This window comes from Mustelus asterias, chromosome 28 (genome assembly GCF_964213995.1).
Source record: "Mustelus asterias chromosome 28, sMusAst1.hap1.1, whole genome shotgun sequence".
NCBI lineage: Eukaryota > Metazoa > Chordata > Chondrichthyes > Carcharhiniformes > Triakidae > Mustelus > Mustelus asterias.
Window position 1 is genome coordinate 30,454,904 of NC_135828.1, and position 138,191 is coordinate 30,593,094.

General features: G+C 44.4%; 1 protein-coding gene across 1 annotated transcript; it reads left to right on the plus strand.

Annotated features, from left to right (window-relative positions):
• The first annotated feature begins 17,432 nt into the window (after positions 1–17,432).
• Positions 17,433–118,840, plus strand: LOC144480362 (immunoglobulin lambda-1 light chain-like). The gene is made up of 8 exons (XM_078199785.1): positions 17,433–17,514; positions 18,035–18,322; positions 31,316–31,331; positions 74,562–74,602; positions 106,999–107,343; positions 107,680–107,700; positions 108,271–108,377; positions 118,047–118,840. The coding sequence occupies exons 1-8, from the start codon at positions 17,496–17,498 to the stop codon at positions 118,071–118,073; spliced, it is 864 nt and encodes a 287-aa protein (XP_078055911.1). The 5' UTR covers positions 17,433–17,495; the 3' UTR covers positions 118,074–118,840.
• The last annotated feature ends 19,351 nt before the right edge of the window (positions 118,841–138,191 follow it).

Consider the following 138,191-nt stretch of genomic DNA (forward strand, 5'->3'; position numbering starts at 1 on the left):
GTTCCATGAACCTGTTCATCCATGTCTCCTTAAACAAATGTTACGATCTGCCGAGCTGAGGTTCGGCCTTAGGCCTGACTCCCCAGCAGCAACATCAGCTGGGATGGTAAAAATATACGTAACCAACTTCCGGCCCGGAGTCGGAAATTTGCATCCGCTTCAAAACCATTCTCCCGTTTATTCTCAGCTCTCAGAGGAACATTTTACTGTCGGCAAAATGCTCATCAGTTTGCTCGCCTTTGCTCTGCTATTTATATCCCCAAGTAAGATAATCTTGACTATTGCTCAGCGCTGTTCTTCTCTCATTTTCAGCGGGAAATGAATTACGATTCTGTTTCGTGCTATTGGTTCGATCGGAGAAGTGTATTTGCGCAAGGAAACTCCAACATCGATATTTCAAAATAACCAGCGCAAATTCTTCTGAAAAGACGTTTAATATTCTTCAAGCTACGATTCATATTTATCGATGACAGATATTCTCATTTTAATTTAAAACTCCAGAAAACGTTAGTTTCATTATTCTGCCTTTCATTTCCGTTTAATTCCAGAAATATGGAAATAACTGTGTGATGATGTTTTGTGTTGTAAAGCTTGCATGCAGGTGAAACACGTTTCATGTCGGTTATTTGCCGAAGCATCAATTGGAAATCTACCTTCTCGAATGTAGCCGATGATTAAACTTGTCGCCTGTTTATTTTTTCCCAGAGTTTTCACGGGCCGATTTGATACACTCGTGGACGGCTTCGCTCGCAGTTCAACAGGGACAATAGGCCGGGTTAAATTGTTATCAGAATGGCAGTATGCGGAATGTCATGCTCTGGTACCGCCAAATTCGTGGGCAAGGTTTCACGCTCATCGGGTATAAGCACGTCGGCAGCGACGCTGTATATGAAGCAGACTTCGGAACTGGATTTCAAATCACACAGACTGCGAACGATAAGATGTCCACACTAACGATCCTAAGGGTTAAACGTGTCGGCTCAGCGATATATTACTGTGCTGCTAGTGATGGTGCTCAGCGCTGCAGACTCAGCAGAAGCCCTGACAAAAACTGAAGCACAGAAACATTTCGGTCCTCTCATACCCCTCGTTCACAGTTACTCTCCCTTATCCTTTTGAGCAAGAGAACCAGAAAACAAAAATGAATGAATTTGTAGCGATGTAAAGGGAGATGTTTGAAATGGGAAGGAGAAAGAAGGACGGTGAGCCTGTGTAAAATGCTCTATAGGAGAGTCGGTACAGACTCGATGGGCCGGATGGCCACCTACTGCACTACAGGGATTCAGTGGTTCTATGGAACAGAGAGAAGGGAACGAAAGAAAGGACACGGTAAAGATCTGCGGATTTAATTGCAGTCGTGAGTTGATCTGGTGTGTTCTGCATTGTATCTAACTTTCTCCAATAAGCGTTTCTTGCAATCATCTGCAAATATCTAATATTTGATTTCTGATGCTGTGAAAGTTACATTCCGTCCAATGAATGTTCATTGAAACGGAACAGAATGATTAGAGTCTACATCACCCAGTACGGCAGAAGTGTTTTTGATATTTTTAGCGTTAATTAATTCCAAGAGAATTCCTGCTGCCAAACAGGAGGATGCGGTGCACCAGCACTCTCCTTTGTTTGATATCAACAAGCGACGACCCGTGGGAATGCACTCACTGCACAGAGAACTTCTGGCTAGCAGGCTAATACATATTTCGTCCATCGGTCAAGGCTTCATGTTAATCGACTCTATTCGTTTCGGCCTAAATGTTCGGACTCCGTAGGGTGTTATGAGCAGATTAGCGACTATGATGAACATTGAAAAGAGCTCCACTCTGAAGTTTGCGAGCATCAAAGCCAAAGTGGGGGATATGCATTTCTGTGAAGCTTTTGATGGGTGCTGTTTTTCTGACCCTTTCATCTCATAGACAAGGCTCTTCACGTGGCTTTGATCGATAGTATGCTGGGAATTAGGAACAATATCAAGTTTATAGAAGTTGCGCCTTTTTGCCACAACATGATATGGAGTTGCCGGCGTTGGACTGGGGTAGGCACAGTAAGGAGTCTCACAACACCAGGTTAAAGTCCGACAGGTTTATTTGGTCGCAGGAGCTTGAAGGGGCAACGCTCCGAAAGCTCGTGCAACCAAATAAACCTGTTGGACTTAACCTGGTCTTGCCACTACATGGCGCTGGATCTCCACTGTAGCCTGTGTCAAATATACCTCTTGGTTTCTCCTGTTTAGTGAACCGACTACATAGTCATTACAAAATTCAATGTATTTATTTGACTGATGGTTCTTATTTCCCAAATGAACTCAAAAAATGTACATTTTTTCAAGCTGATGCGGTCGTCACGGATCTATCTTTGAAGCTGTCCTATTGCTTAAGGGCCTGTCACAAATAAATGGTATCGACTGCAATAAAAATGTCATCTTGAAGTGCACGTTTACCGTAGCGTGTTTGACATAACATCGACCTCTCGTGATCTCCGACCTTTGCCTAAATTGTCAGACTGCGTATGCAACACTCAGTGCCCGATGAACAGGAACGGCCTGTGCGAAATTTCCTAGGGCAAAAAAAAAGTTGATTTCAATCCTCACTCCAAGTGCTGTCGCTTCGTTTAGACTCCGTCGCTTTCCATTGTAAATACAGACGCTGAACAACATTGCCAGGCAATTTAGTGTAATAACTAAATACGCCCGCAGAGCTCTTGTCATGCTTTATTGTGTATTTTTTCAGGGAATGCCATACTTACTGGCGAGGCCAAACTTTGCTACTGGTCCCTGGGAGGAAAGGCAGCGTTCAACCTCTTTTTCTTCCTTCATTCATGGGATCAGGGCGTGATTGGCTGGACAAACATTTATTCAACATCCCTAATTTCCCTCGAGAAGGTTGTAGCGAGCGGTCTTGTTGAATTGGTTTCGTCAATTTCTTCCCGTTCACAAGTTGTTATATCTGATCGGTCTGCTCGACCATTTATGAGTTCCTTTCGGAGTCACCAACACGTATATCTGGGTGTGAACATAATAGACTATTGATCCAGGTTAATAGCCTTGTGGGAAGGGATCAAATCCAAGAAGATTAGCTGGTGAAACTAAAATTTAAGTATTGAAATTCGAAAACGTAAGGAATTGAAATTGAACAAACAAATCCATCATTGTCTGCTGCAAATAGGAACATCTGGTTTTCTAATGCCATTTTCCCAAGAAAATTTGCCGCCACTTCCTGCGCTGCCTTGTGGCTTTTGCACCTCCAGTGATGTGGTGCAGCAAGCCGCTCAGTTAAAGGGAAATGAGGTCAAGAGCAGCAAATAGCGGCCATGTGAATAAATAGAACATAAATAATACGCGCGGCAGTGAGACAGTCAGAGCCGCAGATGGAGGAATGTTAAGAGAGTAAATCACAGAGATAAAAACAGGTTGGGGAGCAATTGATATGCTCAAATGAGGGATGAATGCAAACAACATAAAGTCACTTCCTTATATTCCTCACATTGCTTCAAATGGTTTGAAATTCATGGTTTGGTTATTTCCAGACGTCCTCTTTGCATTCTCGGCGCCTTACAGATCTAGAAGACTGTGAGCAGTATTGGTCTCCTTATATAAAGAAATATAGAAACATAGAAAAACTACAGCACAAACCGGCCCTTCGGCCCACAAGTTGTGCCGAACACATCCCTACCTTCTAGACCTACCTATAACCCTCCATCCTATTACGCTCCATGTACTCATCCAGGAGTACCTTAAAAGACCCTATTGAGTTCGCCTCCACCACCACTGACGGCAGCCGATTCCACTCGCCCACCACCCTCTGTGTGAAAAACTTCCCCCTAACATTTCCCCTGTACCTACCCCCCAGCCCCTTAAAACTGTGTCCTCTCGTAGCAGCCATTTCCACCCTGGGAAAAAGCCTCTGAGAGTCCACCCGATCTATGCCTCTCAACATCTTATACACCTCTATTAGGTCTCCTCTCATCCTTCGTCTCTCGAAGGAGAAAAGACCGAGCTCCCTCAGCCTATCCTCATAAGGCATGCCACTCAATCCAGGCAACACCCTTGTAAATCTCCTCTGCACCCTTTCAATCTTTTCCACATCCTTCCGATAGTGAGGCGACCAGAACTGAGCACAGTACTCCAAGTGGGGTCTGACGAGGGTCTTATATAGCTGCATCATTATCCCCGGACTCCGAAACTCAATCCCTCGATTGATAAAGCCAGCACACCATACGCCTTCTTAACCACCTCCTCCACCTGCGGGGCCGATTTCAGAGTCCTATGGACCCGCACCCCAAGGTCCTTCTGATCCTCTACAGTACTAAGAGTCTTTCCCTTTATATTGTACTCCTTCATCCCATTTGACCTACCAAAATGGACCACGACGCATTTATTTGGGTTGACGTCCATCTTCCACTTGTCCGCCCAGTCTTGCATCCTATCTATGTCCCTCTGAAACTTCTCACAACCCTCCAGACTATCCACAACCCCACCAACCTTCGTGTCGTCGTCAAACTTACCAACCCATCCCTCCGCTTCCTCATCCAGGTCATTTATGAAAATGACAAACAGCAAGGGTCCCAGAACAGATCTCTGGGGCACACCACTGGTGACCGACCTCCATTTAGAAAAATACCCATCTATACCCACTCTCTGCCTCCTTTGGGCAAGCCAGTTCTGGATCCACCGGGCAGCAGCCCCTTGGATCCCATGCCCTCTCACTTTTTCCAGAAGCCTTGCATGGGGGACCTTATCGAACGCCTTTCTAAAATCCATATAAACCACATCTACCGCCTTCCCTTCGTCAATGTGTTTAGTCACATTTTCTAAGTACTCCACCAGGCTCGTAAGGCACGATCTGCCCTTGACAAAGCCATGCTGAGTATTCTTGAGCATACTAAACCTGTCCAAATGCTCATATATCCTGTCCTTCAGGATCCTCTCCATCAGTTAACCAACCACTGAGGTTAGACTCACCGGTCGGTAATGACCTGGGCTATCCCTATTCCTCTTCTTGAAAATAGGAACCACATCCGCAATCCTCCAATCCTCCGGCACCTTTCCCGTCTCCATCGACGATGCAAAGTTCATCGCCAGAGGCTCTGCAATCTCTTCCCTCGCCTCCCACAGTAACTTGGGGTACATCCCATCTGGACCCGGTGACTTATCTATCTTGATGCCATTCAAAGATTCCAGCACAACCTCTTTGTTAAAGTCCACATACTCAATCCTTTCAGTCCACCGCACGCCCGCAGTACATCGAACCAGGTCTTTCTCCTCTGTGAAAACCGAGGCAAAATACTCATTGAGCACCTATGCCATTTCTACTGGTTCCGTACAGGCTTTCCCGCCTTCACCTTTTATAGGCCCTATTCCTTCACGTCTCATCCTTTGACTTTTCACATATTTATAGAACGCCTTAGGGTTCTCCTTAATCCTACCTGCCAGGGCCTTCTCGTGACCCCTTCTGGCTCTCCTAATTTCCTTCTTTAGTCCCTTCCTACAAGCCGTATACTCTTCTAAATCCCAATCTTTGCTAAGCTCTCTGAGCCTTTTGTACACTTTCCTTTTCTTCTCGACTAGGTCCCGCACAGCTTTCGTGCACCACGGTTCCTTTAACCGACCAACACCACCCTGTCTGATCGGAACGTTGTCCTGTAGAACTCTAGGCAGACATTCCTTCAAAAACTGCCACCTCTCTTCAGTACATTTCCCCGAGAATACCTCCTTCCAATTTTCTCCTCTAATTTGCTGTCTAATGTCTTCATATTTCCCCTTACTCCATATAAACACTTTCCTAGCTTGCCTGATCCTCTCTTTTGCCAATGCAAGCCTAAAGGAGATAGAGTTATGATGGCTATCCCCAAGATGCTTTCCCACTGAGAGATCTGACACCTGTCCAGGTTCATTGGTCAGTATCAGATCAAGTACTGCCTCTCCTCTTGTAGCCTTGTCTACATGCTGTGTCAGGAAACCCTCCTGAACTCACCTAACGAACTCTTCCCCATCCAATCCCCTTACCCTAGGGATATTCCAATCTATGTTTGGGAAGTTAAAGTCTCCCATCACAACAACTCTGCTATTACTGCATCTCTCCAGTTGTTAGATTGGAGGCATGTCAGTAAAGGTTCATTCTGTTGAATCCCGATATGGAGGGATTGTATCACGAGGAACGATTAAACAATTTGGGACTTGATTCACTGGAATTCAGTAGAATGAGAGACTGGGTGTGGCAGGAGCTGTGCTGAAAACAATTGGGGTGTGATGGGCATGCCAGTCGGATGTATGGGCGGGTCTTTCAATCAGCGAATGAAGAACTTGGACGCCTCCTCTCGAGGGCCGATTGGATTGTCAAGTAAATAAAGGTGGGTTTTAAGGGCGGGGTTGACTGTGCTGCAAATTTCGTTAGGATGCCACGAGATTGGCTAACAGTGAGCTGAAATCCGGAAAGGGGGAATTGGCCTGGTAATTTGATGTTCGTGCGCAGCCGCTTTTTCTATGAATGTTCAAGGCTATCCACGTTTCAGGCCGCCATTTGCTCAAATCTTGCAAACCTCATGTATCCAGGCAACTAATAAACCGTGTAGTCTGTGCTCAGAAACCCTGAATTATGAAAATGCGGACCTAGCTTTTGTTCTCCATCTCGCTCTTGTTCTTATTGGTGGGTAAGTAAATAAAAAAGTTGGCGTTACAGGAGGCATTTAGGGTTTCGAGTTGCAAGTCGCCAGAGATCCGGCAGATCAAGTGCTTAACAGAGGGACGTCGGGTGAAATCAGAAAAAGTGGTGAGAAAGAATGGATCAGAGGGAATGAGGGAAGTTAAGAATGAGGAAGCGAGCGACAGCCAGGTGAAAGACAGGAAAAGGATTGTCAAACAAATAATATTGTCCTGTCCAGTGACCAAGGAAGAGATACATTGATTTGGACAGATGAATTGAAGCTCCGACAATCCTTCATCGTAATAAAACGGGATCCCGGACACATATGCTCCTAACTAACAAAAAAAGCCTGCGAGTTTAGTCCATCTTTCTTGACTTATAAGGTTTTCCAAAAATATCATCTTCTGGGATAGAGCGGAGATATTTTTCACAAGATTGACAAAAGAAAATGAGGGCATTTGTTGCCTCTCGTAGTGTCATAATTTAATTTGACATTGACCATTGTGCATGATTGGTTCACTTGCTTTTTTTATTTCCCTATCATGAATTCTGCTAGCCAGAAATTCAAGTCTTTCAATCTGAGTTTTGGAAATTGTGCAATGCCAACACAACCGTCTCAATATCTTCTTGCTCTTGTTTTATTTGAGGGTTTGGCGAGTCTGAGAAGATCCTTCAGTCGCTCAAGTCTGTATCGGTCGGAGAGGCTGTGTAAATATCCCGTGCATCCAGTATGGGTCTGATAGTTGGATGTACTGGTACCGTCAGTCACCGGTTCTGGGCTTCCAGAACATTCTTTCCGCAGTGCAGCGAGGTAAACCGACCAGGTCAGACGGTATCACGGATCGGTTCAACGCCCAGAAGACTGCAAATGGCTCCTTCCATCTGAAGATCAGGGAGGCACAGCCGAGAGATGCCGCTGGATATTTCTGCGCCTCCAGTGATGCACACTCGGGCTGACCCGTGCTACAAAAACCCCAAACCGTCTTAGACGCCACCCCTCAGAGGTTATAAATATATAAAATTTATAAATATATAAAAAGGAATAGAGTGGCTAGAGTGAATGTTGGACCCTTGGAGGACGAGAGGGGGGAGTTAATAGTGGGAAATGAGGATATGGCTGAGTCTTTAAATCAGTTTTTTGTGTCGGTCTTCACGGTGGAGGACACAAATAGTTTGCCAAATATTAACGATAGAGGGTTGGCAGCAGGAGAAATACTTAATACAATTAATGTTACCAGAGAGGCAGTGCTGGGTAGACTAATGGGACTGAAGGTGGACAAGTCCCCAGGTCCGGATGGAATGCATCAAAGAACAAAGAACAAAGAACAATACAGCACAGGAACAGGCCCTTCGGCCCTCCAAGCCCGCGCCGCTCCCCGGTCCAGGATTGAATCCTGAATCCAGGATCCCCGCCCAATTTTCCAGCCTATCTACATACCAATATCCTATCCACCGAGCTGTCCCTCACAGCTACGATGCTTTGTTCATTACAACCTATTAACTCACCCCCACCCCCCCATTCCAGACCATGTGATCTCCAGGGAGAGGCGAAAACCCAGAGTGAAAACCCCAGGGCCAATATGGGGAAAAGAAATCTGGGAAATTCCTCTCCGACCCCCTGAGGCGATCGAAACGAGTCCAGGAGATCACAATGGCCCTGATCGGAAAATGCTTCCCAACCCTAGTCATTTCCACTTCCACGAACACCATATGAATTCCCTGCCCCCGAGACAGGTTCCCAACTATCCGAAGTCTCGCTCTGTACTGGCACCAGCAAGATGATCATAGAATGAAGCCTTGAAACGAGAAACAAGGAACAATTAGCCCGCGCCGCTCCCTGGTCCAGACTAGACCACTCTTTTGTATCCCTCCATTCCCACTCCGTTCATATAGCTGTCTAGATAAGTCTTAAACGTTCCCAGTGTGTCCGCCTCCACCACCTTGCCCGGCAACACATTCCAGGCCCCCACGACCCTCTGTGTGAAATATGTCCTTCTGATATCTGTGTTAAACCTCCCCCCCTTCACCTTGAACCTATGACCCCTCGTGAACGTCACCACCGACCCGGGGAAAAGCTTCCCACCGTTCACCCAATCTATGCCTTTCATAATTTTATACACCTCTATTAAGTCTCCCCTCATCCTCCGTCTTTCCAAGGAGAACAACCCCAGTTTCCCCAATCTCTCCTCATAACCAAGCCCCTCCATACCAGGCAACATCCTGGTAAACCTCCTCTGTACTCTCTCCAAAGCCTCCACGTCCTTCTGGTAGTGTGGCGACCAGAACTGGACGCAGTATTCCAAATGCGGCCGAACCAACGTTCTATACATCTGCAACATCAGACCCCAACTCTTATACTCTATGCCCCGTCCTATAAAGGCAAGCATGCCATATGCCTTCTTCACCACCTTCTCCACCTGTGACGTCACCTTCAAAGATCTGTGGACTTGCACACCCAGGTCCCTCTGCGTCTCTACACCCTTTATGGTTCTTCCATTTATCTTGTAGCTCCTCCCTACATTATTCCCACCAAAATGCATCACTTCGCATTGATCAGGATTGAACTCCATCTGCCATTTCCTTGCCCAAATTTCCAGCCTATCTATATCCTTCTGTAGCCTCTGACAATGTTCCTCACTATCTGCAAGTCCTGCCAGTTTTGTGTCGTCCGCAAACTTACTGATCACCCCAGTTATTCCTTCTTCCAGATCATTTATATAAATCACAAACAGCAGAGGTCCCAATACAGAGCCCTGCGGTACACCACTAGTCACAGGCCTCCAGCCGGAAAAAGACCCTTCCACTACCACCCTCTGTCTTCTATGACCAAGCCAGTTCTCCACCCATCTAGCCACCTCCCCCTTTATCCCATGGGATCCAACCTTTTTCACTAGCCTACCATGAGGGACTTTGTCAAACGCTTTACTAAAGTCCATATAGACAACATCCACGGCCCTTCCTTCGTCAACCATTTTGGTCACTTCTTCAAAAAACACCACCAGGTTAGTGAGGCATGACCTCCCTCTCACAAAACCATGTTGACGATCGTTAATGAGTTTATTCCTTTCTAAATGCGCATACATCCTATCTCTAAGAATCTTCTCCAACAACTTCCCCACCACGGACGTCAAGCTCACCGGCTTATAATTACCCGGGTTATCCTTCCTACCCTTCTTAAATAACGGGACCACATTGGCTATCCTCCAATCCTCTGGGACCTCACCTGTGTCCAGTGACGAGAGCAAAGAAGAAGAGCACTCTGGGGGAGGACGACCTCACTGAGCCTGGGGGTCTGGAGTGCTTATACTTCAATGCAAGGAGCGTAGCAGGTAAAACAGACGAACTTGGGGCCTTAATGCGCATGAGGAATTTGGATGTGGTTGCGGTGACAGAGACTTGGTTGAAAGAGGGACAGGACTGGCAGCTGAATATTCCAGGGTACAAGTGTTTTAGGCGAGACAGAGGAGGGGCCAAAAGAGGTGGGGGAGTAGCGGTATTGGTTGGAGAGCATATTACAACGGTGCAGAGGGAGGACAATTCGGAGTAGTCGTGTAGCGAGTCACTCTGGGTGGAGCTTAGAAACAGGAAAGGCGTAGTCACTATGTTGGGGGTGTACTACAGGCCCCCCAACAGCCCAAGGGAAGTGGAAGAATGGATATGTCAGGAGATACTGGATAGGTGCAGGAAATATAGGGTTGTTGTAATGGGAGACTTCAATTTCCCTGGTATAGACTGGAAATCGCTGAGGGCAGGGACTCTGGATGGGGAGGAATTTGTAAAATGTGTACAGGAGGGTTCGTTGGAACAATATGTGGACAGCCCAACTAGAGAGAGGGCTATACTTGACCTGGTACTGGAGAATGAGCCCGGTCAGGTCTTCAAAGTTTTGGTTGGGGAACATGTGGCAAATAGTGACCACAATTCTGTTAGCTTTAGGATAGTGATGGAAAAGGATGAGTGGTGTCCCAAGGGTAAGGTGTTGGATTGGGGGAAGGCTAACTTTATTGGGATCAGGCAGAAATTGGCAGCTCTTGATTGGGAGAGGCTGTTTGAGGGTAAATCCACATCTGGTATGTGGCAGTCTTTTAAGGAACGGTTGTTAAGGCTACAGGACAAGCATGTGCCTGTAAAAAAGAAGGATAGGAAGGGTAGGATTAGAGAACCGTGGATAACCAGGGAAATTGAGGGACTGGTCAAAAGGAAAAGAGAGGCGTATGTTAGATCCAAGCAGCTAAAAACGGAGGGAGCTCTGGAGGAGTACAATGAAAGTAGGAAAATACTCAAACGGGGAATTAGAAGAGCAAAAAGGGGTCACGAAGTGTTCTTGACAGACAGGATTAAGGAGAATCCCAAGGCATTTTATTCATACGTTAGGAACAAAAGGGTTGTTAGGGAAAAAATCGGACCTCTCAGGGACAAAAGTGGGGACTTATGCTTGGAGCCCAAAGAAGTAGGGGAGATCCTAAATGAATACTTTGCGTCGGTATTCACAAAGGAGAGGGATGTGTTGACTGGGAGTGTCTCGGAGGGGAGTGTTGAACCGTTGGCGAAAATCTCCATTACAAAGGAGGAAGTGTTAGGTTTGTTAGAGAATATAAAGACTGACAAATCCCCAGGGCCTGATGGAATGTATCCAAGGCTGCTCAGGGAGACGAGAGGTGAAATCGTTGGGCCTCTGACGCAAATCTTTGTCTCGTCATCCCAGGGTATTGAAAGAAATGTCAGAGGTAATAGTGGATGCGTTAGTGATTATTTATCAAAACTCGTTGCATTCTGGGGTAGTGCCGGTTGATTGGAAAACGGCTAATGTTACGCCGCTGTTTAAAAAAGGAAGGAGACAAAAGGCGGGTAACTATAGGCCGGTCAGCTTAACGTCTGTAGTAGGGAAAATGCTGGAATCCATTATTAAAGAGGAGATAGCAGGGCATCTGGATAGAAATGGTTCGATCAATCAGACGCAGCATGGATTCATGAGGGGAAAGTCGTGCTTGACGAACATGTTGGATTTTTATGAAGATGTGACTAGGGCGGTTGATGGAGGAGAACCGGTGGATGCGGTGCTTTTGGATTTCCAAAAGGCATTTGATAAGGTGCCCCATAAAAGGCTGCTGAAGAAGATTAGGGCACACGGAGTTGGGGGTAGTGTGTTAAAGTGGATTGGGGACTGGCTATCCGACAGGAAGCAAAGAGTCGGAATAAATGGGTGTTTTTCCGGTTGGAGGAAGGTAACTAGTGGCGTGCCGCAGGGATCGGTACTCGGGCCGCAACTATTTACCATTTATATAGATGAGCTGGAGGAGGGGACGGAGTGTAGGTTAACGAAGTTTGCAGACGACACAAAGATAAGTGGAAAAGTGAATCGTGTGGAGGACGGAGAAGATCTGCAGAGAGATTTGGACAGGCTGAGTGAGTGGGCGAGGATATGGCAAATGGAGTATAACGTTGAGAAATGCGAGGTTATACACTTTGGAGGAAATAATAACAAATGGGATTACTATCTCAATGGAAACAAATTAAAACATGCTACCGTGCAAAGGGACCTGGGGGTCCTTGTGCATGAGACGCAAAAGCCCAGTCTGCAGGTACAACAGGTGATCAAGAAGGCAAATGGGATGTTGGCCTATATTGCGAAGGCGATAGAATATAAAAGCAGGGATGTCTTGATGCACCTGTACAGGGCATTGGTGAGGCCGCAGCTGGAATACTGTGTGCAGTATTGGTCCCCTTATATGAGGAAGGATATATTGGCATTGGAGGGAGTGCAGAGAAGGTTCACCAGGTTGATACCGGAGATGAGGGGTTTGGATTATGAGGAGAGGCTGAGGAGATTGGGTTTGTACTCGTTGGAGTTTAGAAGGATGAGGGGGGATCTTATGGAGACTTATAAGATAATGCGGGGGCTGGATAGGGTGGAGGCGGAGAGATTCTTTCCACTTAGTAAGGAAGTTAAAACTAGAGGACACAGCCTCAAAATAAAGGGGGGTCGGTTTAAGACAGAGTTGAGGAGGAACCTCTTCTCCCAGAGGGTGGTGAATCTCTGGAATTCTCTGCCCACTGAGGTGGTGGAGGCTACCTCGCTGAATATGTTTAAAGCGCGGATGGATGGATTCCTGATCGGTAAGGGAATTAAGGGTTATGGGGATCAGGCGGGTAAGTGGTACTGATCCACGTCAGATCAGCCATGATCTTATTGAATGGCGGGGTAGGCTCGAGGGGCTAGATGGCCTACTCCTGCTCCTATTTCTTATGTTCTTATGTTATTAATGGACTATTTAGTTCATAGGCATTCAGATGGATGGAGACGGTGGATAGATGAGCAGATAGATGGACCGATAGATACATAGAGAAATAGACTGAGACATGCAGAGAGATAGACTTTAGAGAAAACTGATGGTTACGCACCCTCCTGGAATTGGCTGTCGCTGACCCCTACCCACACCGCCGGTTTATAAACCGTTTCTCCTGTCCTTATGTGGCAGATGGTTCCGCTCTCTTGATCCCCCTCACTTCTCCATTTCATACCGCGGGCTCCAGCTGACATTTGTATCTCCCTTTCGCACCCATTATTTTGGTTATGTTGCCCTATTGTCTCTCCCCATCTCCCAGTCTCCCCTCAATCATGTAAAATGAAAAAAATTCCTTTCAGAGTTTTTATTTGCAAGGGATCCCTACCGTTTTGCAAAGTCACTGATTTCTTAACGGTAGCCGCCCGCGAACAGTGACTGTGAGGTTTTATCTGCAGTAATATCATCCCAGAGTATTGTGATATCGACAGAGTCCAAACAAGTCCTCCGAATTCCGCACCTCCGTGCGTGAGACAGAGACTGGCGCGAGATACGAGGAGTACTCAGGGTATGGTCGGCAGCAGGGGAACAGACAACTACCACTTTAAGCTGTCCCAGCTGCAGCCCAGTCACTCGGTTGCGTATGGATACGGATCGCTGGCCATGGATAATTTCAGGAACACACGGCGACTTGCTCTAAACACCACAGTCGGCGCTTGGAGATATCAACAGAGCGGTCCAAACCGTTTGATATCTTGTCATTGCATTTTGGATGAACCTGAGGCAGATTCACCGTTGAAGGACATAGCTTTAAATTGAGGGGTGACAGATTTTGGACAGATGTTAGAGGTAGGTTCTTTACTCAGAGAGTAGTAAGGGCGTGGAATGCCCTGCCTGCAGCAGTAGTGGACTCGTCAACATAAAGAGCATTCAAATGGTTATTGGATAAACATATGGATGATATTGGAATAGTGTAGATTAGAGGGGCTTTAGATTGGTTCCACTGGTCGGGGCAACATCGAGGGCCAAAGGGCCTGTACTGCGCTGTAATGTTCTATGTTCTATGTTCTATGAAGTTGAAGTTTATAATGAGTGGGAGCTGGAAGAACGCAGGGTCAGCGGCTGCAAATCAGAACTCCACTAATACATAATTTGAAGAGCATGTCCTCTCTATATGTAATATATACATACATATATGTGTGTGTATATATATATATATATAATATTATATATAGATATATAAATTACATACATATATAGATATTACTTTGTCCACCGTGACTAGAATGAACTGGGGCCTGTTAGAATAACTCTCTTGCCACTTCCTATATTGGTCTGCAGTTTTTTTTTCCTGCTCACATTTAGATACGTAATTGTCCTGCCAAATCACGGACCCAATCTGTATCCGCCGCCATTTCAGAAAATAAATTCCCGAACACAAAACCAAGCTGATTTTAAACGAAAAAAAAGTTTCTTCCAATGTCCTCTCGGATTCTTTTTGCATTGCGCATGTAATTTTCGCTGTTTCTGACCCTGCTACAGATCAATGCTCATAAACATCTGTATGCCATTATCAACCTTCGCTGCTCCAAGTCCAACAAGCTCAACTTCTCCATATCTCCTGGTATCATCCCTTCTTCCATCCACGAGTGTACTGCCACAAGGGAAATGTTTTTGTTCATTGTCTGGCGATGATTCATCCTGAGTCGTTCGATTCTAGGCAACTGCACCAGTGCTTTGCTATTTCTGTCTGGTCTACGGGGGCGGGCAAGGAGGCAAGCCCCAGGCCAACTTCAGGAGGCACATGTTTTGAACCTGCGATGCTGCTGCTATTCTAAAGTACACGTTTGCCATCGATTCAACTAAACAAAGCGTCCTCCTCCAGCATGCTGATGCCATCCGAGCTTTTTTCTATAACCATCATATCACTGAGTCCTCGACACCCAGATACAAATTGGAAATATCTCTTCAGGGGAGAGTAAGCGAATGGTGTCTTTGTGCAAAACTGAGACGCTTCCACAGAGACTTACAGCTCTGTGGCACCTGCCTCCTGATTACATTTCAGAAGCAGTTTTTATTCAGTTTATCCGCATCCACAGATTTTATTTCGAAGTTTTTTTTCTCTGAGAAACTTGGAGTTCACACCAGTGAATGGTTTCAGAATTTCATGTAATTTGAGCACGGACGTACGATTCCAGACCACACGTCCAGAATCTTAGAATATTGGCACCGACACACATGTTCAAATATAACAGGGGCAGAAGTGGGATTTATAATCTATTAAACGAATAAATATGTGTCATTAATTATTACAGTGAAAGTACCAGGTTAACGGTTTCAGTCAGCTCCTGTGGAAAGGAAGCGTACCATCCTTTCGTGGACTGAACAATATTGATCTACAGCACTGCTGCCTACTGTCAGTCGACCTCTGCAGTGAACTAATCAGATACTCAATTTTAAATAAGAAGTGGCGGTGACGCCATGTCCTCAAGAGCGATTAGCTCGAGAAGCAGTCTCACAAATAGACCTCCGGGGTGATTTAGGTTTATCTGACAGCATTCCACGTTTACCAGCGCATTCAAAATAGGCGGTCCCATCAACAGACTTCTATGTTGCTTCTGCGAATATGTGGCTCTCTTTCAGTTCACAGCCAGTGAATAAATTAAGAAAACAAAGCGGCAGAATAGACCTCCCCATTTCCAGTGACAGCACATAGTCTACCGTTCAATCGATACAGTGCAGGAACTCACCAAAGTTTCTTCAGTAGTACCTTCCAAACCGCCATCTTAGCCACCTGGAAGCACCAGGGTAGCCAATGCATATGTAAATTAGCACCTGCAATTACCCTCGAAAACACACACATCCTCGCTTGCAACTATATTTCCTTTCCTTCAGCCTCGGTGTGTCAAAGCCTTGGATTTATGTTCCGAATATCCTCATTCGTGTGCCCACTAAAAAAAAACTACTGGACGGCAAAAAGGTGGCTCACCACCACTTTGTAAACGCGAATTGGTGATGAACAATGCATTCTGGCTTTACCAGCGACACCCAGAAATCATATATATATAAAATAATTTTGCGCACTTTATAACGTCTCAATATCATACAGAACCGATGAAGAACTGTAGGTTGTAGTCATCTTGGAAGCTATTTTCAAGAGGAAATAGTCCCACACAAATGTCAACCCAGCCTTGTTCATCACAAACTCTCCAAATATTTTACATATTTCTTTATACCTCGCATTTCCGTCTGTCTTCTTTTTAAATGGAGGTTTGCCGTTCCGTTCAATAACGTAATTTAAATGAGGATGGCGAGCGTTGCTGCAGCACAGCGCCAGCGGCCCGGTTTGAATCCCGACTTTGGGTCATTGTCTGTGTGGAGTTTGCAACTTCTCCCCGTGTCTGCATGGATTTCCTCCGGGTGCTCCGGTTTCCTCCCACTGTCGGAAAGATATGTAGGTTAGGTGGACTGGCCGTTGTAATTTGCCCCTTGGTGTCCCAGGGTTTGTTGTTTAGATGGACTAGCCATGGTAAGTGGCCTGCTAAATGAGTTATGGGATAGACGAGGGAGAGTGCCTGGTTAAGATACTCCGTGAGAGTATCGGTTTAGATTCGATGGGTCGAATGTTAATGGATCTGTGATTCTATGAAATGAAAAAAATCATGATTTTCTCATGAATGGCGAATGAGAACTGACATTTATTTTATCCCTAAATACCCCGTTGGATCTCGACCACCATTAGCGAACAGAGGGGTTACATGTGACTCCAGCCCCAGGCTGACACCTAACTGCCCTCTGAAATGGATCTTGACGTATGCAGCTATACCAGAATTATCGAAAATGGACGATGGACGCTCAGGCAGGCCGATCAACAGTACCTTTTCAATGGAAATTGGATGAGCATCAGATGCTGATTTTGCCAGCGACGGCTATGTCCCACATTATGAAAAAAAACATAAATAGTACTTTTCTCTGGTGATCAGTATCTTGCAAGAGTAGTTCTTCTCCCCCGAATTGAATGTTGTATTTGTAAGTGACCCCATGTCGATTATGGACCTTGAACGTTATCGCTTATGCCATCTCCTCACCTCTTTCCCTAAAACCTGCAGTTTTGTATTCCAAGCATTTATCCGATTCTGCTGACTCGACACGCCCATGCAATCCAAATCATCCCATCTTGCTGCATAAGGAGGAAGCTCTCCTCAGCTGCTGTCTACGGTTTTGTGCAATTAGCTTCAACCTGTAAATCCCATCTTTTTGTATTAGCAACAACACGTTAGACGCATTTACGATATTTATTAAATCTACTGACCCCCCGACTGAAATTTGAAAGCACCAATTAAATTACCCCTAACGGACTGTGCTGCATCATTTCCCACATTTACTGAGAAAGGTAACAGGATGGAGAGTGCTTCTGCAGGAAGTGACGTTTGCAAGCTACTGTCAAACAAATCCTCCGTTGTTTAAAAAGTTACAGCAAGAACAACTACCTTCAAAAGTGCTGCTTGACCAAACCCCGTTCGTACATACAACTAGCATCGAATGAAAAGATCAAGTTTGCTATCTAATCTGGATGCCTGTATTTTTGACAAGTGAGTTACTGTCAGAACTGGAGTGGAATAACGCATCTATATTTCAGTTTGAGTTGGTAGCGCTCTGACAGTTGAGTCAAAAATCATGCACTCGGAATTGAAATTAAGTCTGCCATTCGGGGTGTCACTACTGCAGGAACCATGCAATTTACGAGCAACTATTTTCCGGTGTAATTATAGACGGATCTCACCTCTCAGGGAATTGGAAGTGATTCCACAGCCCTATTCAGAGAACTGGAAACAGTTACTCTTCTGTGCTCGTGTGTCAACCTAGAGAACCCATTCAAACCCCCCGTACACTGCCCACTATAATGTTACTGGCATCCGCAAGTTTGCTGCACTGTTTGCTTCATATTAGCAGTGACTTTAATTTAGAGAAAAAAAAAACATTGTGTTGAAAGCACTGTGAAATGTCATGACGTTGCAATAGAGCACTCTGTCAATGTTGGTCTTCAAATGTATTCTTTCTTACACACATCATTGATAAAATTGTTAATGCATTCAATGTTCCTCTGACCAGGTATGCTCGCCTCTCACGTGGAACAGTCACCTTCTATCGTATCGATCGCAGCACGGGAATCGGCGACGCTGAACTGCACTTTGGTGAATATTGGCTACAGCAACATGTTCTGGTACATTCAAAAATCAAACCGGGCAATTGAAGCTCTATTCTATTCCGCTGGAGAAGGGTTTGTTACAAATTGCACTGCCGATTATTTTACGGCCAAGAGACCCAGCAATACGCTATTTACTCTCAATTTGAGGGACGCGGCTCTCTCACATTCCGCCGTCTACTTCTGCGCTTGTAGTTTCGCACAGTGTGTGAGATAGCGAGTCTGCAACGACAAAAAAAGTCTCGGATGGGTTAGCCTCCAAGCCAGCGTTCAATTTCCGCCACCAGGCGGCAGCAGCAGACTGACGCTCAGTGAATTTTCTTTACCACGAGGCCATGGTGTTACAAGAATGAAAAAGCCACTCTGTTCATGTTGCCGCAACAGGGCATTGAGTGAACTATTCAATAAATCACACGGCTCCTCCTCTTTCACCATTTGCGTTCTACTTGTTTTCTGTCTCGTATCGACTCAATCACCTTCCTCAAAGCATTGATGAAAACTTGCTTCTGAAAGTCTTTCAGAAAGCCCTGTCTTGAGATCAGATACTTGCTTATATTAGACATTTCTGCGTAAATATTTCCGCAGTGGTCCTTGAAGGCACCAGAGAATGGGAGCTCAGGAGAACATCTGAAGACCTTCAAAGGCACTTGTCACAGTGACCTAGTGGCATTGTCGCTCGTCGCTGGTCCACAGATCCAGGGTCATGCTCTGACGACCTGGAATCAAATTCTGCCACGGCAGACTTTAAAATTGGAGCGTTATGAAAATGTGGAAACAAAAATATAACAATGACCCATGTAAATATAGCGATCACTTATGTCCTTGGTGCGGCACCGTGGCGCAGTGGTTAGCACTGCTGCCTCACAACGTCAATGACATGGGTTCAATTCCGACCTTGTGTGACTGTCTGTGCGGAGTTTGCATGTTCTCCCCGTGTCTGCCAGTGTTTCCACTGAGTGCTCTGGTTTCCTCCCGTGTACCAACAATGTGCATGTTCGGTGAATTGGCCATAGTACATTACCCCTCAGTGTCCAAAGATGTGCAAGTTAGGTGGATTGACACAAAATGATTCATTTAACGGGCTAAACACGTGCGGCTATGGGACTAGGGCAGGGGTGAGGTACTCTGTCAGATAGTCCATGCGGACTTGATAGCCGAATGGGCTCCTTCTGCACAGTAGGATTCTGTGATTCGCTTCAGCTATTCCCTGTGTTCTACATTATTAATACCGCTTGGGTAAACAAATTTCTATTGATTTCTCTGTCGCATTTCATGGTGAATGCCTTTTGTTAATGACATGCTGCTTCTTTAGTATAACTTTAAAAAATAATATTCTTAATAACAACAATAACAATGGTTTTAATCTTATATGGGACAGGAGATTCACCTGCGAGGCTAACATAGATATTTTTGATATCATACAATGAAAGCAAATAATACGAGAGGAACAATTCATATTGCATCAACTCTCGCAAATTCTGTTAAAACACTTCGTAATATACATACATTTTTAGCACAACACTCAAATCACTTCTTTCAAAAAAGAATAATACGGCTCGTCAATCATTTTCTGACAGGAAGGCAACGAGACCAAAACTTTGGGAGTTCTGTATTATATGGTCACTAAACAAAACAGGGTGCAACTCACGTAGTGCAGCATTTGCGGCAGAGTGATACGTTAAAGTGACTCGACTGGGAATCCAAAAGCGCAGTCTAATAGTTTGCTGCACTCGTACAAATTTCACCACAACAACTCTTGGAGCCATTAATTCAACTATATACTTGAAATTTGTTTTCTGACCAATCGGTTACATGGACAGGTTGAATAAATCATCTCCTGACTCAACAAAGCCTACCCACCAACCACACAGCACACCTCAGGGAATATGTTCCACTGGACTTAATTAATCCAACAATACCGATGCATAGTGATTCTATCCAACAGAGTTCTGCCGACATAGCGACCCCGTCCCTCCTCCCCTCACCCCAATCTGAACATTTCTCATTCTCTCTCGACACCAATGTCCCAACCAAAGTTTAATAAAGCTTCACCATGGCATCCTGACTCTTATACTCAATGCCCCGATCAACAATGGCAAACATGCCATGCGTCTTGTATGCCACCCGAGACAAGTATATATGTATATACTTATAAGTATATACATATATACTTATAAGTATATACATATATACTTATAAGTATATACTTATAAGTATATACCGCCCTATATGAAGTATAGAATATAGAACATAGAACAGTACAGCACAGAACAGGCCCTTCCGCCCACGATGTTGTGCCGAGCTTTGTCTGAAACCCAGATCAAGCTATTTCTTCCCTATCATCCCGAAGTACTCCATGTGCCTATCCAATAGCTTCTTAAATGTTCCTAAAGTTTCTGACTCCACTATCCCTGCAGGCAGTCCATTCCACACCCCAACCACTCTCTGAGTAAAAAACCTACCTCGGACATCCTTCCTATATCTCCAACCATGAACCCTATAGTTATGGCCCCTAGTTACCGTTCCATTCACCCGAGGAAATAGCCTTTGAACGTTCACTCTATCTATCCCCCTCATCATCTTATAAACCTCTATCAAGTCTCTTCTCAACCTCCTCCGTTCCAAAGAGAAAAGCCCAAGTTCCCTCAACCTTTCCACATAAGACCTACCCTCCAAACAAGGCAGCATCCTGGTAAATCTCCTTTGCACTCTTTCCAGTGTCTCCACATCCTTCTTGTAGTGGGGTGACCAGAACTGCACACAATATTCCAAATGCGGTCTCACCAAGGTCCTGTACAGTTGCAGCATAACCCCACGGCTCTTAAACTCAAACCCCCTGTTAATGAACGCCAACACACTATAGGCCTTCTTCACGGCTCTATCCACTTGAGTGGCAACCTTCAGAGATCTATGGATCTCTCTGTTCCTCCACATTCTTCAGAACCCTACCTTTGACCTTGTAACCCACATTTAAATTTGTCCTACCAAAATTAATCACCTCGCATTTATCAGGGTTAAACTCCATTTGCCATTTTTAAGCCCAGCTCAGCATCCTATCTGTATCTCTTTGCAGCCTACACAGCCCTCCACCTCATCCACTACTCCACCAATCTTGGTGTCATCAGCAAATTTACTGATCCACCCTTCAGCCCCCTCCTCCAAGTCATTTATAAAAATGACAAATAGCAGAGGACCAAGCACTGATCCCTGTGGCACTCCGCTGGTAACCGGTTTCCAGTCCGAAAATTTTCCATCCACCACCACCCTCTGTCTTCTGTTAGATAGCCAGTTACCTATCCAATCGGCCAAACTTCCCTCTATCCCACACATCCTTACTTTCTTCATAAGCCGACCGTGGGGGACTTTATCAAACACCTTACTAAAATCCATGTATATGACATCAACTGCACTACCTTCACTACTGCACTACTTAGTTACCTCCTCAAAAAATTCTATCAAATTTGTGACGCAAGACTTGCCCTTCACAAATCCGTGCTGACTATCCCGGATTAATCTGCATCTTTCTAAATGGTCGTAAATCCTATCCCTAAGGACCTTTTCCATCAACTTACCGACCACCGAAGTAAGACTAACCAGTCTATAATTACCAGGGTCATTTCTATTCCCTTTCTTAAACAGAGGAACAACATTCGCCACTCTCCAGTCCTCTGGCACCACCCCCGTGGACAGTGAGGACCCAAAGATCAAAGCCAAAGGCTCTGCTATCTCATCCGTTGCCTCCCAAAGAATCCTAGGATTCTGCCCAGGGGACTTATCAACTTTCAGTTGAGTCAAAATTGCTAGTACATCTTCCCTACGAACATCTACTTCCTCCAGCCTATCAGCCTGTGACACCCTCTTTTCTTCAAAAACATGGCCCCTCTCCTTGGTGAACACCGAAGAAAAGCTTTGCCAGACAAAGCTTGGGACAGGCTCCTTGAGAGGCAGATTGATTCAAGAGGTCAGAGGGTTGTCTTAAGAAGAGAGATTGTGCAGTTTAGATCTATGCTCCTTGGAGCTTAGAAAATGAGGGGGGATCTAATTGAGGTATACACGTTGATAAGGAGAATTGACAAAGTAGACGTTGAGATGATGTGTCCTCTTGTCGGGCAGTCCAGAACAGGAGGGCATCCTTTTAGGATGAAGAATAGTAAGATTAAAACAGAGATGAGGAGAACTTATCTCTGTCAAAGGGTTGTGAGTCTGTGGAACTCACTACCCCAGAGCGTGGTGGATGCTGAGACTTTGTGTAAATTTAAGGAGGATGTGGACATATTTTACTTAGCAAGATTTGACGGGCTGTAGTGGAAGGACAAGAAAGTGGAGTTGAGGCCGAGATTAAAACAGCAATGATCGTGTTCAATCGCGAAGCAGACTCGAGGGGCTAAGTTGTCTTCTCCTTTTCCCAGTTTTTAGGAATCTTATCATATGTTGTTAACTAACAAGGGGGACACGGGATATCAAGTGTGGGCAGAATTGAGGCGTTGAAGCCACTGTAAAACCAAGCATGTCATTATTGAAAGGGCGAGCAGGCTCGAGGGGCCGAAAGGCTTGATCCAGTTCTGAATCATAATACGAGTGTAAATGTCTGCAAGTCTTATTTGCACCGAAATTAACTCCAGACTGCTCTGGTTCTGTATTTACTAAAAGTATATTCCTGTCCTGAATTCCACAGCCATGAGTAACACTTGACCTGTGTCTTCTCGTTGTTTCCACGAATGTATTGGAAAAATGGATCAAATCACGATTTTGCATTCGGAATGCAATGAAGGTACATAAAAATAAGATTGGATTTAGGATCAGGATTGAACATCTCGTCACGTTAACGCTGCTCCGACATTCAATGCGATAATGAACAATCGGATTATGGTGTCTATTTCACTGTCCTTTCTTCTCGCCCATTGCATTTGACTTTCTTGCCTATCAGATATGTTTCTAACCCAGCGCTTGATACACTTAATGACTCATACTAGCCTGTTCCCAAACAAAATATATATCTTTTTCCACTGAGGTTCGTTCGCCTTTTGCATTCTTTTGTTCGGGAACAGTCTAGTCATAGAACATAGAACATAGAACAGTACAGCACAGAATAGGCCTTCGGCCCACGATGATGTGCCGAGCTTTATCTGAAACCAAGATCAAGCTATCCCACTCCCTATCATCCTGGTGTGCTCTATGTGCCTATCCAATAACCGCTTAAATGTTCCTAAAGTGTCTGACTCCACTATCACTGCAGGCAGTCCATTCCACACCCCAACCACTCTCTGCGTAAAGAACCTACCTCTGATATCCTTCCTAAATCTCCCGCCATGAACTCTATAGTTATGCCCCCTTGTAATAGCTCCATCCACCCGAGGAAATAGTCTTTGAACGTTCACTCTATCTATCCCCTTCATCATTTTATAAACCTCTATTAAGTCTCCCCTCAGCCTCCTCCGCTCCAGAGAGAACAGCCCTAGCTCCCTCAACCTTTCCTCATAAGACCTACCCTCCAAACCAGGCAGCATCCTGGTAAATCTCCTCTGCACTCTTTCCAGCGCTTCCACATCCTTCTTATAGTGAGGTGACCAGAACTGCACACAATATTCCAAATGTGGTCTCACCAAGGTCCTGTACAGTTGCAGCATAACCCCATGGCTCTTAAACTCCAACCCACTGTTAATAAAAGCTAACACACTATAGGCCTTCTTCACAGCTCTATCCACTTGAGTGGCAAACTTTAGAGATCTGTGGATATAGACCCCAAGATCTCTCTGTTCCTCCAGAGTCTCCAGAACCCTACCTTTGACCCTGTAATCCACATTTAAATTTGTCCTACCAAAATGAATCACCTCACATTTATCAGGGTTAAATTTCATTTGCCATTTTTCAGCACAGCTTTGCATCCTATCTATGTCTCTTTGCAGTCTACAACAGCCCTCCACCTCATCCACTACTCCACCAATCTTGGTGTCATCAGCAAATTTACTGATCCACCCTTCAGCCCCCTCCTCTAAGTCATTAATAAAAATCACAAAGAGCAGAGGACCAAGCACTGATCCCTGTGGCACTCCGCTGGCAACCTGCCTCCAATCCGAAAAAAATCCATCCACCACCACCCTCTGTCTTCGATCAGACAGCCAGTTACCTATCCAATCGGCCAACTTTCCCTCTATCCCACACCTCCTCACTTTCATCATAAGCCGACCATGGGGGACCTTATCAAACGCCTTACTAAAATCCATGTATATGTCTAAGTCATTAAATGTATCAAGCGCTGGGTTAGATAGATATCTGATAGGGAAGAAAGTCAAATATCCCCCAGCTCTCGTCACCTTCAAAAGTGTAAACATTCTCCAGGTATCCATGTTATCAATTCCCCTCTGGATCTTATGTAGTTTAATAGGATCAGACGTCATTCCTCTGAACTCGACTGGGTATAGACCAAAGCTTTTCAAACATTCTTCACTGAGCAACTACTAAATCCAAGGTGTAAGGGTATATCATAGAATCCTACAGTGCAGAAGGAGGCCATTCGGCCCATTGAGTTTTCACTGCCACAATTCCCATGCACCAGGCCCTATCCCCATGCATTTACCCAGTTAGTCCCCCTGACACTCAGGAGCAATCGACCATAGCCAATCCACCTAACCCGCACATCTTTGGCCTGTGGGAGGAAACCGAAGCACCCGGAGGAAACCCATGCAGAAACCCAGGTAGTTTATACAGCATTCTAGCCTCGTGTAATCCTTCGCGTATTTTAAACCTCGTGAACACACACACAGTCTCTACAATGTTTTTTATATTTTCAAATTGTTAATAAATGTTGGTCTACAATATTTCCATTCACATCAACAATTATTCTAGGATTTTGGCGTGTCAGTTCACATTTCGATGCAGTTACTGTTGAGAGCCCTGCAATTTATCCAACTAACAGCTGGCAGTAATAGCTGTTGCTGCGTTTGCACCATGACTGCCTTCCTGCAATTCTGGAGGGTGTTCAACCCTGCATTATTCCAGGTGAAAGACAGTGGCTAACCGCATGAGCAACAGAGTATCTTCCATTTCTTCCCGTGTTGAAACGTCAAAATGTCATTTCTAATTGGTGGTGCACAGAAGTTTTGACAATACGTGTGGTCTAGCTAGGGACAATGAAGCATAACTTGTTTTTTAAAAGTGCATTGTTGTTGCCTAGATGCAAGGGTGAAGGGTGAGTGATTACACTTTAGATCAATTGTGGCACCCATTTTCTCTATCAAAGTAGGTGTGAACGAGAATCAGGGTAAAACTCACCATGGGTCGGAAAAAGCACACAGGGCGATGCTTATAGTTCTTGGGGACAAATCAAGGCAACTGCAGCATACTAGCGCACGCCAATAACACCAAAGAAGCAATAAACTTTCACTTCTTCATCAGTGACTTGTTTTCAGGTGCTTGCTGCTTACTGTTCAGTCATCAATATCGTTCACGACATATAAGACATAAAGATAATCTGTGCCCGTATGCTGCAAGTCCAGTTCAAAACTCAGGTATCGTCTGATAAGTGGAGAATCAATATTCGCTCCAGATACGCTTTCTACCTAATAAGCAATACATTCGTCACCCCTGCCTGCCACTGCGGTTTCTTAAGTTTGTTTTCTATGATGTATGGTTTACTAATCCCAAAATTAACGGAAGCCCCTCATTCCTATCCATTCAATTAAACGCGCACATGAGTATGAGTTGCCTGGTATGGAGGGGCTTGGTTATGAGGAGAGATTGGGGAAACTGGGGTTGTTCTCCTTGGAAAGACGGAGGATGAGGGGAGACTTAATAGAGGTGTATAAAATTATGAAAGGCATAGATAGGGTGAACGGTGGGAAGCTTTTCCCCGGGACGGTGGTGACGTTCACGAGGGGTCATAGGTTCAAGGTGAAGGGGGGGAGGTTTAACACAGATATCAGAAGGACATATTTCACACAGAGGGTCGTGGGGGCCTGGAATGTGTTGCCGGGCAAGGTGGTGGAGGCGGACACACTGGGAACGTTTAAGACTTATCTAGACAGCTATATGAACGGAGTGGGAATGGAGGGATACAAAAGAGTGGTCTAGTTTGGACCAGGGAGCGGCGCGGGCTAATTGTTCCTGGTTTCTCATTTCAAGGCTTCATTCTATGATCATCTTGCTGGTGCCAGTACAGAGTGAGACTGCGGATAGTTGGGAACCTGTCTCGGGGGCAGGGAATTCATATGGTGTTCGTGGAAGTGGAAATGACTAGGGTTGGGAATCATTTTCCGATCGGGGCCATTGTGATCTCCTGGACTCGTTTCGATCGCCTCAGGGGGTCGGAGAGGAATTTCCCAGATTTTTTTCCCCATATTGGCCCTGGGGTTTTTCACTCTGGGTTTTCGCCTCTCCCTGGAGATCACATGGTCTGGAATGGGGGGGTGGGGGTAAGTTAATAGGTTGTAATGAACAAAGCATCGTAGCTGTGAGGGACATCTCGGTGGATAGGATATTGGTATGTAGATAGGCTGGAAAATTGGGCGGGGATCCTGGATTCAGGATTCAATCCTGGACCGGCGAGCGGCGCGGGCTTGGGGGGCCGAAGGGCCTGTTCCTGTGCTGTATTGTTCTTTGTTCTTTGTTCTTGAGTGTATTCCCTTTGTTCAAAAAAATCTCCACTTGACATCTCCGTTCGATGGATAGCAAAATAGGCTGGCGATATTTAAAGGCAAAGCACTGGGCAGGCCAATACTAGAACTCAGTTGTAATCGTGGATTAAACGACTGAGGTACGATAATGGACAGACGGTTCCATGAGAGCGAAAATGTTCTAGGATATGCGGATTAACAAACTATATAGCAGTTGGGTATGTGAATGTTTACTTTTACCAATTAGTTCATGAGAGTTTAGTGTCGGTGGAGAGGACAACACCTCTTGCCACCCCTAACTGGCGTCGAGGAGCTGATGAGATTACATCTTGAGGTGCTGCAGCCACTTGCTTTAGCTGCACCATAGTATTGTTAGGAAGGACTTTGCAAATCACAGTGAGGGGGAGGGACGTATTTTCAAGTCATTATGTTGCGTGACTTTATGAGAAATCTGTGTGGCGTTGTAACTATGCGCCCGGTGTCCTCCCCGTATAGGTGGTAAATTCTGCGCGTTCAGAATGCGCCAACAAAGGGTCTTCAGTGATTTTCTGCAGTGCATCTTTCAAATGACGGACATAGAACCCCTGTGGGTCGATGCTCAATTATGACCAGTTAAATTACATAAGAACATAAGAACATAAGAAATAGGAACAGGAGTAGGCCATCTAGCCCCTCGAGCCTGCCCTGCCATTCAATAAGATCAAGGCTGATCTGAAGTGGATCAGCTCCACTTACCCGCCTGATCCCTATAATCCCTAATTCCCTTACCGATCAGGAATCCATCTATCCGTGATTTAAACATATTCAACGAGGTAGCCTCCACCACTTCAGTGGGCAGAGAATTCCAGAGATTCACCACCCTCTGAGAGAAGAAGTTCCTCCTCAACTCTGTCTTAAACTGACCCCCCTTTATTTTGAGGCGGTGCCCTCTAGTTCTAGTTTCCTTTCTAAGTGGAAAGAATCTCTCCATCTCTACCCTATCCAGCCCCTTCATTATCTTATAGGTCTCTATAAGATCCCCCCTCAGCCTTCTAAATTCCAATGAATACAAACCCAATCTGCTCAGTCTCTCCTCATAATCAACACCCCTCATCTCTGGTATCAACCTGGTGAACCTTCTCTGCACTCCCTCCAAGACCAATATATCCTTCCGCAAATAAGGGGACCAATACTGCACATAGTATTCCAGCTGCGGCCTCACTAATGCCCTGTACAGATACAGCAAGACATCTCTGCTTTTATATTCTATCCCCCTTGCCATATAGGCCAACATCCCATTTGCCTTCTTGATCACCTTTTGCACCTGCAGACTGGGTTTTTGCGTCTCATGCACAAGGGCCCCAGGTCCCTTTGCACAGTAGCACGTTGTAATTGTCTTCCATTTAGGTAATAATCCAATTTGCTATTATTTCTTCCAAAGTGAATAACCTCGCATTTGTTAACGTTATACTCCATCTGCCAGATCCTCGCCCACTCACTCAGCCTGTCCAAATCTCTCTGTAGACCTTCTACGCCCTCCACGCGAATCACTTTTCCACTTATCTTTGTGTCGCCTGCAAACGTTGTTACTCTACACTCAGTCCCCTCCTCCAGATCGTCTATATAAATGGTAAATAGTTGAGGCCCCAGTACCGATCCCTGCGGCACGCCACTAGTTACCATCCGGCAACCAGAAAAACACCCATTTATTCCGACTCTCTGCTTCCTGTCGGATAGCTAATCCCCAATCCACGCTAACATCCTACCCCCAACTCCGTGTGACCCAATGAGTGGATGATGTGCTCACCAAGCGGGCTGCCTTGTTCTGGATGAGATGGTTAACTATTATTGGAGTCACATTCAGTCGGGCAAGAGAAAATTATTGCAGCACACGGCTGAGACGTGCAATGTAAATGTAACTTCGGGGAGTCAAGAAGTGACTTCCTTGTCGCAGACTTGAAAATTCGCAGCTACACTTGCTGCTACAGTCCTTAGGGGCTCGCTCATATATACTGTTGTAAAATCCAGAATGACTGTGGTGTGTAGTGTGTAATGGGAACTCTCCATTATTTGCAAAAGTGTTGCTTCATGTTTACATCAACAATTATCCGAAAAATGTTTTAAAAATGACCCGACTGCCATCTCCCTATGGAACGAGGAGTTTGGTATACCCAATGTCGGTATGGTTACGTTTGCGTTAATGCTTTGTTCGTTACAAAGTTTTGTACTTCACGTTGGACTGTCAGTAGCTCCCTAGATTAATAAATTAAATTGAGACGACGGCAAATAATCCTATTTTTGCAGACTGCCCTTCGTTTTTGTGGACTATTTGCTCTTTTTTTGCGAATTTAGCGTTGCGTGTGACGTAATTGGTGTGCATGGCCCGGCATCCATTATTTGAAGGAGCATTGAATCTACGCAAGCTGCAACTACCTCTTGCTTCTGGAAAAAAAAGCATTTCGGTGTTCTGCTGCGGTATTCTTCTTTGATTTGTGATGCTCAAAACCCGTCATGATATGGAACTGGTCTTTTACTTAACATAGAACATAGAACATAGAAAGCCACAGCACAAACAGGCCCTTCGGCCCACAAGTTGCGCCGATCACATCCCCACCTCTAGGCCTATCTATAGCCCTCAATCCCATTAAATCCCATGTACTCATCCAGAAGTCTCTTAAAAGACCCCAACGAGTTTGCCTCCACCACCACCGACGTCAGCCGATTCCACTCACCCACCACCCTCTGAGTGAAAAACTTACCCCTGACATCTCCTCTGTACCTACCCCCCAGCACCTTAAACCTGTGTCCTCTCGTAGCAACCATTTCAGCCCTTGGAAATAGCCTCTGAGAGTCTACCCTATCCAGACCTCTCAACATCTTGTAAACCTCTATCAGGTCACCTCTCATCCTTCGTCTCTCCAGGGAGAAGAGACCAAGCTCCCTCAACCTATCCTCATAAGGCATGCCCCCCAATCCAGGCAACATCCTTGTAAATCTCCTCTGCACCCTTTCAATGGCTTCAACATCTTTCCTGTAATGAGGTGACCAGAACTGCGCGCAGTACTCCAAGTGGGGTCTAACCAGGGTCCTATAAAGCTGCAGCATTATCTCCCGACTCCTAAACTCAATCCCTCGATTAATGAAGGCTAGTACGCCGTACGCCTTCTTGACCGCATCCTCCACCTGCGAGGCCGATTTAAGAGTCCTATGGACCCGGACCCCAAGGTCCTTCTGATCCTCTACACTGCTAAGAATGGTACCCTTCATATTATACTGCTGCTTCATCCCATTGGATCTGCCAAAATGGATCACTACACACTTATCCAGGTTGAAGTCCATCTGCCACTTCTCCGCCCAGTCTTGCATTCTATCTATGTCTCGCTGCAACTTCTGACATCCCTCCAAACTATCCACAACACCACCTACCTTGGTGTCGTCAGCAAACTTACCAACCCATCCCTCCACTTCCTCATCCAGGTCATTTATGAAAATGACAAACAGCAAGGGTCCCAGAACAGATCCCTGGGGCACTTAGTGCAACAACTTATTTTTGCATTGCGCCTTTTTTATATAATGGAAGGTCGCAATGTTTTTCCCATGCGTATTATTAATCTAATTTGATGCCGAGTCAGTTGTGGAGTTAACAGGCCAGATCAGTCAAAACTTGGGAAACATATACAGGTTGTGGTAAATGAAAAAAAAAACAAGGCAAAGAGGAGGAAAGTGGTAAAGCCGGAATTTGAGAGCTTATGGCTTCGGCGACGAAAGCACAATTATTAATCTTGAAACAACCATAATTGGGAATTTTCTCAAGGGTGAATGGGGCACAGCTATTACGACGACTTAGGTGGTGAAAGTCGTTTACAGAGATATGCTGCAAGGCCATGGAAAGGTTAAATATGCAAAGTTTCAAAATCAAAGTGTTTCTCAATCAACACTCAGTGTAAGTCAATGGCCACAGTGGCAACAGGCGGAAATGACCTGTTGTGAGTTAATACACACGGGCAGCAAAGTTCCTGATGGCCTCAAGCATGAGAAGGGTAGGGTGTGGGAGAAAAGCAAGGAGAGGTGGCAAAGTCCAGCCTAGAGATAAGAAAGGCGTGGGTGAGTGTTTCAGCAGCAGAAGGATTGAGACAGTGTGGAATTGGAAATAGAGACCAGAGTGATGATCACACAGTGCGTGATAAGGCGATAGGACGAATTGATTAATCAATGACTTCTTGTGTAAATTCTTATTGGATTAACAAAAGTGGAAATTATATCATGGCTTTGCTAGAATATATAAGAATATCTGCATGGATTGGCAGCAACGTTTCCAACAAATGGCCACAGATACAACAGAATTTACGTTGATTAATTGAAACTTGTTTTAAAGGGAGAGACGTTGCCGAAATTCTTCGAATTGTATTCATCATGATAATCGCAAATGTGTCGAATTTCAAAAGAATATAGCAATGAAAAATACCATGGGAGCAACAATTCTAACTGCATAACAGGTACACTCCGATTGGCTGAGGTATTGCCAAGTCGAAAGAGGGGTCTGGATAGGGTGGACTCTCAGAGGCTATTTCCAAGGGCTGAAATGGTTGCTACGAGAGGACACAGGTTTAAGGTGCTGGGGGGTAGGTACAGGGGGGATGTCAGGGGTAAGTTTTTCACTCAGAGGGTGGTGGGTGAGTGGAATCGGCTGACGTCGGTGGTGGTGGAGGCAAACTCGTTGGGGTCTTTTAAGAGACTTCTGGATGAGTACATGGGATTTAATGGGATTGAGGGCTATAGATAGGCCTAGAGGTGGGGATGTGATCGGCGCAACTTGTGGGCCGAAGGGCCTGTTTGTGCTGTGACTTTCTATGTTCTATGTTCTATACACTGGTCCGCACACTGGTTGATAATTGAAAACAAAAGCAGCGTCGTAAAAATGTTTTCCCTATAGAATAGAGGTAATTGGCTAAAGATTTGTGTTACATCCGGAAAGCCCCATTGCGAGCTCTCTGAATAATAATTAACCAAATGCAGTCATAAAGACTCTATTATTTAGGAAGATTTATTTTAAGGATCAGAAAATAATGCCCCAAGTGATATCATAATCAACAGAGCACGAATTTTTTAAGACAGGTGGACAAATACTTTAAAAGGCAGCGGTTGCAGAATTGTCCGGGATGAGCAGATGAGAATGAGCAGGGCGGCACAATAATAGAGTGGTTAGCACTGCTGTCTCACAGCGCCAGGGACCTGCGTTCAATTCCGACCTCGGTTTACTATCTCTGTGGAATTTGCACGGCGTGTCTAGGTTTACTCCGAAAGACGTACTAGTTTGGTGCATTGGCCATGCTAAATTCTCCCTCAGTGCATCTGGACAGGCGCCGGAGTGCACTTGGTAAAGGTTTTTCACATTTATTGTGTCTTAATGCAAACCTACTTCTGAATTCATGTTACAATTGAGATGCGGCGACTGGCAGGTTAGGTCAGTTGGTTAGACCTCCACAGCGTTGCTTCCATTCCCGTTCTGGCTGTGGTTATTAATAAAGTCCCCGCCTTCTCAAGCTTGCCTCTCACCTGAGGGTAAGATGCTTCAGAGAGTGTTTGCAGACTCGATGCCACTTCTGCAGTGCAGGAATTTTGTAATTCAATTATGCCACGTGGTGTAAGTGCACCCAAAGATTTGAGTCCAAGATTTTGAAATAGGGACAACATTGTCAATAATAGGCACTGGATTTATTGGCCATTATTACAAAGAATTACAGGGATGTCGTCCCTGGTGTCAAACAACAACAAAGCGATTTCACTGAAAATTAAGTATAAAGCCTCACTCATGGGGCGAATGTTAGTTTGAGGAAAATATCCCGGTCAATTGCATTACAACAGTTTGTTTTCTTTTTGAGCGCTCTTGAGAGCAAAGGTGCTGGTATGGAGTGAGACCATAGCAATGGCAACGAAAATTCAACGTTCCTTCCTTAAACGATACAATGATCTCTGGTGTAATTAAGCACTCAGGCAATCAATTCGACTATCAATGTAGAATGTTTCATTTTCCAACTTACAGCGTCACTCTTGCTCACAGGGAGTTTCAGTCTTGTCATCAACATTTTGCAAACAGAACGAACGGTCTTCAGAGACTCATTGCTTCATACACCCTAAGCCGCAGGGCCACCTTTATTTAACGGACCGTTTTGAAGTACATGTCTAGCTGATTTTTGTTGACCTACCAATTTGCCATTGATCCATAACCCTTTATTCAAGTGCACTTCCAATTATGTTGTGGAAGTTTCCAGTTAGCTTAGTATATAGTTATAGTTACTTTGCCGTTTATCTGAAAATTATTCCTCTGATTAACAGTTATTTTCAAGCTGATGTATTCCCTTATTTAATTGGTTAAAACAATTCATGATTTTGAGTACCTCAATTCAACCTTCCTTCATGTCACCTAATCTGGGGATGTCTGGGTTACATTTTTTGGTCTCTCTAAATAATGTACATGTCGACAAAGCGGGTAAATAACAACGGTTCGATGTGTGAGAAACTGTCCGTGCACCTGGAGTCAATTGAAAATTGCATTCCAAAGATGCACATCTATTCATCTTAGCTTTAGAAATGAGAAATAACTATCTGCTTTGCTTTGGTGGGCAAGAACATTTTGTATCGGATGCCCTTGAAATGACGTCACTTCCGCAGCATACCATAAGCCGTGTCTCAATAGCAGAGGAACAACAGGCTGCGAAAGCAGAGCTCGACTGCAAGAGTGAAAGGACGGACCAAAGTTTGTTATCATGTACAGGAGCCTGTTTTTGCTTCTTCTCCCGGGTGAATGTTTGTTACTTATGTTACTTATGTAGATAATTTGACTGACCTCATTCTGATTTTGGAAACACGGATTTTGTGTCGCTTCATAAACAATTCAGCTTGTGTGGATTGCTTATGGCTTTCGGTTGGTGAGGCAAAATAAATACAATGCCACAGAGGAAACTTGGATTCATGTTCGAATGAGAAATGTTTTCCGGACTGTGGCTCAAGGTTGTGGGGCTAGGAGTAACTTGACAGTTCCTTCAGCGTTGAACTGTGTTTCTGAAAATGGCTATATCTTTTGATCTAATAAGATATTGTTAAACTTTTAAAAGTATCTGTATCAAACGCGTCTTTTCCATAATGTTGCCGAACATTCCAATCGAGGCAGAGTTGGCAGCTGTAATTTAGTAAATTGACAAAAACATTCTTGCCATTCTTATTGTCCCAGTTCACATTTGATCTGATCTCTTTCTTATCTGCTTCCCCAGCCCCTTGTAGGAGTGCCCTCTTGTTCCATTGGTGGAAACGGTTGTCCGTTGTACAGGGGAGTACAACGGAGATGAATTGTTACCAGAACGATACCGACCATAGCTACATGTATTGGTATCGCCAGCGCAGTGGAGCGGGCTTGCAGCTCATAGTGAACTCAATTGGCGTCTCAAAACCCACGGTTGAAGAAGGTTTCAAGGAGAGGTTTAAAGCCAGCAGACCCAGTTTGAAGTCATGCAACCTGAAAATACAGAGCGTGGAGCCGACTGACACTGCGCTCTATTACTGTGCTGCGAGTGAGCACAGTGACTCAAGGGGATGCAAACCCTGGTCAAAAACATAACTGCCTGCGACGCTGTTTGCCGCAAGTTCCGAAAACACCAGTAAATATTGCTTAAAAAACAAACTGACATTGACGTCGTTAGGCGCCGTTTCCAACAACAAACACATTGGATATTTTTTTTCCATAGCCTCTCAGCACTGCCTGAAGTACATTTCGAAATTCATGCCCCAACCACGTACTTTCCAAGCACAAATCGAGGAGCCTTGATGATGCGTGCGAGTACTTAAGACAGCGCAATTATCTCAACCTACCTCGCCTGTTCAAATCTCCTTTATATTTTATCTCGCTGGCTCTCATTTCACAAAGAGCAGCTAAGTAATTCATTGCAAATACATTTCCATATTTCATTTGAAAATTACTACCGCGTCTCCTGAATGTTTTCAGGCAATGCTTTCCAGCTTTTTATAACTCAACATGTTAAAAAGGCGAAGCATCTCATCATCTACGGGCCTTTTAATTTGATCTTTAATCGGTGTCGTGTGTTAGCCAGTCTTGGTGCTAATATAAATGTTTGTCCTTACTCTCGAGGAAAACCTCATCAATGAATTTAAAGTGAAAAATATCATCGTCTTCACTGACTGGATGTTGAGAATCACCATAATCACTGCCCCCTGCTTAAAATGAAAGCAGTTTCTCCTGATTTACTCAATCAAAACTCTACATACATTCTATAATTTCCATGTGTTCTGCTCGGCATTCTCCTTCACCTGACGAAGGAGCAGCGCTCCGAAAGCTTGTGGTTTCAAATAAATGGACTATAGCCTGATGTCGCGTGATCTCTCATCACATCGAGAAGGCGAAGGATAACGTTATATTCCCATGTATTGTTTTACCAGCATTCCCGATTTTTAAAAACTGATTTATAACATTCGCAACGTTCCCTTTGTTAGTTAGAATTGCAGAGGCTTCACTGGCTTTTCAGCTAATGGAAATTCCCGAGATAGATTACGGTGAGCAAACAAGGAACCCACTAATTGACGACTGAACTTGGAAACATCATCACCTGGAAGTTCCCCTTCACGCCATCCACCGCACTGACATGGAGATAAATCGTCCTTCTTCACGATTGCTGAGCCGAAATTATGCAATTCCCTCCCTCACCGCAGTGTGTGTCTGCCGACTCAACATGGACTGCAGGAGTTCAAGAATGCAGCTCACCACGACCTTTGGGGCTGGCCACCCCGGTGGCGCCCACATCCCATGAATGAAATAAACTAATAACATGTCAATCGTTCGAACTTTACAACCATCCCCATCGTCCGCATATATTGAGGATTACAAGATATCGGCAGGTGCATAGGAACAAAGGAACAAACGAACAGGTTTGGGACATTCAGCCCATTGAGCCAGCTCCACCATTCAATGAGATCATGGCTGATCTGTACATTTGGCCATATCCCTTAGCACCTTTATCAATGTCAAATTTGGAGATAGCAACTGATCTAACGTTAACTGCCTATTGTGGAAAAGAGTTCTAACACTCCATCACCACTTGCATGTACAAATGCTTCCTAACATGTGTCGTGAACGGTCTGGTACTATTTTCTAGAAAATACCCCCAAATTCTAGAATGTAAAATCAGTGCTCTGCCTTTTCCTGTTAATATCTTGAAGACTCTGCGTTCTCTACTTCATTGTTATTCTTGCAGTTGCACGAAAAGGAATCATCCAATCTGCTTGAATACAGAGGGAGAAAGCTATTGGGTGATCTTGCAATGACGTCAGACACTTTAGGAACATTTAAGCGGTTATTGGATAGGCACATGGAGCACACCAGGATGGTAGGGAGTGGGATAGCTTGATCTTGGTTTCAGATGAAGGTCGGCACAACATCGTGGGCCGAAGGGCCTGTTCTGTGCTGTACTGTTCTATGTTCTATATGTTCACCTAAACGAATCACGAGATTCGGGGGCAAACGGACTAAAACAAGTGAGAGTTGTTCAAGACTGAGACGTTGAAAGGACGGTTGAACTTCTGTGATAATGCTGTCTGCTGCTTTCCTGCAGGCTATCTGCCTGCTGTTCCAAGGTAACATTTCATCCTGCTAATTTAGACCAATCTTTATCTGGGTTTGGCTCCTAACACTCGGTACCAAAGACATAATGGGGCAAGTCATTTAGTAGGTTCCTTCTTTGTTCCCAACAATTCTACTCCGGAATTTGTATTAGCTGCAAAGCCAGTGAAGCATCTTCTGCAATTTCAACTTTAAAAAAGGGATTTTGAGGAATTTCTAACTGGGTAAATAAAAGCATGATGTGGAGATGCCGGCGTTGGACTGGGGTAAGCACAGTAAGAAGTCTCACAACACCAGGTTAAAGTCCAACAGGTTTATTTGGTAGCAAATACCATAAGCTTTCGGAGCTTGCTGCTCCTTCGTCAGATGGAGTGGTCTCTGTGTATGACAGAGACCACTCCATCTGACGAAGGAGCAGCAAGCTCCGAAAGCTTATGGTATTTGCTACCAAATAAACCTGTTGGACTTTAACCTGGTGTTGTGAGACTTCTTACTGTAAATAAAAGCAACCAGGATAGATGGTAAAAGGTTTAGGGACATAATTAATTGTTAAGCTTGTTGAAGCTGTTTTTATTTTTAAAAATCTCAGGGTTTGTGCCAAAATTTAGTTTCCATCTCTAATTTTTCCAGAACGGTGTGTGGCCAGCCGCCTTCTAGCACTGCTTGCAGAGGTAAGGTTGGCAATATCGATTGCTAAACAATCTCATTCTGTATTCATATCTCATTTTTTTCAAGTATTTGTAATCGACGTTTTCGCTTGACCATGGCAAAAAATGCATTCGTTAGGCTCGAGATCCTTTATTGCTCAGATCGGTGAATAACACCGATAATAAATCGCTGGACTGGCCATGGGTGCGAAGCAAGGCAACCGAGGCCGCGTATGCAGCGGGAAATATGGGCAACTGATTGGCATTTTTTTTCGCTGAGTGACTTTTATGGCGGTCAAATCTACCTACTTGGCTTCGTTCCGGTGTGAACTTGGCGCAAAAGAATGACCCGTTGCCTGAAAGGCGAGCGGAACGACCAAGAGGTCCATCGTGTGATATGACAGAAAAATGCTTTTATGTTCTTCGTGTAACACTCCCTAATAGATCCGATCCCTTTCTGATGTCTCTCCACAGTTGGCTGCAGGTGCACTCTCGTATCCCAGTGGTGGAACCGATTGACCATTGAAAAAGGGAAGACGACGGAGATGCACTTTTATCAGAACGGCAGTGGCGATAGCTACGTGTATTGGTATCGTCAGCACCTCGGAGCAGAACTCCGGCTCATAGTCACCACCATTGTAGGTTCAACCCCCATGTATGGAAAGGGTTTCACGGAGAAATTTGATATCAGCAGACCCAACCTTAAGTCGTGCAGCCTGAAAATACAGAGAGTGGAACCGTCGGACACTGCTGTCTATTACTGCGCTGCTAGTGATCACAGTGACACAAAGCGGTGCCATGCAAGCTCAAAAACATACTACCATGCATTGCCAGAAAACGACAGTACAGAAAACTCAAATAAATCTATTTTTGCTGACAGCACTTCTTTTTTGTGGTCTATTTGTTTCCTCTTGCGAATATAACCTTGTGTGAGACGTATTTGCAGTGTATGACCCGGCATCCATTATTTAAAGGGGGATTTAATCCATGCGAGGGTTCAACAGACCTGTTGCTTCTGGAAAAGAAGCAGTTAGGTGTTCTGCCACTAGCGAATTCTTTGATTTGTGATGCTCAATATCCGTCACGAATAAGCAACAGGTTTTTTACGTAATACAACAACTTATTTTTGCATTGCGCCTTTTTTATATAATGGAAGATCGTGATGTTTTTCCCATGCGTATTATTAATCTAATTTGATGCCGAGTCACTTATAGAGTTAGCAAGTCAGATTAGTCAAAACTTGGCAAACATATACATGTTATCGTGAATGAAGAAACCAAGGAACCAAGATGATTCTGGATAGGAGCGAAAGTAACAGGGTAGTTGTTATGGGGGACTTTAACTTTACAAATATTGACTGGAAAAGCTATAGTTCGAGAACTTTGGAGGGGTCGGTTTTTGTCCAATGTGTGCAGGAAGGTTTCCTGACACAGTATGTAGATAGACCAACAAGAGGCGAGGCCACATTGGATTTGGTACTGGGTAATGAACCAGGCCAGGTGTTAGATTTGGAGGTAGGTGAGCACTTTGGTGACAGTGAACACAACTCGATTACGTTTACCTTAGCTATGGAAAAGGATAGGTATATACCAAAGGGCAAAAGTTATAGCTGGGGGAAAGGAAATTATGATGCGATTCGGCGAGATTTAGCTAGCATAGGTTGGGGAAGGAAACTGCAGGGGATGGGCACAATTGAAATGTGGAACATGTTCAAGGAACAGCTGCTACGCTTCCTTGATAAACATGTACCTGTCTGGCAGGGAGGAAGCAGACATGTGAGGGAACCGTGGTTTACTAAGGAGGTTGAATCTCTTGTGAAGAGGAAGAAGGAGACTTATGTAAAGATGAGGCGTGAAGGCTCAGTTAGGGAGCTTGAGAGTTACAAGTTAGCCAGGAAGGACCTAACGAAAGAGTTAAGAAGAGCCAGGAGGGGACATGAGAAGTCTTTAGCAGTTAGGATCAAGGAAAACCCTAAAGCTTTCTATAGGTATGTCAGGGGTAAAAGAATGACTAGCGTAAGATTAGGGCCAGTCAAGGACAGGAGTGGGAAGTTGTGCATGGAGTCTGAAGAGATAAGAGAGGCACTAAATTAATATTTTTCGTCAGTATTCACACTGGAAAGGGACAGTGTCGAGGGGAGTACTGAGATGCAAGCTGTTGGACTGGATGGGATTGATGTTCATAAGGAAGAGGTGTTAGCAATTCTAGAAAGGGTAAAAATAGATAAGTCCCCTGGGCCGGATGGGATTTATCCTAGGATTCTCTGGGAGGCTAGAGAGGAGATTGCAGAGCCTTTGGCTTTGATTTTTGGGTCGTCATTGTCTACTGGAACAGTGCCAGAAGACTGGAGGATAGCAAATGTTGTCCCCTTGTTCAAAAAGGGGAGTAGGGACAACCCTGGTAATTATAGACCGGTGAGCCTTACTTCTGTTGTGGGGAAAGTATTGGAAAGGATTATAAGAGATAGGATTTATAATCACCTGGAAAGGAATAATTTGATTAGGGATAGTCAGCACGGTTTTGTAAAGGGTAGGTCGTGCCTCACAAACCTTATTGAGTTCTTTGAGAAGGTGACCAAAGAGGTGGATGAGGGTAAAACGGTTGATGTGGTGTATATGGATTTCAGCAAAACGTTCGATAAGGTTCCCCATGGTAAGCTTTTGCGGAAAATACGGACACATGGGATTGAGGGTGATTTAGTGGTTTGGATCAGGAATTGGCGAGCTGGAAGAAAACAGAGGGTGGTGGTTGATGGGAAATATTCATCCTGGAGTTCAGTTACTAGTGGTGTACCACAACGATCTGTTTTAGGGCCACTGCTGTTTGTCATTTTTATAAATGACCTGGATGAGGGCGTAGAAGGATGGATAAGTAAATTTGCGGATGACACTGAAGTCGGTGGAGTTGTAGACAGTGCGGAGGGAAGTGGCAGGTTACAGAGGGACATAGATAAGCTGCAGAGCTGGGCTGGGAGGTGGCAAATGTAGTTTAATACGGAAAAGTGCGAAGTGATTCACTTTGGAAGGAGTAACAGGAATACAGAGTACTGGGCTAATGGTAAGATACTTAGTAGTGTGGATGAACAGAGGGATCTGGGTGTCCATGTGCATAGATCCCTGCAAGTTGGCACCCAGGTTGATAGGGTTGTTAAGAAGGCGTACGGTGTGTTAGCTTTTATTGGTAGAGGGATTGAGTTTCGGAGCCAGGAGGTCATGTTGCAACTGTACAGAACTCTGGTGCGGCCGCACTTGGAGTATTGCGTACAGTTCTGGTCGCTGCATTATAGGAAGGATGTGGAAGTGTTGGAAAGGGTGCAGAGCAGATTTACCTGGATGTTGCCTGGTATGGTGGGAAAATCGTATGAGGAAAGGCTGAGGGGCTTGAGGTTGTTTTCGTTCGAGAGAAGAAGGTTAAGAGGTGACTTAATAGAGGCATACAAGATGATCAGAGGATTAGATAGGGTGGATAGTGAGAGCCTTTTTCTACGGATGGTGATGGCTAACACTAGGGGACATAGCTTTAAATTGAGGGGTGATAGATATAGGACAGATGTTAGAGGTAGGTTTTTTACTCAGAGAGTAGTAAGGGCGTGGAATGCCCTGCCTGCAGCAGTAGTAGACTCGTCAACATTAAGAGCATTCAAATGGTTATTGGATAAACATATGGATGATATTGGAATAGTGTAGATTAGATGGGCGTTAGATTGGTTTCACTGGTCGGCGCAACATCGAGGGCCGAAGGGCCTGTACTGCGCTGTAATGTTCTATGTTCTCAGGCAAAGAGGAGGAAATTGGTAAAGCCGCAATTTGAGAGCATGTGGCCTCGGCGACGAAAGGCAGAATTATTAATCTTGGAACAGCCATAATTGGGAATTTTTTCATTGGTTAGTGGAGCATAGATATTACAAAGACTTAGGTGGTGGACGTCACTTAAAGATATATGATGCAAGGCCATGGAAAGTTTAAAAATGCATAATTTCAAAATCAAAGTGTTTCTCAATCAGCACTCAGTGTCAGTCAGTGGCCATAGTGGCACGACCTGTTGTGAGTTAATACACATGGGCAGCAAAGTTCCTGATGGCCTCAGCATTGTGAATGGTAGCGTGTCGAAGAAAAGCAAGGAGAGCTGGCAAAGTTGAGTCTGGAGACAAGAAAGGCGTGGGTGAGTGTTTCAGCAGCAGAAGAATTGAGACAGTGTGGAATTGGAAATAGAAGACAAGAGTGATGGATCACAGAGTGAATGATAAGGTGATAGGACGAGGTGATTAACCAATGACTCCCTGTGTAAATTCCTATTGGGTTGACAAAAGTGGAAATTATATCTTGGGTTTGCTCGAATATATAAGATCTGCATGGATTGACAGCAACGTTTGCAGCAAGTTGCCACAGTTACAGCACAATTTACATTGATTAATTAAAAGTTGTTCTAAGGAGAGGAACGTTTCCGAAACTCTTCGAATTGTACTCATCATGATAAAGGCAAAAGTGTCGATTTTGAAAGGAACATGGCAATGAAAAGTACCATGAGAACAATAATTCTAATTGCATAACAAGTACACGCCGATTGGCTGAGGCGTTGCCAAGGAGAAAGTAAGCGAGATAACACTGGTTGCTAATTGAAAACAAAAGTGCAGTCGTAAACATTTTTTCCCGATAGAATAGAGGTAATTGCCTATAAATTAGTGTCGCATCCTGCAAGCCCCATTGCGAGTTGTCTGAAAATTAATTAACCAAATGCAGTCATAAGGGCACTATTAGTTTCGGAAGGTTTTCTTAAGGATCAGGAAATAATACGCCAAGTGATGGCATAAACAACAGAGCACGAAACGTTTAAGACAGATGGATAAATACTTTAAAAGGTAGCGCATATTGCATTGTTCGGAATGAGCAGACGCGGATGAGCAGGGCGGCACGGTCGCAGAGTGATTAGCTCCCTTGTCTCCCAGCGCCAGGGTCCTACGTTCAATTCCGCATTGGGGTTACTGTCTGTATGGGGTTTTCAGGGTCTGCTTGGGCTTCCTCCCACAGTCCGAAAGACGTTCTGGTTTGGTGCATTGGCCACGCTAAATTCTCCCTCAGTGCATCTGGACAGGCTCCGGAAGGCGGCTGCTAAAGGATTTTCACAGTAAATTCGTCTTAATTTCAACTTACTTTAACTGTTTAGATGAGGCGACTGGTCGTTTTGGTCAGCGTTGCTTCCATTCCCGTTCTGGCTGAGGTTATTGATAAAGGCCCCGCCTTATCAAGCTTGCTTCTCAGCTGAGGGTGAGATGCTTTAGAGATTGATTGCAGATTCGATGGCACTTCTGCAGTGTAGGGATTTTATGAATCAATGATTGCATGTGGTGTAAGTGCCACCCATGGATTTGAGCCCAAGATTTTGAAATAGGGGCAGCATAGTCAACAATAGACAATGGATGCTTTTGGCCATTATAACAAAGAATCACAGGGATGTCGTCCTTGATGTCAAACAACGATAATGCGATATCACTGAAAATTACGTATAAAGCCTCACTCATGGGGTGAGTGTTAGTTTGAGGAAAATAGACTCAGCAATTGCATTGCAACAGTTTGTTTACTTTTTAAGCGCTCTTGAGCGCAAAGGTGCTGATTGGGAGTGAGACCGTAGGAATGGCAACGAAAATTCAACGTTCCTTCCCTGGAAGATAGAATGATCACTGGTATGACTATACACTCTGGCAATCAGTTGGACTATCAATGTAGAATGTTTCATTTTCCAGTTTACAGCGTCTCTCTTCCTCAATGGGAGTTCCAGATCAATGTCTTGTCGTCACTATTTTGTTGTGTACCATATACAGGAGCCCGTTTTTGCTACTTCTGTAAGAAGTCTCACAGCACCAGGTTAAAGTCGAACAGGTTTATTTGGCAGCAATAGCTTTCGGAGCCCCAAGCCCCTTCTTCAGGTGAGTGAGGACTCGTGTTCCCAAATAGGGCATATAAAGACACAAACTCAATTTACAAGATAATGGGTGGAATGCGAGTCTTTACAGGTAATCAAATCTTAAAGGTGCAGACAATGTGAGTGGAGAGAGGATTAAGCACAGGTTAAAGAGATGTGTATTGTCTCCAGCCAGGGCCTGTCTGGTGTTATGAGACTTCTTACCGTGCTTACCCCAGTCCAACGCTGGCATCTCCACATATTTGCTACTTCTCCCAGGTCAATGTTCCTACTTATGCAGACAATTTGGCTAACCTCACTCTGGTTTTGGAAACACAGATTGTGTCGCTTCATAACCAATTCATTGTATGTGGATTGTTTATCGCTTTCGTCAATAGTCTAAGTTGTTCCCGTCTGCATGGCATTGTGCGATCGGTTGGTGAGGCAAAATAAATATTCATGTTTGAATGGGAAATGTTTTCAGGACTGTTGCTCAAGATTGCGAGGCTAGGAATAACTTGACAGCCCCTTCAGGGTTGAGTAATCGAATTGATTCGGAACTGTATAATTGTGTTTCTGAAAATGACTATATTGTTTGACCTAATAAGATATTGTTTTACTTTCAGAAGTCTCTGTATTGAACTTGTCTTTTTCGTGAAGTTGCTAAATATTCCCGTCGAGGCAGAGTTGGGCAGCTCTAATTTAGTAAGTTGGTTGACGCTAGAATTCCACAGGCATCACACTGTGGCAATGAGTATCGCTCTATTCCTGCCAAAATTGAACTGAAGGGATGCTATGTGTTCAATAATTCCAATTCTATTGGTTCAAGTAGGTGGTCGACTGAGGTGTAAATTGTGAAAATTTGCAAAGAATATGCTTGCCGAGAATACAGCGATTGTAACTTTTGGATTCTGCTGTCTAGTGATTCAAACCGGTGCCGTGCTAGGTCAAAAAACATACTACCATGTGTTGCCAGGAGACGACAGTGCAGAAAACTCAAATATGCTTCTCTCTCATAAACAACGTGTTCATTGATGGAAATTGTCCGTTTCGCAACAGCCTTCCGACTGGATAAAACAATCCCTTCGTCTCTAAAGGAATACCTCGGTGAGAATTCAAAATAAAACACACACGTTCAATACTTTCCAAGGCAGAAGAATTGTTTCGGGTGAAACGTGGACTTGCATGGGACAGAAGTTTCAATTCGGCCTATCGTACGTCTTCCAAACTGCTTGATATTTCTTCTCATTGCTTCCATTTACGCTACGGCGGAAAATGTGTCAAAATGGCTTCTAAATTTTATTTCTGAATATGCTTCCTGCAACATGACATCCATGCGCCACACAACTGATTTTTAAAAAATCAACCTTCCCCTTTCGACTCTTCTGAATCCTCGGTTCGGCCAACTTACTGCTAAGCGAAAGTAACCCGAACCCTCATGTACAAAATCAAAATTCAACTTGATTTGGAATATGTCTAGTGGATCCCGCCTGGGCGTTTCCTGCCTAATAATGGAAGTCCTTGCTTCTACATTGCCACTTGCAGTGTCGGATAAGGGCAACATTTTGTTGGGTCACCTCTTCATTCTGGGTTACCTGCTGAGATGCCGAATGGAGCAATGCAGCGAGTTCGAGGAGATTCTCCAGCGTTTTATATGGCTCTCCATATAACACGCATATCCGATCCGTTTGAATATTATAAACGGCCGCCTGGGAAGAAATGCAGATTGAAATAAATCATCCACATTTATTGCTCTCCCATGACCACAAAAGAAAGGGGAATCGGCATTGTTTGGTGTAGCGAGCGGGGTGGGGGCAGGTGTTTTCAGTCTTCTTGACATGACGTCATTTCCACATCAAACCGAACACAGTGCTCAGGGGCAATAAGATCGTAGTGTACAAGAGCAGGACGGAGTTGAAAGGCTGGCAGGACATTTACATTCTTGCACCATGCTGTGTTCGGTTTACCTGGATCGATTTTTGCTGCTACTGCTGTTGCCAGGTTACTTTTCCTCTTTGCAAAACACTTGGGACCAGTGGGAACCTGCGTTTAGCAATTTCTATTCTTGGTGGCATAGAAATATTATAATCAGTTCGATGATTTACAGGCCCCGTTACTGTTTCAAGTAGTGAGTTGACTTGCTCAAACGCGCTTTGACTGTAAAGGTTGGTAAAGCACAATTATGATGTGGAGATGCCGGCGTTGGATTGGGGTGAACACAGTAAGAAGTCTCACAACACCAGGTTAAAGTCCAACAGGTTTATTTGGTAGAAAATCCGATAAGCTTTTGAAGCACTGCTCCTTCGTCAGATGGAGTGGCAATGTGATCGAAAGCTTATGGTATTTGCTACCACATAAACCTGTTGGACTTTAACCTGGTGTTGTGAGACTTCTTACAAAGCACAATTAGACATACCTTGCAATATAAAGCTGCCTAAAGTTCCAAATGAACGCTATTTGTGGGACTGTTTGCAAAGAGCATAAGTGAAGAATTAATTTTTTATCTTCATCAAAGAGCTTTCACAGGCACTGGTGGCCGAATGTATATTCTCAGCTGCATCAGTATATGATTAACTCAATTCATTCCTTTCGTGCCTTGCCTTTGAAATATATATTTAGCCAAGCTTGTTGCTTGCATGTTAGCTGAAAGTTTCAGTGCCTGGCCAGCAGATGTGGTTATATTTCCCGCGGCAGTGAGTAGCGGCATTCAGTCCCGCCAGGTTTACGATGCAGGGCTATACGGCCATGGCGGAGCTGTGGAGTAATCGTATTATTATTATTGTTATTATTATTTGCAGCCGCTGAGTACTCAATTTGTTGGAAATGCAAATTGAGCGAACGTTGTGTGTGTTTTGAATGAAAATGAATCGCTATCCTTATGTTAACGGTTCATAATTGACCCGATCTCTTTTTTGTCACGTAGCTGGCTGCAGGTGTGCCTTTGTTTACCAGTGGTGGAACCGGCTGTCCGTCGGCAAGGGTGAGACGGTGGAGATTCACTGTTACCAGAACGATACCAGCGAGATGTACATGTACTGGTATCGCCAGGAGAGTGGGGCAGGTTTGCAGCTCATTGTCACCTCGGTTGTAAATTCAGAGCCCAGTCATGAAAAAGGTTTCGAAGGAAGGTTTCAACTCACCAGACCCGATACCAAGTCGTGCAGCCTGAAAATACAGAACGTGGTGCCGAATGACACTGCAGTGTATTACTGCGCTGCTGGTGATCAGTGACTCAATCAGATGAAGAGCTGTTTCAAAAACGTTCTCCCCGTCTTAAAGCGAGCTGGAGAATGACGAAAATAGAGTGAGCAGCGATAATTAACCAACCGCTCAGTGAGGATGCTTTTAATGCAAACTAAGAACAAAGAACAAAGAACAGTACAGCACAGGAAACAGGCCCTTCGGCCCTCCAAGCCTGTGCCGTTCATTGGTCCAACTAGACCTGTTTAATAAACTGTGAAATGGCGAAGCAGGAAAGAAATATCCATTCCAAGTTAGATTGAACCGACGAAGCTACTTCTCCTATATCGTCTTGAATTAATGGTATAATTTCCTTCGACAGGTACAAGCATAACATTTGAACTGATTAAAATGAACATATTCGATGAAAGAAGTTAAAAGAGTTGTTACAAAGTTATTGTTTCCTCAAGTGTGCTGAGTGTAGGGAAGGCGCAACACTAAGAAAATGGAGGAAAAGGAGCAAACTTTCCCCCTCAAAACAATGTTAAACATGTGTCGAAAATCATAAATTTCAATGATTTGACTGGAATTAATCGGCAAGGACATTTCTGTGGTGCTTTATGTCGTGGTGGCCATGTATTTGCTAAGGAACGCCCGGGGTGGGTCAGGAAGCATACTCTGGCCGAGCAATCTCTGCGGCAATCGCTAAAAAGGAAGACAGTGGCCTGAGAAGATACATGATTCGCCAGCTGATTTCCTGCTAAAGCTCACTCCTTCAAAATCCCTTTCAAAATGCAGCCTCCAGAGCGACTGCCCCTCTCACTCTTCCAACACACAATTGTTGGCGCTCATATGTTTCATCTCCATATTTCACTTGCAGATTATAACATAGCAAGAATTATGGACTATCACAAGGTTGCGGCACATGAGCGAATTCTTTGTGGGTGTATCGCCGTCATTCATTTGATTAACGTGGCTATGCCAGCACAGACGTCGTTGTCTCAGCAATAGGTTTATACTGACATAATTTGCACTTTCCAGGACCTCTCAGTTTGTGAATTTCAACTGCTAGCAGCTGACGACATATCCAGGACGCCGAGGGCAGTAAATATTGAGCCTTTTCTCCTGCCGAGCACAAGCTTTCCAGTTCACAGAATCGGGGATGCGATGGCCTAGTTGTATTAGCCCCAGACTATTAATCCAGAAACTCAGCTAATGTTCTGCGGATCCGGGTTGGAATCCCGCCACGGCAGCTAATGGAATTTGAATTCAATAAAATGAATCTGGAAGTAAGAATCTGCTGATGGCCATGAAATTATTGTCGATTGTCGGAAAACCCATCAGGTTCAGTAATGTCCTTCAGGGAAGGAAATCTCCCATCCTTACGCGGCCTGGCCCACATGTGACTCCAGAGCTACAGCAACGTGGTTGACTCTCAATTGTGCTCCAAGGGCAACTAGGGATGGGCAATAAATGCTGGCCAGCCACCGACGCCCCATGCCTTACGAATGAATTTTTTAAAAATGCAAAGTAGTTTACAGAGGCTGGAGTCTTGGCAGCGCTTTTGTGTGGTCTCTTCCATCAATATATGATTCCACACACTCTGACTCTGCTTGCACACACAACTGCGGATTTTTCGACTTGTTCATTGATATCAGCTTTAAGTAACATACGTTGGTAATTGCGGAAACCAAATATGTAATGACATCAAAGACGACCAATGCCACAGTGGCAATGCCGATAGGTGGCAGTGTAGCAACATTCTAGACCGTGATATTTAACCACCCGCTGTTAGTTGCCAAATTATTTTTGTCCAGACCTGAGCAAATATATCAATTCTCCACTGTAGGTGTTCCTCAGCATACAATATTAGGTTTCGATCGTCAACATAAGTCAACTCTCCGAACAGGACTTCGCAGAGTATTTTCTTTGATCATCAGTGATCAAGGCTGAACAGATTTGCATTATTTCGGGTCCTTAAGAAGACATTCTTTGTGCATGATGTGGAACAGTGTAATACCAGAAAAGAGCAGAACATGCACCAGGGATTCGGAACCAGAACACGGCGCTATTTGACGCCATTTCAGACTTTAACGTGTTCCAATGTTGTGACGTCGTATTTTTCAGGAAAGTGGCGAGTAGATGCTTGGGTGGGCAGCCAATTTTCTGAGGCAGCCTAATTCAACCGCCTCTGTTCACATGGTTGAATCATTTGGTTTGACCGATGAAGTCAATACTTAGTGGTCCACTTTGTTTGCTGCATTCATCTTGCGGCTGCTAGCCTGGGAGAATCATAATAAATCCTTCAATTGAGAAACCACATAGGGATTTCGGATGCAGACATTGAGCCAAAAGTTACAGCTTACAACTGGGCAAATCGGGCAAATACCTTTCCCATAAAGCCTAGCAGGGCGACGCCTCGATAATTGAGTTCACCTTTTTAAATACGAGATTGGACGTTAGGAAAAAAAACGGAGGCCATTCGAAGTCCAGTCTCACCATATGGAATTGGCACCTAGCGAAGTTGTATTTATTTACTGCGATAACGGTTACTGGGGCATGTTCTTCTGTTGATTACCTAGCACGCTGACAAAAACCCTCAGTATCAGAAGATAAACAGACCTCGGTAAAGAGGAGTGTGAACATCATGCATGGATTTCTGTCAATTCTTAGGTGAAGCTAGCTCCCAGTATCCGATTCTCACTGCCATTGACTGGGATTGTCAGAAAGTGAGTCAGCAATCAGGCAAGCGGATAGAGAAGCAACCCCATGTGCGTTTCACGTTTCCTAATCTCAGTTCACACTCACAGTTTCTTTTTCTCTGAACGAGATTTCAAGTCGAATTTAGTCACACAGCAGACCTTTTGGACGGACATTTTTGGCAGTAATGAGGAAGTGCTCCCACCGTTGGAACTATGGGACGTCCAAACTGGTCATCCATATGACAAGCTGAACAAAACGCAAACACATCACATGGTCTTGTATCTTTGGAGAACAGCGTTGTGTCCTCTGCTGTCAATCATACTTAAACCAAGAAGATTGGAAAATAGATCATCAATTTAATTTGACAGTATAATTTTTAGCTGTGTGGAAATTGCCTGCCCAAGTTCCTACATTTCAACAGTGATTGTTTTGTGATCACGGTTCACTAGCTTAACGATGCTTTGGGAATTCCTGAGATCCTGACAATCACAGTGGGAATTCTGTTCCCCTTTCTTAGAAGATGTAATTTTCTCTGTCCTCAGAATTACCTGTAAGAATCCGCTCTACCCTAAAACAACACACGGAATAAATCTCCCATTCAGATGGAATTGCCACTGCTTGCGTGGTAATTTCTATTCAATGACCAAGCAAACAAAACTACTTTGATCGAATAATAAAAATTAGTAGGACAAATAAAGGCACTAATCTCATGGGTCCTGAGACTTCTGTTTACCACACCGATCTTATTGTGCTCATTATCTTACACATTAAATTGCAAATGCTACTTTTGCCAATATGTTTCCGATTTGTTTTTGAAAGTTAGGATTGGACCTATATATTTCAGTCTTTGAAGAACTGCATTTCAGGCGGCAAGCACTCTACTACGTACAACAAAAACCTTCTCAGAACCAACCTGTTGCTGTTGCTGATCACATTCAATCTGTGCGCCTCTGGTTAGCGATCTCACTACTCGGGATGGAAATTTCTACTTGTTGACTCTGTCAATCACCACGTGATTTGGAAAATCTCCACTGAAACCTCTCACCAACTTCCCGGATTTGAGGAGACAAAATAATGGATATCTCCAGAATGTACGTATATGGCAGCCAGAAAGGAGCCTTGCAGCAGGTATATCTGGACACCGCAATGCATAAGTTCTCATCCAAGTCATGCAACTTTCCGATAACGAACGACATCACCGTCCCTCCACTTTCGCAGGATTAATTCCAGGAATTCCCTCCCGACAGGACTGTGGATGCACCTCCAACAAATGGGATTTATTAGTTCCAGAAGACTACTCGCCACCAGCTACGGAAGATCGTGAGGGACGGCCTAGCCAAGGAAGCCCACATCCCATGAACAAATTAACAGAGTAAATTTTGCCTCTGAAACTATTTCAATTTTCTACTTCAAGCTTGTACATAATTCATTCTTACCTTTACATATCAGAAGTAACCTGTTTTGATAAACAAGGTAATATCCTGTTGAGTGCGGTTCCAATGACATCACTCCCGCACCAACCATACAATGAAGTTCAGCAGCAAAAGGACTGCTAGTCCCAGAGCAGGGCAAAACTGGAAGTTTGAAATGACCATTGAAATACCAGCATCATGGCATGGTCTGTTTATCTATGTCCACTGCAGTTGCTGCTACCAGGTGACGGTTAATACTTATAGGGGAATTTACCTTCCAATTTAATGGTTATTGGCAACATCAGTGCACATTGCTGAACTGATATTTCTATCGGTGAGATCAGTTAGAGCATTGATTACTCTTTTGCCAAATAATATAAGTTTCTATTATGGAAATCGACGCAGTTACGTTCTATAACAGTAACTTGCATTAATACACGAAAGCAAAATATATGCAAGACAAATGTCGGACAGTTTGGGAGTAGACATAATTATAATGTTCCTTGGGAGCCTATGTGGGCACAGTTACAACCTCAGTAAGTCGAGTCAGGAAGTCTCTCTATATTTTTTTATGGCTCCAGTGCATCTCTCGCGAAACAGGGTTAGTAGCGTGGAATATGGAAACCCGGTAAGTTTTTGTATTCAACGGAAATATGCATTGATACCAAAAGCATCGACACATCGCCATTAATGTCAAGATATGGAGACACTGTGTGTCCAGACCTTACCGTCCTCTTGCGTGCCTCATGGCGATGATCAGCTGAGACCTTGTGAGATTTAACAAAAACTTTCTCCCTACCCTTAATGTGCAAGTTCAAATTTGATCTGTTTCTCATGTTCCTCTGTGGCCACTGGTTGGATTGTTCCGGTCTCCCAGTGGGCGAAGCGATTGTCTATTATAGAGAGGAAGACCGCAGAAATGTGCTTTTACCAGAATGACACCAGCGAGGCCTACAAATTCTGGTATCGGCAACGCAAAAGAGCAGGATTGCAGCTCATAGTCCCTCTCAGACCACACCTGAAGGCAGCTTCACTGATATAATTCAAGTTCAGTAAGAAGTTTAACAACACCAGGTTAAAGTCCAACAGGTTTATTTGGTAGCAAAAGCCACACAAGCTTTCGAGGCTCTGAGCCCCTTCTTCAGGTGAGTGGGAATTCTGTTCACAAACAGAACTTATAAAGACACAGACTCAATTTACATGAATAATGGTTGGAATGCGAATACTTACAACTAATCCAGTCTTTAAGAAACAAAACAATGGGAGTGGAGAGAGCATCAAGACAGGCTAAAAAGATGTGTATTGTCTCCAGACAAGACAGCCAGTGAAACTCTGCAGGTCCACGCAACTGTGGGAGTTACAAATAGTGTGACATCAACCCAATATCCCGGTTGAGGCCGTCCTTGTGTGTGCGGAACTTGGCTATCAGTTTCTGCTCAGCGACTCTGCGCTGTCGTGTGTCGCGAAGGCCGCCTTGGAGAACGCTTACCCGAATATCAGAGGCCGAATGCCCGTGACCGCTGAAGTGCTCCCCAACAGGAAGAGAACAGTCTTGCCTGGTGATTGTCGAGCGGTGTTCATTCATCCGTTGTCGCAGCGTCTGCATAGTTTCCCCAATGTACCATGCCTCGGGACATCCTTTCTTGCAGCGTATCAGGTAGACAACGTTGGCCGAGTTGCAAGAGTATGTACCGTGTACCTGGTGGATGGTGTTCTCACGTGAGATGATGGCATCTGTGTCGATGATCCGGCACGTCTTGCAGAGGTTGCTGTGGCAGGGTTGTGTGGTGTCTTGGTCACTGTTCTCCTGAAGGCTGGGTAGTTTGCTGCGGACAATGGTCTGTTTGAGGTTGTGCGGTTGTTTGAAGGCAAGAAGTGGGGGTGTGGGGATGGCCTTGGCGAGATGTTCGTCTTCATCAATGACATGTTGAAGGCTCCGGAGGAGATGCCGTAGCTACGGCATCTCCAATATAAAGAGGGGATCTTATTGAAGCATTGAACCAATATTTCTCTTCGGTGTTCACGCAAGGGGACATGAATATAGCTGAGGAGGACACTGGGTTGCAAGGGAGTAGAATAGACAGTATTACAGTTGATAAGGAGGATGTGCAGGATATTCTGGAGGGTCTGAAAATAGATAAATCCCCTGGTCCGGATGGGATTTATCCAAGGATTCTCTGGGAGGCAAGAGAAGTGATTGCAGAGCCTCTGGCTCTGATCTTCAGGTCGTCGTTGGCCTCTGGTATAGTACCAGAAGATTGGAGGTTAGCGAATGTTGTCCCATTGTTTAAGAAGGGGAACAGAGACTTCCCCGGGAATTATAGACCGGTGAGTCTCACTTCTGTTGTCGGCAAGATGTTGGAAAAAATTATAAGGGATAGGATTTATAGTTATTTGGAGAGTAATGAATTGATAGGTGATAGTCAGCATGGTTTTGTGGCAGGTAGGTCGTGCCTTACTAACCTTATTGAGTTTTTTGAGAAAGTGACCAAGGAGGTGGATGGGGGCAAGGCAGTGGACGTGGTATATATGGATTTTAGTAAGGCGTTTGATAAGGTTCACCATGGTAGGCTTCTGCAGAAAATGCAGATGTATGGGATTGGGGGTGATCTAGGAAATTGGATCAGGAATTGGCTAGCGGATAGGAAACAGAGGGTGGTGGTTGATAGTAAATATTCATCATGGAGTGCGGTTACAAGTGGTGTACCTCAGGGATCTGTTTTGGGGCCACTGCTGTTTGTAATATTTATTAATGATCTGGATGAGGGTATAGTTGGGTGGATTAGCAAATTTGCTGATGACACCAAAGTCGGTGGTGTGGTAGACAGTGAGGAAGGGTGTCGTAGTTTGCAGGAAGACTTAGACAGGTTGCAAAGTTGGGCCGAGAGGTGGCGGATGGAGTTTAATGCGGAGAAGTGTGAGGTAATTCACTTTGGTAGGAATAACAGATGTGTTGAGTATAGGGCTAACGGGAGGACTTTGAATAGTGTGGAGGAGCAGAGGGATCTAGGTGTATGTGTGCATAGATCCCTGAAAGTTGGGAATCAAGTAGATAAGGTTGTTAAGAAGGCATATGGTGTCTTGGCGTTTATTGGTAGGGGGATTGAATTTAGGAGTCGTAGCGTTATGTTGCAACTGTACACAACTCTGGTGCGGCCGCACTTGGAGTACTGTGTGCAGTTCTGGTCCCCACATTACAGGAAGGATGTGGAGGCTTTGGAAAGGGTGCAGAGGAGGTTTACCAGGATGTTGCCTGGTATGGAGGGGAGATCCTATGAGGAGAGGCTGAGGGATTTGGGATTGTTTTCGCTGGAAAGGCGGCGGCTAAGAGGGGATCTTATTGAAACATATAAGATGATTAGAGGTTTAGATAGGGTGGATAGTGATAGCCTTTTTCCTCTGATGGAGAAATCCAGCACGAGGGGGCATGGCTTTAAATTGAGGGGGGGTAGTTATAGAACCGATGTCAGGGGTAGGTTCTTTACCCAGAGGGTGGTGAGGGATTGGAATGCCCTGCCAGCATCAGTAGTAAATGCGCCTAGTTTGGGGGCGTTTAAGAGATCCGTAGATAGGTTCATGGACGAAAAGAAATTGGTTTAGGTTGGAGGGTCACAGTTTTTTTTTTTTTATTTATTTATTTTTTTTAACTGGTCGGTGCAACATCGTGGGCCGAAGGGCCTGTTCTGCGCTGTAATGTTCTATGTTCTATGTTCTATGTTCTATGACTTTAACCTGGTGTTGTTAAACGTCTTACTGTGTTTACCCCAGTCCAACGCCGGCATCTCCACATCATAATTCAAGTTAGCAGAACCGAGTTCATGGATTGCAGTCTGAAAATACAACGCATGGAGCCGACTGGCACGGCTGTTTATTAATGCCCTGTTAGTGACGACAATGGCTTTAACAGTTGCCGGACTGGGTCAATAACACCTCTCCATTGTTAAATTTGTTCCCGGTTTTGGGACAACATTTAGTGGATCACTGAATCCCACAGCATTCCAAGACTGCCCGAGTAACGAATCAAACGCCAGGGCGATATTCACTACTTTGCAATCAGTGGAAGTTTGCAGTCATGGCGAACGAATTATTCTGTTTTTCCCAGTTCTCTTTTTCAAAGCTGCTACCAGTTTGATCTCGCTTCTTCTCTGCCCGCAACGGACTCCGTATGTATCTTTTAAAAATATATTTCCAAAACTCTTCTCCGAATTGCTCTTCAATCTGCTTCCCATGATGTGGAGATGCCGGCGTTGGACTGGGGTAAACACAGTAAGTAATCCCACGACACCAGGTTAAAGTCCAACAGGTTTATTTGGTAGCAAAAGCCACTAGCTTTCGGAGTGCTGCTCCTTCATCAGGTGAGTGAGATTTCAGTTCACAAACAGGGCATATAAAGACACAAACTCAATTTACAAAATAATGGCTGGAATGCGAGTCTTTACAGGTAATCAAGTCTTAAAGGTACAGACACTCTGAGTGGAGAGAGGGTTAAGCACAGGTTAAAGAGATGTGTATTGTCTCCAGCCAGGACAGTTAGTGAGATTTTGCAAGCCCAGGCAAGTCGCGGGGGTTACAGATAGTGTGACATGAACCGAAGATCCCGGTTGAGGCCGTCCTCATGTGTGCAGAACGTGGCTAACTACAATCTGCTTCCACCAGCCCTTCAGGAAATCTGCTCCAGATCTTAAATGGTCAATTATTTAAAGAGGAAAGGTATCTTCAGCCGCCGGTCTGTTGCTCTTTTATGGATCTACTTTAATATTATCCCCTGTTGTCAATGGATTCTGTTTCTAAGCCTTACTAGAATCCATTCTGTGCAGAAGCAGGCCATTCGGCCGATCAAATCTGCATCGACTATCCGACAGAGCATTTTACCCGAACCCACCCACGCTCTAAACCGCTAATCTTTCTAAGCTACACAGTTTTGGACACGAAGGGACAATTTCGCATGGCCAATCGACCTTACTTGCACATCTCTGACTGTAGGAGGAAACCGTAGCACACAGAGGAAACCCACGCAGATACGAGGAGAACGTGCAGACTCCGCACAGAATGGCGGAATTGAACCCGGGTCCCTGGCGTAGGGAGGCAGCAGTTGTGGGGCTGACCACTGTGGCACCGTGCCGACCTTTCCTCTATCAAATACTCATTACATTTTCCAACGTATCTGCAGGATCCTCTTCTAGTTTTCTCTATTATAGGATATTCCTGTTTCGACATTCCTACTATTACTGCATCTAATGGGAAGTCAAGCTTGGTTACGCAAGTGACAAATCCTGAGAGGCCGAGTGGAAAACTGCAGCTCACTCCGAGAGAGGTTTGCTGTCCCTCCAGGTCATATACCTCTTCAGACACCACATTTTTGTCAGCCCTTCCTATCCTTGTGAGCATCCCACTGAGCTGCAACATTGTACTACCACGCGCTGACTTCATTCACCCGGTATTCGCACACAAAAATGCGCCGTCTGTTTGGCTTCCAGGAAGAGAGGGGCGTTATATTTGCTGCTCTCAAATGACGCAATTTCCACTGTCTGGCCAAGATTGCGTCGCGGGGTACTATCATTGCACTTCATGGAAAAATAACGCAGTTGAAATGTTGACTGGACAGTTAAGTAGCTGCATCATGCGTCGTACTCTTTTCATACACTTACTGTTGCTGCTGCTCCCAGGTTAGCACCCAGCCTAGTATGACCCGTTGGGCCAATCTTAATCTCTTTTGACAATCTCGTTCTTGCTACTATAGGAATTATTGATTCAGTTAGAATGTTTCACAAATCTGTCGTTGCGTTAAGCTTAAGTTCTTCGGGTGGAATACCCGTTGTCTCATAGGCTGGAAAATAATTGCAGTTCCAGATTGCGAACGATACATGCAGCATTTTCTAAATGCAAAGTATTTGCTGATCTACTGTCAAAGAGCATGGAGGTGGGATTAATGAGAACGCTATTGTAAAAAGCTTGGACAGGCACAAACTGGCAAAGCGAGTGCAGTTTTCACCTTGAATTTGATGGAACTTCGGCTCTATTCTTACTTTAACATTTAATATTTGATCCTTTCTGTTCCTCATATTCCTCTACAGTTGGTTGCAGGAGCACTGTCGTCTCTCAGTGGCCGACCCATTTGTCCCTTGAAAAGGAGAAGATTGCGGAGATGCACTGTTACCAGAACGATACCAGCGAGACCTACATGAACTGGTACCGTCAGAAGGTCGGAGCGGGTTTGCAACTGATAGTTGCCTCGGTTCTCGGCTCCAATGGCACGACTGAGGATGGTTTCTCAGAGAGGTTTCAAGCCACCAGACCCTCTGTTAAATCCTGCAGCCTGAAAATATTGAGCGTGGATCAGACCGATACTGCAGTTTATTACTGCGCTGCTAGTGGTCACAGTGATCGAAAGGGGTGTAGGGCTGTATCAAAAACTTCTTCATGACTTTGAGCTCTCGTATCGACGTTAGTTCGGACCCACAGGGGAACTAGTTCCACCAGGGGTAGGGCAGGGCGGCAGGCGGAGGAAAGGGGATGTGACCCTGTGCTCTTTGCAGGAACATAATCTACAATGGCGAACCACTTCCATGCCCCCCCATCCCCATTGCCACTCTGACACCCAACAGGCTCATTGCTGTGGCAGTATATTACCCTTACCTGCATTTCCTAGCCCGGAGCGCTAGGTAGAGGATTTTCCAATGCGACTCACTTGAACAAAGACACACGAAATTCGTGCAGTGCAGCAGAAGGCCATTCGCCCATCCTGTCTGCACGGACCCTGCGAAATGCACTCTTCCAAGCCCTCTCCCCTGTCCTGATCCAGTAACCCCGCGTATTGCTCATGACCAATCCACCTAACCTGCACATCTTTGGGGCTGTGACAGGAATCCGGAGCACTCGGAGGAAACCCACTCAGACACTGGGTGAACGTGCGACAGTGAACCAAACCGGCAATAAATCTCGGGTCCCTGGCGCTGTGAGGCAGCAGTGCTATACACTGTACCACCGTGATGCCCTTGTTTCTGTCACTTGTATGACGAGAAGTCGCTCGTCTCTCCCTTACCGCCTGTTATTGGCGTCAAGGGAGCGTGTCAACTTGAGTGTTGATACTCAGCATTTAGAAACATAGAAACATAGAAAAACTACAGCACAAAATAGGCCCTTCGGCCCCACAAGTTGTGCCGAACATATCCCTACCTTTTAGGCCTACCTATAACCCTCCACCTATTAAGTCCCATGTACTCATCCAGGAGTCTCTTAAAAGACCCTATTGAGTTTGCCTCCACCACCACTGACGGCAGCCGATTCCACTCGCCCACCACCCTCTGTGTGAAAACCTTCCCCCTAACATTTCCCCTGTACCTACCCCCCAGCACCTTAAACCTGTGTCCTCCCGTAGCAGCCATTTCCACCCTGGGAAAAAGCCTCTGAGAGTCCACCCGATCTACGCCTCTCAACATCTTATATACCTCTATTAGGTTTCCTCTCATCCTACGTCTCTCCAAGGAGAAAAGACCAAGCTCCCTCAGCCTATCCTCAGAAGGCATGCCACTCAATCCGGGCAACATCCTTGTAAATCTCCTCTACGCCCTTTCAAACTTTTCCACATCCTTCCTGCAATGAGGCGACCAGAACTGAGCACAGTACTCCAAGTGGGGTCTGACGAGGGTCTTATATAGCTGCACCATTATCCCCGGACTCCGAAACTCAATCCCCCGATTGATAAAGGCCAGCACACCATATGCCTTCTTAACCACCTCCTCCACCTGCGGGGCCGATTTTAGAGTCCTATGGACCCGGACCCCAAGGTCCTTCTGATCCTCTACATGACTAAGAGACTTTCCCTTTATATTGTACTCCTTCATCCCATTTGGAGTAAGCGGAAAGTCTGCAGAGAGATTTGAATAGGCTGAGTGAATGGGCGAAGATCTGGCAGATGGAGTATAACGTTGGCAAATGCGAGGTTATTCACTTTGGAAGAAATAATCGCAAATTGGACTTTATTTAAATGGAAAAAATTACAACATGCTACTGTGCAAAGGGACCTGGGGGTCCTTGTGCATGAGTCTCAAAAACTCAGTCTGCAAGTACAACAGGTGATCAAGAAGGCAAATGGGATGTTGGCATTTATCGCGAGGGGGATAGAATATAAAAGCAGAGAAGTCTTGCTGCATCTGTACAAGGCATTGGTGAGGCCGCAGCTGGAATAGTGTGTGCAGTTTTGGTCCCCTTACCTGCGAAAGGATATATTGGCCTTGGAGGGAGTGCAGAGAAGGTTCAGCAGGTTGATACCGGAGATGAGGGGTGTATATTATGAGGAGCGATTGAGCAGATTAGGTTTGTACTCGTTGGAGTTGAGAAGGCTGAGGGGTGATCTTATAGAGGCATATAAGATGATGAAGGGGCTGAAAATGGTAGAAGTGGAGAGATTCTTTCCAATTAGAAAGGCAACCAGAACTGGAGGACACAGCCTCAAAATAAAGGGGGGTCAGTTTAGGACAGAGTTGAGGAGGAACTTCTTCTCTCAGAGGGTGATGAATCTCTGGAATCCTCTGCCCACTGAAGTGGTGGAGGCTACCTCGTTGAATATGTTTAAGTCACGGATAGATGGATTTCTGATCGGTAGGGGAATTAAGGGTTATGGGGAGCAGGCGGGTAAGTGGAACTAATTTACTTCAGATCAGCCATGATCTTATTGAATGGCGGGGCAGGCTCGAAGGGCTGGATGGCCTACTCCTGCTCCTATTTCTTATGTTCTTATGTTCACCTGCTAAAATGGACCACTATGCATTTATCTGGGTTGAAGTCCATCTGCCACTTATCCGCCCAGTCGTGCATCCTATCTATGTCCCTCTGTAACTTCTGACATCCCTCCAGACTATCCACAACCCCACCAACCTTCGTGTCATCGGCAAACTTACCAACCCATCCCTGCACTTCCTCATCCAGGTCATTTATGAAAATGACAAACAGCAAGAGTCCCAGATCAGATCCCTGGGGCACACCACTGGTGACTGACCTCCATTTAGAAAAAGACCCGTCTATACCCACTCTCTGCCTCCTTTGGGCAAGCCCGTTCTGGATGAACAGGGCAGCAGCCACTTGGATCCCATGCCCTCGCACATTTTCTAGAAGCCTTGCTTGGGGGACCTTATCGAACGCCTTGCTAAAATCCATATAAACCACATCAACCACTTTCCCTTCGTCAATGTGTTTAGTCACATTATCGAAGTACTCCACCAGGCTCGTAACGCAAGATCTGCCTTTGACAAAGCCATGCTGAGTGTTCTTGAGCATACTAAACCTCTCTAAATGCTCATAAATCTTGTCCCTCAGGATCTTCCCCATCATCTTACCAACCACTGAGGTTAGACCCACCGGTCGGTAATTTCCTGGGCTATCCCCATTCCCCTTCTTGAAAATAGGAACCACATCCGCAGTCCTCCAATCCTCCGGCACCTCTCCCGTGTCCATCGATGATGCAAAGATCATTGCCAGAGGCTCTGCAATCTCTTCCCTCGCCTCCCCCAGTAACCTGGGGTACATCCCATCCAGACCCGACGACTTATCTGTCGTAAGGCCATTCAAAGGTTCCAGCACAACCTCTTTCTTAAAGTCCACATACTCAGTCTTTTCAGTCCACCGCAAGCCCGCAGTACATCCACCCAGGTCCTTTTCCTCTGTGAAAACCGAGGCAAAATACTCATTAAGCACCTCTGCCATTTCTACTGGTTCCGTACAGACTTTTCCGCCTTCACCTTTTATAGGCCCTTTTCTTTCACGTGTCATCCTTTTACTTTTCACATATTTATAGAACGCCTTAGGGTTCTGCTTAATCCTACCTGCCAAGGCCTTCTCGTGACCCCTTCTGGCTCTCCTAATTTCCTTCTTTAGTTCCTTCCTACAAGCCGTATACTCATCGAGATCCCTATCTTCACCAAACTCTCTGAACCTTTTGCACGCTTTCCTTTTCTATTCGACCAGATCCCGCACAGCTTTCGTGCACCATGGTTCCTTTAACCTACCAACACCTCCCTGTCTGCTCGGAACATTGACCTGTAGAACTCTAGACAGACATTCTGTGAAAATCTGCCACCTCTCTTCAGTACATTTCCCCAAGAATACCTCCTTCCAATTTACTCCTCTAATTTGCTGCCTTATGTCTTCATATTTCTCCTTACTCCAAATAAATGCTTTCCTAGCTTGCCTGATCCTCTCTTTTTCTAATGCAAGCATAAAGGAGAGAGAGTTATAATCGCTTTCTTAGCTTGCCTGATCCTCTCTTTTTCCAATGCAAGCATAAAGGAGATAGAGTTATGATCGCTATCCCCAAGATGCTCTCCAACTGAGAGATCTGACACCTGTCCAGGTTCATTGGTCAGTATCAGATCAAGTACAGCCTCTCCTCTTTTAGGCTTGTCCACATGCTGTGTCTGGAAACCCTCCTGAACACACCCAACGAACTCCTCCACTTCCAATCCCCTTAACCTAGGGATATTCCACTCTATGTTTGGGAAATTAAAGTCTCCCATCACAACTACTCTGCTATTCAGGTTCTATTCAGATGCTATTACTGCATCTCTCCAGGGTCTGTTTCCGTATCTGCCCTCCACCTCCCTGTTACTATTGGGCGGCCTATAGAAAACTCCCAGCAAAATGATGGACCCGTTCCCACTCCGAACTTCCACCCACAGAGACTCTGTAAACAATCCCTCCACAGCATACACCTTCTCTACAGCTGTGACACTATCCCTGATCAACAGTGCCACTCCACCCCCTCTCTTGCCTCCCTCCCTGTCCTTCCTGAAACATCTGAATCCCGGCACCTGGAGTATACAGTCCTAACCCTGAGACATCCAAGCCTCCGTAATGGCCACTACATCACACTTCCAGGCATCGCTCCATGCTCTGAGCTCATCCCCTTTATTCACTATACTCCTGGCATTAAAGTAAACACATCTCAATCCTTTGGTCTGAGCTCTCCCCTTCTCTATCCCCCGTCCATCCTCCCTCATGCATTGTCTATAACCCTTCTCTGTTTGCGAGCTAACTTCCTCACTCCCTGTCTGCTCATCTCGATCCCCTCCTTTAAACTCTCCCCAGTAGCCTTAGCCAACCTTCCCGCCAGGATATTAGTCCCCCTGGGATTCAAGTGCCACCCGTTTTTTGTGTACAGGTCAGACCTGCACCTAAAGAGGTCCCAATGGTCCAGGAACCTGAATCCCTGCCCCTTGCACCAGTCCCTCAGCCACACATTCATCCTCCACCTCACACAATTCCGGCTCTCACCTTCCCGTGGCACAGGCAGCAATCCTGAGATTACTACCTTTGCTTTCCTCCTTCTCAGCTGTCTCCCTAATTCCCCATACTCTCTTTTCATGACCCCTTCCCCCTTCCTACCCACATCAGCGGTACCAATATGTACCGCTACCTCTGGCTCCTCTCCCTCCCAGCTCAGGATCCCTGGGAGTCGACCAGCTACATCCTGGATCCCGGCACAAGGGAGGCAGACCACCATCCGAGACTCCCGTCTGCCTCCGCAAAAACGCCTGTCCGACCCCGTTACTGTCGAGTCCCCGATGAACACTGCCTTCCTCCACTTTTCCTTAGCCCTGTGAGTTACAGGGCTGGACTCCACTCCGGAGACACGGCCACTGCTGCTTCCCCCAGGTGGGCTGTCCCCCCCAGCAGTACTCAGGCAGGAGTACTTGTTGTGTAGGGGCACATCCACTGGGGTGCTCGCAATCCCCGAGCATTACCCTTCCTGACCGTCACCCACTTGGCCTCCTCCCGTGGCCCTGGTGTGACCACCTGATGATAGCTCTTGTCTATCACCTCCTCATTCTCCCTTACCAGCCTAAGATCCTCGAGCTGTTGTTCCAGCTCCCTAACATGGTCCCTCAGGAACCGCAGCTCGACACACCCCTCACAGATGTGGATGTCTGGGAGGCCAGGTGTCTCCACGACCTCCCACATCCTACACTGGGAACAACACACTGACTTCACACTCGTATTTGAACCTTTTTACCAAGGTACCCAGAGAAATGTAAATAAGAATTAAAAACAATGAATTAAAAACTCACCCCTGCTCGCCCTTTCCCCCGAAGCCCTGTGAGCCAAAGCCCTTACAGCTCACACTCTGCTTCCCACTCACTATGCTGCCCGCACCCGACGCTGCCCGCTCTACAACCTTTTAAAACTCCCGCGCGTTTAAAAAGAAACTCTCAGCCCTTCCCAGGCCACCGCGCGGCCTACTTCCGGGTTAAAGGTTAAACTCGGGAATTAAAAAAAATAATTAATTAACAGAGAAACCCCTCAAAAAGTAAGGAAAAAAAATGATATCTCTTACTCACAGTACTCCTGCCACAATTCGCTCCTCTCAGCCTTGCTCCAGACGAACAATGAGAAGAAACGTTTGCTCTATTCCCTCTCCATCGATTTTGTCAGACCTACTGAGTTTTTCCAGCATTTGTTATTGTTTTTGATTCCAGCATCGGCAGTATTTTGCCTTTGTCTTAATATTTTTCTTTCATTGATCCACTCGCGGTGAGCCTAGTTTTTTCTATGGATGCTATATGAACGTTAAGTCTCGCAAGGTCCATGACGTTTACGGTTGGCGTTTGATCGTCAGTCGCTTGAACATAACCCTGCCATTGCATTTTCCAATAGAACATCTCAACATCTTATTTATTTTTGTCAGGTGCATTTTATCATCTGATTGCATCGATGAGACAGGTGCACGTCGCCCACACAGTGCGGAGTCTACGCGGAGACAGCGAAAGATTAGACTGACCAGTGGGGCATAATGGTCCCGATGGACCCAGTTGCATCCAACGGCACACCAAGCGAGTAATGGATGGAACGTCCGTGAAGTGAAAGGAGGTGAGTGAAGCGCCTGATGTTCATGTGCACATTGCTGTTCGACCGGGGCTTGGGGTGAAAATAGAAAAAAAAACAACTTTATTATGCTTCTCTCAAGGGATCTGGATGTTGCTCTCTCGGCCAGTCTTCATTGTTAATCTTTAGTTATCATTGAGAAGATAGTAGTGCGCTGTCGTTGGTGCTGATGTTCTCCCTGTGGTGTACGTACAGACGCAGTGATGTAAGGGAAGGAACTCCAGGATTGTTGTTGGACGTCAGTCCAAGTGGTGCACCCACAGTACTGTTCGGGTGGAAGTTCCACGATATTCAAACAGAAATAATGAAGGAGCAGTCACGTGGTTCTAAATCAGCATTTGTCTGTTTTAGTGAGGACTTTGCAGATGGTGATACACCTATGTTTATGCTGCAGTTGTTCTTCAAATGTAAAACACGAGTATTTGAATGTGCTGAGGAATAAGACTTGTAGACTGTTCACGCTGCTCACACTGCGCGTCATTGTTGTGGGGAGGGAATATTTAAGGGCATGGTTGTCTTGTCAATCAAGTGGGCTATTTTGTTCGGGATGGTGCAACACTTCTTACGTTCTGTTACATCGTCACTCACCCAGAGAAGTGGGGGGTGCTCCATCAGACTCCTGACTTGTGCCTTTCAGATTTTGGACAGGCTATGTGGAACCAAGTAGTCTGCTACATTTTGCAGAATGCAAAGTCTCGGACGTGCTATTATCTGCACCATTATTTAGGTGATTGATACTGTTCAGTTCACGCCCATTTGTAACCACAGTTATTGTTCACAAGATATTGATAGTGGAAGATTCAACGATCGCAATGCCTTTGAATGTCGCCGGGAAATGGATGAATGCACTGTGTTGCAGATGGCCATTGCCTGGTACTTGTATGGCACGAATATCACCTGCCGCTTATTTGCAGAAGACTGAATGTTTCCCAGGGCTTGCTACATCTGGGCATGGAATACTTCATATCTGAGGAATGGCGAATTGTGCTGAACATTATGAAATCATCAGCTAGCGCTCCCAATTCTGACTTTCTGATAACGGAAATGTAACTGATGAAGCAGCTGAAAACGTTTTGCCGTGGACACTATCGACTAGAACTCCAAAATGTTGCCCAGAGACCAATATGTTTCCATGGTGCTCGCTATTCTTTAGACGAATGGGGAATTTCCCCCAGATTCCCATTTAATCCAGTTTTGCTGGGGCAATTGATGTCACATTGTGTCAAAAGCTGCCTTGATATAACGGGTTGCCAGTCTTGCGGTGCCTCTTGAGTTTAGCTCATTTATCTGTTTTTTAGCCAAGGCTGTAAAGAGTTCATGTTTGAAGTGGCCTTGGAGGGAAACAAACCCAGCTCAATGAGCACGTCATTGCTGAATAAGTACCTGTTGATATCATTACCGAAGACCAATTCCACTATTAGCCAAACAAGCCAAAATACATCTACTGTCTTCAGCATAACGCTCCACGTATCACACCGACCTATTAGATACATGTTAGAAGACAAAATAAGTGTCGGGAACGCACCAATTTAATATCGATATTAATTAGCTCGATGGGGGAACTGCATGCATTGCAGCAGAATTGATGGTGGCACGAGAGAACTGAACTTCACGATACTAAATGTAATGCGACCAATGTGCTGCAATAAATGTAAATCACAAATCATATAAAAATCCGGATTAATCGCAGAAGATGTGTGAGAGGCTGAAAAACAATCCTTTCACGGTTTTGGGACATCTTCGAAAAGCCTAGGTATTCAATTCTACACAGATAGGACAGGAAGGTTAGATGACGCACAGTAATGTTTTTAGTATCATCCAGATCACTATTGCGCTCCTGAACAGAATAAATGTGGAACTGGTCCCTATCTACATCAATGAATCGGATGACGAAACCGAGTGCTTGGCAAGCACATTGGTTGGTGACGCAAGGATAGGAAGGTAAACCTATTTGCGGATGACATAAATAATCTTCAAATGCTTTTTGACCAAATAAGCACGTGGATAATATTTGCCAGATTTACTATGAGGAGGAATAGTATGTGGTTTCGCAATTTGGATGAATAGAAGGGAACTATATTCTTTAAATAGAGGTATACTTCAAAACGCGGCAGAACAGTGGCTTTTGCGGTCGAATACATAATCAGAAGAATTAGCATGCAGTTACAGGAAATAATTAGGAATTCAAATATAATGTTCATCCTTATTGTGAGGGGTGGAGTATAAAAATAAGCAGGGTTTGTTACCATAGTACAGAACATTGGTGAAACTGTGCTTGGAGTACTATGTATAGCACCAATCTCCTCATTTGAGGATTGGTACACATAAATTGGAATCAGTTTAGAGAATGTTCATCAGGCTGATCACAGGGATGAAGAGTTAGATTTATGAACGAAGGTTAAGTAGTTTCAGTCTCTACTCAGGATTTTAGAATAATTGGCGATTACCTTATTGAAATGAAAGCGAATCAGAGGCAGCTGAGCACAATAGTTGCTGAGGCCTACTGGGGGTGGGGGGGGGGGATCTTGGGAGTTCTGGGAGAACTTTAACGAGGAAAAACAGTTTAAAGTAAGGGATCTTAGGCTGAGGTCGAACAGAAAGGGGGTATATTTTCTCAGATCGTCGTTAGTTTTGAAACTCTCTACCCAAGAGAGAAGTGCAGGTTAGGTCATGGAATAGTTTCAAGGTTGAGATGGATAGATTTTTCATCTATAAGGGCGGCAGACACTTGGGCTGAAGGCCACTATGAGAGCAACATTGTCTTACTGAATAGCGGCACAGTCTTGCGGAGGAAGAGAGGCTTATTTCTGCTCCGAAAAGTTCAGATTCCATGCCGTTACAATGACTTGGAACCAATGCGAAAACGTGCAAATAGTTGAAACTCTGGTTTGAAAAGGAAAGCGAAGTACGGAAAGATTGGCCTATTATTCAAATTTCTCGGAATATTAGCAATTAAGTTATGAGCTCACAATGCCAATATTTGTCAACCACAAATATCACCATGCTCAAACATACTGCTGCTTTATGTCTGTTACGCGTACTAATGCATTAACACAAACCTATACACCTTGTTTGAAGCAATAATATTTTGTACTGCGTTATATCATACGTCTTTGTGAAATTGAAGTACATTGCTTCCACCGTTCCCTCTCTATCTGCACGACATATTACCTCCTCAAATTAATTATATTAAAGTTTCAGGCACATGGAAACTTTCAATTGAAAATGGCATCTATGTTCTAATGTTAGATCATGTTAGTAGGTTACTAATATGAAATCTAGCTGCGGTGATTTGATAACATTTGAAATCCTAACAGGGCAAGTTGGGAACTTAAATTCTGCACATTCAATAAATCCAAGAGAATAGCCAATTTTAGCAATGGCGTCCAGATTTCGGCTGGAAAAAAAAAATTGACATCATTGTCCTGTCGGGTACGTAATCCGACGTCGTTATCTGGTCCGAAATACCATTGGATTCACAGCTGCAGCGAACTCGTTGAGACATAACTGTTCTCTTTAGTAGCCGGGTCCCACCCTCCAATGGAACCGGAAATGCGCATTCAATACTGGACTTATGAATCACGCCCATGCCAATTGAATGAATGAAGTAAAATGTCAGGGAGATATTTGCATAGTGTTATTGGTAATCCAGAGATCCAGGGCAATGTTCCGGGGAGCTGGGGTCGAATCCCATTACAGCAGCTGTAAATTATTATTATTTTTTAAATATGGGTTGCCATTCACAAAAAAAACTTCTTCACTAATGTCCTTTCGAAAACGAAATCTGACAGAAATTTACATGTAGCCACCATATGGTTCACCCCTAGCTGCTCTCGTTCTGAAATGGCCGAGCAAGCCACTCAATCCAAGGGCATTTAGGGATGGGCAACAAATGCTGGACCAGCCAGCGACTTCCACATTCCATTAAGTAATGTTTAAAAGTAAAGCTGTCATTTTGAGCGCAATACAAGCTTGGGACGAGCGACGTGCCGAACAGCAAAGATCGCTGGATCTTTGAATCACTGAAGCCACCGAAACATGCTACAGATGAGACGTCCCAACTCATTCGTTATTTAGTGTCACGGTACCTTCCTTCAGCTCTTCCCCTTTTTCCGGTACCTTCCTCCGCTTTCCCCTTTTCAACGACATAAAGCCTTCCTTTCAAGAATAATATTCGACTCCAATCGGTAATTAATTCTCTTTGTACGGCACGGACGCTGCAACACCTATTCACCATTTCCAGTCCTTCTGATTTATTTCCTTTTTTCATATTTCCTCCACCCGCTGCAATTTGCCTTTGGACTGCGACATTTGCATTTCGATGTCAATATATCTGTGATGAAACACTTCCTGAACAATGATGTTGCAATAACTTGCTTTTGCATACTTTCAGGTGCACTGTTAAATTCAGTCCTGCTGAGGTCTATGCATCTTAGATCCAGGACAAGTGGAGGTGCATGGAGGTTGCCTTTGCTGACATAGTATGGCCGTCTTTATACGAGACGACAAATCATACGCACAGCTTACAGACAATTAATAGCACTGACTTAGTCATGTCTAAGGCATTGGTGCAGTGGTATTGTAACTAGTAATCCAGAGACCCAGGGTAATTCTCTGGAGATCTAGTTTAAAATCTCACCATGGCTCATGGTGAAATTTGAATTCAATAGAAATCGGGAACTAACAGTCTACCGATTACCATGAAACTATTGCCGATTGTGATTAAGAAACATGTAATCCACTAATGTCCTTTAGGTAAGGAAATCCCGGATCTTTCCTTGGTCAGACACACGGAAATGAGATTTACTCTTGACGCCAGCGATGCCAACATCCTATGAATGATTAATTTTAAAAAAGGCTTTGTTGCACGAGTTGGAAGTGCAGGCTCGCAGTCATGAGCATGAATACATTGTAGTTCCTTTGCCCACCAATGGGTGGGGGTGGGTGGGGTGGGGGGGGGGTGGAGGAAGGTTGAGGGGGCGGGGGGGGGGAGGGAGGAGTTTGGTGGGGGGAGGGGTGTCACAAAAGCTGCTTGAACATTTTTTCATTGAATCAGATTGACCAACTTTTACGGGTTTTTGAAGGCTTGCGTGAAAAAACGTCCGTTTATTTCAAACATATCATCAGCTTGAAGCCAATTCTACTTTGACCTCGGGTCGATATTGTAGCTCTACATAAAATGGAATATACTTTTGGAGTTATTGTGCGTTGCCGTTCAGAGAACATATCAGTCAGCTTGTGCATAGCCAGCTACCACGAACAACAATGTAAAAAAAGCTCAGCTGACCTGCTCGAGAGAATTAGGTTATGCCGCAGGATAGTGTGAGAATTCTCACTCGCCTCTTTCAACTGTTGATTATGGGATCTATTCAGTGCATCTGGAAGAAGGGGCAGTGTTCACTCATTGCAAATCTTTTGACAGTCTAGTATGTCGTCACACTTAACTTACACAGTGTAGCACTAGTTCAGTCCGAAGTTTCCATCATTGCCGACCGCCTTCGATGCTACTCCTTTCACAATACAGCATTCGTAAAATGCTAGCCCTCTGACAATGCAGCAGGGCATCGTCGCTGACCGAACTATTGTGTGAAACTCCCTCAGTGCTGAACGATCGCGAAACATGGCTTTCTGTCAATTCTTCTCCTCCAATAGTGTAACACTCGTGTCTGCGTTTACGTGCTTCAAATACCGAATCATTCATTCTATTTAAACTGTTAAAATAATTACTCTCGATCTCTTCTATTGAATGGTATAGAAGCATCCCTCTTCCGTGCTTTACCTTAGGTGCATATTGGTTTTTGAGGTCTACACTAGCCTCGCATATTTCGACTGTATCTCAACCCTCAAAAATGTTCGTGCTTCTATCAACGCTCACGTCCCTCATAATAACATTATAAACAACAGATCCAAGTATTATTTTCTCCTTTACTTCTCTAACCAACCTCCCTGGAGACGGACTCATTATTTGCGCCTCACATCATCCCTTGCGGTCATGAGTTCCAATTTCTTCCCAGATCATAACTAAAAACGGAGGGTGGCACGGTAGCGCAGTGGTTAGCACTGCTGCTTCACAGCTCCAGAGTCCCGGGTTCGATTCCCGGCTCGGGTCACTGTCTGTGTGGAGTTTTCACATTCTCCTCGTGTCTGCGTGGGTTTCCTCCGGTTGCTCCGGTTTCCTCCCACAGTCCAAACATGTGCGGGTTCGGTTGATTGGCCAGGTTAAAAAAAAACAATTGCCCCTTAGAATCCTGAGATGCGTAGGTTAGAGGGCTTAGCGGGTAAATATGTGCGGGGAGGGCCTGGGTGGGATTGTGGTCGGTGCAGACTCGATGGGCCGAATGGCCTCCTTCTGCACTGTAGGGATTCTATGAAAAACCTTTCTGCTAATTGCTTAAATAAATTAATGGTTACTTTCAGATATTAGTGACTGCTAATTATAGACTCCCTCACCACTTCGCTACCTATAAACGTTACAATTTTACATAGCTCTGTCAAGTCAAAATTAGCCTCCCCCTTCACATAGAAAAGAATGCCAGGTTGTTCAATCACTGCCGATAAGTAAAACCTTTCCCTGTCTTTATATTATCATTGTTCCACCTGTCTGAAGTATTTTTGCAATTACTTTGTAAAAATTGTTAGAACTATGCACAGTACCCTGCAAGTGGAATCGCAAAACTTATATATATAATATAATCATATATTTATATATATATAAAATCTCCCATAGTTCCATTGCGTTCGTGATCTATTATAAAGTGCGTTGCATTCATATTTTATAACGTCATTGCACAGGGGGAAAAAAAAGACATTGCACTTACATCATGACTTTCAAATCGGTGTCTTTGGAAAATACCTTGACGCCCCAGTCCTAATCCTTAAATCGCCGTCTGGCTTTATTGATAAACTCGTCTTTAAAGCTCCTCAGCTCGCACAGTCGCACGTTTAATTCAGTTGAAAGCCAACCACGGTAAATGAGAAGAAACTGATAGAGCTCGCAATGAAACACTGCTCTAACAGGTGTTCACCATTCGGGCTCGTTTGAAGAAAGATCAGTTAAATATATAAGAGCTTACGCATGTCACCATGGCATCTGGACAACCTGTACACCCTTTGCTTTGCAAGAATACAATAATCTGAGTGATAACTCAAGATGGTGAAAGGTGTAGGATGGCACAACCTACTGGGTGCGTTGTATTTCAGAAGTAACAGCTGATGCCTTTCACCCCACGGGCCTTGCCAAAAGGAGAATTCAAGTAATCAAGAGGCTATACGTCGATGCGCTGGGGGGCAGTGGGCGATACTACGGTGAGAAAGGAACGATACAGAATGTGAGAAAGAGCAACGGGGAGAGGAGAAGGTGGGGAAGATGGAACAAAATAAAGAAAGAATGGCAGAAAAATGTCAAGAAGAAAGCTGGAGAACAAAAAAAAGAATAAAAGGAAATAAGTTAGCAACAAAGAAAAAGTGAGACTGAGAGAAAAGAAGGAAGGAAGGAAGGAAGTTAGGAAGGAAGGAAGGAAGGAAGAAAAGAAGGAAGGATAGAAGGGAGGGAGGGAGGAAGGAAGCAGGGAAAGAAGGAAGGAAGGAGGGAAGGAAGGAAGGAAGGAGGGAAGGAAGGAAGGAGGGAAGGAAGGAAGGAGGGAAGGAGGGAAGGAAGGAGGGAGAGAGGAACGGAGGCAGTGAGGGAGGGAGGGAGGCAGGGAGGGAGGGAGGGAGGGAGAGAGGGAGGGAGGAAGGGAGAGAGGGAGGAAGGGAGGGGGGAGGAAGGGAGGGACGGAGGAAGGGAGGGGGCGGAAGGGAGGGACGGAGGAAGGGAGAGAGGGAGAAAGGGAGGGAGGGAGGAAGGGAAGGAGGGAAGAAGGGAGAGAGGGAGTAAGAGGGGGAGGGAGGGCGGGAGGTAGGGAGGAAGGGAGGAAAGAAGGAAGGAAGAAGGGAAGGAAGGAAGGAGGGAAGGAAGGAGGGAGGGAGGGAGGGACGGAGGGAGGGACGGAGGGAGGAAGGGATGAAGGAAGGAAGGAAATGAAGGGAGGGAGGAAGGGCGGGAGGGAGGAAGGGCGGGAGGGAGGAAGGGGCGGCCGGGAGGGAGGAAGGGCGGCCGGGAGGGAGGAAAGAAGGAAGGATGGAAGGGAGGAAGGAAGGAAGGAAGGAAGGAAGGAAGGAAGGAAGGAAGGAAGGAAGGGAGGAAGGGAGGGAGGAGGGAAGGAAGGAAGGAAGGAAGGAAGGAAGGAAGGGAGGGAAGGGAGGGAGGGAGGGAGGGAGGAAGGGAGGAGAAGGGAGGAAGGAAGGAAAGAAGGAAGGGAGGAGGAAGGGAGGAAGGAAGGATGGCAGGAAGGAAGGAAGGAAGAACGGAAGGAAGGAAGAAGGAAGGAAGGAAGGAAGGAAGGAAGGAAGGAAGGAAGGAAGGAAGGAAGGAAGGAGGAAGGGAAAGGAAGGAAGGGAGGAAGGAAGGACAGAAGGAGGAAGGGGGAAGGGAGGAAGGGAGGAAGAAGGAAGGAAGGAAGGAAGGAGGAAAGGAAGGAAGGAAGGAAGGAAGGAAGCAAGGAAGGAAGGAAGGGAAGGGAAGGAAGGGAGGAAGGAAGGAAGGGAATGAAGGAGGAAGGAAGGGAGAAAGAAGAGGGAGGAGGAAGGAAGGAAGGAGTGAGGAAGGGAGGGAGGAAGGAAGGAAGGAAGGAAGGAAGGAAGGAAGGAAGGAAGGAAGGAAGGAAGGAAGGAAGAAGGGGAGGGAGGGAGGAAAGAAGGAAAGAAGTGAGGGCGGAAGGATGGAAGGCAGGAAGGAAGGGAGGTCAGCAAGGCAGGAAGGGTGGAAGGGAGGAAGGAAGAAAGGAAGAGAGGGAGGGAGGGAGGAAGGAAGGGAGGAAGAATGGAAGGAAGGAAGGGAGGAAGGGAGGGAGGAAGGAAGGGAGGGAGGCAGGAAGGAAGGAATGAAGGGAGGAATGTAGGAAGGAGGAAGGAAGGGAGGAAGCAACGAAGGAAGGAAGGCATATAAAGATAAGGACGTTGTGAATTGTGGAAGTGTCGAACGATGTAATTGTACTCCTATTCTTCTGTACCAGAATTGAGTGGGTTGTACGGTTCTCCTAGTTTTCCAGTGCAACGGCCTCGAGCGGACCTGATTGGAAGCTGGAAGTCGCTAAATGACCTCTTCCTATTCCTACTTCACTCGCTCTGCTTGGTTCAATGGCCATTACCCATCCTTGCGCTCCAGGCTAAAGAAGCTTTTTTCATTGTCTTTCAAGACAGAATATGATTGTCCACTCACTGTGGTACAACCAACCTCCACCCATTCATCTTTTTTGGTATTACAAACAGAGTCCCTCAGAGCAGAGTTGTGAGGCGGAGCCTCGAAAACTTTGTGTTCTTTTTGTATGAGATGATATCACCGTGGGACAGGGGGGACACTGTGATATAATCCAAAGCAGCCGCTGTACAAAAACCTCTCAGGAGATGTGCTGCATATCAGTGGCAAAGGAACTAACGGCGTCAACATCACAGATGGACTGTTGAGTGATCTGTGTTATTTTCAACTTAATTTTCTACTGGAACCGTTTGCCCTTACAAGCAATGATTTCTTTCCTTAACAAAATAGTCATTCTTTGTATAATCTTTACCTGAATACTGGTTATTTCCCAACCGCAACTCATCCTGGGGCATACTCTCAATCAACAGCATAAGAAATTTCTCGGCCATTTTCAGTGAGATATACCATGACGAAATTTGACTATTTCTTCCTTTTTGTAGTGACCACTTTGTTATTAAAAAGGCCACTGGAGAAAATGTTCTTGGACATCCTGCTGCCCGGGCCTCTGCCACATACTTCTTGGACAGTCGAATATTTTGCAACACTTTCCGACGGGGTTGATGTAAAATGACCTGTTGACGTGCTGCAACAACAGCCTTCTTCGGGACTGGCACCAAACTCACCGTATTAGGTAAGAAAAATGAGGCTTTACCTGTGAACATATGTCCCACTATCAGTTTTCCAATCTGACTGTCGACCTGAACTGCTTCGAAACTCAGGCCGTCTGTTAGATGTGCATCAATATCGTGGAAATAACTGTTTGTCATACTGCGTGCCCTTGTGACCTTGGTGCATTTATCGAATTTTTGGCCACGCTGACCATTGTTTCTGGTGAACGAAAGGGCGACCCGTGTTTCCTCATCAAGCGACACTAATTTATGGCATGTAAATTTAGCCTATTTGGAGGCCCTTTTCTGGTTACTTAATTTCAGAAATGGACAAGGTACTGTGCTCGGAAGGTGCAACGTGTGATCAGTTTATAATCACGCTCACGCAAGATTGTTTAGCATTCAAAGTTTACAATGTGATTCACAGATGTTGCCATTGCACTATTCAGGTAATAATGCAATCCATAGATTCACAGATTGAGATTGACCCATGCAGCGTCCATAGATTAGCATGCTAGCAAGAAGTTTAGACAAAGGCCCGTGTTGTCCATAACAGCCTCATTCAGATTGGGTGACAGTGTTTCGGACGAAAATCCTGACTTATTTTGAGACGGTGCAGTGTCACCGTGCTGCAGACGTGAACTACTTTGGTCAAGGCACCAAATTAACAATTCTGGGTGAGCCAATCTGTTCCCTCATCTTCTCAAATATTGTGTCGCACAGCAAACTGATGAATAAGATGCTTTTTAAAACTTATTTTCCAATACTTGACATGGTTTGTAATGTTTTATCAGTAATTGCCTTAAACACTTCCAGTGGCAAAGGAGAGTTCTGGGCATGGTCATGGCTTAGGAGCGAACATAGTTGAATCAAACTTTGGCATGGAGTGAAAGATAGCAGTTTTTTTTCATAAGGCAACTCTCTATATATCGACCGTGTGTTAATCAAAATCTCTTAACATAGACGGTTAAAGTTGTGGAGGGATATTTGCCATTATATTAAGTATAAAAAGCTGATGAGGGATCGATGGACTGGGTTCATATTGCCCAGCATATAGAACACGAACGAATAATAACATCAATGGTCTAAGGCAAATAATGGGACAGAGAAGGTAGATATAGGTAAACTAATTCCTCTTCTGGGGATATGACAGGATAATTTACATTGAAGCTAGGATATTCATACCCAATGACAGAAACTAACACCTCGTGTAATAGTGTGAAGAAATTAAAACATCTCTCCCTGCACCCCCCACCCCCCTCGTTCCCAACCACCGCCTCCCATAGCTCCCCACCCACACCTCCCCTCTCTCCAATAAAAAACGAATCTCTAGGATGGTCAAATTAGAGTGTCCCACTCGATCTAGATAAAACTTTACCAGGTAGTGCGGTGAACGGCTGAAAAGCCAAGGCGAGTGAATTAAGTTGAGATGGGCGACATCAAACGGTCAAACGGCGGTTTGGCCACTGAGTTCTCCATGTTCAGAGAAGTTTCCAGGTCACAAAGCTATTCGGTTCTTTGGTAGAATAGATGCCGCCTTCCTGATTTGCAGTTAAATTTAATGACAGCCTTTTATGGCTGTGTAACAACAGAGAAGCATACTTCGGAAGTGGGACGAAACTGGTCGTATTGGGTAAGTGAAACCATTCCTAATATTGGAAAAAGTTAATAATGTAATGCAACTAAATGTTATAGCCCTGTTATACGTTGTCTGATTTTAAAAATAACATTACAAATTGTTACAGCCAATGTTTTGAGATAAAGTAGTAGAGAAGATAGATAGATGTAAAATATTTCCACGTTTGGAGGTATGACAGAACAATTTGCATTCGAGCAAAGGCCGCGAAGGAGTAACATCAGAACTAAACACTTCGTCCAAGTGAGAGTGGACATCAGCAACTCTCTCTCTTTCTCTCTCACTGTCTCGCTTTCTCTGCTCTCCCTTCCCCGCTAAAAATGCGCTAATGTAGGGATGGTCATTGGAAACTTCGAACTCTATATAAATAACTCATTTCTTAGTAATGCCATCAAGTGTTACAGAGCCAAGGCGAGCGGATGAAGTCAGGATGCGGAACAAGAACGATTTAGTGCTTCCAGTGACTATTTGGTCACCTCCTGATCGCATGTCCACACATATTTACTGGTTATTACAGTAGCAGATAGTGCTAGAGAACAGACATAATTTTCAGATAAGAGGGCAATTTTGTGATAGCCTCGTAACGCTGTGTACCAACAGCCAAGCATACTTCGGAGCTGGGACCAAACTGGCCGTTGTAGGTAAGTGTATGCATTTCTAACACTGGGGAAAGTTTGCCCAAGTCATGAAACCATGCGGACTAGGATATTGGAATTAAAATGTAGGAATTCTGTAAGTTTCCTCCGGCACTTCACATGATGCTACAAGCTCACCACTGCCGTATTAATTTCACTGTGCTTGTGTGGGAGCAACATGGAGGGAATTTCAGAGAGGCAGAACAAGCAACAATGCCACTCCTGAGAGACTGACCAACTATTCTGTGAGAGCAGAACAAAATGTAACTGGTGTAAAAGGGAAGAACAGTCAGCGCTTGTTCTCTACATGCTTTACCATACTTTATGTTATGGAAAACAACGTAGAAGCATTGTTACAGGTTTTAGAAAACAAAAGATTGATACCAGACCAGAAATGAGAGGTTAGAACTACCAACGTAATGCTCGATCGACAGGGGAAAAAAAAGGTATGTTGACTGGTTCTGAAGTCCCAAACAAGGGTGGCGAGGGCGGGTGAGAATTTGTATTAACAACACAGTGAGGCTCTTTGTAAATTTTGGTGCAACCGATGGTCCCTCAACTGTTGCATCCCCCAAGATTTTGGTGAGAATCGGGTCTATTGTAATTCCATATTCTGAGATTGATTGACATTGTTAGGCGAGGCTGTGCAAGGATATGGTGAAAACGCAAGTTCATGGTGCTACGATGCAAATGTGCGATTAATTGATTAACTGTTGCAGCAATCTCAAAAACCTGAATGGTCTGGTCCTGTTGCCGTGTTTTGATGTTCCCTTTAGTCACAATAATCCTTTGCTTGCATTTTCTCCCTTGATGTAAAATAATGTGTGTCACTGGGGATCGGAGATTTTAATGCAGGCCTCTACCTATGTGCTCTGCTAATGCTTACTACTTCGGGTCTGGGACTGAGTTGACTGTTGTCGGTAAGTTTGCTTATGGAGATCCATGAGAATGTAAACCTTTGGACTTATCGATATTATTTTGCCCATCTATCTACTTATTGATTGACTTATCTGTCTGTTCATGTACCTATGTAAATAGGTGGTTGCTTGCCAATGTTGTGTCCTGGTACTGCTGTTTGGTGAGGCGCGGCAGGGCTCAACCAACTGTTGCATTTTGCAGAAGGGTCTAGACTAAATGTTTTGAGTGAGTGACATTTTTATTCATGGGGAAGGGAGACCACGAAATCTATGAGAGCAGTAAAGAAATATAAATTAACATACCGAAACATAACTGAGGAACAAAGCTCAGTGGAGCATACGGAAGAGTAGAGAGAAAAACAGATGTAGACGGACAGAGATAGAACCAAAATAACACAAAAATGCATGTAAAATTATTAACGGAGTTGTAGCAACGTTCAGGATAAAACAAAAATTAGAGGGGAGGTGCGGTGGGATAATGAGCCAAACACAGCGCACATTGATTCGACTGCACGGATTAACATTTGTGTAGAACATGCATTTTATCTCAATGCTGTGAGAAACTGCGAGGAAATCAGTAAAAAAAAACCCAATTGTTCGAAATTCGTGGATTTAGTTTAGTAACGAACATAGTTTGAACAATACGTTTTTCCTGATGGCCGATCAGATAATATGGGAATTGAAAGTTGCAGAACTGGAATGCCGATGTCTTCCGATAGGTCAAAGAACAAAGAGAACAAAGAACAATAATTTGGATAATTGGAACACTTTCTGGGGAAGGTGGCACCTGTACCAACAGGATAGGGTGCACCTGAACCAGAGGGGCACCAATATCCTGGGAGGGAAATTTGCTACAGCTCTTCGGGGGGGGGGCGGGGGGGGTTAAACTAATTTGTCAGGGGGATGGGAAAATGAGTTGTAGTCCGGAGGTCAGTGAGTGTAGTGAGGTACTGGGAAGGGTATCATGGTCAAAGGTGGGTACCAGCAGGCAAGAAGGTGGGTTGAAGTGTATCTACTTCAATGCAAGGAGCATCCAAAATAAGGTAGGTGAACTTGGGGCGTGAATTGGCACTTGGGACTACGATGTTGTGGCCATTACGGAGACATGGGTAGAACAAGGACAGGAATGGTTGTTGAAAGTTCCGGGGTATAGATGTTTCAGTAAGTGTAGGGTAGCTGGTAAAAGAGGTGGAGGAGTGGCACTGTTAATCAAGGAGAGTGTAACGGCTGCAGAAAGGTATTTCGAAGGGGATCTGCCAACAGAGGTAATATGGGCTGAGGTTAGGAATAGGAAAGGAGCGGTCACGTTGTTAGGAGTTTACTATAGGCCCCCAAATAGTAATAGAGATGTGGAGCAAGAAATTGCTAAGCAGATTATGGATAGGTGTGGAGGTCACAGGGTAGTTGTCATGGGGGACTTTAACTTTCCAAATATTGATTGAAGCCTTTATAGGTCGAATAGGTCGGACGGGGCAGTTTATGTGCAGTGTGTGCAGGAGGGGTTCCTGACACAATATGTGGATAAGCCGACAAGAGGTGGGGCCACATTGGATTTGGTAATGGGAAATTAACCGGGCCAAGTGTTGGATTTCATTGTGGGAGAGCACTTTGGAGATAGTGACCAAATTCGGTGTCTTTTGTTATTGCAATGGAGAGGGAGAGGGCCATGCGGCAGGGCATAGGTTACAATTGGGGGAGAGGTAATTATGATGCAATCAGGCGGGTATTAGGAAGCATAGGATGGGAACAAAAATTGTCAGGGAAAGGCACTAATGAAAAGTGGAACTTTTTCAAGGAACAAATACTGCGTGTCCTTGATAGGTATGTCCCTGCCAGGCAGAGCGGAAGTGGCCGAGTGAGGGAACCATGGTTCACAAAAGAGGTGGAATGTCTTATCAAGAGGAAGAAGGAAGCGTATGTAAAGTTGAGTAAACGAGGTTCAGTTGGCTCGATGGAGGGTTACAAGTTATCAAGAAATGAGCTGAAAAAGGGGTTCAGGAGGGCTAGGACGGGGCATGAGAAGTCCTTGGCGGGTCGAATCAAGGAAAACCCCAAGGCTTTTTACTCTTATGTGAGGAATAAAAGAATGACCAGGGTGAGGTTGGGGCTGGTCAAGGATGGCAGTGGGAATTTGTGCATGGAGTCAGAAGAGATCGGAGAGGTGATGAATGAATACTTTTCTTCGGTGTTCACCAAGGAGAGGGGCCATGTTTTTGAGGAAGTGAGGGTGTCACAGGCTGATAGGCTGGAGGAAGTAGATGTTCGGAGGGAAGATGTACTAGCAATTTTGAATCAACTAAAAGTTGATAAGTCCCCTGGGCCTGATGTAATATATCCCAGGAGTGTTTGGGAGGCAAGGAATGAGATAGCAGAGCCTTTGGCATTGATCTTTGCGTCCTCACTGTCCACGGGGGTGGTGCCAGAGGACTGGAGAGTGGCGAATGTGGTTCCTCTGTTTAGGAAAGGGAATAGAAATGACCCTGGTAATCATAGGCCGGTTAGTCTTACTTCGGTGGTCGGTAAGTTGATGGAAAAGGTCCTCAGGGATAGGATTTACGACCATTTAGAAAGATGCAGCTTATTCCGAGATAGTCAGCACGGATTCGTGAAGGGCAAGTCTTGCCTCACAAATTTGATAGAATTTTTTGAGGAGGTAACTCAGTATGTAGATGAAGGTAGTGCAGTTGATGTCATATATATGGATTTTAGTAAGGCGTTTGATAAAGTCCCCCATGGTCGGCTTATGAAGAAAGTAAGGATGTGTGGGATAGAGGGAAGTTTGGCCGATTGGATAGGTAACTGGCTATCTAACAGAATAAGAAGTTTAACAACACCAGGTTAAGGTCCAACAGGTTTATTTGGTAGCAAAAGCCACACAAGCTTTCGAGGCTCTGAGCCCCTTCTTCAGGTGAGTGGGAATTCCCACTCACCTGAAGAAGGGGCTCAGAGCCTCGAAAGCTTGTGTGGCTTTTGCTACCAAATAAACCTGTTGGACTTTAACCTGGTGTTGTTAAACTTCTTACTGTGTTTACCCCAGTCCAACGCCGGCATCTCCACATCATATCTAACAGAAGACAGAGGGTGGTGGTGGATGGAAAATTTTCGGACTGGAAACCGGTTACCACCGGAGTGCCACAGGGATCAGTGCTTGGTCCTCTATTATTTGTAATTTTTATAAATGACTTGGATGAGGGGGCTGAAGGGTGGATCAGTAAATTTGCTGATGACACCAAGATTTGTGGAGTAGTGGATGAGGTGGAGGGCTGTTGTAGGCTGCAAAGAGATATAGATAGGATGCAGAGCTGGGCTGAAAAATGGCAAATGGAGTTTAACCCTGACAAATGCGAGGTGATTCATTTTGGTAGGACAAATTTAAATGTGGATTACAGGGTCAAAGGTAGGGTTCTGAAGAATGTGGAGGAACAGAGAGATCTTGGGCTTCATATCCATAGATCTCTGAAGGTTGCCACTCAAGTGGATAGAGCCGTGAAGAAGGCCTATAGTGTGTTAGCGTTCACGAACAGGGGGTTTGAGTTTAAGAGCCGTGGGGTTATGCTGCAACTGTACAGGACCTTGGTGAGACCACATTTGGTATATTATGTGCAGTTCTGGTCACCTCACTATAGGAAGGATGTGGAGACACTGGAAAGAGTGCAAAGGAGATTTACCAGGATGCTGCCTGGTTTGGAGGGTAGGCCTTATGAGGAAAGGTTGAGGGAACTTGGGCTTTTCTCTTTGGAGCGGAGGAGGTTGAGAGGAGACTTGATAGAGGTTTGCAACATGATGAGGGGGATAGATAGAGTGAACGTTCAAAGACTGTTTCCTCGGGTGAATGGAGTGGTAACTAGGGGGCATAACTATAGGGTTCATGGTGGCAGATATAGGAAGAGTGTCCGAGGTAGGTTTTTTTACTGAGAGAGTGGTCGGGGTGTGGAATGGACTGCCTGCAGTGATAGTGGAGTCAGAAACTTTCTGAACATTTACGAAGCTATTGGATAGGCACATGGAGTACTTCGGGATGATAGGGAGGAAATAGCTTGATCTGGGTTTCAGACAAAGCTCGGCACAACATCGTGGGCCGAAGGGCCTGTTCTGTGCTGTACTGTTCTATGTTCTATGTTCTAACAGTACAGCACAGGAAAGAGGCCCTTCGGCCCTCCAAGTCTGTGCCGCTCATTGGTCCAAAGAGACCATTCGTTTGTATCCCTCCCACATGCCCAGACTGCTCATGTGACTATCCAGGTAAGTCTTAAACGATGCCAGCGTGTCTGCCTCCACTACCCTACTTGGCAGGTCATTCCAAGCCCCCACCACTCTCTGTGTAAAAAACGTCCCTCTGATATTTGAGTTATACCTCGCCCCACTCACCTTGAGCCCGTGACCCCTCGTGATCGTCACTTCCGACCGGGGAAAAAGCTTCCCACTGTTCACCCTATCTATACCCTTCATAATCTTGTACACCTCTATTAGATCTCCCCTCATTCTCCGTCTTTCCAGGGAGAACAACCCCAGTTTACCCAATCTCTCCTCATAGCTAAGACCAGGCAACATCCTGGTAAACCTTCTCTGTACTCTCTCTAAAGCCTCCATGTCCTTCTGGTAGTGTGGCGACCAGAACTGGACGCAGTACTCCAAATGTAGTCCAACCAGCGTTCTATACAGCTGCAACATCAGACTCCAGCTTTTATACTCTATACCCCATCCTATAAAGGCAAGCATACCATATGCCTTCTTCACCACCTTCTCCACCTGTGCTGCCATCTTCAAGGATTTGTGGGCTTGCACACCTAAGTCCCTCTGTGTTTCTCTTGATGGCTCTGCCATTAATTGTATAACTCCTCCCAGCATTAGTTATTCCAAAATGCATCACTTCACATTTAGAACATAGAACATAGAAAAACTACAGCACAAACAGGCCCTTCGGCCCCACAAGTTGTGCCGAACATATCCCTACCTTCGAGGCCTACCTATAACCCTCCATCCTATTAAGTCCCATGTACTCATCCAGGAGTCTCTTAAAAGTCCCTATTGAGTTTGCCTCCACCACCACTGACGGCAGCCGATTCCACTCGCCCACCACCCTCTGTGTGAAAAACTTCCCCCTAACATTTCCCCTGTACCTGCCCCATAGCACCTTAAACCTTGTCCTCTCGTAGCAGTCATTTCAACCCCGGGAAAAAGCCTCTGAGAGTCCACCCGATCTATGCCTCTCAACATCTTATATACCTCTATTATGTCTCCTCTCATCCTACGTTTCTCCAAGGAGAAAAGACCGAGCTCCCTCAGCCGATCCTCATAAGGCATGCCACTCAATCCAGGCAACATCCTTGTAAATCTCCTCTGCACCCTTTCAATCATTTCCACATCCTTCCTTTAATGGGGCGACCAGAACTGAGCACAATACTCCAAGTGGGGTCTGACGAGGGTCTTATATAGCTGCATCATTATCCCCGGACTCCGAAACTCAATCCCTCGATTGATAAAGGCCAGCACACCATACGCCTTCTTAACCACCTCCTCCACCTGCAAGGCCGATTTTAGAGTCCGGAGTAAATTCCATCTGCCATTTCTCCGCCCAATTTTCCAGACTATCTATATCCTGCTGTATTGTCCGACAATGTTCATCGCTATCCGCAAGTCCAGCCATCTTCGTGTCATCCGCAAACTTGCCGATAACACCAGTTACACCTTCTTCCAAATCATTTATATATATCACAAATAGCAGAGGTCCCAGTACAGAGCCCTGTGGAACATCGCTGGTCACAGACCTCCAGCCGGAAAAAGACCCTTCGACTGCTGCCGTCTGTCTCCTGTGGCCAAGATGTGGAGATGCCGGCGTTGGACTGGGGTAAACACAGTAAGAAGTTTAACAACACCAGGTTAAAGTCCAACAGGTTTATTTGGTAGCAAAAGCCACACAAGCTTTCGGAGCTCCAAGCCCCTTCTTCAGGTGAGTGGGAATTCTGTTCACAAACAGGACATATAAAGACACAGACTCAATTTACATGCATAATGGTTGGAATGCGAATACGTGTAGCTAATCAAGTCTTTAAGATACAAACAACATGAGTGGAGAGAGCATCAAGACAGGCTAAAAAGATGTGTATTGTCTCCAGACAGGACAGCCAGTGAGACTCTGCAGGTTCAGGCAGGCTGTGGGGATTACAAATAGTGTGACATGAACCCAATATCCCGGTTGAGGCCGTCCTCGTGTGTGCGGAACTTAGCTATCAGTTTCTGCTCAGCGACTGTGCGCCATCGTGTGGCGTGAAGGCCGCTTGGAGAATGCTTGCCCGAATATCAGAGGCCTCCACTCAGAGGCTTCTCTGAGTGGAGGCCTGTGACTAGTGGTGTGCCGCAGGGATTGGTGTTGGGTCCATTGTTGTTTGTCATCTGTATCAATGATCTGGATGATAATGTGGTAAATTGGATCTGCAAGTTTGCTGATGATACAAAGATTGGAGGTGTAGTGGACAGTGAGGAAGGTTTTCAAAGCTTGCAGAGGGATTTGGACCAACTAGAAAAATGGGCTGTAAAATGGCAAATGGAATTTAACGCAGACAAGTGTGAGATATTGCACTTTGGAAGGACAAACCAAAGAAGAACGTACAGGGTAAATGGTAGGACTCTGAAGAGTGCAGTTGAACAGAGGGATCTGCGAATACAGGTGCAGAATTCCCTAAAAGTGACGTCACAGGTGGATAGGGTCGTAAAGAGTGCCTTTGGTACATTGGCCTTTATAAATCGGAGTATCGAGTATAAAAGTTGGAGTGTTATGGTAAGGTTACATAAGGCATTGGTGAGGCCGAATTTGGTGTATTGTGTACAGTTTTGGTCACCTAGTTACAGGAAGGATGTAAATAAGATTGAAAGAGTGCAGAGAAAGTTCACAAGGATGTTGCCGGGACTTGAGAAGCTGAGTGACAGAAAGAGATTGAATAGGTTGGGACTTTATTCCCTGGAGCGTAGAAGATTGAGGGGAGATTTGATAGAGGTGTATAAGATTTTGATGGGTATAGATAGAGTGAATGCAAGCAGGCTTTTTCCGCTGAGGCTAGGGGAGAAAAAAAACCAGAGGGCATGGGTTAAGGGTGAAAGGAGAAAAGTTTAAAGGGAATATTAGGGGGGGCTTCTTCACGCAGAGAGTGGTGGGAGTGTGGAATGAGCTGCCGGATAAAGTGGTAAATGCGGGGTCACTTTTAACATTTAAGAAAAACTTGGACGGGTTCATGGATGAGAGGGGTGTGGAGGGATATGTTCCAAGTGCAGGTCAGTGGGACTAGGCATAAAATGGTTCGGCACAGACAAGAAGGGCCAAAAGGCCTGTTTCTGAGCTGTAATTTTCTATGGTTCTATGGTTCTATGGAATGCCCGTGACCGCTGAAGTGCACCCGAACAGGAAGTTGGGGAGCACTTCAGCATTCACGGGCATTCGGACTCTGATACTCGGGTAAGAGTTCTCCAAGGCGGCCTTCACGACAGTCGACGGCGCAGAGTCGCTGAGCAGGAACTGAGAGCCAAGTTCCGCACACATGAGGACGGCCTCAACCGGGATAATGGGTTCATGTCACACTATTTGTAATACCCACAGCCTGCCTGGGCCTGCAGAGTTTCACTGGCTGTCCTGTCTGGAGACAATACACATCTTTTTAGCCTGTCTTGATGCTCTCTCCACTCATGTTGTTTGTATCTTAAAGACTTGATTAGCTATAAGTATTCGCATTCCAACCATTATTCATGTAAATTGAGTCTGTGTCTTTATATGCCCTGTTTGTGAACAGAATTCCCACTCACCTGAAGAAGGGGCTTGGAGCTCCGAAAGCTTGTGTGGCTTTTGCTACCTAATTAACTTGTTGGACTTTAACCTGGTGTTGTGAAACTTCTTCCTGTGGCCAAGCCAGTTCTCTACCCATCTAGCCACCTCTCCTTGTATCCCATGAGCCTTAACCTTCTTAACCAACCTGCCATGAGGGACTTTGTCAAATCCCTTACTGAAATCCATATAGGCGACATCTCGGTCACATCCCCTCTTCAGTTCTCTGGAATTATATAGAGATACATCAGTTTCTCAAACAAAATTATAACCACATACCTTATGCCTAAATGGACTAATATTAACCGACTAGGGTATAGGAGGCTGAATAGCCTAGTCCATTTGCTGATGTTTCTGTGACGTTTCATCTTCGGCTTATTAGCAGGATTGGAGGTAGAACGTTTTTTTTTTAATCACGAAATTTTAAATACAGTATTGTTGAGGGTTGAAAGTGCTGGGGCCAAATTGATAATGCTAGTTGCAACAGGACTTCAATCCGTCTTATGAGGTTTCCTTACAAGCGTCTCACACTGTGTTCGGGGTATGAGTACTACTTCGGCAGCGGTACCAAGCTGATTGTTCTAGGTGAGTCCCAGAAATGTTATGCAATCTCTCGTCATGAATTTTGTGAAGCACGTTAACGTTTTTTGATAAGTTGTGGAAAGAGCTTTGTGCCTTTACACAATGCGTATTTTATCTGGACGTGAGAAGACAGACAAAGGTGTATGAGTTTAAGACTCATTATTTCAGTAGGTCTAAGGCAACGCGTGGATAGAAAACGTGATGAAAGCTCATTTCGCATGCCATGGACCCGAACTGAACTTTTGCACTCATCTAAATATCCGAGAACGCTTTAGAGACCCCAGTAGTTTTGGCAGTCGTTTGAAATACTGTGCTCTGGAAGCTATGAATATTTCATTGGAGACGGGACCAAACTAACTCTGTTGGGTGAGTGGATTTTTAAAAATCCATTCACTTAATGCTCCCTCCGTCGTTTGCGTTCGCAAATGAAAAGAACGCGTTAGAAAATTAATCATCTTTTATTTTTCAAGTAAACATTTCCAGTACGCAATCCTAAAGTCAGACTTCTTTGAAAATATTTCAACGTGACATTACTGTGAAACACAATGTTTTTTGTCTGTCTGTAATTTGTTTGCGAGATTTTACAAGCCGCGACGCCGGTATTCATTGCCCATCCACAATTGCACTTGAGGAGTGGCTGTTAGGGAGCTGCGTCTTTAGAATCTCCTCATTGATTCTCATTAGCTGTTACAGCTAAGTTTAAACTATGCCCACCTTGTTTTATCATCCTACTGTCCTCCTCATGTAGAAACATAGAAACATAGAAAACTATAGCACAAAACAAGCCCTTCGGCCCCCCAAGTTGTGCCGAACACATCCCTACCTTTTAGGCCGACCTATAACACTCCATCCTATTAAGTCCCATGTACTCATCCAGGAGTCTCTTAAAATACCCTATTGAGTTTGCCTCCACCACCACTGACGGCAGCCGATTCCACTCGCCCACCACCCTCTGTGTGAAAAAACGTCCCCCTAACATTTCCCCTGTACCTACCTACCCCCCAACACCTTAAACCTGTGTCCTCTCGTAGCAGCCATTTCCACCCTGGGAAAAAGCCACTGAGAGTCCACCCGATCTATGCCTCTCAACATCTTATCTACCTCTATTAGGGTTCCTCTCATCCCACGTCTCTCCAAGGAGAAAAGACCGAGCTCCCTCAGCCGATCCTCATAAGGCATGCCACTCAATCCAGGCAACATCCTTGTAAATCTCCTCTGCACCCTTTCAAAGTTTTCCACATCCTTCCTGTAATGAGGCGACCAGAACTGAGCATAGTACTCCAAGTGGGGTCTGACGAGGGTCCTATATAGGTGCATCATTATCCCCGGACTCCTAAACACAATCCCTCGATTGATAAAGGCCAGCACACCATACGCCTTCTTAACCACCTCCTCCACCTGCGGGGCCGATTTTAGAGTCCTATGGACCCGGACCCCAAGGTCCTTCTGATCCTCTACAGTACGAAGAGTCTTTCCCTTTATATTGTACACCTTCATCCCATTTGACCTGCCAAAATGGACCACTACGCATTTAGCTGGGTTGAAGTCCATCTGCCACTTCTCCGCCCAGTCTTGCATCCTATCTATGTCCCTCTGTAACTTCTCACATCCCTCTAGTCTATCCACAACCCCACCAACCTTCGGGTCATCGGCAAATTTACCAACCCATCCCTCCACTTCCTCATCCAGGTCATTTATGAAAATGACAAACAACAAGGGTCCCAGAACAGATCCCTGGGGCACACCACTGGTGACCGACCTCCAATTAGAAAAAGACCCATCTATACACACTCTCTGCCTCCTTTGGGCAAGCCAGTTCTGGATCCACAGGGCAGCAGCCCCTTGGATCCCATGCCCTCTCGCTTTTTCTAGAAGCCTTGCATGGGGGACCTTATCGAACGCCTTGCTAAAATCCACATCTACCGCTTTCCCTTCGTCAATGTGTTTAAGTCACATATTCGAAGAACTCCACCAGGCTCGTAAGGCACAATCTGCCTTTGACAAAGCCATGCTGAGAATTCTTGAGCATACTAAACCTCTCTAAATGCTCATAACTCTTGTCCCTCAGGATCTTCTCCATCAGCTGACCAACCACTGAGGTTAGACTCACCGGTCGTTAATTTCCTGCGCTATCCCTATTCCCCTTCTTGAAAATAGGAACCACATCCGCAATCCTCCAATCCTCCAGCACCTCTCCCGTCTCCATCGATGACCCAAAGATCATCGCCAGAGGCTCTGCAATCTCTTCCCTCGCCTCCCACAGTAACCTGGGGTAGATCCCATCCGGACCCGGCCACTTATCTATCTTGATGCCATTCAAAGATTCCAGCACAACCTCTTTGTTAAAGTCCACATACTCAATCTTTTCAGTCCACCGCAAGCCCACAGTACATCCACCCATGTCCTTCCCCTCTGTGAAAATCGAGGCAAAATGTTCATTAAGCACCTCTGCCATTTCTACTGGTTCCGTACTGATTTTCCCGCCTTCACCTTTTATAGGCCCTATTCCTTCACGTCTCATCCTTTTACTCTTCACATGTTTATACAACGCCTTAGGGTTTTCCTTAATTCTACTTGCCAAGGCCTTCTCGTGGTCCCTTCTGGCTCTCCTAATTTCCTTCTTTAGTCCCTTCCTACAAGCCGTATACTCATCTAGATCCCTATCTTCGCCAAGCTCTCTGAACATTTTGTACGCTTTCCTTTTCTTCTCGACGAGGTCCCGCACAGATTTCGTGCACCACGGTTCCTTTAACATACCAACTCCTCCCTGTCCGCTCGGAACATTGTCCTGTAGAACCCTAGACAGACATTCCTTGAAAAACTGCCACCTCTCTTCAGTAGATTTCCCCGAGAATACCTCCTTCCAATTTACTCCTCTAATTTGCTGCCTTATGCCTTCATATTTCCCCTTTCTCCATATAAACGCTTTCCTAGCTTCCCTGATCCTCTCTTTTTCCAATGCAAGCATAAAGGAGATAGAGTTATGATCGCTCTCCCCAAGATGCTCTCCCACTGAGAGATCTGAACCCCGTCCAGGCTCATTGGTCAGTATCAGATCAAGTTCAGCCTCTCCTCTGGTAGGCTTGTCCACATGCTGTGTCAGGAAACCCTCCTGAACACACCTAACGAACTCCTCTCCATCCAATCCCCTTACCCTCTGGATATTCCAATCTATGTTTGGGAAATTAAAATCTCTCATTACAACAACTCTTGCTATTATTGCAACTCTCCAGGATCTGTTTCTCTATCTGCTCCTCCACCTCCCTGTCACTATTGGGCGGCCTATAGAAAACTCCCAGCAAAGTGATCGACCCCTTTCCATGTACCTATCCTTGCAATCTTCGCAACCTCTGCAAACCTCCGTCATCCCTGTTTTTTATCACTTCAGAACTCTCCAGTTTCCATCAGGCCAGCCTTGACGGTATTGCCGAGAAACGCTTCACATTCTCTCCTTAAATTGCTATTATTCCCTCATCTCCATTGTCTTGAACCTGTTTATGAATTATTTAAATCGGTGTTTCCCTATCTATTCTGATATACACTTTCTTATTTAACCTGTCATCCAATCTGAGCACTTTCACATTGAGGGATGTTGGAAACGCCGTCTAAATGCATTTGGTTGCCCCCCTTTTCAAAATAGAAATGAAGAGGATGCCAGTCCACTGTTTGAACACATCTCTATGAAGACGGAAAGCTTGTCATTTTTAGCGTATTGGTTGTTTTAACGCTGACCTGTACCATTGGGGTAAAATAACTACGACGTTACGTTCGGTGACGGGACCAAAGTGTCCGTTGTCGTTTACAAGTCAAATAATTGCATTCAAGTTGCAGCGTGTAACTTCCAATGGAAGTTGGCGTGTTTAATTAACGGATTGGCTTAATGCCAGCCTATCCCGAAAAACGATTCATGTGTTTCCAGCTCAGAGCAACATGACTACTGTTAAAACATTTCAATAATATTCGCTTGAATAGCCTGAAGCTGCAGATTTATTATTTCTTAACCGCATTGCGAGACGTCTTCCCAATCAACGTACTTAACAATATTATTGTGAAGTCTCTCCCTGTCCCTGGTTAACACACATACACTAATCGGAATAACCTCGAACCACTCACTTTATGGAATTCCGTAAATCCGGCTATGTTGAGATTCACAGTTCCCCTATATTGTCACGAAATTGCGCTCGAAATTTCTAAAATTCTGAGTTGAAAACGGTGTATCAAGATAAACTGCGAAATCTGAGACCTCAGTGAACAATAAGGTCTAAAGTCCTTCAGCAAAGCAGGATTGGTGTTAACTTAGTGATGGCCAAGAAGCCGAAATATTCGGGTGGGAGCAAATACAGAAGAGGGTGAGGCAGAAAAAATAAAAGAGACAAAAACAAAAATATGGTCAACTGCAAATAAGTAAAGAATAACATTCTAAAAGTATTCCAGAACAATTTTCCTCCTACTCAATTTAATGTATCCGACTTACAATTGTTCAATTTATGGGCCAACGTTGTTGAAGGATGTTGCATTAAAAATCTTCACGTCTTTTCAAATGAATTGTGTATTGTTAATTGTCAAGACTGAAACCATTGTGGCCGATGAACTTTAGTGTTTTGGATAAAACATTTGATAATCTATTATTTGTGTTCTCCAACTGGCAAATGCACTTCAGTATTTCAGTTCTTCGGCAACAAGACAACTTAATATGTCATTTGACATGTAAAAGTTTCGACATGACAATAAAAACAAGACTGTGTTACCTAGGGAAGGATGTAATGACAGCAAATCTTGATTGATGTTGGTTGTCAGCCACACCAATAGCAAAATTCATATCAAGTGTGCAAATATTAAATTGATTGCAGGACCAAATTAAATTTCCAATTTTGCAATGGGAGTAAGTCTCTTTTAGGGAATCAATAATCCATTATATTTAGGTTAAGCGACTAAGCCCACGGTTTTGGGTTAGTAAATGGAATGGAGATAGTTGTTTATCGCCACCTTTGGTTATGTGATTAAATGGCGGGGAAAGTGAGGGAGGTGTATCTACGGCATGGTCAACTTTGATTTTCGTGCCAAATGCAACTGAGAACTGTTGAGAGGCAGTCATATTGTTGTGGCTCTGAAGTCAGATCAGGTTCAGGCTAGGCCAGACAAGAATGGAAGATTTCCTTTCCTAAGGGACAATAGTACACCAGATAATTTCTGTTTTACAACAATTACTGATGATATTGAGTTCAGTTCTATATTTCCCAGAAAACGTTTTTGAATTAACTTAATTAAATGTAAATTGTACTAGATGACGTCTCGCAAGAGCGTTTTCTCGTTCTTGTGGATCACTAATCCTGTGACATTTCACAATAATAATACTTCCCCTCAAAACGTGATGCTTTAGACTGTTGAATGTTCTGTTGCTTCATTCAAAAGTTGGCCCTTATTTGTGGCACTCTATTGCCATTGTAATGTGAATGCTGTGATGCAGCTTGTACTTTGTAAGATACTTGGAGGATATTTGATTATTTTAAACATGCAGAGAATGCAAAGAGTTATCTAACGCCATGTGCTTCGATGATAAAACATATTTAGTGTTTGGTTTATATGTTTGTTTTTCAGTATCTGGGGTCTTTCCATACATTTATCATGGGGAGAAAAGGGGATGGAATTAAATCCACAATACAGCAGGCTGCAAGAAATTAGCACACTTTAAACTAATAATACGGCATCTGAGCAACAAAGGAAGAAGCTGATGCCACTTAAGATTGTTCACTCAAATTAATTTGAAATACAGTTACTTTCATTTTATTTGCACAGTATTTAATTCCATTTATCCTAAACTCAGCAAATGCCACAGTGACACAGTTGCAATCTAACTGTTGTTTATGGAAAATTTAATAGTTCATAGTGTTCTAAGTGTCCCAGTAAAGATTTTATATTAGCCATACGTTATCTGTTTTCAAGTAGCTCAATATAAAAAGTAGCACTTTCGAATCAAAGCGAAACAATGTGGACAATCCTACCGAATCAGAGATTCTTAATATTGCAATCGTTAGACCCATCAATATTGATAGTGTTTTCTAAAACTGTGCTCCTGATCAGGTTTCCTCCTCAGCTTCGGGGATGATAAAACATTAACAATGATAGATATGCAAAATAATGCAATTTAGTATCCCAATTGTTGATCTGAAAAATAAAAAAAATGTACCTCTGCCAAAGTAAATTCCAATAGGCAAAGTTCAGCAAATATTTGTTTTCTGTCTTTTAATGTGAACATGGGAGGCTGAGTGGCGGCCTGATTGAAGTTTAGAAAATTATGAGACACACGGGTCGAATCGATAGTCCGAGTATTTTTCCCAGTGTAAAAATGCCAATTACCAGGTGACATAGGTTTATGGTAAAAGAGGAATCATTTAAAGGAGATGCGAGAGGCATTTTTTTTGGAGTGTGGTAAGTGTGCTACCAAAGGAGGTGGTAGAAGCAACTTTTACGAGGCTTCTTAACAGATACATAGAAACATAGAAACCCTACAGTGCAGAAGGAGGCCATTCGGCCCATCGAGTCTGCACCGACCACAATCCCACCCAGGCCCTCCCCCCACATATTTTACCCGCTAATCCCTGTAACCTACGCATCCCACGACTCTAAGGGACAATTTTTAACCTGGCCAATCAACCTAACCCGCACACCTTTGGACTGTGGGAGGAAACCGGAGCACCCGGAGGAAACCCACGCAGACACGAGGAGAATGTGCAAACTCCACACAGACAGTGACCCGAGCCGGGAATCGAACCCGGGATCCTGGAGCTGTGAAGCAGCAGTGCTAACCACTGTGCTACCGTGATGAGGGAGAGAATAGAGGGATATAGACCATGTAGAGGCAAAATATATTTACTTTAGGAAGGCGTCATATGTCAGTGCAATCATGGTGGGCCAAAGTGCCTGTTCCTGTGAATTACTGTTCTTTGTTTATGATTAAAATGACTTTGGAAGAAAGGATCATAGTAGACTTGATAACAGATGCAGATTGTTGTAAAACAAATGAAAGGAGCCGGCTCTTCAGGACAACCTGACCCAGCAAAGCATAAGAGGAAACATAGGATTAGGAACTGCCACGTGACATGATGAGACTACCTCAGAATTTAGTTATATCATTGTTGATCTGACCCTTCTCACATCATGCCGTCTTCAGTTCCATAATTCTTAAATACAACAACCCAACAAAGTGATTGAATGTAATAAATAATGATCATAACTCGTAAATGGCATACGTGGTAAGTATCATGAAACTAATGGCCGCACAAGGTTAGATCACATGGGATTAGAGGTAATTTATTGGCTTTGATCATTGACTGGCTGATGGACAGAAGACAGAGAGTCGGGATATTTTTTTTCGTTCTGGACGTCAAGGAGTAATTAGTGGGATGCCACAGGTTTCGGTCTTTGGGCCCCAGATATTTGCAATCTACATTAATGAGTTGGATACAGGGATAGAGGTCTCTAGAGCCAAATTGGCAGACGGTAGACAAAGTAAGTTGGGACAGTAATGAGGAAATACAAACCTTGCAAATGGATAAATATAGTTTAGGAGAGTGGGCCAGAATGTGGCAGATGGAGCTTAAAGTGGGTAAGTGTGAGGTCATGCATTTTGGGTGGCAAAATGGGAAAGTGACTTATTCTAAATGGGAAGAGACTTCGGGGTGCTCCGGGGCAGAGGGATCTGGGTATCCTCGTTCATGAGTCACAGAAAACTAGAATCCAGATTAAGCAGACAATAAAGAACGCGAATGGAATGTTGGCATTTTTAGCTAAAGAAATAGAATATAAATGTTAGGAAGTAATATAGCAACTATACAAGGCATTGGTGAGGCCGCACCTGGAGTATTGTGACAGTTTAGGTCCCCTTATTTGCGGAAATATCATAGAATCCCGACAGTGCAGAAAGAGGCCACTTGGCCCATCGAGTCTGCACCGACCACAATCCCACCCAGGTCCTACCCCCATAGTTACCCGCTAACCCACGCATCTCTGGACACTAAGGGGCAATTTTAGCATGGCCAATCAACCTAACCCGCACATCTTTGGACTGTGGGAGGAAACTGGAGCACCCGGAGAAAACCTACGCAGACACGAGGAGAATGTGCAAACTCCACACAGACAGTGACCCAATCCAGGAACCGAACCCAGGTCCCTGGAGCTGTGAAGCAGCAGTGCGAACCACTGTGCTACCGTGCCGCCCTGTATGTAATGGCATTGGAGGCAGTTCAGAGGAGATTCACTCGATTGATTCCAGAGATGAGGGGTTTGTCGTATGAAGAAAGATTGAACAGTTTAGGCCTATACACTCTGGAATTTAGAAAAATGAGGGGTGATCAAATTGAGGTATGCAATATGATAAAAGGTATGGTTAAAGTAGACGTGGAGCAGATGCTTCCTCTTGTGGGACATTCTAGGACGAGAGGCCATAGTCTTAGGATATAGGGTAGCAAATTTAAAACAGAGTTGAGGAGAATCTACTTCTCCCAAAAGGAAGTTAATCTGTGGAATTCGCTACCCCAAAGTGCGGTGGATGTTGGGACAGTGAGGAAATTTAAGGAGGAGTTAGACAGATGTTTAATTACTAAGGGGTTCAAAGGTTATCTTTCAGATGTCTCAGAAAGGACAGAGAGGGAGGCAAAAGGGGGGGGGGGGAGTGGCACTGCTGATCAGAGATAGTGTCACAGCTGTAGAGAAGGTGGAAGCTGTGGAGGGATTGTCTACGGAGTCCCTGTGGGTGGAAGTTCGGAGCGGGAAGGGGTCGATAACTTTGCTGGGTATTTTCTACAGGCCGCCCAATAGTAACATGGATGTTGAGGAGCAGATAGGGAAACAGATCCTGGAGAGATGTAGGAATAACAGTGTTGTCGTGATGAGAGTCTTTAATTTCCCAAACATCGATTGGAATATCCCTAGGGTAAGAGGTTTGGATGGGGAGGAGTTGGTTAGGTGTGTTCAGGAGGGTTTCCTGACACAGCATGTTCATAAGCCGACAAGAGGAGAGGCTCGATCTGGTACTGGCTAATGAGCCTGGTCAGGTGTCGGATCTCTCAGTGGGGGATCATCTTGGGGATAGTGTTCATAACTCTATCTCCTTTACGCTAGCATTGGAAAGAGATAGGATCAAGCAAGCTAGGAAAGTGTTTATCTGGATTAAGGGGGAATATGAAGCCATATTTGAAGGAGGCATTCTCGAGGAAAAGTCCTGAAGTAAGGTGGCAGATTTTCAAGGAATGTTTGTCTGGAGTTCTGCATGACAACGTTCCGATGAGACAGGGAGGTGTTGGTATGATACGGGAACCGTGGTGCCTGTTTTACTCTATGCTTACCTTACACACCAATAAATAAGGGGCGTAAACAATGTCATTGTTACTGTACGACAAATTGGGCTTTTGAAATTGTTATAGTTTCCTGGTGGGTCTGTGGCATTGCGATTGCAGATATTAATTGTCATTCTGAATCTAACTCAAAATTAACAGTGTTCGCTAAGTAAAACAAGAAAAAGTCCCCCGTGTAAGCTTATGAGGCAAATAAAACGTACATCGTTTGTTGCATATTTTATCAATGGCATTGCACTCCAACAGACAACACAAGGCAATATGTTTGACCTGTCTCCCTAGGCTTTCTACGTTTTCACTTACAATCAAATTATTTTAATGATAACGTTTATGTTTATTTCGCAAAACTTCTGATTAGTGTCTGAGAAATAAAAACAAAATATGATGAATGTAAACGGGAAATTGATCAAAATAGTGCCATTGACGAATGAATTCAGTTGGACGGGGAAATGGAGAGGATGAACATACGACTACTTTAAAAAGAGAAGAAAATATTTAATCAGTATGATAGAAATCATTATTTATTTCGTTAAAGCAAAGATATTTAAACACTGCCTGATAGAAGACCTCCAGATACCCGAGGCAAGATATGATTCAAGACACCAGGGGAAAATATAGGGACCCGCATTCAAATTGCACTAAGGCAGATGATGACATTTGAATTCAATAAATTATAAACTGATGGCCATAAAGTGATTGGCGATTATGACAAAAAGAACAAGACTTCAACTAAGTAATTTGGGAAGAAAATCTGCCACCGTCACCTGGTCTGCTCAACATGTGACTCAAAATCCACAGCATTATTGTTGACAGAATACCTGCAATGCAGAAGGAAGCCATTCAGCCCATCGAGTTTGCACTGTCTCTCCAGCAGAGCACCTTACCCAGCTCCATCTGTCGCCCTATCCCCATAACCCAAGTATTTATCCCGCTTATCAACCAAACCTATACATCTTAGAACACTGAGGGACACCTTATCATTGCCAATCGATCTAACTTGACTGTGGAGGAAACTAGAGCCGCAGAATGAACCCAACGCAGACCCAAAGAGAATCAACAACACAAGAACGCAGGAAGCAGAGGTAGGGGTAGGCCATTCGGCTCTTCAATCCAGACCAGCCATTCAATGCAATCATGGCTGCTATATGCCAGCCTCAGTTCCTTTTCTGTGCAATTCCCCCACCGCCCTCTATTCCTCAAACTATAAAATAGTTATATAATTCCACATTAAATACTTCTAATTATCCAGCCTTCACCATCCTTTCGGTTAGAGAATTCTAGAGATGCACGACCCCCCGCAAGATGAACAAAAAATCAACAAACCTTAGTATTTAATGTCCGGCCTTCTATCTTGTAGCTATATTCCCTTGTTCGAACTTCTCCCACCAGTGAAAAATTCTCACCATCGATCCTGTCAATTTGATTAGTATCTTAAATGTTTGAAAAAAAGTCACCCTTCACACTTCTCAATTCCAAGGAATGCAGAGTTTAGTGTCTCGTGATCGGACAACCCTCTCATCCCAGAAATTAGCCCCGTGAATCTCCCCTGGACTGTCTCTAATGTTGTTATATTCTGTTTTAACTAAGGGACTTACACTGTATTCAGTGTTCCAGTTGAGGCCTTATTCTGTACAATTACAGCAAAACCTCTGCTTTGTAATTAATGCCACAATGCAGTTTGCCTTCTTAACTACTTGTTGGAACTGCCTGCTAGCTTTATGTGATTCATGCAACAGGTCACTTAGATCCCTCTCTACTTCACGCACCAGCAGTCTCTCTCCAGTTAGATAATAACAAGCCTTTTGATTCCTCCTGCCAAATTTCATGATCTCACATTTGCCCACATTAAACTCCATTCGCCAGGTTTCCGCCCAGATATCCAATCAATCTATATCCCATTGCAGAATCGCAATATCTTCATTACAACCTTCACTTCCACCTTTGATTTGATTTCATTTGATTTATTATTATCACATGCATTAACAGACAGTGAAAAGTATTGTTTCTTGTGCGCTATACAGATAAAACGTGGCGTTCATAGAAAAGGAACCAAGAAAGTGCAGAATGTAGTGCTACAGTCATAGTTAGGGTGTAGAAAAAGATCAACTTAATGCGAGGTAAGTCCATTCAATAGTCTGACAGCAGCAGGGAAGAAGCTGTTCTTGAGTCGGTTGGTCCATGACCTCAGACTTTTGTATCTTTTTCCCGAAGGAAGAAGGTGGAAGAGAGAATGTCCGGGGTGCGTGGGGTCCTTAGTTATGCTGGGTGCTTTGCCGAGGAAGTGAGAATTGTAGACAGAGTCAGTGGATGGGAGGCTGGTTTGCATGACGGACTGGGCTACATCCATAATCTTTTGTAGTTCCTATCATCGTATCATTGACAATTTTTAAAAGTTTACATTCTGTTCCTTCCTCCAGGCCACTACTGTAAATAGTGAACAATTGTGGGCCAAGAACTGATCCACTTATATTCCCTCCTGAATACAACACATTTATTCCAACTCTGTTTTCTATCTGACAACCAGTTTTCAATCATGCTGACACACTTGCTCCAATTCCATGGGTTTTACTTCATGCACCAGCCTCCTATGCGGCATCTGGTCAATGCCTTTTGGAAACCTATGTACACTGCCTTTACAGGTTCGCTTCTATCTATTTTCTCAGTGAGGTAATCAAAAATCCGAGCAAATTTGTCAAGCATGATTTACCTTTTATGAAACAATGTTGACCAGATTTGATGATATTCAGCTTACCAAACTGATTAGCGATTTCTTCTTTGATTATTGACTCCAATATTTTGACAATAATAGATGTTAAAATAACTGACTGAGGTTTCCCTGCATTCTGCCTTACTCCCTTTTGTAACAATGGCGTCACTTTGTCTGTTTTCCAATATTCTGGTACCCTTCTGGTAATTAGCAAGTCATGCAAAATTCATATTCATGCGTCCACTAACTCTGTATCTGCTTCCACGATAATTCCAGATATGCAGCTCATTGGGTCGTGGCAACTTGGCTGCCATTAACCCTTTGAGTTTTTCCAACATTGTAGTTTGTGCAAAATCCACAGACTGACATCTAAGGCTGGAATCAAACACAGGACCCTTGTGCTTTGAAGCAGCAGTGGTAACAACTGTGCCACCGTGGTTAGTTCACGTTGGAGTACTGATAATTTATTCACTCGGATAGAGGGTTGGCTAACCAACAGAAATCAGAGAGTTGGGATAATACATCTTTTTCACGTTGGCAAGATGTAACGATTGGAGCCCCACAGTGTTCAGTCCCTAGGTAGCAACTATTGACAATCTATTTTAATGACTTGGATGCAGGGATAGTAGGGACCTTAGCCACATTCACAGATGACACTATAATATGCGGGCTAGTAATTTATGATTATGAAATAAGGAATTTCAAATTGATATGGATAGATGAAGTGAATGGGGCAAACATTAGCAGATGGAGGTCAGCGTAGATAAGTGTAAGATTACCCATTTCGGTCGAAATAATAAAAGAGCAAATTGTCATCCAAATTGAGATAAACTTTGGAGTGCTTCGGTGCAGTGGGATCTGGGCGGCCTCGTGCATATATCACAGAATGTTATTATGCACCTACAGCAGTTAGTCAGTGCGGAAAGTGGATTCTTCGCATTTATTGTTTAAGGAATAGAATATAAAATTCGTGAATAGTTGCTACGACTGTACAAAGCATTAGTGAGACTGCACTTAGAAAGTTGTACAAGATGATAAGGAGAATTGACAAAATAGACTGGAGAGTATGTGTCCTCACGTGGGGCATTCTAGAAGAAGAAGGCATCCCCTCAGGCTAAGGGCTACTAGATTAAAACAGAGATTAGGAGAAATTACTTCCCTCAGTGTGTTGTGAGTCTTTTGAATACACTACCCTCGTGTGGTAGATGCCGGGATTTGAGTTGTTTTAAGGATGAGATGGACAGATTTTTAATTAGTAAACGTTTAAAGGGTCATGGTGAACGGGAAAGAAAGTGAAGTTGAGGCCGAGATTAGATCGGCTATGGTCGTATTACATACTTGAGCAGGCTCGAGGGAATAAGTTGACTTCTCATGAACATTATAAGTTTTTTTGAGTCTACTAAACGTCGCAAAATACAACGCCCAAACAATTTTTAAAAAACGGCCCAGCTTCTTTATTGGACAACTTTGCACGGCTAAGAGCTCTGTCAGCTGACTCCTCAAGGTACTCCTTATTCGAGAAAATATGTCTAGCCTGTCGCATCCCCCCTCTTTTAATAACCCCCTATTTGGTATGCAAATGTTTTAGCACACTGTTCCACTTTCTGTAAAACTTCTTTCATATTCTGGTCAAAGCCGAACTTCACAACATCCTCGATATGTCTTTATTATTTCATGGTACGTGGGCGTCGCTGGCAAAGACAGTATTTGTTGCCCATCCATAAGAACATAAGAACATAAGAACTAGGAGCAGGAGTAGGCCATCTGGCAACTCGAGCCTGCTCCGCCATTCATGAAGATCATGGCTGATCTTTTCGTGGACTCTGCTCCACTTACCCACCCGCTCAACATAACCCTTAATAACTTTACTGTTCAAAAAGTTATCTATCCTTGCCTTAAAAACATTCAATGAGGTTGCTTGAACTGCTTCACTGGGCAGGGAGTTCCACAGATTCACAACCCTTTGTGTGAAGAAGTTCCTCCTCAACTCAGTCCTAAATCTGCTCCCCCTTATTTTGAGGTCATGCCCCATAGTTCTAGTTTCACACGCCAGTGGAAACAACTTCGCTGCTTCTATCTTATCTATTCCCTTAGAAATATTATATGTTTCTATAAGATCCCCCCTCATTCTTCTGAATTCCAATGAGTATAGCCCCAGTCTACTCAGTCTCTCCTCATCAGCCAACCCTCTCAACTCAGGAATCAACTTCGTGAATCTCCTCTGCACCCGTTCCAGTGCCAGTATATCCTTTCTCAAGTAAGGACACCAAAACTGTGCACAGCTCTCCAGGTGTGGCCTCACCAGCACCTGATATAGCTGCAACATAACCTCGCTGTTTTTAAACTCCATCCCTCTTGCAATGAAGCACAACATTCAATTTGCCTTTTTAATTACTTGCTGCACCTGCAAACCAACTCCTTATGATTCTTGAACAAGGACACCCAAGTCCCTCTGCACAACAGCATGCTGCATTTTTTTACCATTTAAATAATAGTCCATTTTGCTGTTATTCCTACGACACACACTCACTTACACTATACCCCTTTGCAGACTTTCAGCGTCCTCTGCACATTTTGCTCTGCTACTCATCTTAGTGTTATCTGCAAATTTTGACACACTACACTTGGTCCCCAACTCCAAATCATCTATGTAAATCGTAAACAATTGCAGTCCCATCACTGATTCCTGAGGCACACCACTAGCCACTGATTGCCAACCAGAAAAACTCCCATTTACCCCCACTCTTTATTTGCAGTTAGTTCACCAATCCTCTATCCATGCTAATACATTACCCGTAACACCATGCACCTTTATCTTATGCTGCAGTCTTTGGTGCGGCACCTTGTCAAATGCCTTCTGGAAATGTAGATACACCATATCCACAGGTTCCCCTTTGAACTCTGCACATGTAATGTTCTCAAAGAATTCCACCAAATTAGTCAAACAGGATCTGCCCTTCATGAATCCATGCTGCGTCTTACCAATGGGACAATTTTTATCCAGATGTCTCGCTATTGCTTCCTTGATGATAGATTCAAACTTTTTCCCTACTGTGGAAGTTAACCTAACTGGCCTATAGTTACCCGCCTTTTGTCTGCCTTCGTTTTTAAACAGTGGCGTCACATCTTCTATTTTCCAATCTGCAGGAACCACCCCAGAGACCAGCGAATTTTGTTAAATTACCACTAGTGCATTGTTATTTCCCCCGCCATATCTTTTAGTACCCTGGGATGCATTCCATCAGGGCTAGGAGACTTGTCTACCTGTAGCCCCATTAACTTGTCCAACACTACCTCTTTCGTGATAATGATGGTTTCCCTCATTGCAATCCCTAATTGCCCTTAAAATTCTTAGTTTGTGACATCATTTTAGAGAGTACTTCTTGACTCTGGAATCACAAGCATGCCAGACAAGCTCAGGATGGTTGATTTTCTACTCACAACAGGAATCATCAACCTGATTGGTTTTAACAATAGACTGATTTCAGAGTTTGATTACAGAGCGATTGAGCAGTTTAGGACTATGTTCGCTTGAGGTTTGACATACTTGAGGTACAAAAGATTCTAAATTGGATTGATACATTCGACGTAGAGAGAATACTTCCTCTTGTACGGCGATCTGGAATGAGAGGCCATAGTTCTGGATTAGGAGTAGCAGATTTAAAACAAATATTATGAGATTCTTTTTTCTCTCAAAAAGTAGTGTGCCTGTGGATTTCATTACCCCAGAGTGCAGTAGATGCCGAGACTTTGAGCAAATCTAAGGAACAGATGGACAGGTGTTTTAAATTCGTAGTGGGTTGGAGGGTATGGGGAACGGGCAGAAAAGTGGGTGTGAGGCCGAGATAAGATCAACCATGATCGTATTCATTTGTGCAGCATGATCGATGGATGACTTTCCTACTCCTGCTACTAATTGTTACCTTCTTAACAATCGATATTGCTTTCTTGGTGACCAGTACTGAAACATATTTTTTTAATTTTCAGTGTGAATAATTGGGTTTGAATTGCACCGGCTCTCATCGGATGATTCTAACCACTGTCCCCGTAATATGTAACTAGGCCTCTGGATTACAAATCCAGTGACTCGACCATTTCACCACCAACTCTAACAAAGTGCGATATAACTAATATGCCAAGGAAGATTTATATGTTCTGATTGCTTTGTATACTTTTCTTTTATTAGTCAACTGTAGTGTCCATTATTTTGTGCATTGGAATGGATAGAAATGAATGTTGAAGTTGCAGGGAGCTATGAGTTCGTATTGCATTATAGCGCTAAATTCAATCTGAATCTGTAATTTCCCAAGATGGCTAAAAACCAAATCAAAGCCTTAAACATAATTTCGAAAGCAAACTCACAGAGAACAATTTTGACATTTATGCTCAAAGTGTAACAAACAATCTAGAATCACAGAATCTTACGTACTGGCAAAGCCATAAGACTATTGTGCCTGTCTTGGCTCATTGAAAGATATGTTCAATTATCCCAGGCCTTTGTCCTTTCTTAATAATTCAACAGTCCTTTCCCTTCACTTGCATGTCCAAAAACGATGTAAAAAATCTTCGACATGTTTACTTGCATCATACTCTCAGGCATTGCATTCCAGTTCATAGTAATTCAAAATCTAATATTCATTGATGAGATGTGGGTGCCGCCTGGCTGGACCATAATTTTTCATAACATAGTATGTAGGGGCATAATTAGGTCATTCAAGTCTGCTCTTCCATTCAATCATGGCTAATATGTCTCTCAGTCCCATTGACTCGCCTCTTTTCCGTAGCTTTTGATCCCCTTACCAATCAAGAACCTATCTATCTCTGTCTTAAATACACTTAATGACCTGGCCTGCACAGTCTTCTGTGGGAAGGAATGCCATAGAATTACCATCATCTGCGTGTAGAAATTCGTCCTAAACTCGGTTCCAAATTTTCATCCCTTTATTCTGAGGCTGTGCCCTCGGATCCCAGTTTCGCCTACTAATGGAAACATCTTTGGCACGTCCACTCTATCCAGGCCTTTCAGTTTTCTGTAAGTTTAAATGAAACTCTCCTCATCCTGCTGAACTCTATCGAGTTCAGATCCAGAGTCCTCAAAAGCGCCCCACATGTCAAGCTTTTAATTCCTGGGATCATTCTCGTGAACCTCCTCTCGAAACTCTCCGGGTTCAAATAATCCTTCCTTAGATATGGGGACCAAAATTGCTTAAAGTATTGCAAATGTGGTCTGACCAAAGCCTTTTGAAGCTTCAGCAGCACATCGTTGTTTTTGTCTTCTAGTCCTCTCCAAATGAATGCTAACATTGCATTTGACAACTCATTCTGCAAAGTAACCTTAAGAGAATCCTGAACTCGGGCTCCCAATACCGTTGCACTTCCGATTTCTGAATTCACTCCCTATTTTGAAAATAGTCTACACCTCCAAAATAACCTCACACTTTTCCAAGCATTATTCCAACTCTGGATAACCCAGGAAATTATAGGCCGGTGAGCTTGACGTCCGTGGTAGGGAAGTTGTTGGAGAGGATTCTTAGAGACAGGATGTATGTGCATTTAGAACGGAACAATTTCATTAGTGACAGACAGCATGGTTTTGTAAGAGGGAGGTCGTGCCTTACAAATTTGGTGGAGTTTTTTGAGGAAGTGACAAAAACGGTTGATGAAGGAAGGGCCGTGGATGTCGTCTATATGGATTTCAGTAAGGCATTTGACAAAGTCCCACATGGCAGGTTGGTTAAGAAGGTTAAGGCTCATGGGATACAAGGAGAAGTGGCTCGATGGGTGGAGAACTGGCTTGGCCATAGGAGACAGAGGGTAGTGGTCGAAGGGTCTTTTTCCGGCTGGAGGTCTGTGACCAGTGGTGTTCCGCAGGGCTCTGTACTGGGACCTCTGCTATTTGTGATATATATAAATGATTTGGAAGAAGGTGTAACTGGTGTAATCAGCAAGTTTGCGGATGACACAAAGATGGCTGGAATTGCGGATAGCGAAGAGCATTGTCGGGCAATACAGCAGGATATAGATAGGCTGGAAAATTGGGCGGAGAGGTGGCAGATGGAATTTAATCCGGATAAATGCGAAGTGATGCATTTTGGAAGAAATAATGTTGGGAGGAGTTATGCAATAAATGGCAGAGTCATCAGGAGTATAGAAACACAGAGGGACCTAGGTGTGCAAGTCCACAAATCCTTGAAGGTGGCAACACAGGTGGAGAAGGTGGTGAAGAAGGCATATGGTATGCTTGCCTTTATAGGACGGGGTATAGAGTATAAAAGCTGGAGTCTGATGATGCAGCTGTATAGAACGCTGGTTAGGCCGCATTTGGAGTACTGCATCCAGTTCTGGTCGCCGCACTACCAGAAGGACATGGAGGCATTGGAGAGAGTGCAGAGAAGGTTTACCAGGATGTTGCCTGGTATGGAGGGTCTTAGCTATGAGGAGAGATTGGGTAGACTGGGGTTGTTCTCCTTGGAAAGACGGAGAATGAGGGGAGATCTAATAGAGGTATACAAGATTATGAAGGGTATAGATAGGGTGAACAGTGGGAAGCTTTTTCCCAGGTCGGAGGTGACGATCACGAGGGGTCACGGGCTCAAGCTGAGAGGGGCGAAGTATAACTCAGACATCAGAGGGACGTTTTTTACACAGAGGGTGTTGGGGGCCTGGAATGCGCTGCCAAGTAGGGTGGTGGAGGCAGGCACGCTGACATCGTTTAAGACTTACCTGGATAGTCACATGAGCAGCCTGGGAATGGAGGGATACAAACGATTGATCTAGTTGGACCAAGGAGCGGCACAGGCTTGGAGGGCCGAAGGCCTGTTTCCTGTGCTGTACTGTTCTTTGTTCTTTGTTCTTTGAAGGGGGGGAGGTTTAACACAGATATTAGAAGGACATATTTCACACAGAGGGTCGTGGGGGCCTGGAATGTGTTGCCGGGCAAGGTGGTGGAGGCGGACACACTGGGAACGTTTAAGACTTATCTAGACAGCTATATGACCGGAGTGGGAATGGAGGGATACAAAAGAGTGGTCTAGTTTGGACCAGGGAGCGGCGCGGGCTAATTGTTCCTTGTTTCTCGTTTCAAGGCTTCATTCTATGATCATCTTGCTGGTGCCAGTACAGAGCGAGACTGCGGATAGTTGGGAACCTGTCTCGGGGGCAGGGAATTCATATGGTGTTCATGGAAGTGGAAATGACTAGGGTTGGGAAGCATTTTCCGATCAGGGACATTGTGATCTCCTGGACTCGTTTCGATCGCCTCAGGGGGTCGGAGAGGAATTTCCCAGATTTTTTTTTTCCCCATATTGGCCCTGGGGTTTTTCACTCTGGGTTTTCGCCTCTCCCTGGGGATCACATGGTCTGGAATAGGGGGGTGGGGGTGAGTTAATAGGTTGTAATGAACAAAGCATCGTAGCTGTGAGGGACAGCTCGGTGGATAGGATATTGGTATGTAGATGGGCTGGAAAATTGGGCGGGGATCCTGGATTCAGGATTCAATCCTGGACCGGGGAGCGGCGCGGGCTTGGAGGGCCGAAGGGCCTGTTCCTGTGCTGTATTGTTCTTTGTTCTTTGTTCTTTTTGTTCCTACTTCTTTGCCCATTCTTCTAACCTGTCCCAGTCCTTCTGCAGCCTCCCCGCCTTCTCAATACAACTGTCCCTTCACATATCTTTGTGTCATCTGAAAATATCGCCGGACTGCCATCAATTCGTTCATCTAGATCATTGATGTAGAGAGTGAAAGTTTGTGGTCCCAAAACTGACCCCTGCGAAACTCCACTAATCACCAGCTGCAATTTTGAACTGGACATTTTCATCTCCATCCTCTGCCTTCTACTAGGAAGCCAATCATCAACTCATGCTAGTATCATGTGCTCTTATCTTGCTAAGCAGCTTCCTGTGGGCACCTTTGCCAAATATCTTCAGAAATCGAAAGGCGTAACTTCCACTGGCTCTCTTTTGTCAAAACTGCTCGTTAACTCCTCAAATATTCTGAAAGATTTGCCGGGCATGTCCTCGCCTTGATGAAACCATGCTGACTTTGCTTTATCTTACCTCGCACTTCCAAGTGTTTTGAAATCTCATCCTTAATATCGGACTCCAAAATCGTAGCAATGACCAAGGTCATACTAACCGGTCTGTAATTTCCCGTCTTTTGTCTCCCTCCCTTCATTAATAAGGGTGTTATATCAATGATTTTCCAGCTCTCTGGAACCATACCTGACTGCTGTGATTCCTGAAAGATCACACCAATGCCTCCACTATCTCTTCATCTATCTCCTTCAGAACTCTGGTGTGTGGCCCATCTGGTCCGGGTTTTTTATCCACCTTCAGACCTTTCAGCTTCTTTAACAACTTCCCCTTAGTATTGGCTAACATACCCACTTCAGCCCCATGACTCTCTTTATTTTTTTGTGTGTTACTGGTGTCTTCCATCGTTAGGACTGATGATAGTTAGCTATTCAGTTCCTCGGCCATTAAGTTGTTCTCCATTATTACTTTTCCATAATCATTTTTCAGCAGTTCAATGTCCACTCTTGCCTCTCTCTTACCATTTATATTTAAGAAAGCTACTTGTGCAATATTATTTTATATTATTGGCTACCTTACCCTTATATTTCATCTTCTTTCCCCTTATTTGTTTTTTTTAGTTGTCTCTATTGCATTTTAAAGGCTTCCCAATCCCGTCGTTTCCCACTAATCTACGCCACATTGTTTGTTTTCTCGCTTAAATTTATGCTGTCCCTAACTTCCCTCGTCAGCCATGGTTGCCTTAGTATGCTTCTTCTTCCTTGGGATGAAATTTTTCTGTGTCTCCCGAATTACTCCAAGAAACTCCTGCCATTGCTGCTCCACCATCGTACCTGTTAGGCTCCTCTCTCAATCAACTGCGGCCAGCCCATCCCTCATGCCTCTGCAGCTAACTTTACTTAACTTTAATCCTATTAAATCTGATTTAAGTTTCTCACTCTCAAACTGCAGGGCGAATTGTATCATATTATGGTCACTCCCTCCTAAGAGATCCTTCACCTGATGTTGCCTAATCATGCCCACCTCATTATACATCATCAAATCCAGAACTGCCTGTTCCCTAGTGGGTAATCCCGCAATCTGCTCAAAATAGGTATTTCGTAGATGTTCCACAAATTCCTTCCATTAGGGTCCACTACCAATTGCTGTCCATCCCTAATTTCCCTACATATCTGAAGGTATTTGCGAGTCCGCAAATCATCAAACACGTGTAACTTCATCAGTGATGAAGTTACACGTGTTTAACTCCACAAATATACCAAACCAAAACGACATTGGCATGATGAATCGAATATGCTGCCCATAAACTGAATTAGTCCATCATTATTTTATTACAATTTGGACTCTCTTTCATGAACAAGGTAAGATCTGAGTCAATGAGCAATAGAATCAGTATAGTACAGAAACACGTCATTTGACCCCGACAGGACATGCACACTCTCTACAGTAAACCTGAGCAGTCAATTTGCCAGCACTGCTCCCTTAGCTCTCCAAGTTAAATTACTGTTGTTTATCCAATGACCTGTAAAACATATTGATCAATTGTACTTCCAACACACCTGCGAGCAGCAACTACTGAATAATTAACACACCCAATATGAAAAAAGCTATTCCTCATATCTTGTCTGTAATCCTTGTGAACGTCTTAAAACTGTGTCGCCTAACTTGTGTCAATTGCCCACAGGAGTAGTATTCCTTGGCCTGCCTTAGTCAACTGCCCATTTTCCTTGTAATCATCTATAAAATATCCCTGAACCGTCTTTCCTCCAGGGATAATAATTGTAAGTTCTCCAGTGCACAGTTGCTGGTGCAATTCCTCATTCCTGGTCCCCTGCAGAATCTTAAGATCCCTCATATCCTTTCTAAATTGAGCTCATCAAAACCAAGTGCCAAAATCAATATATTGCCTCACTCCAGTTTTGTAAAGTTTCACAATAAATTCCTTATTACAAAGGGCACTGAAATATCTAACAGTGTGATCTGTGCTTCAGACTATTAATGGATACTTCGGCTGGGAATTCAGATAAAATATTTCTAAAAGCCTGGGGAAATTCTAGTGCAGGAGACAAAGTACACTTCATTCAGTGAGAAAGAAAATATTCTGATTGGGAACTCTCAATATTTTTTTTTACTGATGCGTCCAAAGCATTCACAATTTGCACATTGATTCGACCTGACATTAGTAACTTATTTCATGAGGACCAAACAACAGTGAGGCCTATTTTCCAATTTCCGTAGTTTTAATGTTTCTGGCGAGGATTGAGGAATATGTATAAAACATATGCTGCTTTATGTATCATTCGATGTTCATTTTCACCCATGTCATTTCAATTATTCTTTTGGTTAATTCTCACACAGAACATGAGATTTTATCTCCAACAATTGCTCTATTTGCGCCTTCACCCGAAGAGATTAGAGATAAAAGGAAAGCAACAGTGGTTTGCACAATCACTGACTTCTACCCGGACAACATCAGGATCTTTTGGTTTGTCGATGGCAGGCCGAAGCCAGACAACGACACAAGGGTTCAGACAGACCTCACTTCCATCGCCGGACACGAGAACAAATCCTTTAGCATTACCACTCGGCTAAGATTTGAGGACCAAGAATGGGCCCAGTCTAAGAACGTCGAGTGCAAAGTGGAACACTATGCGAATGGATCCGATCCCACTCAATACAGTTCAACTTTAGCCATAAATGCTGGTACGTCCACGCAGGACGAATATACAATTTTAATGTAACTTCAATGAAAGCAAGAACTTGCTTCCAAATCGTGCCTGTGATCTAGCAATGAATAGCAGAGTAAATTCATCGGTAACTTTATCATTCATTAACAAATCATGCAACCTAATTATTGTACAAATATATATGATTACATAGACACTTACTAGAGAGCTGCCTTATCGAAAGCACGCAAGAAGACTTTCACAACATCTAATAATGCATTGCGAATTACAGCTATTATGATCTGCATTTACAACGCAATTTCGTAAGATATTCAGCTGCCAAAAGTTTGATTTTTTTTCTCATTTGTTTCAGAAATCTGCGGTGCTAGTAAAGGTGAGTCTCATACTCCTTCTGTCTGCTTCCAGTCGCCACATTTGAGCAGGACTGTCCAGTTCTTCATAGACAGCAGAGGCTATTCACAAGAACGGTTCCAGGGATGTAATTTTAGCTCAGAGGTTTGGTCGCTCCTGGGATCATAGGGACTTGAGTTGAGGTGTGATGGAGGTGTACAAGACTTGAACGCGGATTCACGGGGGTAGTGCGGTGGGGAAGGCAGTCGGGGTTAGATGGTTTTTCAGAGAGTCAGTGCAGAAGCGATGAGCCAAATAGCCTCCTTCTGAACTTTTGGGAGTCTATGTTTCGATGAAACTCTCATTATCTCTCACAGAGCCCATAGGAACAGCCGTATGCAGCACCGCTAATCATACGTTGTTGGATAAAATGTGCTCCAGTGAATATCGCCAAAATTAATTCCTTGCGTCAAGGGGCGAATTATCTGTTTTCCCACTTCGAACCTAAATCTAAGCATCTGACGTGGAAATGTTTTCCATTGGTAAATATTGGAATTTCTTACATTCAGAGAACTAAAATATCATTTTTTAATTCATTATATCCACTCCATAGAAGAGAAAATGCGAAGCATGGCGACAGCAAAATTGACATATCTTATTGTGTTCTGCAAAAGCATCCTGTATGCAATATTCGTCTCAATTTTTGCTTGGAAAGCTAAGGTAAGCCTGAACTGTTTTAAATTCTTAAATATAAACATTGTATAAAATCAATCAGACCCTTCAAGTGAACCTGTCGATAAACGTTGTTTTAAATGGTTGAATCAATACCTATATATGTAACCCCATGTGATAGGTTTGCTCAAGCAAATATACATACCACGATAAGTGCCACTGTTGCCAGTGTGGTACATTCCTTTGGGAACTAACATCTGTTCACTCAAAGAATTACTCAGAAATGATAACATTGAACATTCCACCCTGCATCAAAATCAATATCATCATTCCAATAACTTTAGACTGACCAACTCCATGGAGACCAATAATGTTTGGAACAAGGATTAGAACAACCCTTAGCAGAAAAAATGACCCATAATACCCCACGTTTTAAAGTCTTTACACTGAACAATTACTAATAAAACCCTACAGCTTAAAATAAATGTTTTGCAGTAAACTTAAACTTTCAGCTGCAAATATAAACGAATGTTTGACAATCTGTTACCAAATCCCCATCTCCACTGAGACAGATTTCTGAAAGCAGAAAGTTCACAGTTGTTGACATCTTCCAATATGTTACCAACATTTAAGTTTTGATCCAGATATGTTTTCATCCCAGAACTATCTTTCCTGGTGACTATTATTCTGGGTATGCATTCCATGTAGGAAAGACGATCGCATTAGTTAAATCCACTGTACCTCGGACTTCAATCTGTTAAAGCGTTTCCTCCAGCATTTTTGTTGACTGAACAAGACTCAACATTTCATGAAGCACAGGAGCAAAGCTGGCTTCCTCGAACTCTTTGTGTCTGTTTTTGTCATAACTTTAGACAACACAGGCAAATACAATTGCATAGAGCCTGTGATTCTCATGGAATTTTCATGGAAACATGAAAGTTGATCTCAAGAAATATGTTCCTCTTCCGCCTATTGCGTGGCACCGTGAAACATATGAGTTATGAATATACGTGCAAATTTCTTTTAATATTCATTCATTGCAAATCGCTTTCATCTTAGCAATGCATGAAAAGTTTATAGAATCGCTGTTTACAACGCGATACATATAACGAGTCATAAACATAATGGGCGGCACGGTGGCACAGTGGGCGGCGGACGGCACAGTAGTTAGCATTGTGCCTCACAGCGCCAGCGACTGGGGTTCATTTCCGGCCTCAGTTCACTGTCTATGCAGAAATTACACATTCTGCCCATGTCTGCGTGGATTTCCTCCCTGTGCTCTGGTTTCCTCCCACAGTCCAAAGATGTGCGGTTTAGGTTGATTGGACATGCTAAATTGACCCGAGTGTCAGGGAATTAACAGGGTAAATATGTGGGGTTATGGGAATAGGGCGTGAGGTGATTGTGGTCGCTGCCGACTCGATGGGCAGAATGGCCTCGTTCTGCACTGCAGGAATTCTATGATTCTATGAACATATTTCTGAGACTTTGGGAGACTCACGGTTCACTCATTGCTCACGGACTTCTGCGATGGTCCAGAAGACTTTTTACGTCTTAAAGAATTGGAGTTTTCTATTGAACTCTACCAATCACCGAGGCTTTCTTCCTGGCAGACTGAATAATAGATTGCAAGACGCATTTCAGTCAACGTTTATTGAAAGCTACACTTGCAAAACATAATAAATTTATGAACCAGAAGTTTAGTCCTAAAACGGACGGCTCACTATGCTAAACTCATGTTTCCGCTGTTCTTTCGATTTCTTACTTCTGCATTTATGTATCCAATTGATAACTGCTACTTGCCTCAACAACATCTCTACATGGAAGCATAAGAACTTGAGAAAAAATAGCCAGCTGTTCTAAATCCCATTTCAACATTGTGGTCTCCGCTTTCCCTCCAAATAATGCTTCCCGCAGTGACCACCTTTCACTGATCCACTTCGTATCCAAAAATGAATTGATTTTGTGTGGAATATGCTCAAAGTCTGGACATCAAATATCTGCAGGAGGAGAACATTTCAGATATACAGAGACATTTGAGTGAATATATTTAACTTAGATCTGTCCTAATTAGCTGACCCTTGGTTGGCATGGTGGTACAGTGATTGGCACGGCTGCTGCACAGTGCCAGGGACCTGGGTTCAATACAGGCTTTGGGAGACTGCACAATGTCCCCGTGTCTCCGGGTGTTCCAGTTTCTTCCCACTATCTGACGATGTGCAGGTTATTTTGAAAGGCTATGCTGAACTGTCCCTTAGTGTGACGGGGATTAGCAATGTAAATGTGTGCAGTTCCGGGGATAGGTTTTCTATGATTCCGACACCATGACTGTAAACTCGAGTTAAGCACTTCCCAGCCAATTCAACCACAGTTCAGTGAGCTACCGCTGAATAACTTTTTTTTAAATCACCTCTCAGTTATCTGAACTCCTGGGAATATGTGCGAATTGTATTTAATCCTGATGATATTCTGTCGTCATATGTCATTATCCAGGATAAATTCTTTGCCAACCCCAGAATTCACTTTAATCCTTGGTGAGGTTAAGAGGCAGAACAACTCTTCACAGTACTGCGGGTCTGGCCTCAAAAATACCCTGAGTACTTGCTGCAATCTGTAGTTACTCTTACAGTCCAATGCCCTCTGGAATGTCAGCTGCCAATGGCAATTGCTTGGTTCATGGGGGAGATGATGGCACAGTCGTAATTTCGCGCGGCACCTAATCAATTCACTCAGCTTAAGTTCCATCGCCATTCAAAGCACTTTCCAAGATGCAATTGACTTAGGCCATGAAGAAATCTGGTATCAAAATATTGCATCAGTAATTGTGTCATGAAACATGTAAAATTGCCATTAAAAGTGGACATCCGTTTCAAGAAGAAAGATGTGCACGTGAGGTGGATTGGCCATGCTAAATTGCCCCATAGTGTCTGGGGGATTAAAGTGGCAGAACATAGAACAGTACAGCACAGAACAGGCCCTTCGGCCCACATTGTTGTGCCGAGCTTTGTCTGAAACCCAGATCAAGCTATTTCCTCCCTATCATCTCGAAGTACTCCATGTGCCTATCCAATAGCTTCTTAAATGTTCCTAAAGTTTCTGACTCCACTATCACTGCAGGCAGTCAATTCCACACCCCAAACACTCTCTGAGTAAAAAACCTACCTCGGACATCCTTCCTATATCTCCCACCATGAACCCTATAGTTATGCGCCCTAGTTACCACTCCATTCACCCGAGGAAATAGTCTTTGAACATTCACTCTATCTATTCCCCTCATCATCTTATAAACCTCTATCAAGTCACCTCTCAACCTCCTCCGATCCAAAGAGAAAAGCTCAAGTTCCCTCAACCTTTCCACATAAGACCTACCCTCCAAACCAGGCAGCATCCTGGTAAATCTCCTTTGCACCCTTTCCAGTGTCTCCACATCCTTCTTATAGTGAGGTGACCAGAACTGCACACAATATTCCAAATGTGGTCTCACCAAGGTCCTGTACAGTTGCAGCATAACCCCACGGCTCTTAAACTCAAAGCACCTGTTAATGAACGCCAACACACTATAGGCCTTCTTCACGGCTCTATCCACTTGAGTGGCAACCTTCAGAGATCTGTGGATATGAACCCCAAGATCTCTCTGTTCCTCCACATTCTTCAGAACACTACCTTTGACCCTGTAATCCACATTTAAATTTGTCCTACCAAAATGAATCACCTCGCATTTGTCAGGGTTAAACTCCATTTGCCATTTTTCAGCCCAGCTCTGTATCCTATCTATATCTCTTGGCAGCCTACAACAGCCATCCACCTCATCCACAATAAATGCATGTGGTTGCGGGGATAGGGCCTGGGTGGAATTGTTGTCATTGCAGGGTCAATGGACCGAGTAAACTACTTCTGCATTGCAGGTATTCTATTCTAGTCTAAAGATAGATGCTTACCTGGTCTGTGGCATATTTGACACCAGGCCCTCGCCCAGGCGTTGACTACTAATTGACCTCTGAAATAACCTAGCAAGCCATTCAGTTGTACCACCAAGGCATGCTCTAGGACAACTTGACATGGACAACATCCTTTCTGGACACGCCGACATTACAGAATACCAAAAGCAAAAGCAAACAACAGGATACATTTCTGTGATAAATACAAAATGAAACCCAACTGCCTTTGACTAAGAATTTGTCTGAGTCCCTAATCATATTTGGAAATGCATTGTGTATTTCTATTCTGCCAGCAAGATGGATGGTTTCAGGCTTCATCATGGTATGTTAAGTCTTGCCAAAGGTTTTGGTTGGTCCAATTAATTTGCCTTCGCTCTAGGTCCCTCTCAGGTCAATATTCCCCACTTTGCTTTTCATCACCAAGAAAAGTGAGCCCACCATATTAGGTCTGCATTTTATTTATTTATTTTTCAGTTAAATTTGGCTTAATAATCGGAGGTTTTTTTTCAAAACAGGAAGTAGGCCCAGGAGCAGCCTGGGGAGGTTTTTTGGAGGGTTTAAATGCAGGCCGCACTTTTGAGCGGGCAGCGTCTGGAGCGGGCAGTGGAGTGAGCAGGGAGCAGAGTGTGAGCTGTAAGGGCTTTGGCTCACAGGGCTTAGGCGAAGGCGAGGAAGGTTGTTTGTTTTTCTTCTGTTACACCCCCTTTTTTGTTTTATCTCCCAAAAACTAAACAGGACATGGCTGGTATGAGGGGGAGGCCAGTATACTGCATTCGGTGTGGGATGTGGGAGTTCCTGCAGACAACTTGCCTCCCGGAAGTCCATATCTGTGCCAGATGCGTGGAACTGCAACTCCTGAAGGAACGTGTAAAGGAGCTGGAGCTGAGGCTCGATGAACTCAGTTTAGTTAGGGAAAATGAGAGATTAATAGATAAAAGTTATATTCAGGGTCTCGGAAGGAAGACACGTGGGTGACAGTTAGGAGGGGTAATAGTCGGAAGGTGATGTGCCAGAAAGTACACCAGTGGCAGTCTCCCATAAAAGAAAGGGATGGGCAACAGATGGGAGAAGGGAAGGGAGTGAGCAGTCTGTGGTGGGATCCCCTGTGGTTGTCCCCCTCCAAAATAGGTATATTGTTTTGGATTCTGTGGAGGGGGATGACCCTTCAGGGGTAAGCCACGAGGACAAGATCGCTTCCACGGAGACAGGCTCAGGGGTCCGGAAGGGAAAGAAGGGGTTTAGGAGAGCGATAGTTGTGGGGGACACAATGGTTAGAGGCACGGACAGGCGGTTCTGTGGGAGTGAACAAGAATCCAGGATGGCAGTCTGCCTCCCTGGTGCCGGGGTACTGGTTGTCTCCGAGAGGGTAGGAAGCATATTTAAAAAGGAAGGTAGTCAAACGGATGTGATTATACACATTGGTGAAAATGATGTAGGTAGGAAGAGCAGGGGGGGTCATACGAGAGAAATTCAGGGAGTTGGGTGCTAGGCTAAAAAGTAAGGCCTCCAGGGTAGCAATCTCTGGACTGCTCCCGGTGTGTAGTCCAAGTGAGGCTCGGAACAGGGTGATTCTACAGTTGAACGCGTGGCTAAAGGACTGGTGCAAGAGGGAGGGTTTAAAATTCATAGATAACTAGGAAATCTTCAAGTCAGGATGGCAACTGTACAGAAAGGATGGGTTACACCTTAACTGGAAGGGGGCAAATATCCTGGCTGGGAGTTTTGCTAGATTGTTTCGGCAGGATTTAAACTAGTGTGGCAGGGGGGTGGGGAACAAAACAGTAGGTCAGTAAATACTGAGGCTGGGGTTGAGCTGGGGGCCAGGGCAAGGCTAGCTAAGAAGAGGAGCACTCTGGAGGAGGATGACCTGAGTGGGCCTGGAGGTCTGGAGTGCATCTGCTTCAATGCGAGGAGCGTAACGGGTAAAACAGACGAACTTAGGGCCTTAATGCTTATGCGGAATTTGGATATGATTGCGGTGACGGAAACTTGGTTAAACGAAGGACAGGACTGGCAGCTGAATATTCCGGGGTATAAGTGTTTTAGGCGAGACAGAGGAGGGGCTAAAAAAGATGGGGGAGTAGCGATATTAGTTAAGGAGCATATTACCGCGGTGCAGAGGGTAGACAACTTAGAGGGGTCATATACTGAGTCGCTGTGGGTGGAACTCAGAAACAGGAAGGGTGCAGTCACTATGCTGGGGGTGTACTACAGACCACCCAACAACCCACGGGAAGTGGAGGAAAGGATATGTCAGGAGATTCTGGATAGGTGCAGAAAAAATAGGGTTGTTGTAGTGGGGGACTTTAATTTCCCTGGCACAGACTGGAAAGTGCTTAGAGCTGGGGGTCCGGACCGGGAGGAATTTGTAAAATGCGTACTGGAAGGTTCTTTGGAACAGTATTAGATAGCCCGACTAGAGAGGGGGCTATACTGGACCTAGTTCTGGGAAATGAGCCCGGTCAGGTCGTCAAAGTTTCGGTAGGGGAACATGTGGCAAATAGTCACCACAACTCTGTTAACTTTAGAATAGTAATGGACAAGGATGAGTGCTGTCCTACGGGCAGGGTGCTAAATTGGGTGAAGGCTAACTATAGCCGGATGAGGCAGGAATTGGTGGATGTTGATTGGGAGAGGATGTTCGAGGGTAACTCCGCGTCTAGCATGTGGGAGTCTTTTAAGGAACTATTGATAAGGCTGCAGGATAGGCATGTGCCTGTAGAAAGGAAAGATAGGAAAGGTAGGATTCGAGAGCCGTAGATAACCAGGGAAATTGAGGATCTGATTAAAATGAAAAGGGAGGCGTACGTTAAGTCCAGGCTACAGAAAACAGATGGAGCTCTGGAGGAATACAGAGAGAGTAGGAAAGAACTCAAACGGGGAGTTAGGAGGGCAACAAGAGGTCACGAGATGTTCTTGGCAGGCAGGATTAAGGAGAATCCTAAGGCATTCTATTCATACGTTAGGAACAAAAGAGTTGTCAGGGAGAAAATCGGACCTCTCAGGGACAAACGAGGGGAATTATGCTTAGAGCTCAAGGGAATAGGGGAGATCCTAAATGAATACATTGCATCGGTATTCACGAAGGAGAGGGGCGTGTTAACCGGGAGTGTCTCGGAGGGAGGTGTTGACCCGTTAGAGGAAATCTCTATTACAAGAGAGGAAGTGTTAGGTTTTTTAGGGAACAGTAAAACTGACAAAGCCCCAGGGCCTGATGGCATCTATCCTCGACTGCTCAGGGAGACGAGAGATGAAATTGCTGGGCCTCTGACGGAAATCTTTGTCGCTTCTTTGGACACGGGTAAGGTCCCTGAGGATTGGAGGATAGCAAATGTGGTCCCGTTGTTTAAAAAGGGTAGTAGGGATCAACCAGGAAATTATAGGCCGGTGAGCTAGACGTCCGTGGTAGGGAAGTTGTTGGAAGGGAATCTTAGAGACAGGGTGTATGTGCATTTAGAACGGAACAATCTCATTAGTGACAGACAGCATGGTTTTGTAAGAGGGAGGTCGTGCCTTACAAATTTGGTGGAGTTCTTTGAGGAAGTGACAAAAACGGTTGATGAAGGAAGGGCCGTGGATGTCGTCTATATGGATTTCAGTAAGGCATTTGACAAGGTCCCACATGGCAGGTTAGTTAAGAAGGTTAAGGCTCATGGGATACAAGGAGAAGTGGCTAGATGGGTAGAGAACTGGCTTGGCCACAGGAGACAGAGGGTAGTGGTCGAAGGGTCTTTTTCTGGCTGGAGGTCTATGACTAGTGGTTTTCCGCAGGGCTCTGTACTGGGACCTCTGCTATTTGTGATATATATAAATGATTTGGACGAAGGTGTAACTGGTGTAATCAGCGAGTTTGCGGATGACATGAAGATGGCTGGACTTGCGGATAGTGAAGAGCATTGTCGGGCAATACAGCAGGATATAGATAGGCTGGAAAATTGGGCGGAGAGGTGGCAGATGGAGTTTAATCCGGATAAATGTGAAGTGATGCATTTTGGAAGAAATAATGTTGGGAGGAGTTATGCAATAAATGGCAGAGTCATCAGGAGTATAGAAACACAGAGGGACCTCGGTGTGCAAGTCCACAAATCCTTGAAGGTGGCAACACAGGTGGAGAGGGTGGTGAAGAAGGCATATGGTATGCGTGCCCTTATAGGATGGGGTATAGAGTATAAAAGCTGGAGTCTGATGATGCAGCTGTATAGAACGCTGGTTAGGCCACATTTGGAGTACTGCATCCAGTTCTGGTCGCCGCACTACCAGAAGGACGTGGAGGCGTTAGAGAGAGTGCAGAGAAGGTTTACCAGGATGTTGCCTGGTATGGAGAGTCTTAGCTATGAGGAGAGATTGGGTAAACTGGGGTTGTTCTCCCTGGAAAGACGGAGAATTAGGGGAGATCTAAAAGAGGTGTCCAAGATTATGAAGGGGATAGATAGGGTGAACGGTGGGAAGCTTTTTCCCAGATCAGAAGTGACGTTCACGAGGGGTCACGGGCTCAAGGTGAGAGGGGCGAAGTATAACTCAGATATTAGAGGGATGTTTTTTACACAGAGGGTGGTGGGGGCCTGGAATGCGCTGCCAAGTAGGGTGGTGGAGGCAGGCACGCTGACATCGTTTAAGACTTACCTGGATAGTCACATGAGCAGCCTGGGAATGGAGGGATACAAACGATTGGTCTAGTTGGACCAAGGGGCGGCACAGGCTTGGAGGGCCGAAGGGCCTGTTTCCTGTGCTGTACTGTTCTTTGTTCTTTTGTTTGTCTCTTTATGTAAGTCACAAGCATCACTTGTAATTAACTGAAACCTAAAGAATTGAGGCTTTAGCCTGCGAGTTACAAGCTTCCAACCCAGGAGAATTGCTCATTTCTAATCTCTGTATTGACACTACTGCAGTCATTTGCTCCAAATGAATACATTTACATCGTGCTTTTTCTGCACTGAGGCGAAATACACATTTATTTCCTTTGAACTTTTAATGACTATTCATTTCAGACAAGCCAGTCATGACCAGGAATTTGCATGTTTTATGACTTGCCATGCTTGTTGCACAACCTCATGATTTTATCAGTTCATTAATGACAATGAGTTGGAGAAAGTAATGGGAAAACTTGAATTGATTCATGAAAAAAAAAGAAGATTTCAGAAATGCCCCTTCCCCCCGCAAGATTATCCTCCCTCAAACAGCCGCACAAGCAAAACAAATGTCGAAGCAATTGAGGTCAAGTAATTGTGAATAGACACAATATCATATAAATAATTCGGTGAGTCAAAATGAATTGCTGAGGCCTCGAAGAGTGCACAAGAGGAAATAAATTGCTTCAGTTCTGTCCAGGGCATGAGGATCTTGGTTTATTCTTCCTGCAACAAAATAGGTTCAGGAGAGATTGGATAGAAAGGTACAAATCGTGAAGGGCTTTGCTGACACTAAGTTTGTTAACCCAATCCAGTGTCAAAAGCATCGGCAAGCCCAGATTGCTGATTGTTAAAAGAAACAGTGGATCATTTTATGGACCATTATTTCCAGTGATTCTTTGGGGTCACGGTTGCACTGCCTTTGAGGGTGATGGAATCAGATCTCTCATATCTTTCAATAGTGATTTGTAAAAATGTTTGCCGGTGTGACAGTAGGGCCGTCTATGAGGAGTCGGGAAATGGGAGCGATTGGGTTGGTTTTTCACAGTTCCTGTGTCTGCAAGATAGACATAAATACTTTTCCCCGTGCTGTATCATTCTATGATTCTGCGCTGACACTAACAAGATTTTTTAAATATACGTTGCTTTAGACCTCGTACAGCAAGAGGTTCGACTGAATAGCACATAAAAGAAGGAATTAAAGAACCGACAAACAGTGCAACATATGGGAAAGGATGAAAACCATGGGAGCGATTTTTGCCATGATAACTTCCACCAGTGAAAGATAAGCAGATAGCTCTTACGTTCCACCGACACCACAGGGAACAGCAGAAAAAGTGTTTACACTCTAATGTGTTTTTCCAGGTTGATTGCACCATTTCATTTAAGTCACAATTCTTTATGTTCTTGATTAAATCGGTTAAACTCTCAGGATTGTGCAACGATTCTTTGGCTATTTCATTGATTCCCAATTTGTTGTCATGGTTCTTTGAATATTTTAATATAATCATACAACCTTGTAGGTTTTATGACTAATTAGACCATGGTTTTATAACCCGTTAGGTCATGATATTGCCAACTGTTAAGTACAATTAATATATGGCAAAAAATAACAACAGCTTGTATTTTGTGCTTTTAGCTTATTTTCTGAATCTCTTACTATAGATTTCTTTCTAAATTATGTGCATATTATTAAAACGTAGGGAGATAGAATGAATTTATTGTTGCTTAGTTCACCAATAACCTTGTATCCTCTCGTCTCCAGTAAAGCAATAATGTTATTGCTCGGTTCAGATTCCTCTTCATAATTTGTAGAAGAAATCTCGATCAGAATGGTCCATTGTTTGTCATAGAGTTTCAAATGGGTTGAATAACATCAGGCCGTTTGGCTGTTGTAGCATCGTTTCTTTCCTCATTGCTTAAGAAATAAAGATACTATTTTTGCAAAGAGAACTGTTTCTTTGGTAACGTTATTTCAATGTCTTCCTGGGTCCCGAGCACAGAATTCTGAGCAGTAACAAAATATTCAAATAGATGTTTGATAGGTGTTTCTTGGGGAAAAGAACAAAAATGTATTGAGCAAAGGAGGGAAGATTTCCTTTAGTTGCAGCACAGCAATTATTTGAACGCCAAATGCAGGATCCAGGGATGCATTCTACATTAATTTTAATCTCTTGGAGCTGAATGAAATCACTCGGTTCCATGCAGTAGGTCTCCATGAGCTGGACAGTTTCCTATTGCTCTGGGAGCAGTTCATAATGAAGGGGTCTTTGAGTGCAATGGGTCAAACATCTACTGCTATGTTCGAATCCCATTCCAGAATACGATGGCCAAGTAAGGTGTATTTCTAACCAGGTCCAACATGCTTGATCATTAACCTACAAATCATTTGTGTACACCTATGGCAGGGGGTAAAAATCTGACGGCCATACTTGTTAAAAGGCTGCACCCCACAAACTCTTACTTCAGATCTGTTACAGGAAAAAATGAAAGCGGCAGAAAAAGATTTTAGCATGTGCTTCACAGGATGCATAAAGGCTTCTGAGCTTCCTGGAGTTGAATGATCTTCAGTATTTATATCACAAACGTTGCCCTACATGTTTGTGTGTGCCATATATTGGGCTAATACGTCTGGGAATGAATAACATTGTACTTTATCAGTGGAAATCAACGTCGCTGGAGAGGGCAGAATGTATTGTCCATTTCAATTCCCCTAGAAATGTACAGAACGGCCACCGTATGTGATGCAGCAAAGCAGCTTAGCAGAACATCTCAGAGAGGACTTAATGTTGAAGAGCATTGTACGGTTCTGCAATCTCAAAGAGCTGGACGGATAAATGACGGGCATTTCACTTCCCTAAAATAAACGAGGAAACTGGATTTATTTACTAGATTTATGGCCATTATTTATTGTGTTAATTTTTGAGTCCAAGTTTTCTTTTAATTTATTGATTTTAAATTATAATTTTGTTATGATGGGAGGATGTGGGCATAAATTACTCGGCCAGCATATATTGTGCTTGATTAAGTGCAATCCATAAGGTGGTAGTGAGGTTTTTCTGGAATCTTTGCAGTCCACTTAGTGTAGGTATACTGTTGAGAAGGGAGTTCCAGGTATTTGACACAGTGACAGGAAGTAACCCATCCATGTCAGGATGGTATGTGGCTTGATGCGGAATATGAATGTGATGAAATGTCCATGCGTCTGCTTTCCTAGGTGGCTGGGTGCACAGATATGGAAGATGCTATGGAAGGAGAATTGGTACGTTAATGCAGTGTATTTTGTCAGTGGGCTCTCACTCTACGTCAGTGGTGAAGGGAGTGAATAGTTAAGAATGTGATGGGGTGCCAATCAAATGGGTGGCAGAGGCTTGGAGGGTTTTTAGCATCTTGAGCCTTGTTGGGGCTTCACTCAGCCAGCAAAGTAGAGACTGTTCCACTGCACTACTGACTCATTCCCTGTAGAATGTAAACTTTATTTTCGGTATTGGAGAGGCGAATTGTAATGCGCATTGCAAAATCGTCAGTCTGTCCTTGATGATGAAGCGGAGGTCATTTATGGAACTGCTGAAGGTATTTGTGCCTCGACACAACTCTGAGAAACTTCTGCAACGATCTAATGTGACTGAGGCCCTGGCATCAAACATCGACGATCATCTAAGTTTCAGATGTGCATGACTCCAACTAAAGGCGTGTTTCCCTTAATTCCCATTCATTCTGGTTTTCCTGGCGTTGCTTAATGCCGAGATATCAAGTGAGCAATTTTCACCTCAACTCTTGAGATCAGCTGATTTATTTCCCACGTTTGGACCAAGCTACATTGTGGTCAGGAGCTGAGTGGACATTATATAATCCAAGCTGAGTTTTCCTGAGCAGTTTACTGCTGGCCATGTGCCATGTGACATTGTTGCTTTTGACAACTTCTATCACTTTGCTAATGACAGTGAGAGGATGTATGGTATGGCTTTGTGTCTAATGTAATTAGTCTTGCATTCTGTGGACCAGTCATAACTGTCCAATTCACAACATTGCCAGTTAGATGCTCCTATTGGAGATAAACAAGAACAACTTGCCCAGGGGAGTAATGAGTTCTGGAGCACAACTTTGCAAAAATATTGTCAAAGTCCATAGTGTTTTACAGTATTGAGTGTCTTCAGCTGTTTCTCGATATTATGTGGACTGAATCGACATACCTGGCATCTGTGACCCTCCAACTCGTTCAGGAGGAGGCCAAGATGGGTCATCCAATTCGCATCTCCCCATTGATGAAGTACTCCCCCCTTTTCTTTTGCACTCGGGTGCTCGTACCTTCAACATCGTTGATACAGATGTTTGTGGAGCGTCTTCCCTTTAACCATAGAAACATAGAAAATTACAGCTCAGAAACAGGCCTTTTTGCCCTTCTTGTCTGTGCCAAACCACTTTATGCCTAGTCCCACTGACCTGCACTTGGAGCACATCCCTCCACACCCCTCTCATCCATGAAACCATCCAAGTTTTTCTTAAATGTTAAAAGTTGTTTACCACTTTATCCGGCATTATCCGGCAATTACCACTTTATCCGACAGCTCATTCCACAGTCCCACCACTCTCTGCGTGAAGAAGCCCCCCCTAATATTCCCTTTAAACTTTTCTCCTTTCACCCTTAACCCATGCCCTCTGGTTTTTTTCTCCCCTAGCCTCAGTGGAAAAAGCCTGCTTGTATTCACTCTATCTATACCCATCAAAATCTTATACACCTCTATCAAATCTCCCCTCAATCTTCTACGCTCCAGGGAATAAAGTCCCAACCTATTCAATCTCCCTCTGTAACTCAGCTTCTCAAGTCCCGGCAACATCCTTGTGAACTTTCTCTGCACTCTTTCAATCTTATTTACATCCTTCCTGTAACTAGGTGACCAAAACTGTACACAATACTCCAAATTCGGCCTCACCAATGCCTTATATAACCTTACCATAACACTCCAACTTTTATACTCGATACTCCGATTTACAAAGGCCAATGTACCAAAGGCAGTCTTTACGACCCTATCCACCTGTGACGTCACTTTTAGGGAATTCTGTACCTGTATTCGCAGATCCCTCTGTTCAACTGCACTCTTCAGAGTCCTACCACTTACCCTGTACGTTCTTCTTTGGTTTGTCCTTCCAAAGTGCAATATCTCACACTTGTCTGCGTTAAATTCCATTTGCCATTTTTCAGCCCATTTTTCTAGTTGGTCCAAATCCCTCTGCAAGCTTTGAAAACCTTCCTCACTGTCCACTACACCTCCAATCTTTGTATCATCAGCAAACTTGCTGATGCAATTTACCACATTATCATCCAGATCATTGATATAGATGACAAACAACAATGGACCCAACACCGATCCCTGCGGCACACCACTAGTCACAGGCCTCCACTCAGAGAAGCAATCCTCCACAACCACTCTCTGGCTTCTTCCATTGATGTGGAGATGCCGGCGTTGGACTGGGGTAAGCACAGTAAGAAGTCTCACAACACCAGGTTAAAGTCCAACAGGATTATTTGGTAGCAAATACCATAAGCTTTCGGAGCACAGCTCCTTCTTCAGATGGAGTGGATATCTGTTCTCAAACAGTGCAAACAGTTTGCACTGTTTGAGAACAGATATCCACTCCAGCTGACGAAGGAGCTGTGCTCCGAAAGCTTATGGTATTTGCTACCAAATAAACCTGTTGGACTTTAACCTGGTGTTGTGAGACTTCTTACTGTTCTTCCATTGAGCCAGTGTCTAATCCAAGTTACTACCTCCCCATGTATACCTAGCGACTGAACCTTCCTAACTAACCTCCCATGAGGGACCTTGTCAAAGGCCTTGCTGAAATCCAGGTAGACAACATCCACCGCCTTCCCTTCATCCACTTTCCTGGTAACCTCCTCGAAAAACTCTAATAGATTGGTCAAACATGACCGACCACGCACAAAGTCATGTTGACTCTCCCTAATAAGTCCCTGTCTATCCAAATATTTGTAGATCCTATCCCTTATCACACCTTCCAAACACTTGCCCACCACTGACGTCAAGCTTACTGGCCGATAATTTCCCGGATTTCTTTTGGAACCTTTTTTAAACAACGGAACAACATGAGCCACCCTCCAATCATCCGGCACCTCCCCCGTGAATACTGACATTTTAAATATGTCTGCCAGAGTCCCTGCAAGTTCAACACTAGCTTCCCTCAAGGTCCGTGGGAATACCCTATCCGGTCCTGAGGATGTATCCACTCTGATTTGCCTCAAGACAGCGAGCACCTCCTCCCCTTTAATCTGTAAAGGTTCCATGGCCTCCCTACCAGTTTGCCCTATTTCCGTAGACTCCATGCCCGTTTCCTCAGTAAATACGGATGCAAAAAAACCATTTAGTATCTCCCCCATCTCTTTTGGTTCCATACACAGTGTACCACTCTGGTCTTCAAGAGGACCAATTTTATCCCTCACTATCCTTTTGCTCCTAACAGACCTATAGAAGCTCTTTGGATTTTCCTTCTCTCTGTCTGCCAAAGCAACCTCATGTCTTCTTTTAGCCCTCCTGATTTCCCTCTTAAGTAGCTTCTTGCACTTTTTATACTCCTCGAGCATCTGATGTGTTCCTTGCTGCCTGTACATTTCATACAACTCTCTCTTCCTCTTAATCAGCGTTACAATCTCCCTCGAGAACCAAGGTTCCTTATTCCTATTTACTTTGCCTTTAATCCTGACAGGAACATACAAACTCTGCACTCTCAAAATTTCTCCTTTGAAGGCCTCGTGGTTTCCATTTACATCCTTACCAGAGAACAGCCTGTGCCAATCCACACTTCCCAGATCCCTTCTCATTTCATCAAATTTGGGCTTTTTCCAGTTCAGAACTTCAACCCGAGGACCAGATCTATCCTTACCCACGATCAGGTTGAAACTAATGGCATTATGATCACTGGATCCAAAGTGTTCCCTCACACTCACATCCATCACCTGCCCTAACTAATTTCCCAATAGGAGATCCAATATCGCATACTCTCTAGTTGGCACCTCTATATACTGATGTAGAAAATTCTCCTGAACACATTTTACAAACTCTACCCCGTCTAAACCTTTAACAGTATGCGAGTCCCAATCTATATGTGGAAAATTAAAATCCCCTACTATCACAACTTTGTGTTTCTTGCAGTTGTCAGCTATCTCTCCGCTGATTTGCTCCTCCAATTCTCGCTGACTATTGGGTGGTCTATAATACAAGCCCATTAATGTGGTCATACCTTTCCTGTTATCTTTTTTAACGGTCTAGTATCATTCATGATTGTATGTGCCTGGATTGCCGAGTTTAATTTTATTCTGCTGACTTTGGTATCACTTTCGCCATCCATTGCGTGCTGCCACCGCTATTTCACATTGAAGTAGTCCAATGTTTCAGCTTCATCAGGTTGACACCTAAATTTGGTTTGCCTGATGCTCCTGTTCTGCACCGTTCTTTGAGCAATGGTTCATTGAAGCATAGAATCCCTAGTGTAGGAGACTCTTCTGCCCATCGACCTTACCGAACTAACACGCACATCCTTGGAGTGTGGGGGTAAACCGGAACACCCAGAGGGATCCCACACAGAAAAGGGGAGAACGTGCAAACTCCACAGATTTACCCAAGGGAGGAATTGAACCCGTCCGCTGGCACAGTAAGGTAGCAGTGCTAACCAGTGTGTCACCGTGCCACCGAGGTTGATCACTTGCCCAGACTGGTATATTCTAGGCAATGCTTTCGCGGGGAGTAGCATCTCATTCAACTGCTAATTATGTCACAGAGTGCCACATGGGTGTCAAGTTTGCAGTTGACGACATTTTCCAAATCAATCCCTTAACGCCGCACAATACACAGAGGATATTTTCAATGTGAAGACAGGACCATGGCTCCACAAGAACCGTGCGGTTATCAATCTTAACAATGCCATCTTGGAGAGAGACATGTGTGGCATAACTGGTGCGAGGACGAGGTCAATAAGTTTATTTCTCCTCCGCTCATTCCCTCATCACAATCCGTGCAGGGAATCTAGCAGCTATATTGTTCAGGACTTGGATAAAACGGTCAGAACTGATGTTTCCAAAGCAATCTTGCTGACCGACGTTCTCACCAACAGTGCATTCGGTGCCCTTGACAGCAAATCTTCCAATTGGTGTTCTGCATCAAGGATTTATTATTCATCAGCTGTTGGTGGAGTTTCTTCTGAGTTTCATACTTGATGGATATGAATTCATGAGCTCTGTAGTCATTGTTGTTGTCTCGCAGCGCAATTATACAATGACAACCTCTGGTGCACTTGTCCTGTCAGTGGGGCATACCAAGGGTTGGAGATGGTGACAAATCAGACATTGTCTATATGGTGTGTTTCCCTGTCAGGCATTTGCTCGACTAATCTTCTGAACGACACTCCCAATTTTGGAACAGGCTCCCAGATAACTTTTCCACCTTTACAATGCCTGGTGTGCCATTTCCCATGTCGATGATGGGTTCTACATTCAATTTGATTCCTTTTTAACTTGGTAGCAGATTGCCACAACTAAATTGCTTTCTAGGTCGACCACAATGCTTTGGATCTGGAGGCACATGTAGGAGATAAAAGTCAGGAGAGCAAAGTTCCTTCTCGGAGGGATATTATAGAACTAGATGTTTTACTGTTTTTAGTTTCAACTGCAATAAATAGTGAGTTCATGATCATTGTTACTGAGGCTAGCTTTCACATTATTATTGGGAAACTAGCCTCAGGTTAGACATACCAACGAAATCTAATTTCCACACGTTTTCATGGTGAGAGCGGAACTCGTGTCCCCAGAACATTAGTCTGGACCTCTGAACCACCAGAAATGCAAAATACAAACGAGTCCATCCCTCCTACCCCCTGCACTTTGTACCTGGGCGATTTGCTTAGGCCTCTGTTAACAGCATGCTCCTTCGCTCCTTTTGCTGCAATTTCCTTCACACAACCTTCCTATTGGTTATGAACTTGGTAAATGTTATTCTCTGGCTATCGCGAACAGGGCACAACAAACATTCTTTGCAAATGATTTTCTCTAACCTAAATGGTACACGTAGAACATCAATAATGCTACCCGATTGGAATGTTTCTGTTTTATCTGTAAGAGAATGAGCAGCATCATTGCACACGTAGGCCCACTCACCTCGGCCTTTAACAGCACTTGAGACAATCTGCACAAAATAGGAATTTATGAGGAGGAAGAGCAGACAGGCTCTCTGTTCCACCAATTCATTAAATAATGGCAGATCTGCTCGTTAACTCTTAGGATTATTCGATCTTTTCAGTAATGACCCAGCTTAATATCCCGGCTGGATGATGACTCTTTTTCAAAAGATTCCTCACGTGTCTCCTTCCAATCCTCGTTTTCATCCACCTCTCTTCCCAAGATATCCTTTTATTCCTTCCTCTTTCTTATCTGTATTCAGTGTCCCGCTTAAATACATAAGAAAGATTCACCTCAGCTGTGTCAGCCAGGTCCAGATTCCCACCATTCTCTGGAGAAAATAATGTTTTCCTGGATTCTCTATTGGATTGACTTGCGATTACCAAATAATGATACCTCCTAATTTGCTTGACAATGCAAGCGGAAACATTGACTTTCCCCCTAACCGAAGCACCCCTTCAGAAGATTCACCAATTCAATCAGGCTCTCCGCCAATATCACTTTCACAGTAATCTCCTCGCCCAATCCCTGTGGTTACGAGATCCAGTTTCTCATCCGCTGTGGGGGAGCAGGTTTCTCCTCAACATCTGATTTGATTTGTCAATTACTGTTTATATTTTTGCTGCCACTAACAGTTCTGTTTTCCCGCAAAACTGGGAACATCTTATCGATGCATACCCCGCTAAAAGCTCCTTTTGAAGTGTAAATACCTTTACCAAACCATCGGGCAGCCGTTTCTTTCCAATTTAATGGTTCCACCAGACGAGCTTTAGCCTATTGGCTCAGAATGAAAACTGGCAAAGGTCTGCTCAAAACTGAAAAATTACATTTCATTGAATGTAAAGAGTACATGAGAATGTTATTGTCATAGATATCAGTGCACATGTATTCAATTCCCTCATTTAGCCATATTTAGAAAGTTGCATGCATTTACTACGTATTTCAGTAAGTCAGACATTTTTGTCAGAGGTCGTCTCTCTTACCCTTTCTCTATTCGCCGTATTATCAATTTGTTTAGCTATATCAAATGTATCAACTCTCTGTTGTAACTCCTTCCACTTTTTCTCTGTCTCCATATGTTCCCTGTCTCTCTGTTATTCTGAGGCAGGCTTTTCACCCTCGTACTGCTGCCGCCATTATCTTCATCTGTCATTTGCTTCTCTCTCTTCACTTCCGACCTTCTTCTGTCTCTCTTATATCTAATTCTCGCTGCCCCATCATTTGGTTATTTTTCTTTGCATCTCTTGTGTGTCTATCCATCGCCATGCCTAATTGGATTCCCCCCTCTGCCTCTCAACCAACTTCTTTCATCCACTGCCACAGTTTAGTTTTCTACCTCATTCCACCTCATTAATTTCTATTTTTCGGTTTGTCACTTATTTTACAGTCTAAATTCTTCCAATGCCCATACAGTTTATTGCCTCTGCCCCCTTCCTGCCGTGTGCTCTTGTGTGTGTCCTGGAATCATAGAACCCCTACAGTTCTGAAGGAGGCCATTCGGCCGATTGAGTCAGGTCTGATAAATCTGTTAGAGTTCCTTCAGGAGGTGACAATGCAGTTAGATAATGGAGAACAAGTGGACGTGATTTATTTAGATTTCCAGAAGGGCTTTGACAACATGTCGCATGGGAGACTTTTAAAGATGTTAAGTGCCCATAATGTTAAGGGTAAGATGCTGGCATGGATAGAGGATTGACTGACTGGCAGAAGGCAGAGAGTGGGGATAAAGGGGTATTTTTCAGGATGGTAGCCGGTGACCAGTGGTGTGCCTCAGGGTCAGTGCTGGGACCAGAACTTTTCACAATATGCATTAATGATTTGAAAGAAGGAACTGAAGGCACTGCTGCAAAGTTTGGAGATGGTGCAAGGATATGTAGAGGGACCAGTAGTATTGAGGAAGCAGGGGGCTGCAGAAGGACTTGGATAGGTTTGGAGAGTGGGCAAAGAAGTGGCAGATGGAATACAATGTGGAAAAGTGTGAGGTTATGCACTTTGGATGCAGGAATGGAGGCATAGACTATTTTCGAAATGGGAATATGCTTAGAAAATCAGAAACACAAAGGGACTTGGGAGTCATTGTTCAAGATTCTCTGAGGGTTAACGTGTAGGTCCAGTCGGCAGTTAGGAAGGCAAATGCACTGTTAGCATTCATTTTGAGACGGCTAGAATACAAGAGCAAGACTGTACTTCTGAGGACTTATACGCCTCTGGACAGACCCCTTTTGGAGTATTGTGAGCAGTTTTGGGCCCCATATCTAAGGAAGGATGTGCGGCTTTGGAAATGGTCCATAGGAGGTTCTCAAGAATGATCCTTGGAACGAAGAGCTTGTCGTATGAGGAACGGTTGAGGACTCTAGTTTTGTATTCGTTGGAGTTGTGAAGGATGGTCAAAGAAGACAGAGGGTAGCAGTGGAAGGGTGAGTTTCTGAATGGAGGGCTGTGACAAGTGGTGTTCCTCAGTGTTTGCTGTTTGTAATATATATAAATGATTTGGATGAAAATTTAACTGGATTGATTGGTAAGTTTGCGGACGACACAAAGGTTGGCAGATTTGTGGATAGCGATGATGGCCATTAGAGGATACAGCAGGATATAGATCAGTTGGAGACTTGGGTGGAGAGATGGCAGATGGAGTTTAATCCGGACAAATGTGAAGTAATGCATTTTGCAAGGTTTAATACAGATAGCAAATATACAGTAAATGGCAGAACCCTTAAGAGTATTGACAGGCCAAGGGATCTGGGTGTACAGGTACACAGGTCACTGAAAGTGGCAATGCAGGTGGAGAAGGTAGTCAAGAAGACATATGGCATGTTTGTCTTCATCAGCCGGCGTATTGAGTTTAAAAATTGGCAAGTCATGTTGACGCTTTATAGAACCTTAGTTCGGCCGCACTTGGAATATAGTTTTCAATTCTGGTCGCCACACTACCAGAAGGATGTGGAGGCTTTGGAGAGGGTACGGAAAATATTTACCAGGATGTTGCCTGGTATGGAGGGCATTAGCTATGAGGAGAGGTTGGAGAAACTTTGTTTGTTTTCACTGGAGGTGGTTGAGGGGAGACCTGATAGAAGTCTGCAAGATTATGAGAGGCATGGACAGAGTGGATAGTCAGAAGCTTTTTCCCAGGGTGGAAGAGTCAATTACTGGGGGGCATAGGTTTAAGGTGCGAGGGGCAAGGTTTAAAGGGGATGTACGTGGCAGATCTTTTACACAGAGAATAGTCAGTGCCTGCAAATCGTTGCCGGGGGAGATAATGGAAGCAGACGGTAGTGACTTTTAAGGGGCCTCTTAACAAGCATATGAATAGGATGGGAATAGAGGGATGTGGTCCCAGGAAGGGTAGGGGGTTTTAGTTAAGTCACGCAGCATGGTCGGTGCAGGCTTGGAGGGCTCGGGGGCCTGTTCCTGTGCTGTAATTTTCTTTGTTCTTTGTTCTTTGATGAGCGGGGATTGTATTGAAACTTACAGGATACTGCGAGGCCTATATAGAGTGACGTGGAAAGGATGTTTCCAATAGTAGGAAAAACGAGAACCAGAGGACACAACCTCAGGCTAAAGGGACGATCCATTTAAACAGAGCAGAGGAGAAATTTCTTCAGCCAGAAGCGGCGAATCTGTGCCGCAGAAGGCTGTGGAGGCCAGGTCTTTGAGTGTATTTAAGACAGAGATAGATAGGTTTTTGATTAACAAGGTTCTTGATTAAAAATGGGGGAAAGGGAGGAGAATGGGGATGAGAAATATATGAGCCGTGATTGAATGGTGGAGCAGATTCCATGGGCCAAGTGGCCTAATTCTGCTCCCATGTCTTATGGTCTCATGGACTTTCCAACAAAGTACCTTTCCCCAGAACGACCACCCCCTCCCCCGCCCTATCCCCATAACCACACCAATTTACCCCGCCAATCCCTCAAACTTACTGGCGTCAGTCCCTCTCTGTCTCTCATTGTTTGTCTGTATTTCTTTTGTCTTTCTCTCTCAGCTCTTATTATCCGTCTTTCCTTTTTTATCTTTCCTGTTGCTCACTACATATTTTTTCTCTGTCCACTAATTTCGCTTCAAGTAACTCAATCTGATATGTAGCCTACTCCTGTGCTTTTTGGAAAAAAATAGCCTTCTACTCCGAATATTTATTTCAAGCAACATCCCAATTTTGAGATTATGAGCAAAACCAACTCTGAAATGGGGAATGGCAGAGTGGAATTTACTGATTGTCTGCAATACCATAACGTGTAATCTAATTGGTTAAACATATTGGCTCCGTTGGTGCCGAAACCTGCGACGAGCGATGCAGATTTTGACTTTCAGATTAACGTCCTGTGCCATTTATATTTCTTGCTCAATCATTTCTGGAAAACATTGAATCAGACGAAGACTAGAACTGGAATAAATCAGCGTTGCTCAGCTGCAGAAAAATAAGTCAAACGGAAGTGGTGGGATGTGAACTTTTCAATGTTATGTTGCAGCCTTCAGTTGAAATGAGAAAGTCATGATTTCCAAAGTGGGTCACTGAGCAGGCGTTTCACTCAGTGGTTGAACGGAATGCAGTGCCTCTTGTTGTTGTGGTGTCTGTTTGGAAGCCAGTTCTTTCTGCCTGATTTCCTCCTCGTTGATATTCTGTATGCTTGGTACAGCAGCTGCTGCCCCAATGGAAACTAAAGTAGTTGCTGGTTGAATTTCTTAAAGTCGCAGATCGAAATTCTTCTGCAGCTGAGCGCCCTTCTTATCAATGGTGCTTTATTTATTTAATTAAATCTGAATTCAATCTTAATTTGTTTATTCAGAATACCTTTCTTCAATCTTTATTTTTCTTCAATACTTTCTTGATGTAAGTTTTCCTCTGCTTTTGTATAGTCAGCCCTTCGTGAAGTACTTGGTTTGAATTTCCTTTATTGGTTTGATTCTAACAATGTTGACATTTGGTTAATTCATTTGATTATTTGAATCTCTCTCTTACATTAGAATGCAGCTCTCTCTCTCTCTCTGTCTCTCTCCTGGTTATTCCGTTGCATCATATCCTTGTCTTTAACTCTCTTTTATATTTCTTAGCTATTATTCTTTGCTTTCTTTTAACCGTTTGTTCCTCAAGCCATTTCTGCCATTGAATTCCCATTTGTGCCCAGCAATCCACCTTCCCACGTTTATCCACAGATCTCATCTCTTTTCCAGTTGTAAATCGTTCTGTCATGCCTCCTGTATTTCAGGAGTTCAAGATGAATAAATTTGAGCGAATGTTGACATCTGCTGCTACCTGCTGTCCTCTCAAAACTGATATACAGAGACAGTAACAGAGCTGGAGACAAAGTGAGGGAGCAGTGACCACAATATGATAGAAATAACCCTGTAGTTTGAGGGGGAGAATCTGGAATCAAATGTAACAGTATTACAATTAAATAAAGGTAAGTACATCGGCATAATGGATGATCTGACCAGAGTTGATTGGAAAGGGAACCTAGTAGGGCAGGGAAGACAGTGGAAAAGAAATGGCAGGAGTTTTTGAGAGTTATTCGGGAGGCGCAACAGAAATTCATCCGAAGCAGGAGGAAACATGCGAAGGGGAGGACGAGGTATCCATGGCTGACGAGGGAAGTCAAGGACAGCGTAAAAGCAAAAGAAAAAGCATACAAAGTGGCGAGGATTATTGGGAAGCCAGAGGATTGGGAAGCCTTTAAAAGTGAGCAGAGGAAAACAAAAAAAGCAGTTGGGTGTGTGTGTGGGGTGGGGGGGGGGGGGGGGGGGGGGAGGGCGTGGGGGGGAGGGTGGGGGTGGGAGGGTGGGGGGAGGGGGAGGTGCATCAGTCTTCATGGTGGAAGGCACCAGTGGGATGTCGGAACTCCAGGAGAGTCAGGGGGCACAGGTGAGTGTAGTGGCCATCACTAAGGAGAAGGTTCTGGGGAAACTGAAAAGCCTGAAGGTGGATAAATCACATGGACCGGATGGACTATACCCCGGGGTTTTAAAAGAGATAGCTGAGGAAATTGTGGAGGCATTGGTGGTGATTTTTCAGGAATAACTGTAGGCAGGAGGGAGGGTACCAGAGGACTGGAAAGTAGCTAATGTAACACCGCTGTTTAAGAAGGGAGTGAAGCAGCAGACAGGAAATTACAGGCCGGTTAGCCTGATTTCGGTCATTGGCAAGGTTTTAGAGTCCATTATTAAAAATGAGATCGCAGAGTACTTGGAAGAGCATGAGAAAGTAGGACTGAGCCAGCTCGGCTTTGTCATGGGGAGGTCATGCCTGACAAATCTGTTAGAGTTGTTTGAGGAGGTAACAAGGAATTTAGATAAAGGAGAACCAGTGGATGTGATTTATTTAGATTTCTGGAAGGCCTTTGACAAGGTGCCACATAATAGCCTGTGAAATAAGTTAAGTGCCCATGGCGTTAGGGATAAGATCCTGGCATGGATAGAGGATTGGCCGACTGGCAGAAGGCAGAGTGTGGGGATGAAGTGGTCTTTTTGAGGATGACAGCTGGTGACTATTGGTGTGGCTCAGGGGTCAGTGCTGGGACGACAACTTTTCACAATATACATGATTGATGTGGAGGAAGGAACTGAAGGCACTGTTGCTAAGTTTGCAGATGATATAAAGATGTGTAAATGGACAGGTAGTATTGAGGAAGCAGGGGGGCTGCAGAAGGACTTGACCAAGTAAGGAGAGTGGGCAAAGAAGTGGCAGATAGAATACAATGTGTAAAAGTGTGAGGTTATGAACATTGGAAGGAGGAATGGAGGCATAGAATATTTTCGAAATGGGAAAATGCTTCGGAAATCAGAAACACAAAGGGACTTGGGAGTTAATGTTCAAGATTCTCTTGAGGTTAACGTGCATGTTCAGTCGGCAGTTAGGAAGGCAAATGCAATGTTGGCATTCATGTCAAGAGGGCTAGAATACAAGAGCAGGAATGTACTTCTGAGGCTCTATCAGCCTCTGGTCTGACCCCATTTGGAGTATTGTGAACAGCTTGGTGCCCCATATCTAAGGAAGTGCTGCCTTTGGAAAGGGTCCAGAGGAGGTTGAAAAGAATGATCCCTGTAAATAGACCCTTAGACGAGGGAAGAGTGGAAGATGCAGTTTATATGGATTTCAGCAAGGCGTTTGATAAGGTGCCCCATGCAAGGCTCATTGAGAAAGTGAAGGGGCATGGGATACAAGGGGACATTGCTGTGTGGATTCAGAACTGGCTTGCCCACAGAAGGTAAAGAGTGGTTGTAGATGGGTCTTCTTCAGCATGGAGATCGGTCACCAGTGGAGTGCCCCAAGGATCTGTTCTGGGACCCTTGCTCTTTGTGATTTTTATAAATGACCTGGATGAGGAAGTGGAAGGATGGGTTGGCAAGTTTGTTGATGACACAATGTTTGGTGGGGTTGTGGATAGTGCAGAGGGATGTCAGCAGTTGCAACGAGGCATAGATAAGATGCAAGACTGGGCGGAGAAGTGGCAGATGGGCTTCAACCCAGATAAGTGTGTGGTCGTTCATTTCGGCAGTTCGAATAGGATGAAGAATATAATATTAAGGGTAAGACGCTTGGCAGTGTGGAAGATCAGAAGGATCTTCGGGTCGGTTCATAGGACGCTCAAGGCAGCTTCGCAGGTAGAGGCTGTGGTTAAGAAGGCATATGGAATACGGGCCTTCATCAATAGAGGAATTGAGTTTAGAAATCGGGAGATAATGCTGCAGCTGTATAGGACCCTGGTCAGACCCCACCTGGAGTACTGTGCCCAGTTCTGGTCGCCTCATTACAGAAAGGATGTGGAAGCCAAAGAAATGTTGCAGAGGAGATTTACAAGGATGTGGCCTGGATTAGGTGGCATGCCTTATGAGGATAGGTTGAGAGAGCTAGGTATTTTCTCCTTGGAGAGGCGAAGGATGAGAGGTGACCTGATAGAGGTGTATAAGATGTTGAGGAGTATTGATAGAGTTGATTCTTAGAGGCTTTTACCCAGGGCTGAAATGGTTGCCACAAGAGGTCACAGGTTTAGGGTGCTGGGGAGTAGGTACAGAGGAGATGTTCGGGTAAGTTTTTCACTCAGAGGGTGGTGGGTGCGTGGAATCGGCTGCCGGTAGTGGTGGTGGAGGCGGAATCGATCGGGTCTTTTCAGAGACTTTTGGATAAGTTCATGGAAGTTGGTAAGATAGAGGATTATAGGTAAGCCTAGTAGGTCGGGACATGTTCGGCGCAACTTGTGGGCCGAAGGGCCTGTTTGTGCTGTAGCTTTTCTATGTTCTATGTTCTATGAAGAGCTTGTCGTATGTGGAACGTTTGAGGACTCTGGGTTTTAACTCGTTGGAGTTTAGAAGGGTGAGGGGGGATCTTATTGAAACTTACAGCGTACTGCGAGGCCTGGATAGAGTAGACGTGGAGACGATGTTTCCAGTAGTAGGAAAAACTAGAACCAGAGGACACAACTTCAGGCTAAAGGGACGATGCTTTGAAACAGCGCTGAGGAAGAATTTATTCAGCCAGAAGTGATATATCTGTGGATCTCTTTACCGCAGAAGGTTGTGGAGGCCAGGTCATTGAGTGTCTTTAAGACAGAGATAGATAGGTTCTTGATTAACAAGGGGGGCAGAGGTTGTTGGCAAAAAGGGAGGGGAATGGGAATGAGAAAAATATCAGCCCTGATTGAATGGCGGAGCAGACTCAATGGGACGAGTGGCCTAATTCTGCTCCTATGTCTTATGGTCTTATGGAATGAGAGGGGAAAGAGAGAAAGAGAGAGATCAATAGATAGTTAGAAGGATATGCATAATGGATGACAAAATGATAGATGGTATATGAATCGAGAGAAATGGTAGATCGAATGCAGAAGATAGACAGAGATTATGACAAATCGGCGTCACGATGGCACAGTGTTGACCCCGGCGCCAGGGACCTGGGTTCAATTCAGGCCTTGGGCCATTGTCTGTGTGGCGTTTGTGCATTCTCCCCATGTCTGCGTTGGTTTCCTCCGGGTGCTCCAGTTTCATCCCACAATCCAAAAAATATGCGGGTTAGGTAGATTCGCCATGCTAAATTAATCCTAGTGCCAGGGGGATTAGTAGAGTAAAGATGAGGGGTTACGGGAATAGGGCCGGGTGGGATTGTTGTCGGTGCAGAGTCGATGGGCCGAATGATCTCTTTCTACACTGCAGGGGTTATATGATTCTATGAAATAAAATGACAGAAAGACGAAGAGATGGACTTCCAGACGGCAAAGAAAATAAAGATATGGTGTATAATGTGGAGGGGAGCTGACTGGTGGTAACCTGAGGGACGCCACACCTCAGCCGAGTGACATGCTGGAGAACTCTGGATAACCTCAGCGGAATGGGAATTCAACGCACATTCGTTGTGGGCGCTTTGCAGTTTTAACCAGCCGTGTAGCCATCTTATGCCGACTCAAGTCTGATTATGAACACAGGAACATCACAAGATAATATAGCAGTGGCAATGAATTTATGTAGCGTGTTCTTCCTCTTGACTAGCATGCATATTATCAAATAAACTGCGTTGATGTTCCGAATGATTCATTCTCATACAACATCGTGGAAAATTAATACAACTTGTGTTCTGAACAAAAAAATGATCTGGTCCATTCCAAAAAAAAATCCTCCCAGTGTTCAAAGAACATCACATCTCGATGGCCTTTATTCTAAATTGAAGTTTCCACTGACTTACTCTGCCACCAGTTGTTTGCTGGCCCTCTTCCGGCCTATTAACCTGGCTATTTAATTCAAAGACCCCAGCATCTCAATTTTGCTTCATGTTTTTGGGAAATTAAAGTCAGTCATAGAAATAACGTGAGCGTTATCATATCTCAATGCTTGATTCATTCAGAAAGTACATGTGAAAACCTCAAGCAGCTGAAATGTTTTTCCCTCTGTCACAGAAACAAAAGAACAGTTAAATCATAGAACAGTCGCACTGTTCCATTGTCTGCTCCCATGCTCTCTCCAGATTTAATCTAGGTAGGCATGCCCCTTTCATCTGACCTGTCAATTAAACTAATCAACCTCAATCCCGAAAAGCTCCCGACAGCGAGGAAAGGAGAAGAATTATCAAATGTCAGAAAGCTGCCGAGACACAGAACACACATCTCTGGTGCGTAGTTGTGAGAGTGCAGCTGCCAACGTTTAAATAGGTCAACAGATGTAGCGAGAAAGAACAACAGCCGGATGTGTGGGCTTAACAGCAAACCAATCTGATCATCACACAGCACTTGCAGAAAACCACACCGTATTTTTCCACTGATGCATTTGAGGCACGGAAGCAGGTGAAGTGCTACACTAGCAGAGTTGTTATGTTAAGAGATAATTCAGCAAAATACTGCTCTATTAATCTGGAGCCGGTACTTTTAGTTTACATCAAGGTCAGAACATACAATCAGATAACCACGAAAGCGGAGAAGGAGGCCTTTGGGCCTACGTGACCTCAGCGGCTCTCTGAATGAACATTTCACGTCGTGTCATTCTCCTGCCCTCTACTTGTAACCCTTCACACTGCTCACTTTCAAACGATCACCTAATTCCCTCTTGAATGCCCTTTTTCAATCTGTTTCCTCACATTCCTGGGAATTACATGCTGAAACACTCGCTGTGTAAAAAGAAAGCAATGAACACCGTCCATCTCTTTGCACCCATTTCAGACGCCTCATGGTTCTGAATTCTTTTGATTTCCCCAAGGAAATGATTCCCAACTTCTCCAATCGTTCTTCGGAACTGAACATCTCAACCCTGCAATCATTCGAGAGAATATCTTCCACAAGTTCTCCAATATATTCAAATCCTTCCTAAAATGTGTTGTAAATAACCATGCGTAACACTCCAGCTGAGGTCTGAGTACTGTCTTATACAAGTTCAATATAACCTTCTGGCTCTTGTAATCCACAAATAAAACCGTGGATGTTGGATGCATTCTCATGTAATGTTTAATTATGAAATAAATTCGAATTTGAAAACAAATGCATCAATAATAGTGTTGACGAAACTTTTGAATTGTCCTTAAAATCCCCCTGGATCAGTGATGTCCTGTTTTGAGTAGAACCAGTTACTTTTATCCAGTTTGGCCCACATGTCAGTCCAGGCACGCAGCAATGCTGCTGATTCTTAACTTCCCTCAACATTGTTCAAATTAGCCTTGCCTTCTCTAGTAATCGTTTGACCTGTTGCAAACTTTACTCTCAGGGTTCTCTACCTCATCCATTCAACTGGCATATGACCAATTGGGTGTGTGTGCTGGCAATATCCACGCCAGACACCTCATTAATATTTGTACATTTCCTAACACTCCGTGCTCCTGAATTCGAAGAAAATAGTAATGTTTTCGTAATTCCTTCAATTTAGGCCGTCTCTTAATTTTTTTGTCGATTCTTGCAATTCCTGCTGTCTCTTTCAGCTGTGTACCTGTTGTGCAATTTCTCGTTTTACAAACATCACTTAATCTTTTTATATTTGTTGGCATTCCATATGTATGCTCTACATTTCCTATAATTGCAGATTCTCCTGTAAAAACTGTACCTAATAGAATAATAGAGTCATGGAAATGTTCTGGGCGGTAGGCGCTTGGTTTGTAGCTGTGTGAGTTACAACGCTTCAAGTGTCTCTGCTGGTATTATAAATGTTATGCTCATCTACCAACACTGTTTCATGCCGTGAGTTGCAGATCCTCACCACCCTCTGGGTGCAAAAAGTAAATCTCTTTGAAAGTCCTCTGCAGATCTTTTTTCTTAGCCTGGATCCATATCCATTGCTCTGCTGAACCGGGGGGATTACGTTCTTTCTCTTCATTATGCTTGGTCTCAAATAATTTCAAATATCACAGATAGTTCTCTCCATAACATCCTGTGTTCCAATGTAAATAATTCTAGACCAATAAACTATTCTTCATCAGTAGAATTCTCGAGTTCAGGCAGCATATTCTTGAATCTATTTTTTCCCGCTGTGGTAATTATATGTTCTGACAGTTGTAATGATCAGAAATGTACAGAAACATCCAATGACGGTATATTTAGTAAATTAGAAAGTTTTTAAATTTAATAGTGGGACCTGGGCCTTGCTGGCTGGCCAGCATTTATTTCCTATCCCGAGTTGTCCTTGAGAGGTGGGCTGCCTTCTCGAATTGCTG

What these genes read in the sequence shown, in the direction of transcription:
- LOC144480362 (XM_078199785.1), top strand. An exon ending in AATCTGCGGTGCTAGTAAAG is followed by an intron (nt 107,701 to 108,270) that starts GTGAGTCTCATA and finishes TCCACTCCATAG; the next exon opens with AAGAGAAAATGCGAAGCATG. An exon ending in TTTTTGCTTGGAAAGCTAAG is followed by an intron (nt 108,378 to 118,046) that starts GTAAGCCTGAAC and finishes ACGTTGCTTTAG; the next exon opens with ACCTCGTACAGCAAGAGGTT.